The 144,179-nt window shown below is 43.9% G+C and overlaps 1 protein-coding gene across 4 annotated transcripts; it reads left to right on the forward strand.

Annotated features, from left to right (window-relative positions):
- Positions 1-27,152: 27,152 nt before the first annotated feature.
- On the forward strand, positions 27,153-110,771 carry PRKCQ (protein kinase C theta). 4 transcript variants are annotated; one of them, XM_067535030.1, is made up of 18 exons: positions 27,153-27,254; positions 51,360-51,485; positions 60,192-60,391; positions 62,352-62,412; positions 65,585-65,747; positions 66,757-66,788; positions 66,884-66,969; positions 69,124-69,253; positions 69,786-69,895; positions 70,362-70,485; positions 75,510-75,670; positions 80,569-80,742; positions 91,545-91,636; positions 94,447-94,509; positions 100,969-101,107; positions 106,388-106,576; positions 106,729-106,857; positions 108,323-110,771. In XM_067535030.1, the coding sequence occupies exons 2-18, from the start codon at positions 51,368-51,370 to the stop codon at positions 108,476-108,478; spliced, it is 2,127 nt and encodes a 708-aa protein (XP_067391131.1). In that variant the 5' UTR covers positions 27,153-27,254; positions 51,360-51,367; the 3' UTR covers positions 108,479-110,771. The 4 variants fall into 4 exon arrangements, with proteins under 4 accessions (XP_067391131.1, XP_067391130.1, XP_067391132.1 ...); XM_067535029.1 differs by lacking the exon at positions 27,153-27,254 and adding an exon at positions 47,225-47,378; XM_067535031.1 differs by lacking the exons at positions 27,153-27,254; positions 51,360-51,485 and adding an exon at positions 57,540-57,656.
- The last annotated feature ends 33,408 nt before the right edge of the window (positions 110,772-144,179 follow it).

A 144,179-nucleotide genomic window follows, 5' to 3' on the forward strand; every position in this document is an offset into this window, starting at 1 on the left:
TTTCTGCTAAAGGCAATTCAGAACAAACCATGGGAAAGTTGACGTTTCACTAGTTAAGTTTTAGGACTAACTATTTCAGCGAAGCAGAAACTAGTTTATACATATCCATTCAATCACGCTTTTAAGAATAGGCCCAGATTCTGATTAGCCAGAGCACACAACAGGATGTTCAGTCATTATTAAGCCAATGAGAATATCGTTTTTCCAATAATACTGCAGAGAGAGAATAGTCATCACTCCATTATACCGATGCCTCATCACCAGTGAAATGAAGGGAAAACAGTCACTGGTACTGACGGGCCTCACAAGATAAATTTCTCCCTCTGCTATAACTATCTGGGTTTGTCCTTTATGATTTATCCCCCTACCAGGCTTGGCGTTGTCATTCACATTTCTTACTCCCATTGACTTCGGTGACATGTTGAAATGGCTTCAATGGGCGCTTTGACTGAGGATTTTAGCTTTGGGTGGCTTCACCGGCAAAGAAAGCACAATAGTTCCCAACCCCAAGGATGTTAGTAAATGGAAGCTGCCTCCATTTACAGTCACTGACCGTCCTCCCATGCCAGTCGTCATCCAGTTGACTCACAATCTCTCTTTTCCTTCCTTTCCTTATGGCCACCTCTAGTTGGCTGCTGCTAAAATAAAAACCATGGTGAATAATGACTCCCTCGTAAATCCATGTACCATAATAATGGCAATTGACTTGAACAACCCGTTTCAAAAGCTATTGTGTCGAGCTCAGAGCAAGACTAATTGGCATGCAAGAGCCTTTTATAACCTTGTTCTCCGTGCACTATCATCAATTATCTCCTAATTAAACAACAAGGCTTCTGCAAACGGCCTCAGCCGGACATCATTACTAAGCATTTTGCCATCATTTACTGGATTAATGTCACTAATTAAACAACCTGAAGCCTGGAGTCAAAACCGTCACACGGCAGTTGAACGGAAGTATACGAATCTATAAACTGTTTTAAGTCAGAGCCTGTTCATCCTTTATTGACACAAAGGATTACTCAATCAGTCAATATCTTTCTTTTATTTTGTCCATCATGGAGTGGAAGGGGAGTACAGTGGATGGATGACTAATTGTTATTGGAAATGCAGTGCTTTTCCCAGTATGTAAGACAGCTTGTATACCCGAAACACGGGGGTGTGTGGGGGGGAGGGCGATGACTTTCTGCTGTGATTTGCAACAAGGCCTGGACACTGGCATGGATCAAAGAACCAGAATTAAATACTTGAATCAGCTCTTAAGCATTCAGCATCATCTGCATAACAACTAGGATATCTACACTGCGACCAATGCCTATCACGCTGACCGATGCGATCTCGTTGTTCATCTGTACTCCCTCTTTTGTCTGTACCCATCCATTGTCTCTTGTCTTATGCTTAGACTGTAAGCCCTGTAGGGCATGGGGGAGTCTTTTTGTTCTGTGTTTGTACACATCTAGCAGAATAGAGCTCTGTCATCTACAAGGGCTCCTAGGAGCTAGAGTAATATTAATAACAACACACTGTGGATCAGGGCACAGCATAACCGTACAATCACAGGGCTCCATCCCACTTATGGTGAAACCCGTGGTTTCCCGTTAACTCCAGTAGAAAAAGGTTTGGACTCTGGTTCATTCGTGTCAATAGTTAAGCCTGATACTTAACGTGCCTGTGATGTATTTCCATTAACAGAGTTCTAATTTAGTAAGGTTTTTCCTTTCGACTAAACGGGCAATGCCACAATAAATGTATTTCTATGAAACTTGTGAGTTCAGTTACTCCAGGAGCTAGTCTCAAAGGTCATTAATCAGCTGCGGAGACCCAGCTTTGGTTTTTCCAGGATCAGGCTTTAAGTCCTGCAGGATTGTGAGAAGAGAGCTCGTGATCCCTGGTTCAATGGGGCATGAGGACAAAGATTTGGAGGATAAATACCTACTTATATGCAGCCAAGCCCCGTAGCCTCCCGTACGGTGTCCTACATAGTCCTGGCAGGATTTGCTTTAAATAAGTGGTCATGGGTCATTTTCACTTGACACACAGACTTTGATGGAAAAAATATCCAGCAAGAGCAGTCAGCCAGTGCAGTCTCCCCTGCACTGGCCCCCTGGCCACCACTGTCATGGCCCTGCTCACTCACTCATTGGTCATGAGGCCGTCCCAGAGCAAGAGCTGTTCAGCATCCAGGTGCCCTCCTCCACATCCAGGGACTCATCCTCCTCCTTGTAGTCCTGGCCGAGGTTCTCTGTTCTTGCTCGCTAGGACCACAGCCTTCCCTGCCCGTTGATCCTGCAGAGATCCGGTGTCACTACGTGATTCTTGGCTGACCCCCTCCCCTTTATTTCCTGAAACTGTGAACATTTATATAGATAAAACAAAACGAAAACCTAATTTCACACAACCGTGAACATTAAAACATTAAAACAAACAGGGGGAAAAAAAAAACCCTGGAAAAATAACCCTGGAAAATAAAACTTGAATTTAACCGTCAAACTAACAAACAAAATACAAATCAAATTCTGCCGAGCCTGGTCAGACACCTTGTATCTATTGCTGTGGAAAGAGCTACCGGACAATCAGCAACAACCTGGGATTCTAACCTGGATGGCTCTTGAAGAAACAGTTTGCCCATAGATGGATGTCTGTGTTTCCACTGTACTTTTTAAATGGCATCGAGAATTATTACAAATCTTGCGGGACTCAGAAACAGAGGTGCTTTAAGTATTAATTTGCACCAGGCCGAACAAGAATCCTTCTGGCTAGTCGCAAGCACTAAAACTTCCCCAACACACCATTGCCTAATTTTAGCTCATTAACTGGAAGCTGATATCCAAGCCTGACGCTTACTGCAGTTTACTCATATTACAAGCAACAGGTGTCCAGGAATCCCTGCTGAACTTCTCCCTGTATACAGAGCAGAGCAGCAATCAGAGCATGCAGACAATGAACACCCAAACTCTGAAACACCCAGGGCTGCATCTGCCACTAGCCAGGAGCCCCCAGATCCCCCCAAATCCTCATATCATCCAGCATAATTTTCTTGATCAAAATGAAATGCCCAAACTGTCAGCAACTGAATGATTTATTAAAGACACATGGGGCAAACTCTATCCAAGTCACATGATTTACGGCTCAGGCTCATCTCTATCGGTTAGACTGTGGCACTCAGTCATAAGCCCTGAGTAGGGGATGATGTGGAGTAATGTACCCCAGGAGATACAATGGGGCAGATTGAGCCTGCCTGAAGCACAATCTCCTCCAGCTCTGGGGAGGTGCACGTTTTGTCCCAGCCTTTAGGCTGCCATAGAACAGTCCCCACCCCACAGGCTCTGACTCCGCCTCCTCCTCACCCCCTTTACACTCTCCTGCCCCCCATCCTGCAGAGACTGCTGCTGTGAACAGCACCTCTGCAAGCCATGAAGGTCATTTCTGGCATGCCCCACCACTTCCCCAGGACAGCCCCACGCCGAGGCTGCTCGCCATGTGGATTTTGCTGCATGAGAAGGAACTCTGCTGTGGGAGCGGCCATGAGCACGGCTGGATCGTCCCATGTGCAGGCTGCCCTGAAGGGGAGAGAACATCCTCACCTCTAATAACATCCCCTTTATTTCACCCACTGGCGGTTAATGCTTTACAGCCAATGACTAGGGGCCCGAGCAAGACCTTCGCAACACAATGTGCCTCATTCCCATTCATAAAGCCAGATAGGGTCAAGAATCATGAGGCATGTGAAAGACAAAGGGAGGTACCCTCAGGGAATCCTATACATTTATATTTCACTAAAATCCAGTGGGTTTTCTGCTGCGGTTGGCTATACAGTCATATTCCACATGCAAGTTGCAGTGGTGCTGGCATGCACTGCATCCTGCTTGCTCTTGGGTGTCCATACTGTGCATTTAGGTATAGTTTTGTAATCTGGGGATTATAAAACAGCACACAGCCCCAAAAAAAGCCAGATTATATAATAGGAGGCCATTATTCAGATCCAAATCTGGGTGAGCCTCAAATTAGTGTTTGGGGTTGAGTTTTCAGGCAGAAACAGGGCTAAAGTTTGGGGGTCGGATTGGAAGGTCTCAAAATCTTGCGAGTTTTTCTTGTGTTAGAAAAAAATGACCTTCGGGGGGGCCTCAGGCCCCAAACGACATAATTAGCTAACCTGAGAAATGAGGACCTGATATAAACTACAGCTGGACAAGGGTTGGAATACCAAATATGAACTCCCATGAACTTCTAGGGAGAAAAGGTTGGGTTTGAATCCCTGGATCACAGTCCACCCATATGGTTTTAGCCCCATGCCATGGATTACTCCCTTGCCATGGAATTCACCATAAATTCCACTCCCTGCTGCAAAACTGTGCTCCAGAATCCATGTTTTCCAAGGCCTGGTTTACACCTGAAATATAGGTCAACCTAGCTACATTGCTCAAGGCTGTGAAAAATTGAACACCCTGTGCAATGGAGGTAGGTTGACCTAACCTCACACTGTAAACACAGGTAGGTTGACTTAGCTGCTGCCTCTCGGAATAGTGGATTTACTACAGTGACGGAAAAACCCCTTCTGTTGCTGTAGTGTCTATTCTACAGCCCTGTGACTGCAGCATTGTAGCTGTCAAGGTTGTAGTGTAGACATACCCTTAGAATCTTCTTAGGGATAGGACACTGGGCTGGGAGTCAGGAGACCGGGGTTCTGTTCTTGGCTCACTTGAACCCTGTTTCCCCTCTTGGACTTTGTCTGTCTTGCCTAGTTTGACTGGAAGCTCTTCAGGGCTGGGATTGTCTCACTATGCGTTTGTACAGCACCTAGCACAATAGAGTCCCAGCACCTAATGGGGCATCTAAGCACTATTCTAAGACTAATCACAACTTGTAAGGCAAATCAGAGTAGCTCCATTGATGCCAATGTAGCTAAGTTGATCTACACCAGCTGAAGATCTATCCCATAAGGTACATCTACACAGCAGAAAAAAAACCCATCAGTGAGTCTCAAACTCCAGGTCAATTGACTTGGGCTCAAGATTCAGGGCTAAAAATATCAGTCAACGTTTGAGTTTGGGCTGGAGCTGGGGCTGTGAAGCCCAGAGAGGAGGGAGTGTCTTGTCTAAACAGCTATGTTTAGCCCCGCAGTGCAAATCCCTTTGACCAAGGCTCTGAGAGTCACTTCTGCAGGTCTTGTTTTTGCTGTGTAGACGTAACGTTATCAGACTCATTCACATGCGCAAAAACTGTTTCAGGATTTATAAAGAGCTGTAAGACAGGTCATATTTCTGAAATTCTATCCATGCTGTCTAATCATTACCAATATAAAGGGCAATGATTAAAATGCACAATTTATAGTCATTTGCATATGCAAAAATTATGTTGTTATGTTGTCTCTTGGTATTCAAAAACTACGCAGGGAAAATAGCTGACCTATTAACTGTCCATCATCAGTCTTCATATTAGATGGCTTAATAATGCAAAACTAAATGAATTTTCATTTGCAAATGAAATAACTTTCATTTCTGTATTTACCTTCGGTACTTTGAACTGCTCATTTAGTAGCGTTTTAATGGGAATATTCATTTAGTGTAAAATTAAGTAATGAAGGATTCAAACTGAAACCAATGTGATCATGCAAATTAACTCAGCGGCTTCATGGTCTTTTACAACTTCTTGCTCATGGAATTCTTATGGAAAGTTGACTGTTGCATGGTTGCAATTGAACGGGTTGGATATATGCTCTCTAATTATTCCACCCTGTTCTACTGAAGTGCTTATCCCGGGCCCATCTTTGTGGTATCTGACCACCTTGCAATAGTGACTTCAGGTATGTGACAGCCATCTGTCATGTGTCACATGAATTAAAATAATCCGTACTCCACCACAATTGGCAGCCTTTTATTAATTATTATCATCATAGTGCCTAAGTGCGGACCAAGATCAGGGCCCCATGAGCAGGGCACTATACAAACACAGAGTAAGAGACAGCCTCAGCCCCAGAGAGTTTATATTCTCAATAGACAAGACAGACAAAGGGTGGGCGAAAGATATATTACACAAATGCACCGTGAATAAACTCTTGTCAGCAGGCTCAGCAGAGAAGTCAAGGAATGAAGAGCTATAGCGACCAAGTTCCCTTCACAACCTGAAGGTGATCCCTCAAAGTCAGGGTTGCAGCATATTGACTGAGCATCATGCGGGAAGCCTGAATCTCCATCAATATTTTTTTGAAAACAACACAATATTCCAGGTATATTTTGCCCTGAGTGGTATAAAGAGACTGTCACCTCCGTAGCTTAAAGGCAGTAGCAAAGTCATAAACCTCTGTGTGGATCCAATCACTAGGAAGGGACAGAGAACCATGTAGACAAGCATGGGTTACAAAAAAGAAACCTCATCAGCATTAAAAATCCTACTAAGTTCTTGGCCTTAATGATTTCCAGTGGCAATGAGTTCCACAGACTAATTGTGGGTCCATAAGAAACTTAGATTAAACCTCACACGATGCCTTTACACGTAGAGCAAAGCCAAAACTGCAGTGGCCTTTCTTTACAATCATTGCACACTTCTAATGCGTGCATGCAACATCGCCTCGAGGTCTGTTTCAGCACTACTGAGTCACAGGTCTCTTCCTCCCATTGTGTGTAGTTTTCATGTTCACTTCCCTTTAAATGCGTACACTTGCGTTTTTCCAAGGCACACCTCATTTTCTTATTTTCTGCCCATCTTCTGGGTTGTCCCTTTGTGCTATTTCTCCGTTTCACTGGTATTGGCAAATCTTACTGAGTCAGGGCTAGGTTGTGACTCAGACTATGCATCCATGCAATGAAGCAAGAAAGAGTAAGAACTTACTTTTCACCCCTACATAGGCTTTGAGTTCAGGTATGAAAGGGTAAGTGTGGCCACTCACCCTCTCTTTCCCCTACCCTAATCATGCCACTAGTATTAAATGGTGTGTCCCTATTATTTTCCCCAAATGTCCTTATTTCTGGCTTATAGATATTGTCTGGTATGAGAAATCATGGAGGTAGATATTTAAATGAATGTCTTTGCCTTTCAAAATGTAATTCACTTTTCACCATTTAAGCTGTTTGCTGACAGTTTGCTTTCCCCCCCTTCTTGGGCAGTGAAAATACACTCATCACTTTAACTTCTGTGTCTAGTCGATTTCTAGTCAATATCACAGTGACAGGGAGCTCGGAGGGTCATGATGTCTAGTGGTTAGAGAGCCCAACTCCTGGGCCCCTTGCTTGTCAGTCATGGTGGCAGAGGTACCTGTTCCTTAAACTGGGGATCTTCAAAGTTTTCCACCCACATCTGAGTCTAGGCCCTGAAGGGCATGTGGTTGTGAGAGCTAGGCACTCCCTCTATACCAGGTACCAGCCCAGGGCCCTGTGGGAAACGACACCAGCAGGGTCCTCCTTGCAGTGAGCCTAAATTGCTTCCTTGGCCTACTTCCTACCGATAGATCCTGGACATTGAACAAAAAATCACGTAAACGTTTCTATTGCTCTTAGATTTTTTAAAAGCTGAAGTCAATGAAATTCTGCTGATTTACACCAGCGGGGGATTGATTTTACAACACTTACATTTTGAGTCTGAATTGAACTGACAGTTATTCTTTAAAATAAAATGCTACTTGCTCTTCAGACCAATATAAGGAGATCATCCCCAAGGGGAAGGGTTACAATGTAGTTATAATTATTCTCATAGCGCAAAGCACCAGCAAGTCACATTACAATGCACAGGACACAAAACTCCTGGCATTCATTGGTCAGCAATCTTCCTTCACGTTCCACAGGCTTTACCCAGCCTTCAGGCCTGCGCCATGCTGCATCCCATCCAGTCAGCCACATTGTCAGACCACACTTGCTGTGGGTGCTCCCTGCTCCGGGCACCTGGCGTCTGGTACCAATCCCTGCAAAATTTGCTTCAGCAATCTTCCTCCGCTCATCCGGCCCATATGTCCTGTAAACCCAAGTTTCCTGCAGCTGATCGTGGTGGTGATATCAGGTACCACTCAGGTCATGCTATAAATTCAAGTGGTGACCGCTTCGTTAGTCATGTGTAAGGTATAGTTAATAACCCGTAGCATTCCAGTTCAAAGGTGGAGATCCTCTTAATGTCGTATTTCCTCAACGTCCACGTCTCACATGCATATAGCAAGAGGCTGAAGACAAGAGATTGCAGCAATTTCATTTAACACTTCATAGTAATACCTCCAAATGTGGCTGAGCGTTGATAAGGCATCAGTCGTAAATCCAATTCCAGACCTCTCAGGGCTGTTATGGTCAGGATGGGACTGGGGACGAGCTCCCAGCTCCTATAAAATGGCCACCAAAACCAAGCGCCTCTGACAGCCATGCTCCCCTTCCCCTGCCTTTATGCAGCAGGGGTATTTCTACCAAAAGTGGGGTTGTGAAAGGCAAGCGTCAAATAGAGCAATGTAGTGGGACTGTGATCCCATGGGTCCTACAAGCCCCGGTGCTTTGTTGCGGGTGGGATTGGGTGGGCAAAAAAAAAAAAAACCGACTGCGGTAACTGGCGGAAAAAAGCTAAATCTCTCGTCAGGTTGTCATAAATCGAATTTCAGCGATGTCAAGCAAGCCTTTCGCTTTAAAAAAGAAAGTTTTAATACTTAAATTTACACAAAGGGCAGAAAGAAATTTGATGTCTAATATAATAGGAGTTAAAGTATTTTTCCATGGTTAAAGCAAGATTTGCTTTATTCTTTTAGTGGCAAAAATTCTGTCTAAATTCCATTTATATCTATAATATATCAACCGACCTATTTTCTGTTTTTGTTTTAGTAGCATGGGGGAATCTGTCTCTCTTGCGGGATCTAAGACTTTTGTGGATGGGAGTGGGATAAAAATGCAAGAAACAATGCGGAAGCGAGTGGGAGTGGGCATTGCGGGGCAGGACAGGCAAGGGATTAAAAAAACATAGTCCCACGCAGGGGTCTAGTGTCTGGCGTCTTGAAAAGACACCAGACTGCCCAGGGCAGGCGGGGCCCATCAGCGTTGGCAGGCAGCCACCTTGGAAAAGGAAAACTCCAAAAGCAAAACAGTTGGTGCCATGCCCGTGGAGGCAGATAATCATTTTTGGATGACATCAGCAGTGAGAGGAGATGGATGCTGCCAGCATTTTTGTCCATAATCACTCACAGTGGCATACCATATAGTATTATTTATTAACTCTTATGATTCTTTAACAGTTATATAGCAGTCGCACCCTGACGCCAGCCTGGCTGGAGCCCCATTGTCATGCATGCTGCGTAAACATATAGAAAATGACAGCCACGGCCCCAAAGAGTGTCTGATCTATAGCATCAAGAATGGGGGGGAGGGACAGTTATATAAGGATATTTCAGAATCAGCTAGTCCTCTTCTTCAATAATAAGTGGATTGACATCACCAAAAATCAGCACACTGTACGTTGTACGAGCTGCCAATTGCAGTGTGGAGCTGCTTCCCTGTCACTACACACGCAGTGGCCTAAGGAATAACAGAGAACGAGAATTTCTGAAGTGACGTTTCTGAACATATGCACTGCGTTTTAAGGAAAATACACACTGAATATCACCCATGCCCCTCAAGTTCCCATGGCTGTCGCATAGAACCCGGCATTCCCTTCTTGGCTATGGGCAGTGACCTTTTGAAGTCGCTATTGGCACTCCTGGCTTCCTGTGTTATTTTAGCTACACTCACTCTGAGACTTCCTGGGACCGTCAGACTTCTCATTCAGATCATTTTGCCGTTGAGAAGGGGCGCCCCGGGTTCTCTCTTCTCCTGGAAAGGGACTGTGACTAATGCTACAGTGCGTGGAAGACTGTTCAACAATTATAAAGGGAAAACGGTCCGCGTATATGCTTTGTGCACGGACTAATGGAGAGTCTGGTCTCAGTTTTAATTTTGGAAACAGGCTTACTGTTACCATGTCTTGATGGCCTAGAAGAAAAAGAATCAATCCTGCAAAATCTTATTGAAAGATGAAACACAAGGTCTTGTCATTACCTAAGCCTTCAAAAGAGTGTTTAAGTAGGAGTAAAATGGTGAGTTCACTTCTGCACGGGGATCTATTACAATGTATTTATTTATTTATTTTCAGAGTGTGGTCAGGCTTTTCCTTGTATACCATAGAGAAACGCCCAGTTTGAATCAGACAGCAGGGAACTGATTCCAGTTTTGTCCTAGGAGGCAATACCGAACAGGCTTCAAACAATCTGGATCTTTACAAGAATCGACTGAACCGGAGGGTAGAAACGATGTGTCTATTTCTCCTACTGTTTAACACCATCTGGGAAGCAGAATGCTCAAACTACAAACACCAGAGTCAAGAGATCATCAGCCTTGATTTCAGTGACCTTGTTTTAATATTTAGCGAGCACTCAGGCGTCAGCGTGGGTGGGGTGAAGGCACAGCGGGTAAGGGTCCATACTGTGCAGAAGCCACTTTTACACTCTCCCAATCCTTAAATCCTCTGTATTTAAATTATGGCACTCTCCCCAATCTGTCCTATGGACCGCAGCACGGCCAAGAATCTCTGCAGGCAGTAGCCTTACCTCCAGCAGGCCATTCCCACCCTTACCCCACACATCGGCTCTTTGGAGGGTGTGTTCAGAAGGCAGCCTGTGGTTGTCCTCCCCAATTCCTTATCCCCAGCTGAATCTAGATCCCCTTTACACAGCTCCTGCTCAGTGTAAAGGGCCCAGAGTAGGGGTAAAATTCTCACCCAGTATTGTTATTAACCTTACAAGCATTCAGCTCAGACTGAGTCTGCTCAGCCTTCTGGAAACATTTAGGTCACACTAAACAATCACTGAGTCTTACCAGTATAGTTTCTGCCACAATGCCATCATATCATCTCATTAACTTATTCACTCCCTTCCTAGTAACTAGGACAGCAATTTTCACAAGTGGTTTCTGATTTTGTGTGTCAAAATGTTGACCTTGAGACTTATCCTCATACCATGGATATGAGAAAAGACACAACTGGAGAGTCATCATCTTGAGACTCTTGTGGTTGTTGTGGAAAGGACGTGACATCTGTTCTCTTTATCAAGGGTTGACATGTTTCCATTGGCTAGAAATGATGATAAATACATAGAGAAATGCACTTTGCACAAACAACGACAGAGCATCCAAAAACTCCTGTGACCGTCCACCCTATCCTCCAAAAGAAATGAAGCCAGCAAGCATGTCCATTGCCACCACATAAACCAAGATGGCTAGGACTGAAACAGCAACACCCAGGGACTCGGTTATTTTACAGTGGGCGGCCGTGCATTGTAATTCAACAACAAAGCTGAGATGACAAAGTCTGTGAACTCTGGAATGTGGTATCTGCCACAGCACTCATGGTTACCCGATTTTACTCTGGAGATCTCATGACAATTTTCATCTGGAAACAGAATACCCCCTACTGCTACCCCGAGTTCTCTTAAAACAAGCTGCCAGTGGACGGGAAATTTTCAGGAGGCATTGAAAGGATCTAGGCCACCAATAGACCTTCACAGTCTATCATCATCCCAGGCTCATCCATGCTTACGGAGATGTTACAGTGTTAATGCCAAAAGCTAAAAATATAAGAAGAGAAATTTTACTAAGTATTTACCACTGTCCTGTTGGCCCAGATGGGCTGAGCTGTGCTTCTGCTGCAAGTCCAGCTTGGGGATGGGTCAATACCACCTGGCTCTAGTGCCTAAACCCATAGCTCACTTTTCTGAGAGGCGGGAGATTCCCGTTCAAATCCTTTCTCCTCCTCTGGCAGAGAAGGGAAAAATGAACCTGGGTCTCCTGCATGCCAGCTGAGGGCTCTAACCCCTGGGATAACAGAGATAAGATGGACACCACGGCCACCTCCAGCTGGATTTTGAAGTGGGACCCACTCCAGCAAGCATGCTCAGGGGCCGCCAACTGGATTGGGCCCCGCATGTGAGTTAGGTGGCCAAACGCCTGTCTTCCCCAGCATCACTCTGGGCCAGAAGATGGTGATAGGCATCCAGACACCCAAAGGGAAGCAGCAGTGCACACGCTCAGAGCCTGACACGTAGGCATCTAGAAAGCTGACACCCTAAAAACTTCGGCACTGAGTGAGTTTAGATGCCTCCTGGGCTTGGCAGCAGTTTTGTGGATCTCAGAGGAGTTTCTACACTGAAAAACCAACCCTGAGGCAGGGAATCTCAGAGCCCGGGTCACCTGACTTGGGTTCGTGGGGGCTCATGCTATGGGGCTAAAAATAGTAGTGTAGATGTTCCCACCCAGGCTGGAGCCCAGGCTCTGAGATCCGCCCCCCCCCCTCGCTGGGTGTCAGAGCCCGAGATGGAACAGCCACCCTGCTATTTTTATCACCACAGAGCAAGGCCGGCAAGCCGAAGTCACTTGACCGGGGTTCTGCGACTCGCTGCCACAGGGGTTTATCTGCAGCGTCGATGTGCCCTTAGATGTCCACGTCTGGGATTGAGGAGCCTAAAGTACCTTTGTGGATCTGGATGTCTGGGTCTCAGTTCCCCAGTGGGGAGAACAGCACTGTGCCAGCGCACAGGGGTGCTGTGAGGTTTTGTTACTGAGTGTGGTGTGCTCTGCTGCTGTACTAATGGCCTTTGTGAGAGAGGCTGACTCAGTTCTAGGTCAACAGAGAGTGAGGGTGTAACAAAGTGCTGGGAATCAGCAACTGAACCAGCTCTCTGGTCACCAATTGAGTCCCTGGGAGGGACTGAGGAAGAAGAAGAGTCCCTAAGGACCCAATCAGGTTGGGGCTGGCTAGCTAATGAGCTAATTGGCCCATTCGCAGGGGGACTGGAGAAAAGAACACAGGAAGGAGGTGCAAAAGGATGAAGCGGAAGAGAGAGATAGTTAGTTGGTAGGGTCTGACTTTCTGGGAAGAGCCCTTTTCTTCCCCCACCTTTGGAGAAGGAGTAGTAAAACTGGAGGACGTTGTAAAAGCTGGGGCTGCACTATTATAGAGAAGGTGGGGGAGTGAAGCACCGTAAATAAACTGCACCCTGGTAGCTACACAAGAGAAGGTCTCTGCATGGTGTGTGTGAAGCAAAGAGGACAGGAGCAGTGGGTGCCCTGTCACAGGGGGGCTGGACTCTAGTCTCACACCAGTGTAAATCAGGAGTAGCTGTTCTGCTGCTTCAGGCTAGCCATGGGATTGGGAGTCAAGAGACAGAGTCTGCGTGGGACCTTAGAAAAATCATTGTGCCTCTCTTCCTCTCTCACCCTTTGTCTGTCTGGTCCAGTGAGACTCCAAACTCATTGGGACAGGGACCATCTCTTGCCATGGGTACATACAGCACCTTGCACAATGGGGACCCTCAGCACTGCCGTAATACAAGTAACAAAGCCATGTGAGTTACTTTGGTGTAAAACCAACATGAGGTTGGAACCCAGCCCTTGAACGTCTTCCACTGAGTGATGGCCAGTGCAGTGAGTCTATGATCAATGCCCAGATTCCAGGAGACAGCTGTCCTCTGTCCGTAACACAAAGCCACCATCACATTTGGCCCTAATCAGCGTCTTTATTGGCAGGCTCAGTAAGCAGGCCAAAGGTGGTTGGGCCAGAAAGGATAAGTTAGTCTCTCACACCTAGAGGCAGTCCCTTCAGGAGGAGCCTCTCAACTCTTCTTTAGCACATGAGACATCATTTGTTTGAGACAGAAATTTGCCTTCTCCCTGGTGTTATCTTACTGCTTTTTCCTGTCAGTTGTTTTACATCAGAAATATTAAATCTTATATATGAGGCTATAGGAAGTGCAAATGTAACGCAACACTTCTGGAGAGGGTGCTGGGAGCAGGGATTGAACCCAGAAGGAATCTGAGATCTCTGAATCAAAAGCCATGAGTTTCTTCTTCTGCCTGAGCTAAAAGACTCATGTAAGCCAGCCACTAGAGAGGGACAGAGAGCTACACTGTATATGCCTGAGTTGCACACTCCCCTTGCACCGGAAGGTCATCCCAAGCTTCCGAGTTCCCCTGCAGCTCAAATCCTGGTACAGGCCACCACTTGTAACCTGTAACCCACCACTCGTAGGTGGGCTGTCAGCAGTGGGGCTCAAACCCAGACCTTCTGAATCTCCAATCTATGAACCTTTACCCACTCAGCTAAAAAGCTAGTGCTGTTAGCTCAACTGCAGTAGCCAACTCAAAAACCTCTATGCAGGTCCAGTCACTAGGCGGGGACAGAGAACCATGTTAGACGAGCAAAAAATATTATAATATTATAATACAATAAATAACATTATAATAAATAATAATATATTATTTACAAAAAAGAAACCTCATCAACATTAAAAATCCTACTACGTTCTTGGCCTTAATGATTTCCAGTGGCAATGAGTTCCACAGACTCATTGTGTGGTCCATAAGAAACTTAGACTAAACCTCATTGAATTGGGTAGGTGTAAGATATGGTCATAACACATGTTAAACAAAAGACCCCAACATTATTTCAAAAGTCACCCTCTATTGTTTTTTGTTGCATACTTCACTTGGGGTATACATCACATATAGTATTTAAAAGGGGCTAAGGCACATTACCAGAGTAGCATAAGTATACTGCTTTATGTATCACCAATAGACCTCACTCTCCAGGATCTTCCACCAGCACCACATTCATTTTCTTATCATTTTAAAAAATATATTAAAAACACACCTACCCAGTTAGGTCAGGCATGGTCCAAATTTCTCATTTACTTATTTAAATGGATCAAGTGTTTTAAGCACAATTGGCCTGTGGAACTCATTGCCACAACACACCACTTAGGCCAAGAGCTTAGCAGGATTTAGAAATGGTACTGGACACTTATAATGAAAATGATTTGTGCTCTCTGGGGGCAGGGACCATTGTTTTTTGTTTTGTGTTGGTACAGCACCTCGCACAATGGGCTACTGGTCCCAGACTGGGGCTCTTAGCTCCTAATGTAATTAATAACAATAATAGCCATAGCTATACTGATAGAATTTCTTTTTAAAGTTTGGAAGGGATATAAATTCACAGGCTTCAGGGTATAATCCAACCTGTAACTCATGGAAGCTAGAAAGGAACTTTCCCTGTGGGCTGGTTATTCCATAATTGGCCACCATGGGGTTTTTCCCAATTTACTTGTAGCAGACTATGGTATGAGCTAGTATTGCATCTCCGATGTTCATATTATAAGAAAAGCAATAGCATTGAAAAGTACCCACAGTAATGATTCGTATTCCTTTTTATGGCAAGTGCGCTGGCTAATTACTGCTTAAATCCAACTAACTTAAAGCAGAAAGGGAGAGCATTTTTTAACCTTCTTCCATGGCATACACTGGATTTGGGTTTCCTAGCCTTATATCCCCGTAAGACTAATAAATAGCTGTAAATAACCAGTCATTAAAAGAAAAAAATAACACTGACAAATATTTTGAGGTGAAATATTCCAAAGAGGCCCTTTGCCTAGGTAAAAATGCTTGATCAGTTGCGTTTTTTACTAAAAAATGTGGGTGGTTTTCAAATACAGGAAAGAAAACACAACGGCTTGTGGTGATATTTTCCACCAGAAAGATGCAGCTTTAAGGGCTTTTGGTTTCCAAATGCCTACACCCACTTCAAAGGGGCCTCGTGTGCTGTAAAAGGTAATGCCCAATTAGTTCTGCGCATAGAACGCAGTGAGAATAATAAGACACACCAGTTACATGTGTTGCAATGGAAGCTCTGCGTCAGCCTGGTGATTACACTGGCAGCTGCCAACAAAGCTTCAACATCAGGCAGCCAAATGTGATCCGGGTCTTGTGGGAAACAGCGCAAGCTGCATTTCTCCTCTGCCTCCGATTCACAGACCAGGGGTCCTCTCCTTCTGTGACACCCACCCGCTTGATCATGACCAGGGATCTCTAGCGCTAAAGACAGGCGCTCCGACAGATTGAGCTGGAGAACTACACTGTGAGGCTGACAGCAATAACAGCCTTCCAGCCTCAGTGGGTAGGGCACAGAGAGGGACCAACAACACACACTGAGGAGTGAATTAGATTTGCGTATTGAAATCTCCCATTGAGTTTTGCCCTGATATAAAATGTAGCTTCAGGCCTCAACAACTCTGCTGCCATCCCTCATCTCTACCACAGCACCTGCTGGTTTAAGGTCGATTTAGGGTCTTTCCTTTCAGCTAAATAGAAGGCTCCATAATCCGTTTCATTTCCAGATCAGGGACGATAGGCAGATTTAGAAGGTTAAACCCGTTGCCTTGTTCTATGCTGGGCTCCAGGACAGATCAATGACAGTGCGGGTGCTATTGAAAAAAATAATAAAATGCTGATAACAATAACAACAGCTCATTAGGCCTCAAACTCTTCAGGGCAGGGACTGTGTTGTGTAAAAAACCAGGCACATGTCCAGTGCTATATAAAACTCACGATTCAGTTTTCTGGAGCTCTCCTTTGGTTTTGGATGTCAAGAAAATCTTTATGTCCTGATTCCTTATGATACTAAATGCAAATATAACATCACCCTGATGATGGCCGAGAAGGGTGGGTATGTAACTTAGTAGAATGAGCGCAGCTAAAATGTAAGATTGTCTGCCTCGTGAAATGCCTTTTGCTTTCCCTGAACTGATCTTTGTTCCAGTAACGAGCCAATGTATTGTACTGGGTTGAAACCAGTCTAGTGTATGTCAGTTGAGGAGTGCAGCTTGAAGGCCGTATATTTACTCCCCTGACTTCCACAAGCCAAACAGTCTGTTCTTTTCCTTGAGATCCCTCTTGTGCTTGCAGGGATGATATTTTAGGAAACCTCAGTTAGGGCAGTACAATAGCGACTTGCTTTTTTCCAGCAGTGTTCAAACAACCATCCCAGAGTGCTTTAAAATTGGCACTAAAGCCGCTGACGGATTCGCTTTGAAAAGGCGGAAGAGCAGATTGCCCCTCCTAAGGCCCGATTTGGGAGATCTAACAGACGAAGTGCTCCTGACTTCAAATGGCAATGATTCTCCCCAGCAAACGTGCAAAATCCACAAAGGGATTTAGGCCTTGCAACACCTCACCCTTAGACACCCTGGCGCTAGGGCAATCCTCAGACCCAAGCTAGGTGCTCAGGCTCCCTGTGCATCAGGAGAGAAAGATCCCCAAGGAAGCATAGGCGGCGAGTTATATGGGCCCGTGGTGCCCGTGCTCCACCAAGATTGAGGATGGTGGGCCCGGCTCCACCAATATTTCTGTGGTGCTGGGGGGCCGGCTGTGGAGGTGCAGAGCGCAGCAGCCCCCAGCACCCAGGGCGGCCCGGCCGTTCTGCCTCCCTCCCGCCCCCCTGACACACAAAGCGACTGGCCAGGAGCCGCTCTGGTGCCGGCCCAAGCCCCAAGCTGCATGGCAGCGGCGGTTTCCCCCCCTCCCAGCCCCGCCCCTTCCCCTGCCCCTCTCCGACGTAACATGGGCCCAGCACCCTGGCCAGGGCACCACCAAAAATGATATGACCCCGGTACCCGTGTAAGGAAGGTGTTTTCAGAAGCCAGGAAACTGAGTGAAGACTTGCCTAAGCTACCCAGGAGTGAAATGCAGAGAAAAGGGGCAGGGCCTTAACCCCACCCCTCAAAGATATTTAGGCACCCAACTCCTATTCATCTGGGGCTCCAAGCATCTGATGGATGAGCCAGAGGGGTGCACAGCCCTTTGTTTGGGATTATCAGCTGTGAACCCTCTCGGGGAGTTAGGCACCTAAACCACGTCAACCACCCCGGCAGCCTGTGCCCTAGGAGCTGAAACCCAAACCTTTCTCACAAATAAACAAACCAAAAAAACCCAGAAAGCCAAAGAGAAAGCTTACAAATCAGTCAAAAAGGTTCTTTTTCACTGACATTATCCTGATCCCCCTCCACTTAGCAGCTCCAGGTGTTCCAGGCACTGAATCCTGCTCTCTGCCACCGAATTCTGATTTACGGCTCCGACAGAAGGCTCATTAGTTTCACGCTTGTCTCTTGAGGCAGCCATTTCTCAGAATTACTCTCTGAGCGGGCGGAGTAGGTCACTGGGAGTAGTGTTCTTAGCATCCTGCGCAGCTTCCTCAAAGCTCTCCAGGGTCCTGTGGAGTCTCTTCCATAACTGTTGAGCTTGAATTACCAGCTGATCCTTCTCGTTGGCTCTTAAATCCATTAGCTCCCTACAACATGCCTTGTCTTTTTTAATTTTTGTTAATATCCAAAAAGCAATTTAGGCATCAAGAAAAGTCTCCCAGTCCGGATCCCACCTTCCCACCATCACTCAGTGATTCTTGTGCAAACTGGGCACAATGTGACTACACATCTATCCTGCGTCCTTTCTTCTCTCGTCTTCCCCCGAGAGGGAGGGCCATGTGCAATGGAGTGTCTTGTTTTGGTGGGGTGTTGTTTTTGATTTGTTTTGTTTACGTTTTACTAAATATACCTGTGGCTCTGTCTTTATATTGGAGAAGACAAGGTCAAAGAAAAGTGCCTGGGGCTTGGAATGGAAAGGGACGAGATTTGTGATAGCCCTGGGGGAGCTCCTTACATGGGCTCAGACCAGCCTCGGAGAAGCTTCTGTCTCCCACACACGCGAGCTTTACTCTTATTGTCGAGAGTTCCATGGTGCCGGAGGAGCAGAGCTGTCGGCCATGGTCTTCATCCCAAAGCATTAGATGGGCTTTTAGATCTCCTGAGCCCATATCATGGAGTGCTTTGAAGAAAAAAGGACTGAGAGACCTTGAACCTGACTTGAAATTCTATGGGAAGGCAGCGTAGGGGACGGAGGACAGGTTTGATTCATTCTCAGTAGCCTGTGTTGCTGAGGAGATGTGCTACCATGTTGTGTACTAGCTGGAGTTTCCTAAGCACTGAAGGCCCTCATGTTAAGGCATATTGTGGTGCTGTCGTTAGCCAAGAGGTGAGGAAGGCATGAATAATTGAGGACAGATCTTCGTTCACCAGGAGGGGACAGAATCTCCTAGCCAGCCAGAGATGATAGAAAGCATCACTCATGACCATTGCAATGTGAAGGTTCAGCATCAGAAAAGGATCCAAGAGTATTTCTAGGCTACAAACTGAATTGACCAATTGTGGATGTGACCCTTCCACCAAGGGAGACTGCACCATGGCTGCCAAATCCTCAAAACGCTTCCCTCTGCCCACCAGCATCACCTCGGCTTTGCTCAGGCTCAGCTTCAACCCGCTGTTCTTCATCCAAGCACTGGTGGGAGCGATGAGGTCATAGATGGTGAAGTATAGGCAGAACAGTGTGTCAGCTGCATATTGCTGATGCCAGAGTCCATGTCATCTGACCAGTTCACCGCGTGGTTGCATAAAGATGTTAAAAAGTACTGGAGAGGGAATAGATCTTTGCGGAACTCTGCAGGTGAAGAGTCTAGTGGTGGGGGTACGGTTTCCCATCACTGCTCAGGGAATGCATCCCTCCAGGAAGGACTCAAACTATTTTAGTGCTTTTCCCTGGACCCCAACATCTCTCTCATGCAAGACAACAGAATCTCATGGTCAACCATGTTGAATACTGCAAAGGTCCAGGAGGATGAGGATGGACGTCTGTCCTCTATTCATTGACAGGAGGAAACCATCTGTCAGCGCCATTAAACGGTTTCAGTTCCATGTCCTGGCCTGAATCCAGATTATATTAGGTCTGGCACATTAGCTTCATTTGACCTTTTGCCAGCTTCTCTATGAGCTTGCTCAGGAATGGAGGTTTGACACCGGGCAGTATTTGGCCAGGACTGAAATATCCAAGGTAGGTTTCTTCAGAGTTGGTCAGATTATTGCATGTTGAAGGAGGAAGGGAAAATTCCTTCCCTGAAAGAGCTATTGACTGTTTCAGCTCAGGAGTGGCACCAGTTGTTCATGACTCTCACACGCCAGGAAGGGTGTGGGTCAGAGTCACAAGCCTGGTGTCAGGACTCCTTTAGGGTGTCCAGAACTTCTTGAGGAGTGAATGTCCTGAGAGAATGCAGGTAGGCTGTTGGTTGATGGGTGAAGGCAGAGCAGATCCGTGCTGTTCGATAGGCTTCCCAAATGTGTGCGGTCTTTTCAGCGAAGTGGGATGCTAGCTCTTTAAAGAGCTTGGGGCTCGGCTCTGAATCAGATCATAGGCATTCTGCATTTACGAAGCGGTTTATCACCCTGCAGAGCTCCAATATGCACAATTTTTTATTGAAGTTATTAGGGTTCTTATGGTGACTGGCGGGATTTCACAATTCTTCATCAGAACTTTTATTAATACACTGCAAAGCCTCTGTCTCTAATAGTGCCTGCTGGGTTAGGGACAGATTCTGCCACCCTTGTGTTGAACGGTACTCTTTCCACAAGCTGACCCACTGAAATCAACAGGGCCATCTGCAGAGTAAGGTGCTATACACTGGGAGTAAGAGTGCCAAAATGTGGCTCTTAAAGACCTAGTCTATACTTAAAAACTAGATTGGCCTAGCTACATTGCTCAGGGCTCTGAAACATTTCGTGTCCTGAGCATCGTAGTTAGGTTGACCTAACCGCAGATGCAGCCAGAAGAATTCTGCTGTCAACCTAGCTAACTCCTCTTGGAGAGGTGGATTAACTACATTGATGGGAAAACCCCTTCCGTCGACGCAGGAAGCATCCACACTACAGTGCTGCAGCTGTGCCACTGTAGCGGCTGTGATGTAGATATGGCCTGAGTGACGATTTCAGACCAGATCATCAGCTAATGTAAAGGGATGCAACTCCATTGACTTCATATGTAAGGCAGCATGGTACAGTGGCGAGGGCACTGGCGTGCAACTCAGGAGACCTCTAATCTGTTCTTGGCTGTGCCAGCGACTTTGGTCAGGCATTTCCCTTCCCCCTCCGTCGGTCTCATCTATTTAGACTGTAAATACTGCGGGGCAAGGATTGTCTCTTCCAATGGGCGTGTCTGCATTTGAGCTAGAGGTGTAATTTCCAGGTTGGGCAGACATACCCGTGCTAGCTCTGATTAAACTAGTGCCCGAAAAGCAGAAGTGTAGCCGAGGTAGCAGGAGTAGCAGAGGGGGCTAGCGCCTGAGTATGTGCCTAGGGTGTTTCAGAAGGGATTGTACTGGGGCAGCTAGCCCCTCCCACCACTCCCGTTACCATGGCTACACTTCTATTTTTTTTTAGCATACTAGTTCAATCACTAGCACAGGTATGTCACTTCGAGCTGGAAATTATACCTCCCGCTCCAGTGTAGACCTTCTCTGTGGGTACATCCAGTGTCTGGCACAATGGGGCCCTGATCTCCAGTGGGGCTTCTAAAAAGTACCATGATACAAATAATAATAACAAATGAATCTGACCCATTGTATGTAGTGACGTATTCACCAGGAGAGATTATGGTGATTTGGTGGCTGAGGGCAATGGCTTCAGTGGATGCACATTTCATTCAGTGGATGCACATTTCAAATGGCCGGCTATGGCACTTGTGGGTTGGATCCGATATCAACAGGGCTCCATCTGAAAATGACAGACAGCGTCCTTCTGAGCACCAGGTAGTTCAAAAGTGTAGATACAGTGCTTGTCATGAGGACAAAATCTACACCTGAAGAGCACACACAGGTCTTCTTGATTATCATTTCCTTGCAAACGTTTTCTTTTTTTTGGCCAGCGTTTAAAGAATATTAATGGTCACAAAATGTTTGTACATATGTAGATCTATAGATCTATATACAATGTCCAGTCTGGGAGACAATGTGGTCTAATGGATTAAGTATTGGGCTGAGGAATTCTCTGGTTCCGATCTTTGCTGTGTACTGACTCACATATCCTCTCTCCAAGCCTTAGTTTCCCACATGGGGCTAACAGCACCACATCGCAGGGGAGATGTGTTTATTGACTAACGTTTCTGCAATTTTGAAATATAAAGTGCTAGATAAGAGCTAAGTGTTATTGTACAAGAGAAGACAAAATCCCAGTGATCTGGGCAATGGCAGGGGATGCTGCTTCCCCCAATCCCTCTGCAAATACTCCCAGGACATCAGGCTCTACACTTTGGAAAGGGCATCTGGGATCAGGAAGGATTTTCACTCCCTGCAGGGATATTCTGAGTGTTTACTTGGAGTCCCTCCCGTACAATTTGAAACACCTCTAAGGAGGATGGGAAGGTGTCCCAGGGGTAGCACCTCTGGGTAAACACTATGCAGGACCTGTACTGCCAGGAAATTGAAGCCCCAGGTGCATGCAGAGAACTGGGCTCTAGATCCTCTGAGGTCGATAGGTTTCGGGGCCAATGCCCCTTTCTGGTTTTGAGGTGGGCCCCTCTCCCTATCCCCTGAAGAGATACTGTGGTACGTTGCAGCCCCATATGTAAGGCCCTAAATTTGGGGGTTTCAGGGAGAGAGGGAGGAATCTAGAGGCCAGGTCTGGAGGGTGGCAATGGGGTTAAATGTCATTACAGAGGATGTTGTCATATCGTACGATAACAATCTTTCCATTCCACAAATATCTCAGGAGGATACAGAAGCTAATAGAGTTAGACATTTTTTAAAGCAGCAGGTCTAGATATCTTAAGGACATAATATAAGGATAGCCATACCGGGTCAGACTAATAGTCCATCTGCCCCAATATGCTGTCTTACAACAATGGACGGTGCCAGACGTTTCAGAAGGAATGAAAAGAAAGGGTAATTATCAAGTGATCCTTCTCCTGTTGTCCAGTCCCAGCTTTAGGCAGTCAGAGATTTAAGGACACACAGAGAATGGGGTTGCCTCCCTGACCATCTTGGCTAATAGCCATTGATGGACCTATCCTTTTTTATCCCAGTTATACTTTTGGTCTTCTCAACATCCCTTGGCAATGAGTTCCACAGATTGTGTGAAGAAGTAGTTCCTTTTGTTTATTTTAAACCTGCTGCCTATTAATTTCATTGGCTGACCCCTGGTTCCTGTTATGTATAGTAGTAAATAACACTTCTCTATTCACTTTCCCCACACCACTCATGATTTTATAGACCTCTATCATATACCCCCTTAGTCATCTCTTTTCAAAGCAGAACAGTCCTCATCTGTTTAAACTGTTCTCAAATGGAAGCAGTTCCATAAACCTAATTATTTTTGTTGCCCTTCTCTGTGCCTTTTCCGGTTCTAATATATCTTTTTTGAGATGGCGCAACAAGAACTGCATGCAGTATTCAAGTTGTGGGCATGCCATGGATTTATATGGTGACATTATGATATTTACTGTCTTATCATCTATTCCTAATGGTTCCTCCTGTGGCTGTTAGCTTTTTTTGAATGCCACTGCGCATTGAGCAGATCATTTCAGAAAACTATCCTCAATGACTCCAAAATCTCTTTCTTGAGTGGTAACAGCTAATTTAGACCCCATCATTTTATACGTATAGCTGGGATTATGTTTTCCAATGTGCATTGCTTTGCATTTATCTGGATTGAATTTCATGACTGTTGCCCAGTCATCCAGTTTTGTGAGGTCCCTTTGTAACTCTTTGACTTAACTATCTTGAGTAATTTTCTATCATCTGCAATTTTTTACCACCTCACCATTTGCCCCCTTTTACTTGATAATTTATAAGTACATTGAACAGCACTGGTCCCATTTCAAAACTTAAGGAGACCCTGCTATTTACCTCTCTCCATTGTGAAAAATGATCATTTTATTCCTACCCTTTCTTTCCTCTCTTTTAACCAGTTACTGATCCATAAGAGGACTTTCCCTCTTATCCCACAACTGCTTACTTTGCTTAAGAACCATTGGTGAGGGACCTTGTCAAAGACTTTCTGAAAGTCCAAGTACACTAGATCAACTGGATTACCCTTGTCCTCATGGTTGGTGACATCCTCAAAAAATTCTAATAGATTGGTGAGGCATGATTTCCCTTTACAAAAACCGTGTTGACTCTTCCCCAACATATTGTGTTCACCTGTGTGTTTGATAATTCTATTCCTTATTATAGTTTCAACCAATTTGCCTGGTACTGAAGTTAGGCTTACTGTCCTGTAATTGCCAGGATCGCCTCTGGAGCCTTTTTAAAAATAGTCACTACATTATCTATCCTCCCGTCATCTGGTACAGAGGGTGATTTAACTGTTACATACCACAGTTAATAGTACTGCAATTTCATATCGGAGTTTCTTCAGAACTCATGGGAGAATACCATCTTGTCCTGATGACTTATTACTGTTTAATTTGTCAGTTTGTTAAAAACTTCTTTTATTGACACTTCAATTTGGGACAATTCCTCAGATCTGTCACCTAAAAAGAACGGCTCCGATATGGGAATCTCCCTTCCATCTTCTTCAATGAAGACAGATGCAAAGAATTCAATTAGCTTCTCCGCAAAGACCTTGCCTTCCTTGAATGTTTCTTTAGCACCCCAATCCTCCAGTGGCCACACTGATTGTTTGAGAAGCTTTTTCTTGCTACTGATGTATTTAAAAATAATTTGCTGTGAGTTTTTGTGTCTTTTGATAGTTGCTCTTCAAATTCTTTTTTGGCCTGCCTAATTACACTTTAACACTTGACTTGCCAGAGTTTATGCTCCCTTTTATTTTCCTAAATAGAATTTGACTTCCAATTTTTAAAGGATGCCTTTTTCATTTTTTACTCTGTTGTTTAGCCACAGTGGCATTTTTTCTGTCCTCTTCCTATTTTGGAGAATGCTACCAGGAAGGTCCTGGACTTTAATCTCTTACCTAACAGCCTAAATTTGGCCTCCAGGACCTCTCTCCTATCTTTCCCTGTGTCACTGGTACCTACACAAACCATGACCACCAGTTCCTCCCCAGCACTGCACATAGGTCTATCTATAGATCTCAAGATATTGCCTGTCAGGCAATTCACCATGCAGTTCTCCTGGTCATCACAAACCCAACTATGTATATTTCTAATAATCAAATTCCCCATTATTATTACCTGTCTCTTCTTAACATCAGAGGTCCCCTCCCCCAGAGGAGTATCCTCAGTGTGAGAGGATACCATGGTATTATCTGGAAGGAAATCGTTTCCCTCCACTCCAGCTTGATATTCTCCTTCCCCGAGACATTCACCCTCCTCAACAGCAGAAAGGCTGTCAGACTAGGGGTAGGACCAGTCTCATTTGTGTGCCTCTCTGTTTCCCTTAGCTCCTCCAGTTCAACCACTCTGGTCTCAAGAGCCTGTACTCAGTCTCTGAGGGCCATGAGTTGCTTGCACCAAATGCACACATACATCACCTGCCCACAACGTAGATAATCATACATGCTGCATTCAGTGCAATAAACTGGGTAGACCCCACTCTGATGCTGGACTTCTGCCTGCATTATTTTCATTCTTCCTGGGGAGGGGGTGTTTGTTTGTTTGTTCTTTGTTTTGTTATGGTAATTTGTTTTTGCGGGAATTGTTATTGGCCTACATTTAGAGAATGTTAGGTGTACCTGGTCTCACACTCCATCTATCAACTCCCTCAGAACACTCCTCTGTTTGCTGTTCCTATTCACTAGCTCCTCCTATCTTGCACCAAAGAGTTTTAAAAGAGTTGGCTGAGAAGCTTAATGGACCATTAATGCATGTTTTCAATAAGTCTTGGAACACCAGGAAAGTTCCAGAAGATGGGAAGAAAGCTAATATTGTGCCAATATTTTTAAAAGGGTAAACAGGATGACCTGGGTAATTATAGGCCTGTGAGTCTGACATCGATGATAGGCAAGACAATGGAACTTGATGATAAGAGACTTGATGAATAAAGAATTACAGGAAGGTAATATAATTAATGCCAATCAACATAGATTTATGAAAAATAGATCTTGTCAAACTAATATGATAGTTTGATAAGTTTATAAATTTGGTTGATAAAGAAATAGTGTTGATGTAATAGACTTTTGTAAGGCATTTGACTTGGTACTGCATGACATTTTGAGGAAAAAACAAGAAAGATATAAAATTAACATGGCACACATTAAATGGATTAACAGTGGGATAACTGATTGGCCTCAAACTGTAATTGTAAACAGAGAATCATCATCAAATGACTGTGCTTCCAGTGGGACCCTTCAGGGATTGATTCTTGGCCCTGTGTTATTTAATATTTTTATTAATGACCTGGAAGGAAACATAAAATCATCACTGATAAAGTTTGCAGATGACACAAAAATTGGGGGCGTGATAATTAATGAGGAGGACTGCTCACTGATATAGAGTGATCTGGATCACTTGATAAACTGAGTGCAAGCAAACAACATACATTTCCATACAGCTGACTGTAAATGTATGCGTCTAGGCACAGAGAAAAAAGATCATACTTCCAAGACAGGGGACTTTATCCTGGGAAGCAGTGACTCTGAAAAAAGATTTGGGGGTCCTGGTGGATAATCAGCTGAACGTGAGTTTCCAAGTACAGTGCTGTGGCCAAAAGGGCTAATGTAATTGGATGCATAAATGGGAATCTCAAATTGGAGTAGAGAGGTTATTTTACAAGTGTATTTGGCACTGGTATTGGTGCGACTGCTGCTGGAATACTGGATGCAGTGCTGATGTCCCCAATTCAAGGATGAGGTTGATAAATTGGAGAGGATTCAGAGAAGAGTCATGAGAATGATTATAGGATTCTGAAACATGCCTTATAGTGATAGACACAAGAAATTGGATCTATTTAGCTTAACGGAGAGATGGTTAAGGGGTGACTTGATCACAGTCTATAAATATCTGCATGTGGAACAAATATTTAATAATTGGGTCTTCATTCTCACAGGGAAAGGGAGAATGTGCTCCAGTGGCTGGAAGTTGAAGCTAGACAAATTCACACGGGAATTGAAGCCTACATTTTAAAGAGTGCAGGTAATTAATCACTGAACAATTTACCAAGGGCCCGGCTGGAGTCTCTCCATCACTGATCATTTTTAAATCAAGATGGGCTGTTTTTCTAAAAGATCTGCTGTAGGAATTCCTCTGGGGAAGTTGTCTGGCGGGTGCTCTACAGGAGATCACACCAGAGGGTCCCTCTTTCTAGCCGTGGGATCTGTGGATCTAGATCGTCCCACACTTAGAGCTGGATGCTGCCAAGCGCAGGAGACCTACAGGGGGAGGAGTGGGGACTCTGTGCCCGGGCTGGGAGGTTACTTGAGCCTCCGGAGGGGGTCGGGGATTTCTTGCCAAGGGGGAGGAGCAGGGGTCGAGGCGGGGAGAGGTGAGGGGAGCCCCAGGGTGGAAGCCAGCCAGCCCGGCTGAGCTCCCCACTCACTTCCCCTCTGCAGCGGAGGCGGTGAGTGGATGCAGCAGCCGCTCGGAGCTGGGGCGCGGAGCGGAGCTGGGACCGGGCAGCTGCTGGGATCGCTGAGCCGGGCGGCCGGCGCGGCTACCGGCGGCCGAGAGCAGGTAGGGGGGGCGGCGCGCTGCGGGGCGGGGGGCTCCCGGGCTCAGCTCGGGTCCGGAGGAGAGCGGAGCGGAGCAAGTTGCGCACAGGGGCTGGAGCTGAGCGGGGACGCTGGCGGCTGCGTGTGTGTGTGTGTGTGATTGTGAGTTACACACGGGTGGGTGGGTGATTGCGAGAGAGACACACGGGGTGTGTAATTGTGAGTTACAAACGTGAGTGTGTATCATTGTGAAGAGATACACATAGGGTGTGTGTGTGTAAGAGAGAGAGATACACACAGGTGTGCGTGTAATTGTGAGTTATACACGGGACGTGTGTAATGGTGAGAGTTACACACCGGGAAGTGTGTTGTAAGAGACATCCACACAGGGCTGTAACCGTGAGATACACAGGGGGAGGGGGGCGCAAGAGAGAAACACACACGGGGTGTGTGTGTGTGTAAGGGTGAGAGACACACACGGACAAAGTGAGAAAGTTTGTGTAGGTGAGACTGAATGTAATTGTGTGAGAGGTGGGGGGAGTCTCAGTGTGTTATTGTGAAAGAGGCATATAGAGGTGTGGGAAAAAGAGAGCGTGTGTGTCATAGTGAAAGATGGCTGAAGATGTAAGTATGTGAATGCACGGGGAGAGTGCAAGCGTATGACAGAGAGACGCGGATGTGTAACAGTGCGAGCAAGTGTGAGTATTCTACAAGCAATGTTCTGTTGCAAGGAGAGTGTGTCGGAGAACACGTTTGTGCCCGAGGGAGCATATATGTGTTCGTGCAACACATGAGAACGGGCATCCATGTGAAGGGTGATGGTGTACGTACGTGACGGGACGTGTTAGTATGTGCAAATGTGTGGGTATGTGTATAAGTGCCAGGGTGCATATATGTGGGAAAGTGTGTGTGTCAGAGAGAGAGAGAGAGTGTGTCTGTGCCTGTAAAATGTGCATGAGAAAAGGAAGTCTGAGGTTCCAAGAAATGTAATTCTGAAGTTCCAGGAAATTTTTGTGTTTGAATGAGCAGGAACTGAAAGAAAGAAAGTTTTGTGAATGTCTGGGTATTTCTGTTGTCAATTTATTAAACCTGGGTGACATTAAACACACTGTTTCTACCTTAATTACTCTCTCATTTTGTTCTTATTTTTAAGCATCCTCCTCATGCTGAAAACTAGTCTTTTTTAAGAGTTTAAATTAGTTTCAGGTCCTATATCTGAGGCTCCCCACAAGTTTCTGTGGTTTCACAATCATATTTTCCTGTCTTTAAAAATTGTTTTTCTCTCTCCTGTTGCTGTATGCAATACATAGAATAGGGGGAACTGACTGACTGTGCACAGGGAACAAAGAAAATGGCTATAAACAGAGTGCTATGAAATGTCCAAAGTAAACAAACTGGAAAAAATAGAGAAAACACTTTCCCCCTTCTAACTTCTTTCATATATAGTCATTTGAGTAGTCTCTTTGTGACAATGGCAGGCAACAGATTTTCAGCAGAAGTGAGGTTTTGAAGTTGATGGTGTATCTCTTTAACTCTGTAAACCATTTTGGCTCTACAAAATAATATTGTGATATATTTGAAAGTATATTTGAAAGGCCCAGAGAAACTAACCAACTCCCACCTGCATGCGTAGTGTAGTGAGCTGCATTTTCTTTCTCAGGAGGGGATTTGAAAGATCACCCTCTGTCCACTCAATCCTGAGACCTTGGTTATATTGTAACCTTGACATGTTGAATGCTAATGAAATACAGTTAGACTCCTGGGCATAGTCAGGTCCTTTTTGTCATTGCTTTTGATTGGGGTATAAAATACGGCCAACTTTTCAAGGCTACTTTTCTTCATTATCCAACTTTGCAGGGAGAGAGTTACATTCTTTTTCCGTCAGTTGAAATGCTCATTGCAGTGAAAATAACTTGACCAGCTGACAGTCACTCAAATGAGTCATGCTAATAAAAGATTATTTGGTAAGTTTACTGGGGCAGGAAGAGATAAAGTTTCATTGAACTGCTATTTTTATAGAAGAAATAGAGATGTTTGTAGTTCAGGGGGATTGTAGTTTAACTTTCATATTGTTGAATTGCCAAACTTGGGTTTCTGTATTAGTTTAATCACATTCCTTATTTCAGAAAAATCCTCTAAGTCTCCACCAAGACAATGGTGTGTTTTCTGCACATTCCCTTCAGCGGTGGAATGTGGCCTAAGATACCAATCAAGCGATGAACAAAAATCGATTGCTCATTGGAGCTCACCATCTAATCCAATAAATGTGGAGCAGACTAGTAGTCATTACATATGGTGGCACTTTGAATGGTCTCTTAAAACAGAAAGAATGCCCCAATAATTTCTTTTATGGGGTTAACTCTATTTCCCACCCTCAAGTGTACTTCCTCTCAAAAAAAGTCACCCATTCCCAAAGTTTTTATGTTCCACACAAATATTTAAAGCAGAAATAAAGAACCAGGAAACTGTAGTTATGAAAAAAGTCATTAACACTAAAGAGGGAATTTCACAATATTTTCACTTCCTACCATGATACATGTTTAGTTTTCCTCATTTGGGTCTTTGTCACATATTACATCCTACATTTGGACCTTGGCAGGTTGAGATGTTTTCCACATTTCCCATTGTGACGAAAGTAGGTTTTAATGTTTGATGAGTACTTTTTAATTTCTTCTCTTGTTGGTTGGATTTTGATCATAAAAAGCTATATTGCTGGCAGAGCGTTATATGATGTTGTATTAACCATCCTCCATCATTTTATTAGATTTTTGTTGTAGTTGTTTTGGCACTGGCTTTTTGTGTTAATTTTAATGGATTTAAGTTTGTATCAGTGTAAAAGCTCTGCTCCAGATTCTGCTGCTGTTAAGTTTCTACAAACCTGTCAAAGCAAGAATTTGTGAAGGGGGACTGTATTTCTTTGTGTGGGCTTTGGAGATTGATTTTGAAAATATAAAATAAAAAGAAATAAACACATTTGTATGAACATCTAAAAACTACACGTGTGAATGTACTGCCTAGTACTAAGACCTGGATCCTGCAATCATAGAGGAGTAACTTTCTGCCTGTCATTAGTACCATTGAACATGAGAGACTTCTCATATGCCTTACAGTTCCTCATGTGCGTAAATGTTTGCAGGATTGGGTCCTTGGTTCAAATCAGGAAGTGGCCTGAGCTAAGCAGAAATCATGCCAGTGTGTTTTAATTCTAGTGGATTGTTCTCCAGGATGTTCTCACATCCCAACTAGAATGTCTGACTTCTGGTCACAGGGCTTTTTGGAAAGAAAACACTAGCAAAATAACTGCAGGTTCTTATTAGTAGCAGATTTCAAGTCTTTATCAATATTATTGTCAGTTTAGGTTAACTGTTGTAATTTGCCTGTCCTACTGGAGATTTTTAATCGACACAGGCCATGTTGCACCCAGCAGCAGAGAAAAAGTTTATTAATTTTCTGGGTACATTTGGAATAAGACCAGGTTGCTCTTGAAATGACACACAGCTGTCCTACCAGTGGATAACCGCTCCCATTTTTGTGTTGTCAGATAGTAGAGCTATTGTTTTCAAACAGCTGGTTAGTACAGGATTGTGGTGTCATATATATTAAAATACTGTCATGCATTGTGGCCTGTATCCTGCTGTTTGCTCATCAGAGCACATGTGGCCTGAAAGGCTTCATACAGGAAGTGTTAAGGGTATGGAGAACCTGTGCAGGGATGAATGGAATACCTCTGTATGCCATGAAGCTGCCACTTTTCTCCACGGTACTTATTCATTGTGGTCCAGTGGGTAACGCGCTGGACAAGAACTCAGGAGATCTACCTTCTAGTTCCAACTACACTACTAACATGCTGGATTACCTTAGACAAATGGCTTCTGTTCTCAGTATCCTTGTCTGTAAATTGAAATTACTGATACCTTCATTGTAAAGTGCTTTGAGTCTACATCTGGAAAGAGCTAGGTAGTATTTTTATTATTTTCAGGAAGGGCGATTTTCAAGTCACATTGCAACTCCTTTTTAACCGTACAGGTGTTCAAATAAATGGATGCATGAATTTTTATTTTACTTTATTTTGCAACGGGGAAAGTGTATTTTTTCCCCACTCTCCTTATAATTGCAAACAACTTACCCCCTTTATCTTCAAGCATTAAAAACAAAGCTAACACTGGAGAGAGCCCAGGCATGGAAAATTTCGGCCCAAAACAATGAAAGTTTCCAAAACTTAAGAGCAAATGATGAGGGGATAAGAGTGGAAATCATTATGAATCCTTAATCATTGCAATCTGCTGCAGGGCCCCCACATAGGGGTGGGGGGGGAAGGGTACACTTTACCAGGGCCCAGAGGCCCTGTGGGGGGTCCAGCCTAGGCTGCAACCCCATTACCATGAGGAAAAAATTGAGGCTAAATTGTAGATCATGCCTGAGAATATGTATAGAAACTTATTTCCCTGTATCTATATATCTATTGTCCAGATCTTGTGAGATTTGCTGAAGCCAATCAGAAACAGAGTTAGCGCAGTCTCAAGAAACATTCTGAACAGCGAGTTGCTGGGCGTGCTGGTCCAGCCTAGGTCCTTCTCTAGAATAGAGCGTGCGTGCTTGTGCTGTTAAACTAGGATTTGTAGTCTGAGACTGAGACAGAGAGATTTGTGCTCCTCTCTGTGACATGGTCTAACATATCAAGATCAAGAACTACGAGTCCCAGAGTTCCTTGTGCATAAGCAGGAGGGAGGGACAACTGGTGGGAGGGGCAAAGCAAAGCACCATAAGACAGTGGGAGCCAGTGCTGCTGCTTCTTCTGGTAGGATTTGTAGGCCCAAAATATATGTGAGTAAGTGTCTAATTCACTGACAGTGACACACACACCCCATACTGCCATGTCTGGCGGTGGCTATAAATACAAACCAGGCAGCCAGAAACGTAAGGAGGTAAAAGAAAGGGGACTAAAAGAAGCTAAAGGACACCAATCTATCCTCCAGTTTTTCAAATCAGACAAGGCCTTTCTGCAGTCAGGCAACATACTAACTAGGGAAGCAGATGAACAAAATCAAGATGAAAATGATTTCAATATAGAGGCTGTGTCTGTGGCACTGGCAATTGATGACAAAGAAAAGTTCCCAGAACGTGCATCATGTGACTCCAATCTAATGCTTGAAGATAGTCAGGTAGTATCACCACTAGCAGCACCACATGCAGAAGGTTTACCAGAATCAGGAGGGAGTAGTGCTGCACTGTCTGATTCTTGTCTTTTCAAAGATCCAGGCTTGTGAACTGAAAATATACCAGATTCTATCCATCAAAAAATTGTTCTGTCTGGTGTCCTGACTTTTGAAGCTTGCAAAGTTAATGCCAAAAGATGTTGATGGGCATAATTTTCCTGAATTTCTTCTCAAATGTAAGACTTCCAACAAGAGAGAAAAGATACCAAGAGACTGGCTTCTTTGGAGTGCTACCAACCAAGCACTCTACTGTTTTCCATGTTGTCTGTTTCCTGAAGGGAGGTTTAAACAACGCAGTATGCTGGCAAAAAATGATGGGTATTCACCAATTGTAAAAAAATGGCATAAACTATATACTAAACTTCCTGAACATGAAAAGAGCATAGAACATAAAACTTGCTACTGCCAGTGGAAGCAATTACAGTAGACACTGTCAGGTGGACATGGAGTGGACAGTGAGATTCAAAAACAAATATTAACAGAAGCTACAAGATGGAAAGAAATATTAGAAAGATTGTTGGATGTTACCTTATTTCTTGCGTCACGAGGTTTAGCATTCCAAGGAGATAATAATCTGATAGGTGACCCACACAATGGTAATTTTCTTGGAACTCTTGAGATGATAGCTTTGGGAAGCTAATTAATGATTTTGCAATAAAAAAGGCCAGTAAAATAAAGCTTTAAAGTTAATTGGCCTAATTATAAAATGTTTGCAGTCACATTGGTCCATTAGAATAAAAAAATTAAGACATTGACAGGATAGAATACCTTTATAGTGACCAAAAAGTTACAAAATAGTCAGCAAACTTGTAGGACTCTCAGGCTGGGTGTTACGTTAAACAAAAATAGCAAAAGGCGGGGGGGCATTTTTCAGAAATGTAGAATATATAACTAATTTCAGAATTCAAACTTTTTTCATGGCTCGTGAGGTTGTATGCATGGGACGAGGGATTGTGGTATGTGTGTGGGAGGGGGCCCGTGTTACAAGTTTGTACTGGGCCCAAAAAAATTATGGTGGAGCCCTGGTCTGCTGATCCCTCTAGAGTTAGCACATAGGCTGAGAATTCAGGACTAATAAGGGACCTTTACCCCACTCAAGCAGTAGTAAAGGGAGGAAGAAGGAGCCTTAACGTTTCTACCTCTTTAAAGCACCTTAAGACTGCCAAAGCAGGGAGGAAGGGTGATTTAGTGGATAGCACATTGGCCCTAGGATGAGGATCATTGGATGCAATTTCCCCCTCAGCTACAGACTTCCCGTGTGGTCTTAAACAAGTCATTTAGTTATCCTCTATCTGTAAAAAGGGGATGGTATTTCCTTAGCTGACAAAAACTATCAGTGTTTGTAAGGTACTTGGATACTATGATGAGTGAAGGAATGCTTTCTGGTTTAAAACAGCCTTAGGAAATCTGAAAATTCAGCCCATCCCTTTTACGAAGGAGTCTCGGTGGGACTGGTAAGGAACTTAAAGTTAAGTGTGGGTGTTAAGTGTTTTGCTGTATCAGGGCCAGAATGATCCTTGCATGATTGAGCCCTTACGTCAGGAGAGCTGGAGAGCAAAGGAGAAAAGAGACACTTAATGAAGAAACTAGTTTGTATAACTGTTAACACAATTGTCTGTTGCTAGGTCACATCCCTAGTATTGTTTAAGACCCTGCTTGTAAAAGACCAACATCAGGATAGTTTTATTCTAAAATGAACAATGATAAAATGTGTCCGCTTTCTAATGATTAATGAAAAATACATCAATTTACCAGTAACTTAGTGGTCCTTAATGTTCATTCCACCCGAATGATGATAAGAACAACCCTTCCTCATTAACCCGTTGTAAACTTCAGAGACTGTGACAATGACATGAACTATTAATTATTATTATTCCAGGAGCACCTATGTGCCCCAATCAGGATTAGAGGAAAATCCGGTGTTGTACAACTATACAATATATAACTCTACAATATATACAAGCTATACAATTGTTGTACTGACCCAAAAAGCTTAAATGTAAAGCGGTGCAAGGTGGCTCAGAGGGATGAAAAACGTAACAGGGAGGGAGTAAGGGAAAAGAAGAAGGAAGCGGGTGACAGCAGCAGGAACGCAAGGCTGCATATATGTTTAGCTGAGATCCGGACCCTGCAACTCCTTGTGCCTGGGCAGGCTGCAACTCCGCATGGGCATAACTGTCTGCTCTCATGCAAGATGATGTTCTTTGTTTTTAATAAGATGAGTGGATAAGAGACACTAAATAACAGAGCGAGGTGGAAAGTGGGCTTTTCTGCATGGAAAATGTTGACTTTTTGGCAAAAAAATCAAAACCTGAAATATTTTGGCCAAACCCTGAAGTATTGTGATTCTGAAGTGTTGCCTCAGTGCCTCACGGGAGTAGTAGTTGAGTGTCTCATGCTCCATTCTCATCCATAAGACAGGCTCCCTATCCATAAGACAGGCTCCAGGGGAGACGGTTGCATCATGGAAGTCCCAGGCTGTCATGCATCATGGGAGATGTAATCCAGTTGGGGAGCCCAGCCCAAAAAGAAAAATGGGGAAATGAAGAAACCGAACTACAACTCCCATGCGGCACCATGACAGGATATCTTGAAATATTTTGATTTCCGGGCATTTGTCTTTTCAATGAAAAATCTAAATTTTCCACAGAAGAAAGGTACTTTTCTGGAAGAAAATGTGTAGCGTGTGGTCTCAAGAAGGGATTTAAAGGACAGGGTAATGGCCATGGCAAGGTGTTCCAGGCATATGGGACAGCATTGGAGAAGTTATGAGAATGCTTATGGGAGAAACGAAAGAAGCTGCCACCCCCAGGTCATTACAATGATGGTGGGTGGCAGTACAAAACCATGACAGAGAACACACATGAGAGAAAGGAGAGGAACTGTTGTGATGCTCCCCCAGGATTCCCAGGGTTTTGAGGTATCTCACCACCCGCTGTCCTTAGCATAAAGAGGTCTTGTCTGCGCCTACTGTGGATCCACTCTCTGAAACCAACAGCCTCTGGCAGCACAAGCACGGCCTTCACGGCCTCCGCAGGCCTCGCTGTCTCTGGGAAGGTAGTAAGAGGCACACACTAGCCCCCAAGTCCTCAAAGCGCTGCCTGCAGCATTCAGCCCCCTTTCCACTGAATACTCGCAGAATTACCAGGCCCGCTGTTCCTAAAGGAACTGTATACACTAGCTGGTAAGATTCAACTCAGGGCCAGCACTTGCTTAACACCACAGCACTAAGATACATTTATAGTGAAAACAATAATAAGTTTATTATCAGAGAACAGAGATTCAAGTGAAAGTGAATAAAAATATTAGAAACAAATGGTTATGTATAAAACAAAATCATAATACGCTTTATAGAGACTGCACTTAACTAAAAGGTTAACTTTCTGTCTAAAGAAGTATATCTCATCCAAAGTTCTCTTCAGCGTGTTTAACCAAGCCTGATTGAGACCACTTTTTCATGAAGTAAAACTGCTGTCTTTTTAGTCCACCAGTGAAGGGTGCCCACGTGTCTTCTCTGCCCTCCCCCCCCCCCAAATATAGTCAAGCAAACCTGTGATGTACACCTCCAGATGGGGTTCCCTCCCCACTGCTGTTTGACTCTTCCTGCGTTAGATTTTTTCCACATTCTTTTTTTTGCATTCAGTTCACACTGGTGATGGGAAACCCACTGTGAACGAGACAATACTCAATTCACATGTAAACAGGTAGGTAGAGCTATATCTCTTGTCTGACAGGAAACCTGTGTGTTACCTTTGCTGGTGACCAGTACTTTGAGACAGAGATTAAAACATATTTTCAGTGTATATAAATCTGTATATCTGTACGTACATTTCACAGTCATATTGATGACCGATGTGACATTGGCTTTTATTTGAGACTTCGCATGATGTTCTTTGGTACATATCAGACCCAAGAGATCCTTTGCACTCCCTTACCAGTTGGCATTAAGAAATGCTTGGGTCACAGCTGGTCACAATGCAGTGAGATTAGAGACTGGATAAGTATATTGTCAGTGGGTACTACTGTACTGGGAACCATCTAAGTACCTGCATAGATGGTCTACCTTCCTTGCGCTGAAAAGTAAAACACCACTCAGAACCTAGATATTCCATTCCAGAGTAAAAAAACAATGAGGTGTAGTGGAAAGTGCTTTTTCAGGCCATGAAATTCAGTTCTTTCCATGTTTGTGCTATAGCACCATGCACTTTCTGTAAAAAAAAATAAATAAACCAAGTCCAGTCGGCATAAGTGTCTCAGCCAGTAAGTTCAAGACCTATGTGTCATTTGATTATTTTGATAATTTCTTCATCACTGTCAGCAAGCACATTAGCTCAGAGCACGTATGTAATGTTGTGCTTCTCCACCATGGCAAGCCAGGGCAGTTTAATGTGTGCGTATACAAATCGCAGAATTGGTGATACCTGATAAGTAGACCTGGGTTTTTTAAGGGTTAGGTAATAAAGTATTCTGATGATTGATGGGGAAATATAAACCAGCTAAGAAACTTACCCAAAGGTTAGGCCAGATCTTAAGACTCTTCCTCAGATTTTACTCAATATTTACTCACCCCTTATTCCAGCAAACTTCCAGTGGTTTCCTTCCTGAATAATGACCACAGGATTTAGCCCCCTATTAATTATAGCCATCTATCACTAGATATATGTGCAGCACTTTCTAAAGTCCATGGGCCAAATCATGGTCCCACGGAAGTCTCCCAGATTCTATGCTCAGATGCTACAGAGATGAGCACAGTATAAGAACCTATGTAGAACAGAATAGAAGGTTAAAACTCCCACTGATTCAATAGGACCAGGCTCTGGCTCATTGGGAACTGCACATGTGGGTGGGTTTACTCAGGCAAAGCTTGCACTGTCATCAGTGATAGTTGTGCATGTAGATTTAAGGCCTCGTGGGCCTGATAGTGTTCTCCGAATGTCTCATTGGCTTGGGTGGAGTCGTTCCTCTTTTACACAGACGTTAAAAAGACCACAGTCAAGCCCAGTACACAGCATGATTTTTGTCCTAGTCCAAATTTAGGGTCAAATTCTGCTGTCGTAATCACGCATGCAGCTACCATCAACCTCAGCAGCAGTTGTGTGTCCACAGCTGAGAAGCCAAATTTGACCCTTAGACTGGATTCTAAATAGCCTGCCCAGCAAGATGTTTTAATTTTTAACCTATTCAAAATATACAGGGTATCAGGCCAATAACACTCACAGTTTCCCTGGTGTAAATCTATAGTAACTCCATTGAAATCAATGGGCTGGCTCTGCATTTATACAGCTGGGACTGAACTCAGAAGCTGGCCTCTCTCTTTAAAGAGAGCCATGTGATTATGTGAACCAACGAATAACAATCAAGAGTGAAATCTGAGCTGGTTAAAGTCAATGGCAAAATTCCTATTGACTTCAGGGGGGCCAGGATTTCACTCCAAGATTTTAAGATACAGATTCTGTGTGTTTGGGGTTGTTTGTTTTTTAACATGTTGCATGATGTTGCTTTGGATCTTCCATGCACGGTGTAAATCAGAGGTGAATCAGGCCTTTTACACTGGTGTAAATCAGGAATACCTCTGTTGAAGGCAATGGTGGGGGAGAATCAGGGCCAGTCAGAGGAGAGTCAGGCACAATATTTTTAATGCAAAAAGAACAGATTGAGGCTTATGCAGATTTGTACTGGTGTGTGAATGGAATTTAGGCAAGGTGATACCCTAGCTGCCTGTCAAAATCAGATAAAGGCCCAATGCACTGATATGGGAGACACCATGATTTTCCCAGAAGGGTTAAAAACATAGTCAGAGCTGGAATTTAGCCAGGCCTAGGTTTTCTCTTTCTTCCCCTTCTGCCCTAACGCAGCAATGAGCACTATTTCTATTTAGATCTATAACATCAGTAAACTAGCGAACATCCACCTTCCAGCTTCCTTTTTCAGCCACTTCCGCCCACCCACCTCCCTCGTTTTTTCCCCTGTATTTAAAAATAGATAAAGGAGAAAGAAAAAAAAAAAAAGTGCTTGCCACAGGAGTGAAAACTGTAGCAATTAGTAATGACACCACCTAAGCCAATACGCTTAGAATTGTCAAAGTCAGAGGTGAAAAAGACTTGTTCGGTTTTTCACCCCATCCTCCCACCTAAGCAGAATTGTTCCCTACAATTTATTTTCTAATATATTGTCCCATCTGGATTTAAATGCGTTAGTGCCTCCATCATTCTAATAGATGTGAGTGTCAGGAAATTCATTCTTGGACTCAGCCTAAATTTTCTTTTTCCCAGTTATAACCTCCCATATAGTTCTTATCTTGCCTTGGTGTTCATGAATCTGATCCAAAACCCTCTGAAATAAACAGGCGCCTTTCCACTGCCTTCAGTGGGTTTTGGATCAGCTCGTTCGCTTCTACAAATTTGTAGACGGTTATCATGCCCTCATCTTATTCACCACCTTGGCAAGTTAATTCATTTAGGCCCCGATGCAGAAAAGCACTCAAGCATGTGTTTAAGTTATCCCCACTAAGCAAAGCCCTGAAGCGCATCCTTAATCCTATTGAAATCACTGGAGCTCTATCTGGGTGCATTGCAAGATCTGGCCCTACAGCTGTATGTTTGCCATGACTTTTATCTCAAAATGATGATTTTAGGAGGATTTTTTCATAACGATATATGACCTCTGTAATCTACAGAGCCAAACTCTTCTGGGATTTTTTACATGTTTGGCTCAATATATTCTGCTCACAATAATGAGGCGTCATTGCTTCACTATAAACGTGTAACTGGTATATTTTTTTTTGCCATGACCAACAACCAACCTTAAAGCCCATGCAAAGTATAGAGCCAGAAGAGGAGGCAATGCAACTCTGAAGCTAGTCACGCCTTCTGGATTGCACGAGTGCACCGTGATCACCTGTGCAATTACCATCAGAGGTTCTAGTGAAACACCCATGCTATTTGGACAATTCATTGTACTGTAAGAATGGGGTGGTTCATGAAGTGTGCTTGTGCTGCTCAGGTGAAATTCACCCCCTGGTGAATCCTGAAGATCCTGAGCAAGGCCCTTCATGCCACAAAAGTCGTGAGATCTTCTGTATAGGGGTGGGTGGATGTGCCCTACATAGGCCAAAATAGAGGGGAGTATAGGAGGAAGGCCAGAAGAGAAGCCACTGCACATGTTAAGGCATAGATCCGGTGTCTCCAAGGGACATAGAAGGGCAGCAGTGGATGCTGGAGTCCATGGACTGAAATAACAGTGCAGTGACCTCCATGCGAGTTAACTGTAGCTCGTAGCTGCTCAATCTTTGCTTAGTTCTTCACACAAGAGAAAATTCACCTGCTGAAAGCTCACACTTTTAGGAGGGAATGTGCCAACCTGCCTAATTCGCACCACCCTGGCCTGAATTAAATACCCTAGAATTTAATTTTACATTGGATCCTCTCATCCACTCTGTATCCCACCATACTTTGTGGAACTAAGCAGTTCAGGTCAGAGAGGTAAATAATGGTAGAAGGAGATAAACTTTCATAGGTATGGGTAAAGGAGAAGAGATATCTCTTCAGCTGAGATTTGAAATTAGCCGGAAAGCTGGCAAGCTACTGGGAGACTGTACAGAATGTCATGGCAGCGATGCAGCCAGGAAAATTTGTGGAGGTGATTTGGAGATATAGGAGGAGAGCTCAAAGTCAAGGCTATGGGCAATAGAGACCCAATGGGAGACCTTAGCTTAGGATGGAGATAACAGAAATGGACTTGTGTGAAAAAATGCTCCTTTTGCCCATGAGAAATGCATCTGCCTTTCAGATAATTAGCTGAAGATAGTAGAGATGAAACCACAAGGTACCTGGTTACAGTGAAAGCAGACAAGGATGAATTATTAAAGGTATCAAATTATAGTACAATTGAGTATCATCAATTCAAAAGTGTTCAGTAATACTGGACCAATTGCTCAGCTCATTCAAGGATGCCTGTACAGAGGATGCAGGTTTCCTGGAAGATCTGGGATGAGAGGACAGAGTGGAACACGACAATCCAGTCCCAGAGGATATTCTTGAGGTGCACCTGTGTTCTGCCAGTCTGCCTTCAATTTGACCAGCTAGTTGGCCAGCAACACCTTGAAGTGTCCACTTTGCAGGGGCATTACATACATTGGGACAAAACACTGTTTTTCAAAGAAATGACAGGGGCAGGCCCTGAAAACAGGAACATTCCCAGACTAAAACAGGACCTAAAATATGCTCCCGAATCCTAGTTTAGGCTCCTAAATAAGGATATTTTAGTCCTAAAATATGGATTTCAGCTACTCTGTGTGATAATCTTGGTCCCACTTTTCAGGAATACACGGTCACGCTAAGCATGTCCATGTCTAACTACTTTGGCTGATTTGCAAGGGAGATCAAGTAGTTAGAGGTTCATATTTCTGCCCAGAATGAAGTGTTGTTTCAGAACTGTGTGTGCAAAATGAAGGACGTTTTAAACACCAAGCCCATCTTATTTTTTCCCCTCTTGCATCTTTTGACTGAGAGTGAAAAAAAATACAGAAGCCGATGTGGGCAGGAAGTGCTATGAAATTGATGCCACTCTGACTTAAGGTGGTTAGATATTGGTTCAGGCACAACTCCAGCTGTGTAATTTTTTTTAAAAGTAAACAGAGCAGGAAGTCTGTTAACCAATACCAAAACCATGTAGAAATACAGGAACCACCAGGCTCATGAACAAGACAGCAAAGGAGTGAAAGGTACTATAGTTGTATCTCAGTGTAAGATATTTCCCTCATCACTATATGGAATACACTTTCTATGTAAAAAGCTTTCCGTGTACCTTATGAAAAGAAACACTCTTGGGTCAAATTTCGTTAGAAGAAAACTAAGACCATGAGAAATATTTCCATGAAATAAAACAAAAAGAATCCAGTGGAAATAGTTGTTTTTAAACAACTAAACAAATGTTGCAGCACTGGGCTAATCCAGGAAGTGAAATTAACTAGAAACAAAAGCAAAACTGACAAGTCAATTTTAATTATGCACAGCTGAAAAAAAGGCAAAAAACAAGCAAGCAGCAGAAACAGAGGAAAGTAAAGGTGGTGTTTATACATCTTTCTGTTTGAATAGATAAGGATGTATTTTTGTTTGTTTTTAGTGCATCAGAGGTAGGAGTGCATGGAAGGATGGAAAGAGAAACAGTTATACACTTGCTTAATAGACAGGGAATTCTGCAAGATTTTAATTGCTGAATATCTTTATCATTCCCCTATTGGCATTTCTGGTTCGCCTCTCTCTATCATCTGCAGAAGTAGCAGAGGATTTAAACCAGCCCATAAAAATTACTGGTCTCCAAAGATGGATTAACAGCTAGAGAAGTTCCCATTGCCTATTAGGGAACAAGGCAAATACCCAGCATCTGGAAAGATTCCCTTTTTGATGGAATAATCTGTATCTTGCTGGAAGTCCATCTCTTGCGGATGAAGAGTATTATGCCTTTCCTTAACATGTCGGTGTCCCTTTAAGGCTCCCAAACATGGTTAGACATGTTTCTAGATGTCCATTGTTCAACTCCTGAGATCCAGCTCTCCTTCACCTGTAGCGTGGACATGAGTGGGCTGAAGCTACAGGTCAGATCTTCAGCTGTAGTACAGCTGCTTTGTTACAGTAACATCACTGGACCTAATTTACACCAGCTGGGGATTTGGCCCAGTATAGGTACTGTGTCTTTTCTCCTCGCACAACAAATATAATATGAATGTAATATACTGGCAGTCACACTAGGTGATCTAATGTATCTTTCTGGCCTTTAACTCTATGACATCACATGAGCTCGGTGGTGTCCAAATAACCCTGTGTGCTAGCTTTATACAGCAAGCAAGGCTTACCTACGTTCACACACTACTTCTCTGACAGATATCTAGACATAGAACGTCACTAGATGCTCCATAGACTATTCAAAGGGAAATTACCCAACTCCTGTATTCTGCAATAGGCTGCTCTGTACCGTCTTTGCCACATGGCAGAAACATTAGGTGCAGTTTCTGGCTCTCAACTGTATGCAAAGCAGGGGGGTGTTTGCCTGCTGTTGGGTTAGGAATCCCCTAAGTTTGGAAATCAAATTTGATTGTAAACTTCTTGGAGGTCTGCACTGTGTAGAGTTTCATTCTGTAACATTTCCATCCGTGACAGCTGACTCCTCTCCACTCCCTTTCACTCCATCTCCACCCCCTGTAAGCCATGCGCTGCCAATTCTATGGCTGGCTGTGGAGAAAAGGGAAATTAAATAGCTATTCCAATTCCCTTCCCATCCCTCCTCCGACTGCCCACAGCAGTCTGAAAAAGGGAATGTCAAACCCAAAATGCTTTCAAATTTCCGCTTTTTAAAAATATTGTCTTTAACTCTTTTGCGACACCAGTCATGGTATACACCCAAACTGAAAATGACATGAGGGAATTATTTACATATGTCTGCCAATAATTCTTAACACGTTCTGTACTGAATTTCAGGACAGAGAGAGAGAGAAAATTTGGCCTAGATCCTGCAAGGGCTTATGCATGTGTTCATCTTTATTCATTGGAAGTAATCCTGTTGAATTCAGTTTGGGAGTCCAGATGTCATGGGACTGCTCACGGTGTATAAAGCTATGCATGTGTGCAAGTGTCTGCAAGATCGGGGCCTGTACTTTCAGCTGGGAAGCATCTCTCTTTGGGGGCTACATTTGCATCTACAATTCGGCTCCAGGCACCGATCAAAATACCAGTTCCTCTCTCTGTTTGTGGGCACAGATCAGAAACCTAAAGGCACAAATACTCCCATTTGTGGCCACCACTAATTTTGCAGCTATAGTTTTGCCAGCAAAAGGGAGATAATTTCTGCCATAATAATATGACTGGAAAGATATCCCATTCTCTCTGTAAGGTGTGAGTTTAGCTCCTGAAAAAAAAGAGCTGCTTCTCAGATATTTAAATTCTCCCCTCGGTTAGACCTTGACTCAGCAAAACACTTCAGCACATGCTTAAGCCCCATTGAAGTCAACCATGCTAAGCATGTGGTTACATGCTTTGCTGAATATGGACCTTAGTTTGTACGTTCCACTCTGTTCAGGTTCATTTGCTTCAGACCATTAAGTGTATTGCTTCCTAAGATAGTTGTCCTAAGATAGTCCAAGAAAGTTGTCCCTCCTGTCTTCCCCTGTGTGAGGACTGTACTGAGGCAGAGGTAGGAGATAGGTGCCCACGCACCTACCTTGAGCGGCAGTGCATATGCTCAGAGACAGAAGCTTAGTCACTAAGGCAACTGTTACAGCAAAAATGTAGGTGCCGAGTGAGTTTAGGCACCCCCAGAGCTAGGTGGCAACCGAGCGGGGTTTTGTGGATCACATTGCTGCCTAAACCTGAGGCTTAGATGCCCAAGTCCCTTTGTGGATCTGGCCCTTAGTTTCTCTGTGCTTCAATCCCCTTCTGTAAAATGGGGATAATAACACTGCCCTAGTTCACCGGGGTGCAGGGAGGATAAATGTGTTAAAGACTGTGAGGTGCTCAGATAGTATGTTGGTTGGAGCCAGAGAAGCATCTTAGAGACACAGTGTTTACGAGGAGACCTGAGTTGAATTCCCACATCCACCACAGACTTCCTGTGTAATGTCGGGGAAGTCACTGAATTTCTCTGTGCTTAGTCCCCATCTGTGAAATGGAGACTATAGGGCTTCCCGCCTCTGTCTTCCTTGTTTGTTCAGCGTGTAAGCTCTTCAGGGGTGGGGATTGCATCTTAATATCGTGACTGATGCCATTAGGGGCACCTGCCATCTACCATCACTACTGCTGTCCTGCTCCAGGCCACAAATCTGCCAGAGGTCCATTCCCATCCGGCTTCAAGTTTTCTGAGTAGTTAATAAAGAAGTGTTTTTATGTAGGCATTTAGCTACAGAAAATAGGAGGATGTTAGAAGTTGGATATGGAAAAAAGGATTAGATCATCCAGCCCTCCCCTGTGCCAGGACTGGGTATGGTACTATATGCCCTCTGCTTTCATCAAGTAATCAGATGCCTGCTCTCCCAGATGCTCCTACAGGAACTTCACATATTTCTATAAGACTTACTGGGGAGAAAGAGTGAGCCTCTAGTTTTTGTTCCTTGTAAAGAAATGGAATTGAAGGTTAGTGCAGACAACACAAAAGACTTATGCAGATCCCCAGTGAAACCTCCACCAGATACAATCTATTTCCTTCAGCTTCAATGGGCCCACACGGCCATGAGAAATATCCTCTCTCATTTGCTGATGACTGTGTGATTGCCCTGACATTTCAATTTCTTAAACCTCTGGGTGACAGATTGGCTTATATGAAGTTCCCTTATCCCCAGTCCAGAGCTCCAGTCCTTTATAACTAATAAATTGTAACCCCCTTCATCAGATGAAAGCTTATGCCGGCAGAAATTTGTTAGTCTTTAAAGTGCTACAGGACTCTCGCTGATTTTCTATAGAATATAGTGACATGATGTTGAGGTTAGTTACTGCACAGACAACCAGGGCTACAACAAATGCAGTTTCCCATTGGAACAGAGGGTTTCTGACTCTCCAGTGGAATGCAGACATCATTCCAAGCTCTGATGGCGTATCAGGGGTGGGCCCTAACCCTGGTGGTGATTTCAGATTTTATCATTCTTCGAAATTGATTTTTTTTAAAACATTGACCTTTGCTTTCAACATGATGGGCCATGTTCATTGATAAAGTCACTGCATCACTTTAGTGGAATTACGTTAGTGATGAATTTAGCCCAATATTTTTAATCTAAGTGAAGTTTTTCTAAATACTTGAGAACATGATTTAGTTACATTTGGGGTATTTCTGTGTCAAGAAGCTATAGAACAGTATTTAGATTGCCTTGATGATTTTCATGGTCAAGGATTCCCAAAGTGCTGAATTATACTTTTTAGTTGTTCAGTGACTGTATTCCAGTGCTGCTCAGCACGTGGTCAATGGACCACTAATGGTGATCACAGCCCTCCCTGATGGTCCACAGAGTGGATTGTTTTGAGAACCAAGTAGTTGTGAAGTAGGGTGTTGGAACGTGTGTCCATTAAGGGATCTTTCTCTTGCCTGGTGATCAGCAGAATGGAAAAATTGGAAAACTGCTGGTATAAACAAATGCAAAGTGGAAATGAACTCCTACTGTGTTGTTTATACATCAGACTCATCTCCTCTTTCCAAGTGGGCAGGGTCAAACTCTAAGGAGATGGGTTTCTACTTACTTCATATTTGAATAGGCATGAGCAGAAGATTGCAGATGTTTTGAGTGCCAGCCCCAGGCTGTCTTGAGGCTCCTGTTAGCTTGCTTTCATGCACAAGCATTCATATTTAAATCTTGCTGCCAGAATTCCCTGGGTTAGCTTTTTCCCCTCTCAGTTTTGCTAGGCCTCTTATTTCAGGAATGTAGGAAATGTCTGAATAGTTGAAGACAAAGAAAGAAGAACAATGTATTTGTTTCTTGTGGTAAGACTACAATCTATTTAGATTGGTTTCTCTGCCAATCAAGGCTAAGTCACTCCTCTTCCTGATAGCCCATCTTCTTTAATATCATGGCTCTCTTTCCTAATAAGTAACTCTGGAGGTGTTTGTTACTCACCGGGATCTTGGTGCCGCTCCATATCTGTTCCCATCCTGTTTGTTGCCATGCAAACCTATCCAAGCCTGAGCTGATAATGGGGATGGCTTCACCAGCTTCCCTCAATGACCTGTCTTTCTAATGCTGAAGTATCCTCAACCCGCGGAAGCTAACTCCAGAGATTTATCACTTAAGCCCTGAGGAGAGATGAATGATGCTAATTCCCTGTATCCTGCGGTACAGAAGCTAAATGATGATATTTCAAATACTCCAGCCTGTGATTTACCCTCCCCAGCAATTCCTGTGGAATCTACAAATCACAGATGCTTCAGAAAATACTTTCTCCCACTTGAGTGCAACATCACACTCTGAGATTTTTTAGAGAAGCACGTGGATAGTCTTTTGAAGAGACTCTAGAAGCTTTAATATTTTCCCCTAGCACAGTCTGGTCATCATCTGTGCACTGTCTGGGGTCTGATGAGAGGCTCATGGAGCTTTCTTTCTTCTAGACATAAAGCCCCTCTCAAGATATCCAAAAGCTTTCCACTTTATTAGACATAGTGTGTAAGTGCCTGCATGATTCCTCATATTGTTCAATCTCAGGGCTCAAGTCTCAGCCAGATCAGCTACACAAGTTGTAGATCACAGGGTACACTAGCTATATGTGAGAGCAGAATTATTATGATAATGCCAAGCTGGTAGATCGTCTCAATGTTCGTGACACATGTTTGGGAAATCCTTTGACAAACCTTTAAGATCTAGTAGAGAATAAACATGCCCCGCTGTCTGTGCAAGAGAAGAGCAGACGTCCCACTCTTCAAAGGTGCTGAGCTCTGAGTCTTCAGAACCTTTGAAAAATCAGATCAGAAGTGCTTGCCCCAAATCTTGTTTCAATCCCAATCCTAATTTTAGATGTTTGTCTTCATTTTCCAAACCAGGAAGAAGAGGGTCTTACTGTACGTAGAAGGCAAGAGGATCTGTCAGAAGCTAGGGTTGTGGGGCACAGTCATGCATTCCCAGAGAATCCTTCCGACTATTACAGTCACCCAATACTTCTGCACAGCGTGGGGGGATGGAATCTCATCTCTCCAGACTGCCTGGTAAGACATTCTGGCAAGTGGCTGCGACCCAGTTTTGCCCCAACTTCCCACGTTACCCTATATCATTCAGTCTCCTTTCTCCCATCTCCTAAAACAGAGAGTCAGAGTTTTAAATGCAGCCCACCACACCAGCACTGACAGTGGTTCTTTCAGACGAGAGACAACAATGACATTGCTCCATGTTTTCCACAGATGCAGTGGAAAGGAAAACGCATCTAGTTAGAGACTGACCTTGTCTATCAGTAAAATTCCATTTACAGGTAAGAAAAATGTCTCTATTTACCCTCTCCCCCCTGTGGGTTCATAGGGGCACTGGATGGTCTCAGCTGTAAATTCTGGACTGTAGGATTTATTTCCACTCACAGTCCATGAAAGCCCAGGTTTGACCTTCAGAGCACAGTGGAAGGTGTGTCCTTTTAACCAGCCTGATGATTGATGCTGCAACCAAGCAGTTCAAAAGGCAGCAAGAGGTTACTGGCAGGGTTTGCCGTTTGTCGACAAGGTGTATGTGCTAATTCTATTTATTTTAGAGCTTTGTACTGCTGCCCGCCACCAGACTATCTGCATTTTCTATGCAAAATAGATTAGCAATACCAACGTCTCTAGTGAACCTTATATAGGCTCTGGCTCTTCGCTCATCATATAAAAAGCTCTGCTTGGAAAGGGTGTTTGTGTGTATAAGTGAGATGTGGTGGTTGTTATTGTGAACGTTGTTCTGGTTAGGGTGGAAAACCTTTATAACGTCGGAAGGTTTTTTAGTGTTTTCTTGAATTGGTCAGACCCTGAATTCAGCTAATCTCTTCTGAAAGTCCATTCCACAGACAGATACCCCTTGACTGTGAATGCTTTGCCTTCAGCTCTCACACACTTGGTTCTGGGCTTTGTGATCTTCATTGTACCAGAGAAGCACAATGATTTAGGCGGTTCAGAGACGGAAATGCACTCTCTTACGTTGTTGGGACCTGAGCCATTAACGGCTCTGATTACTAGAAGTAAGATCTTGAACTGGCAGCTGAAGTGGACTCAGAGACATTGGAGGTTCCCGACCAGAGTCTTGAGCTTTTAAACTTTGTACGGGACCTAGATATTACCATGATGGGCATCCAGTAATTAGTGGGATGAATCTCATGACTGGAATATTGCTATAGAGGCTATGTAGCTTGTTCAGGAAGGACAGGCATGGGAAAAGGGAGGTGGGGTTGTATTACACATCAAGAATGTATTCATTTGTTCTGCGGTCCAGAAGGAGGTGAAAGAGGCAGACCAGTGAAAGTCTCAGGGTGAATATAAAAAGGGGAAAAACAGGGGTGATGTGATGGTTGGATCTACTCCGGACCACCACTTCAGGAAGAGGAGGTGGATGAGGCTTTTCTAGAATAAACAACAGAAGCCATGGTAGTAATGAGGGATTTAACGTCGCAGGTATCTGTTGGAAAAGTCATACAGCAGAACACAAAATGTCCAGTAAGTTCTTGGGATGTATTGGGGACAACTTTTCATTTCAGAAAGGTGGAGGAAGTAACCTAGGGGGCAACCATTTTAGATTTGAGTCTGACTAACAAGGAGAAATTGGTTGGTAAATCTGAAGGTTGAAGGCACTTTGGGTGACAGTGATCATGAAATGATAGATTTCTAAGGAAAGGAAGGAGTGAGAGTAGCAGAAAAGGCCAATGAATTTCAGAAGAGCAGACTTTAACAAACTCAGAGAACCGGTAGACAAGGTCCCAGGGGGAGACAATTTAAGAGAAAACGTTGTTCAGGAGAGTTGTCAGTATTTCAAGGAGACAGTATTAAAGGTGCAAAAACCAATTATCCCAATGTGCAGGAAAGATAGGAAGAATAGTAAGAGGTCAATAAGGCTCCTTCAGAAGCTCTTTAATGACATGAAAATCAAACAGAAATCCTACAAAAAGTGAAAATATGAATGAATTGCTAAGGAGGAGTACAAAAGAATGACACAAGCATGTAGGGACAAAATCAAAAAGGTTCAGGCATGAAATGTGTTACACCCAGCAAGGGACATATAAGGCAATAAGAAAAGGTTATATAAATACATTAGAAGCAAGAGAAAGACAAAAAAAGTGTAGATCCTCTCCTTAGTGGGGAAGGAGAACTAATAACATATGACTTTAAGAAGGCTGTGGTTTTTAAAGCCTATTTTGCTTCAGTCTTCACTAAAAAGATTAATTGTGACCAGACACTTAACACAATCAATATTAACAACAAGGAGGGAATGCAAGCCGAAATAAGAAAAGAATAGGTAAAAGAATATTCAGATAAACTAGATGTGTAAAAAGTAGGTAGGGCCTGATGACATTTATCCTAGGGTACTTAAGGAACTATCTGAAGCAATCTCAGAACCGTTAATGATTACCTTTGATAACTCCTGAAGGACGGGTGAGGTCCCAGAGGACTGGAGAAAGGCAAACATAGTACCTATCTTAAAAAAGGAGAACAAAGAGGACATATTCCCACATGACATTCTCAGAAGCAAAGTAGGAAAATCTGGTCTCAATGAAATTACTGTAAGGTGGTCGCACAACTGTTGAAAGACCATATTCAAAGAATAGGTATCCATGGTCATTGCTGTCAAACCAAGAGAATGTTATCGAGTGGAATTCCACAGGGGTCTGTGTTGGGTTTGGTAATTTTTAACATTTTCATTAATTACTTGGATAACTGAATAGAGAGTGTGCTTATAAAATGTGTGGATGGCACCACGCTGGGAGGGATTGCTAGCACTTTGAAGGGCATGATTAGAATTCGAAAAGACCTTGACAAATTGGAGAATTGGTCTGAAATCAACAACACAGAATTCAGTAAAGACAAGTGCAAAGTACTACACTAAGGGAGGAAAATTCAAACGCACAGCTACAAAAGGGGAATAATTGGCTGGGCAGTAGTATTGCTGAAAAGGATCCAGGGGCTGTAGTGGATCACAAATTCAGTATGAGTCAACAGGATGATGCCGTTGCAGAAAAGGCTAATATCATTCTCAGATGTATTAACAGGAGTGTTAAATGTAAGACGTGGGAAGAAATTGTCCTTCTCTACTCAGCGCTCGTGAGGCCTCAACTGTAATAGTGTGTCCAGTTCTGGGCAGCACACGTTATGAAAGATGTGGACAAATTGGAGAGAATCCAGAGAAGAGCAACAAAAATTATAAAAGGTTTAGAAAACCAGAGCTCTAAGGAGAGGTTAAAAGAACTGTGCATGTTTAGTCTGTAGAAAAGAAGAGCAAGAGGGGGACTTGAGAACAGTCTTCAAATATGTTAAGGGCTGTTATAAAGAGGACGGTGACCAATTGTTCTCCATGTCCGCTGAAGTTAGTAATGGGCTTAATCTGCAGCAAGGGAGATTTAGGTTAGATATTAGGAAAATCTTTCTAGCTATGAGGATAATTAAGCACCGGAATAGGTTTCCAAGGCAGGTTGTGGAATCCCATCACTGGAGGAATTTTAAAAACAAGTTAGACAAACACCTGTCAGAAATGGTCTAGGTTTGCTTGGTCCTGCCTCAGTGCAGGGGACGGATCAGATGACCTCTCAAGGTTCCTTCCAGCCCTACCTTTCTAGAAATCTATAATTCTATAGATATAATTTCTATAAATCTATCATTCTCCTCCCTTGCCTTCCCAAAAGAGCTGGATCCAATGAACAGAATTTTCACTCAAAAGGTTTGCCAATAAATAAGGGTCCCAGTGATCTGGATGCCTGGCATTATTTCCACATTGTGTATAAATAGTGCTTACATTTTTCACGGTGTCATGTTTAACTTGCAGGCTTCCAACAGACTGGTATTCCCAGAATTCAGTGTTTTCCCCCAGCGTTCTATTTCATGAGATTATGACTGCACATAAACTACAGGAGAGGTTGTCCTGTGAATATGCCTTGGTCTCACTGTTCCTGTAGTTCCAGTGTCTGATTAGACTGATTATGTGTTGGCCGGTGCTGAGTCAGTGGTTACTCTGAAAGCAGCTCAGGGTATTTCCAGTGAATGCCTTATGACCGGTTAAGTCACACACTGAAATTAACAAATCAAGTTTCATTACGGGCATAACCTCCTGGCAGTCTTGTGATAGGACCAGCATCTTGCTAGGCAGAAGAGGAAAACATAGAGTCCCTGTTTGGATGGAAAACTAGCTGCTAGTTTCCCTCTCAGCTACCAGTGACAAGACACTAGTTAAAAGAAAGGGAATTTTTAGACTCTGCCAAATGTCATTTCTCTTTTCCTCAACACAGGACTTGTCATGTCGCCCTTTCTTCGGATTGGCTTATCAAACTATGACAGTGGCCCCTACCTGCCATCACAAGGGGAGGTGATTAATCCTTACTGTGCTGTGATGGTCAAAGAAGCAGAGGAATCAGGTGAGCCTATACATGCTAAGACATACGTGTTATGTGGCTGTTGCAGATGTGTGCCTTTCTGTATTGCTACTTGTGTGTAAAGCATGTGCTGAAATCCTTATAAGCGTTGGTAGCATCTTTTAATAACAAATTTTTAAAAAGATAGTATTCTATAGAATAATTCCTCCATGAGACACTGCTTTGCTGGGCTCACTGGGACCACCAAAACCATAGAGATTTAAAATGCAGCCTAGAAAAGCCCTCATCTTTAGTGTGGGCTAATGGGTGCTGACACTACAAATCCCAGCATGCATTGCTCCAGAATAAGCTGAGCCGAGCGACATTGTCTCATTTTATTCAAATTATGTGCAAATTGTCAGTAAGGCCCTCTGGTTGTCTCTGATATACACTGATATGACTGAAAACATTCATTCTATTTTTAGAGATACAGCTAGGCACAGCCATTTCTCTGTTTGAAGCATCCTGAGAAATCTCTCTCAAACAGGCAGAATCGTTCAAAACTGAATTAACATTTGAGCGTAACCACTGCCCTGTATAGGATGCATTTTTGAGGTGGTTTTACACTTAGGCATGAAGAGAAAACACTAGAGTAGCTTGTTTTCAAGCTCCAAATGTATTCATTGCTACGGTTTTGATACTGGAATGACTTATATAGGCCACAGAACTGAAAACATTTTCACACGTGTCTTTAAGCATGAGAACAGTCCCAATGAGAGTACTCACATTTGTAAAGTTATTCATGTCCGTAAGTATTTGCAGAATCAGGTCATAATTATGGCTGAATTGCTTGTATTTACTGTTGTGTTTGACCATTATTTATTTTAATCATTAGACCAATTACTGACCACTGTCTACCATGCAGACCAATATTGACTCATTGTTTCCTTGTACTCCCCCCTCTGCCTGTATCCATTTGATGTCTCTTGCCTTATACTTAGATTGCTACTTCTTTGGGGTACGGACCATCTTTTTTGTGTTGCATTTGTACAGCACCTAGCACAATTTGGGTCCTGATCCATGACACGGGCTTCAAGATGTTACAGTAATACAAATCATTAATAATAATTCAGATGACTGTCTTAGAAATCAACCTATCTGAGTAGTCTTTGTATATCCCAATCCCTGCAGAGTGTCACAACAGTTAGTAAAAGAAGATTTTTATACTTTTAAAACAATTAATTCAACAGTTGACTGTTTGTTTCTTTTAAGAAAATGTGGACTTTGTTTGTTTACATAATATTAAAATTGCCCCTTTCAAAATCTATTTTAAATGATTTTGGAAAATGGAGAGCTATCAATCAATTTAGGGGGAAAATACTGAATGCCACCAAATCCTTAGGATCTTGAAACTTACAGTATTGATTGAAAGCAATACTTTCAATTTCAGCTTTATTCATAGCCAGGGTGTCTGCTTTAGTGACTCCTTTAAAGGAGCCACTACTCCGGCTGGAGCCTCTGAGAATTCAGAAGGGAATAAAATAAGTTTGGGGAAACTTGGCTTATTTCATTAGAGAAGACTCTGAATGTAAGAAAAGTTACGTCCCTCATTTAACAGATTATTGTTCATTAAGTACCAACAATTTTCTCAGCTCTGTGCTGGACATAAATGACAGACTGTGACATAGGTACCACTTGGTGCCAACTGGCAGAGGGGGTGCACAGGGCTTTGCATGGAACCCCTGGGTCAGATATGTGCATAATTGTTCACCAAAGGGTGGCATGTGAAGTCTTGAGTAAGAGCCGGCACCCTTCTGGTCGTCATAATCATTGCAAAATGCATACACAGATAATACTGAAGAAGATATGGATCTATACTGAAAATTATGTTCTGAAGATCTGCGAGTTAAGGCAGGTCACCAGGGGATGACAAACCTTGGGCATGTTCCGGTCAGGCAGGCAGTAACAGACACCCATCTCTGGATCTGGCCATATGTGTGTTGTATGTCTTAAAATGGATGCTTATTTGCACACAAGCCAGACACCAGTGGAAAGATTGTGAAATCCACAAGGAAGAAAAATCTACAGGAAAAAAACAACAGCAGGGTGTATCCTGTTTCTGACTAAAGACAAAGGGCTGCTAGGGTATATTTAGGGATACAAGGAAGCACACATGGAGGAGACAAGCTGACAACATGTTTGTTATTTGAAAGTGGGGTCCAAGATTGCCTGGCTGACAAACGATGGCAGGACTTGGACATTGCTCTGCAAGGCATGAGTGTATCTTGTTAACTAAGTCTAGGTTCTAGAATGCAGGTTGTGATTTGACTTTTATGTAACCATTTGTTTCCAATACTGCTGTTACTTGAATCTCTGCGCTCTGGTAAATAAACTTACACTTAATTTCACTATAAACATATCTAAGTGCTGTGTATTAAACGGCGCAATGATCTGAATGTTCCTTTGGATGCAGCGGATCTGTGAGCACTGAGCGTGTCCAGTGGAACAGGGGCTGGGTACTGCAGGGGGGTGTTCAGAGAGCTCAAGGACTGGAGTGAACCCAGGGCCGTATTTATGACTCAGGCGACTGCCTGGGGTGCTGGGCTTGTGGGGCGATGGGCTTCGGGGTGCTGTTTTTGTTGTTAGCGGCAAAAGGGAAAATAGAATGTTTGAAGTAAAATGTTTCAGGTATCCCGTATGTGGATTCATTTTTCACTAACCTCCTAGAACATTCTGGACCTTTGTAGAATCTTGTAGAACCTTCCAGAATTATCTGAGAATGACATTTTCCTCAAACATCTAGACTGTGGCCAGCTAGGCCTTCATGGGTAGAGAAGGAGAAGTCAGTCAGTGAGATATAAGAACAAAGTGAAGTGAAATGAGAAATCCCAGCTGTGATATTATGAGCCTTGTTATATTGTGTAATTGTGAAAGGGTCCATGTGTTTTAAGACTTGAAGAGGGGCGGGGAGGTGCTGAAGATGCTCCTCACCTGGGACGCCATTTGGTCTGGCCCTGAGTGGGCCTTTCACTAACGGCCTAGAGGGGCATGTTTGTGTTGCCTGTGGCCAGTGCGGTTAGGGAGCTGACCCTGGCAGGCACAGACAAGACTTCCTCATGCTAAGAGCAGGTGGTAGCAGGTGCCTCACAGCCATGGGTAACCAGGGAAGTGCTACAGACACCCCGCCCAGAAGAGCTTGCAATCTAAAAATAGGCATAGATAAGGCAAAATGCACTGGGCAACATAATGGAAGGTGTTTATTTAATGGAGTTAGGCCCAGATCCCTAAAGGTATTTAGGCAACTAACTCCGACTGATTTCAATGGGAGTTAGGCTCTTAAATATCTTTGAGGAGCTGGGCTCCAATTCCCATTGCATTTCAGTGGGATTTGGGCATGTTACTCCCTTAGGCCCTTTTAAAAATGTCAATCTATATATTTCCTATACAACCTCTCTTCCAAAATTCTAGGGCATCTCCTATTTGACTAGTGCCTCTGAACCTTGCAGAAGATATGGGTCTTTAGGAGAGAAATGAAGAAGGAGAAGACAGTGGGGGTCTGGTGCCCTATGACCTAGCAGAATGGGAGAAGGAAATAAAGGGGCATCCAGGATAGATAGCATCACTGGCAGAGCAAAGGAGGCCAGAGAAGACATGATGAGACAAGATCAGAGATGTAGGCAGGAGTGAATTTGTGCAGGCCCTTCAAGCATGTACATGTTGGGATAGGAAACAAAAAAGATCCCTCTTTGAAAAGCCTGTCTCCTGGTTCTCAGCTGGAAATGCTTTTAAAAGAGGGACTAAAAAACTATAAAAAGGAGGAGCAAATGCCCCAAGACACCCTTGTCTCTCCCTGGCATCGCATCTAAGACAAAGGAAAACAGCCAGTGGACTTTGAGGAAGCAGTCCTGACCTGAACAGTTTGCTCAGGAAGACTGCTAGAAGCATGTGGTGAGAAACTTTGCTTGAATCTAATATGGTTTGTTAACTTAGGCATTAAAAAGTGTTTTATCTTTATTTTGCTTGTAGCCATTTCTCACTCTCATGCCTCATTACCTGTGCTTGCTTAAAATCTATCTCTTTGTAGTTAATAAACCTGTTTTAATGTTTTATCTAATCAAGTGTGTTTAAGTGTCTGGGTAACTCTATGGAAAGTAATAAGCTGTTGTGGTAAAGGAATATTGGATTTAATATATTTGGACTGTCCAGGAGAGGGCTGGGCAGTTCGAGACATACAGTTCTGGGAGAAAATCCGGGACTGGGTGTGTGTTGAGGTCACCCTGCAGTATAACTAAGGCTGGTGATGGCCAGGATATGTCTGCCAGGTTGCCATTACACAAACACATCTGGGAGTGACCCACATGCTGGTGGCTGTTTGTGAGCCATACAGATTGGAGGCTACAGCAGCAAGGCATTGCAAGGCACCCCATGTTATAGGGCAGGGGTGACCCAGCCCCCCACAGGTCTGAATTTCACCCCGGTATGTCACAGAGCATCATCCCAGATATGCATCTGTCTGATCCAAAGCCCATTAAAACTCCCATTGATTTTCATGGACTTTGGATCAGGTCCTCTGTGTTGGAGCCATTTGGTAGGAGATTCTGCTCAATACTTTGCAATGTGTGTGGGTGTCATCTTTCACTGCCATGTCTGTCAAAAGCTGATTTTTCTGCACTTCGTAATTTTAGGCAAGGCTTTGGGACTGTTTGCTTTAAACAAAGGAATCACGGTATTTAATCAAAGGTCATGCCTATGTGGCGATTCTTAAATATCAAAGTCAAGTGGTTGGAAGTGCTATTGCAGCTCTTTACAGAAGAGAAACCTTTTCAGCTATCCTAGGTGCCTTTGGTGTATAAAAAAATCTGCCCTTTAACACCTGCTCTGGACCGAATGGACCACCTGGATCCATGTCCTTTTAACACCTGTCTTGATGACATTTGCCTCATGAGAGATTCTGCACTGTGTTTGAACTCAGTATGCAGGCCTACTGATCAAGAGACACTGTCAGCCAAGGCGAAAGCTTTGCACTGCAGGAAAGACAGATGCTGTTTCATCTTCCAGGAGCATGGGGCTAAATTAATCCCTGATATAACTCTATTGACTTGAGTGAAGTTACATCAGAAAGAATTTTACCTTATGCATTGGCCAATTCATTTTCATCCCAGTGTTTGTTTATTTTAGCCATATATTTTCCAGGGCACTAAAAACTGCGATATTTATTTTACAAATGATGGTGTCTCTTGGATAAATTGATTTATCTATGTCTGGTGGCTACATAGCTGGTACAGTGAGGAAGTGATGGCTCTTCCTGTCAATATTTTTGTTCTCAGTGACATCTGGACATATGTTGCGCTCGGCTGCTTTTCTTTTTGTGCAACTTTTTATCAAAAGATATTGAATGCATATTTATGAGCTTTGTGCCTTAAAGCAAGCCTCTGCTGTTTGACTTACAGGACCATAGTCATCTCTCGTGAAACTTCATTGAAGCCAGTGGAATTATACCAGGGATGAATTAGGCCCACAGACAATTATCTAAGTATATTAATTGCAAAAAATCTACATACATGCAGTGTTCAAGTGCGAGTAAAATGTGAGCAACCACACACTTACTGAATATTTGAGGCTCATTATTAGTAGAGATAGGCCCAATCTAGATGCAAATTCCCTTGATCTTTGGGAAAGTCCACATAGAGAGCTGAACTTTGGGCTCAATGGTGCAACTTCTACTCATATTGGGAGACACTTATATAAGACATCCCAATTCAGTTGAGGAAATGCTGTGTTGTTAGTCTGGTGGTGCAGAGTCTTTTTGCAGAAGCTGTGGCATACAGCAAGAGCATTTGTTCTCTGCCTTTATTTCTCTAACAACTTGGTGCAAAATTTCTCCAGGGAACAACACATCATAGTTTGGGCTGAGATTTCAGAAAGCGGGGTTTGCCAACATGCCATTTGTGACCACCTCTGTTCAAGGACTAGTGTATCTAGTGTAAATAAGCCAGTGTGAGTAAAGGGTTCACAATCTGGTCCTTTACCATATAAAACTCTGATATATAGGGAGCTGGGACTGGATCCCTGATCCTTCCTTCAAGATTGTATATTTCTTTTCCCAGCCCTTGTCTCAGCTTCCTTATTGAAGGCAGGGGTGAGGGTCACTGCTGTGGTGCTATGCAAGCAGGACAGACCAAAGAACCTGAGGGGCAGCATCCTAGCAGAGGTCACATTGGGACGCAGCACCAGGTACAGAAAAAGACATCTCTACTCTGCCTTTTCCTCTAATGGTCCAGCTGCTGGAAGGGAAGGGAGGGTGTGGACTTCTAGGGGTGAGGGAGGGACTTTGCCATTACTTCTGGGTGGGGGAGGTGGAAAGGAGCAGTAAAGGCAGCTTTCTCTTGTCACTGGGTGAGCCAGACAGAGAATGGAGACAAAAACCTATCCATATACATGCCATTCTCTCTTCCCTCTCCTCTGATCCTTGCTCCTCCCTCCCAGCAGCAGCGGGTGGCAGACAGCTGGTTTTCCCCCAATCACCAATCAACAGTAAGTCTCTGTCTCTTTCCTTTGCCTCTACCAACTCTGGACCCTTAGAGAAAAAGCAGGCAGAAGAGACTTCTTTTATCTGGTATAATACAGCATAGGCTTCTTTAAAATGCTGCTTCTCCAAGGCCTGGTCTGAACACAGAACTTGCAGTGGTTTACCTTAAATCAGTTTGCAAACCGACTTAGTTAAATGAGTGCTAGTTTGTGTGAAGACTCACATAATTCAGTTTAAAAGTGGTTCACTTCAGATCAACCCATTTTTTAAAACTGCACTAAGAGAAATCAAAATGAACTACTCTTAAACCAAAAGAAGCGTGTCTAAACAGAAACTCATACCAATGTCACTAAACTGGTTTATCAAAATATCTTTAGCTGAACTAGTTCAAGTTTGTGTACATGCACACAAGTATTTAAAGATGATGGAGACGGAGGAAGATAATAATAGTAATAATAATAATTCATACCTAGCTCTTATATAGTGTTTTTCAACAGTAGATCTCAAACACTTTACAAAGGAGGTCAGTATCATTATCCCCATTTCACAGATGGGGAAACTGAGGCACAGAGAGCTGACGTGACTTACCCAAGATCACTCATTAGGCCTATGGTTAACCTGGGAACATAACCCAGTTCTCCTCAATCTTAGTCCAGTGCTGTAATTTCTATTACTCCTGTGGGACGTATAAAGAAGTCCTGAGAGTATTTTTATTAATATTTGTAAAGCATCTGAAGATTGTCTGAAGTAAGATGCTATAGAAATAGAATGTATTATTGTTGTTATGGTGGGAGTTACCAGATGGCACCATTATACATATCATGTGAGCAGTGGACTGTCTTTAAAGAAATGCTGTATTGTTAGTTTTGTGATGTAGCTTTTAACGGATGCTGTTGCAAGCAGCAAGAGAGTTTGTTCTCTGCCTTTATTTCTCCAACTCAAATCAATTCTTGGTGCAGAGTTGCTTCCTGGGAACCAGGCATTGCTTTTTGGGTGAAAATTTCAGAAAATGGGGTTTTCTTTGCATGCCGTTTGTGCCCACCTCTGTTCAAGGATTCGTGTATATAATGTAAAGAAGCTAGCTACATTAAGCATACAACCAGGCTCTGCGCCACTGATTTCTCCTTCAATGGGAAACCAATTGGAGAGTCCTGACATCTCCTAATGCTCAGCAGAGGGGCAATGTTATTATTATCCCACAGTGCACTTAAACATGCTCTATGGTTTAATTTCCATATTCCATTAAATTAACTTTTTATAAGTTGAAAAGTTAAGGTTGGTTATTTTTTAAACAGAGCTCACGTTGAGTAAAGAGTCCAAGTTCTGTACATGGTGTGTAAACTGACAGTATAATACTAAGAAAGATGGGTAAGGTTCTTTTCATTTGTATGGTTACAATGGGGGTAAAGAGATCATTTTTTCCTCATGATGACTTCTCCCAGCTGCTCCAGGTCCTTATGGGTTTGGGCACATGAACTGAAATCAGAGAGCCTCTCTCCTGCGTGCTCAAGTACCCTTCTCCTGGCACCATGGTGGAGGAAACTGTCTGATTCAAATGCAGAGAGGACGAAAGCCAGATGTGGGGGAAGGAATGGATTGGGACAAACAGTCTGGCGAGACTGGGGGGAATATGACTAGAATTGGCTGGACAGTCTTGTGGTAGACCTCAAAGATACCTCACATCCTATTAAGATGTGTCTCCTATGTCACATTATGCTGCTTTTCTTCAGTGTTTCTGGCTTGGGTGGAGTAGTTGTGAGGGAAAAGAGTCATTATTATCCCACAGAAGCCGCTTAGGTTCTCTAACTCTAGTCTCATTTCCTCCACAGAAATGATCCAGCCACCAGTTTGTGTGTTTGGGGTCAGACTGAATAGCTATGGAATTGCTTTACTTGTTTTGGTTTCCTTATGGAAGACAAAGAATTTTAGAGGCAGGACTGGTGGAAAAATAATCTTGACCTAGACAAAATTGAGGCCTAATTCATAACTGCTTTGCTTCTGTTTTACAGCAGCATAATTCTACTGATTTTTAATGCACCTGATTCTTATTTAGACTAAATCACTTCACAACAGTGTGGCAGAATAAAGGGGGCACCAATTACATTTACAAATATTTCCAAGGCCCCTTCTCACTGCCAGAGTGTTGCATAGTAGCCTTGACATAAATGAGAATCAGGCCCACTGTGTCCCATCCTCTCAGATGGACATCCCAATAAGTCTGAATATCTTTCTGTTAACAGAGAATGGCCAGGTGTACGTCCAAAAGAAGCCCACCATGTACCCACCTTGGAACAGCACCTTTGATGCCCATATCAACAAGGGGAGGGTCATGCACATTGTCGTGAAGGACAAAAGCGCAGAAATGGTTTCAGAAACCACCGTAGAACTCAACGTCCTGGCCGAGAGGTGCAAGAAAAGCAATGGGAAGACAGAAATATGGGTAAGTGCTTTGGGTTCTTATCCCCACTTACAGCTTGTTAGAGATCACTGTTGTGGAATAAAGGAAGGCACCGTGTGCTCACCAGATTACAGATGTAACTGATAGGACAAGAAAAATTGTCTCCAGTCCAAGGAGCAAAGCTTGAGTCATCTTGGGTATTACTTGATGGAAAGAATCCATGAACATCAAAAAGAGCAACATAATGCTTTTATATTAACTATCGCTACTCTATTAAAACGCATACCTTATATTAAAAAAGATTCTGGTTCAGATGAGTCATGCAGACATAATAGCTTTGCTTAGAGAATCTTTTGGGGGCAGACAGTAATGAGTGACTACATGTGAATTATTTTATGTGCCCTAGAGAAATGCTTTAAAATTTAATCTCTCTAATAGCTGTGGACCGATTCACCCCACATTACTTCAGGGTTATACCAATGTAACCCCATTAAAAATCAGGGGTGTAAATCTGAAAGCAAGCAATGATGAAACAAGCTTTAAGTATTAATGACACGTCATGATAATCCCAGCAGGCAGGTTGTAGGTAATACTTGTTTAGCCCATCGTATTTTTGTGATAGCCATGATCTTAATGGTGGCATGACATTTGGATAAATGTTAAGTTACTTGAACTTCAGGCAGTTTTTTCTGTCAGTTTTCAGGCTAAATTATAAGATTTAACCATAGGATAGAATTTTCAAAAGCACCTAACTCCTATTTTAAAAAGCAGAGTCCTGTAAGAGCCTACGGGTATCTCTACACAGAAAAGAAAACCTGCTGCTGGCCTGTGCTCAAATTGCGGGGCTGTTTCACTGCTGTGTAGACTACTGGGCTCTGGCTTGAGCCCAAACTCTGGGACCCTCCCACCATGCAGGGTCCTAGACATCTACACGCAATGAAACAGCCCCGGAGCCAGCCACGGTGTCTCATTGCTATGTAGACATCCCAAAGTCCCACTAGCTTTCTAGGGTCAGATTTACAAAGGGATTTAAGGGCCTAAAGATGCAGATAGGCACCCAGTGGAATTTGCAAAAGTGCCTAAGAAGTACAGCAGGGCAAAAATTTTCAGCCAAAAATTGCAGATGTGAGTCGACCGAAATGTTTCGTGAACTTGTGTTGAGTTCGCCAAATTGTTTTGTTTGAAAAAAATCTAAAAATTCAGAAAAACATCTAAACACTTTGTTTTGATTTTTCCTAAAATAAATATTTCAATTTTTCATTCAAAAAGACTTTTTTTGTTTCAAATTTTGTCTCAATTTTATTTTATTTTTTTAAGTACAACTCCTTCAAAACCAAAATGAAACGTTTCATGTTGGTCGAATAAAACTTTATTTATGAGGATTTTTTACTTTTTTGAATTGCCAGAAATTTTCATTTTGGGTCAACCTGAATCAATTGTTTTAAAACATTTTTTTTTGGTTCAGTCAGCAAACCAAAAATATCGACGGTTAGGCACCTAACTCCCATGGAAGACTATGGGAGTTAGTCACTTACGGCCAGTTTTGCAAAAGTGCTCTGCACTCTGCAGCTGCCACTGGGCATGATACGTTCTCTTGATGAAAGCTGCTGGATACGAAGCTCCTTTGGAAAATTTGAGCCTTATTTATTATTTTGTACATACTTATCTATGTTCTAGCATGCTGTTCCCAAGCCTCTGGTGAGAAACCGCATAATCTTATAACCATAACTGTCTGTCGTTCCTCCTACAGCACTCAACTACACTTTGTTCTCCAGTGTACTTTGTTCTCCAGTGGTTACCGTGTGTAATAATGAACAAACCAAAACCAAGCATTTATTGTCATTTATTGAACTCCACGTTGGAAATTATTTTTTGTCTTGCCAACTGATATTGTTGCTAGACTTTTCCTTTGAGTTCGCTCAAGCCTTCTGACGTGCTTGCCGTTGAGTAGTCTTGCTGTCTAACGTCTGCACTTTTGTTTCTTTCACCTTATCTCAACCAGCTAGAACTGAAACCTCAAGGGAGAATGCTAATGAATGCAAGATACTTCCTGGAAATGAGTGGCAAGTGACACTATTTATTGATTAATTGATTTAATTTCTGGTTATGTGGGGCAGACGAGTCATCTTCAGATAAACACCTAGCAGTTAAAATAATGCTCACTTCAGGATCGATGATTCACCTATAGACGTGTATGGAGATTACTGCAATGTGGCGCCACTATAAAAAGCAATTTATATAGCATTGGGGGGGGGTCCATGTTTGCTATCTCTCAATTATTTGCATTCAAATTTGCTAGCTTTACCAGTAAAAAAGTGGATTCTCTAATTGCCAGCCCTACGTATACATTCCTTTAAGCAGACTAGGGTAGAACCAGGGGAAAAAAGGACCTAATTCCAGATCCAGCTACCATCCAGGTCAGTGGAAAGACGCCCATTGATTTCAAAAGTTTGGATTGGCCCCATATAGAGCTCCTATCTGGAAAATGTATATATTAAGAATATGTTAGTTTGGAACAATCTCAACATAAAGCGATGGCGAGGTGCATTAATGTCCACGTAAAACACATTGTCACCTTGAGGACAAAACTCCCATTGACTTTGTGGGTAGAGGATGGAGGTCTAGATGGGGAGGTAGTAACCTGAACTTAGAAAGCTCTCTCAATAAAACACTGAAAATAATTCATGAGGAAGCATGTCCACATTGTTACTTTTCCTCATCAACTCCTTTAAAGGATAGTAAAGCTGCTGCTATCACACTGTATCAAGTCAGCATTGAAACAGAAGTCTTAACACACACGGAGGCTAACTTTTAGGGAAGTTAGTGGTATAGTGCATCTCACTATTGCACATAGCTATGTCAGAATTAATACTTCAGTGCAGGTTACTTCCCGTAGAATACTTAGGTGAATTGGTGTACAGTCCACTATGGAATCTAGACAGATTATATAATTTACAAGGGTTGGCCTTTGTTCCTCTGCAAAACTTGCAGAATCATGCTAACTGTGAATCTTTTCATGTCCACAGCATATAGTAAATCAATACTGGCATGGTAGAATGACAAGATATATGCAAAAATAATCTTCTGGCAAATTCTGTATAATTCCAACCACAGTTTTCAGGGCACAAATTCTATGTACATTGAAAATCTTACACCTATGCACAAGTTATTTCATGTCAAGAGTTTAAAGATCTATATTTTTTTAAATAGCTTCATGAATATTCACCAGGGCCCTGATCTAACTCCCATAGTTGGATGAAGCCCTAAATCTTAGCAGTATTGCAGATTATACTTTGAACTGCAGAGAAACTGCATCTGAAAGAGCAGCAGGTGGGTTTTTAAAAGCATGCCTTAAAATACTTCCTCTTGTTTATGCAACACCTTTCATCACTTAGTATTTTAACTCTTTGTTTCTCTTAAGATCTTGGTTTAAACTTTAGATCAAGGTACCATCAGTGAACAGCATCCCAAAGAGATATTAGTGACAGTGTTTTCTGGTCACATTCTCTCCTTTACATCTAATCCAGTGCCAGCACCTCTATACTGCACTGTAACCTAATACTGGGCCATTACTTCAGTTCTGAGGCACGTGTGCGCCTGACTGAACCACACAAACCACACAAACTGCTTCCTTTAAAACCTAAGGTTTCTGTGGAAATCTCCCACCCAAATACTAACCAGACCCTGCTTAGTTTGTAAAAGCCAACAAGAGGAGAAGACAAGACCTTGTCTGTATTAACACAAGCTGCTGCTGAGGACTGTAGAGATCAGAAAAAGTTCAATGTCTTTTTTTTTTTTTAAGGAATTATTTGCTGGAAACAATACATTAAATAATTCCTATGCTCTGCATATTATGAATTAGCATTAGCAACAATTCATTGGCTCCCATTGTCTTGTAATTCAACATCTTAAGCCAATTCCCGCCTTTGGAAACATGTATTTAGAAGCATGGGGCCATAGTTTTGTGTGATTTCCATGTAAAGTAGCTTGCCACAGAATTAAATAGCCTTTTTCCAATAATAAATAGCATCACACAAGATGCTACAATTTAAATGTAAACATATATGAAAAACAGACACACTGTATTTAAAATATGGGTAGAGATGGGAGGGAAGTGAGTTAGGAGGGCTCAGGGCATCGGCTTCAGAAACTAGAATTCTCAGCCTTCAGTCATCAGGTCAGTATTAGTTCAAGTCAGTAGAAACCAAACCTCGGGGGTCCCAGGTAAAATAAGTAAGTGGTCTCAGTCCATTTCCTAGTGGACAGATTCCACCAGCACAATTGACTTCAACTGTCAACAATACCTAGCAAGACTGAACATTGATTGCACAGACATGGAAACTTAACTGTTCTCTTGCTCCTTGATGTACTCTACCAGCTGTCCAGGTCAGGGCTGATTTACGCTGGTGATGCGACATAAGGGAAGCCTACACTGTCTCTGTAGCAAGCAGTTCGATCCCTTTTATCATCAGGGCTGGTCGGGAAAATTCCAGCACAATGGTATGTCATCCGAATTTGCCAGTTCATCAAAATCAAACATTTTTATAGAGGTGGTTTGATTTCACCAAAGTTCCAGTGGAACCTAGGCAGCATTTCCTGCCAGCTCACCCACCTGGCTTCTTGGCAGCCTGTCTGATGAGCTGCTGTGGACCTCAGGGCTTACAGGGTCCATGGCTCCCGGACGACCCACCAGCAGGCTGCCCCAGAGCTGGGGATCTTTTTCTTTTTCAATGAGAATTGGGTTTCATTCCCAACTGAAATGAAATATCAAAATCCGCCATGAAACGGAATGACGTTTTTCTGCCCAGCTCTGATTAGCATTGTGAATTTTACCAGCTGTCCCCCCTTCCCTCTCCGCATTTTCCTCTCCTAGGTCATGCTGAAAGGATCCCCTACCAGCAGTTTCGAAGAAGCAAATTGGTATTTAAACAGATCAGTTGCTTAATTGGAGGACTTTCCTTTTCTGCTTTCATGTGGTGGAATGAAAGCCTTAAATGGAACAGATAAGGTCACTCTGCCTGCTTCATTTCTAACCTGAGGATTCAGGTGTATTCTCCTATAAGTTTTATAGTAAATATATATGTTAGACTAGTTTGGTCTCACATAGTTGCTTCTATCAGCATAGTTACAGAAAGGAGGCTAAAGTTTAGGGCTGGGAGTCAGGACTGCATATACACAAACACAGACATGATAACTGAGTTTCAGAATTAAATCTTATGTCTCCTTTCTCCCCAGATGCTAAAGAGTTGATTGACTGTGAGACAGAGGGGTTTTTCTCCCTACATCAGCGCCGGGGAGCTATCAAGCAAGCCAAAATTCACAACGTCAAATGTCACGAGTTCACTGCTACCTTTTTCCCACAACCCACATTCTGCTCTGTCTGTCATGAGTTTGTCTGGTACGTACAATAATTCAGTGCTTCCCCCTCCATTCTAAAACTCATTGCATGTCCTATTAACTAGCGGCCCTTCCATAAGCACTCTGTTGCTACTAATGAATGAGAATTGGTGCAAATTAGGTTGCTTTCAAGTCTTCCTTGGAGGATCAGAGCACAGGCCCTTCTATTACACACTGTAGGATTCAACAGAGAGGTCTGCTGTAGTCACTAATCATCATCTCAGGAGGGCCTTTTCCTCCAAACATAAGCAAAGAAACATTATTGTAGCACTGAGTTTGCTCATCATTATAACCCTGAACCCTCACTCGCACACTTGATTCCAATGAGTCTTTTCAGTGAGGGTTTGCCGGAGCAGGGGCCCAATCTAGCTCCTCTATAAGTCAGCCAGGCACAAATCCTAAAAGGTATTTAGCCTCTCAACTTCTTTGAAATCAATGGGAGTTAGGTGCCGAAATACCTTTAAGGTCTGGGCCTGAGAATCTTTCTGTTGACTTTAATGGGAGTCTGATCGGATCCTTAGGACTGCAGACTGAGAAAAGTCCTCAGGATTTGGCCCATTGAAACGGTTTGAATGAATAAAGACTACTCGTGTCAGTAAGTGTCACGGTAGCAGGCCCTTTGTCTGCTTCACGTAAGCGTTACTGTTTCATTTCAGGGATATGACACACAGTGGTTGTGATTCTATTTGCGTGTGCACCAGTGTGAAAATTCACACCTATCTTTTCTTTTTTTCTTCAGTGACTAAATGCCCATATGTTTCTAAAAAAAACCAGTTTGCCGTTAACTGATGCAAAATTAACCGTTGTAAATTGCACACAAAAAATGCTGTGAGGGCCACAGGCTAACTAATAGCTGAACTGACTAAAGATACTTAGGTTAGAAAAGCTCTACAAGCACTAATAAAAATCAATGTTGTTTTATTCAATTTTCATTGCATGAATGCTGCTGACATTAGCTCTCTGGGTGCTCTCTGAAAATTCAAAATTAACCAGCTTTGTGTTTATTCCAGGGGTCTTAACAAACAAGGCTATCAGTGCAGGCGTAAGAAGCTTTATTTATATTACTATCATTATTTATTCAGTCGGTTTTTTAAACGGCATTTTTTTCCTAATACTGTGACTTATCTGTTCTTTCAGAATGCAATGCTGCCATCCATAAGAAGTGTATCGATAAAGTGATAGCTAAGTGTACAGGATCAGCCGTCAATAGCAGGGAAACAATGGTATGTGCTACATTTCAGCATAGGGATTTCATTCTGACTTTTCTCATGCTGGTGTGAATCAGGAGTAACTCCAGTGAAGTTACTGGTGTGGGGTGGGTGTAATGGATCAGAATTTGTGTCCTTTGCTTGCAGATTCCTAATCAGTCACTCAATATCTTATTTGTGATGCACACAAATTTAATAACTCAATTTGTAGTATTTAACTCCAGAGTGGATGTCTTCCTAGAAGAGATGCTAGATCTCAACTAGAAGTTCTGGGCACAATGGAGATATTATTGTGTGAGGTTCGTTGGCCTTTATAATGCAGGACATCAGACTCGCAGGCCTGGGTTTACTATGGCACCAGGCCCCCACACTCGGAAGGGGCCCATAACGACACAGCTTCAGCCCCAGCACCTTGGTGGTGGGTGTCTCCTCCAGGCCGGGCGGGAGGCAGGGCCAGGCTCAGCCTGACTGCTTCCAGCATAGACAGGGCCTTGGCCAGCCCTGTGGAGAGAGAGAGAGAGAAAGATCAGCCCCCTGGGATCCCCATACACAGTTTCCCGGGACCCCCCAGCTCGGCTCCCCCGGAATCCCCCTAGTCCAGCCACCCCGAGATCCACTGCCCCCAGCCTGGCTCTGTGGAGAGAGAGTCCACCCCCCTCACAGAGACCCACTCCCCCAGTCTGGCTCCCGCAAAACTGCCTCCTCACACACGGCTCCCTGGGACCACCCAGCCCGGCCCCCGCAAGCCTCCCCATCTCAGCTTAGCCCCATAGAGAGAGAGACAGAGACTGGCCCCCCTCGGTATACACCCCGCACACAGCTCCATGGGACTTTCCAGCCCAGTCCCATAGAGGCCCACCGCCGCCAGCCCCACACAAAAGTCCTCCCCTCAGTCCCCACTCCTATACAAACTCCCTCACGACCCCTCATGCCCCATTTCCCCCAGCTGGTCCCTCACCCATGGAGGCCCACAAATATGTTTGGCGCCAGGCCAACTAAAGGTTAATCTGACCCTGCTGACTCCATGATCATATTGGTCCCTTCTGACCTTAAAATCGATGACTTTACCATTTCAAGAGTGTATCTATTATCTAAACGTTGCAGACTGTTAATGGGAGATGTGCATTTTGACAAGTTCCCCTTTATTATATTTGTATCTTGCTTTTTCACATCATTGTCCCAGGTAACGTTCCCCATTTCCCTGTGCAGAAATAAAAGTAAGCTGCCAATTCCCCCTTACTATTAAGACTACATTTTTCTTAGTTAATTTCATCCCACAGCTCCTATTTATACCCACAATTCCCTATTCCCTAATCCAGTGGTTCTCAACCAGGGGTACGTGTATCCCTGGGGGTACGCAGAATTCTTCCTGGAGGTACATGAACTCATCTAGATCTTTGCCTAGTTTTACAACAGGCTACATGGAGAGCACTAGCGAAATCAGTACAAACAAAAATTTCATACTGACAAAGACTTGTTTATACTCTTCTATATATTATATCAGTGGCTTTTAAACTGTGGCGAGTTCATTTTAATGGAGTCACCAGAGCCAGTGTTAGACTCGCTGGGGCTCAAAGCAGAAAGCTGAAGTCTGCGCCCAACCAGATGAAGCCAAAGCCTGAGTTTTTAAAGGAGGTGAAACTTGGGGCACGCCGGACAAATCAGACTTCTGAAATGGGTACAGTGGTCTGGAAAGGTTGAGAACCACTGCCCTAATCAGTTCTGGTCCCTCCATGGCGTTTACACCCTTCAGACACTTTAGGTTGTTATTCTCAAAGCTTACTAATGGGTTTAGCCACATGATTTCCATTGACAAAGTTGGGAGCTTTATGACAAAATCCCTTAGTCGGCTTTGAAAATCTATAGACAATTTCCTGGTTTTGGTCAAACCCAATAACAAAGATGCAGCACTGGCATGGATGTCACTTTTTTTCCTACCCTGTTTTCTATGTACAATATCTTGCTTATTCCCAAGAGTTTTTTTGCCCAGTCCTAGGAAAAAACCTGCCAACTAATAATTAGGCTCTCAAAGACCACAGAGATGGGCAGCGGTATAATACCCTAAGATAGATAGAATAATATGGATGATGAGTAATATTTTTTTTAATTCAGCGCTGATGTGGAGTGGGCAGTATTTTCACTGCTGTTTTTTTTTTCTTTTTCCTGCAGTTCCACAAGGAGAGGTTTAAGATAGATATGCCTCACCGGTTTAAGGTCTACAACTACAAGAGCCCGACGTTCTGCGAGCACTGCGGCACGCTTCTTTGGGGCCTGGCGAGGCAAGGATTAAAGTGTGACGGTGAGTCCCGCAGCTCACTGATATTATCACTGCTCTGCACATGGTAGATGTGGTCTGTCTTTACAGGGCCGCTCTCCTGAGCAGCTGCAGTCTAAGGGCCAAATCCTGTTTATGATACTCATCCAAAGAGTCCCTTAGGAGTTGGGGGTGTGGGGACGTGCTGAGGGCAGAGCCCGACCGTCCCCTCCCTACAGCCGGACCATTTTGGGGGATGCACAAGTATGCATGATCCATGGGGTTGAAGAGTAGATCCACAGCTGCTCTAAAGGCTTGAAGAGGAAAATGGCCCCATGCATCTCCCCAGCTTGTGGCTTCTTCAGGTTGGGCCAGCACAGTGACTATGCACCATTTAAGACCAATAGCATTTAACTGGTGCCTAGGCCTTGAACTACATTGAGCTGCACAGGGGGTGAATTTCACCCTCAGCCTTTGGCTCAGGCCAATGGAAGTGCTCTGCCCCGTGTTGAGCAAATGCAGTTTATAATGCAAACCTCCCCGTGCTCTGATCACCTCACAAACGTCTTCCTTTCAGCATGTGGCATGAACGTCCATCACAGGTGCCAAACAAAAGTGGCAAACCTTTGTGGAGTTAACCAGAAACTAATGGCCGAAGCACTGGCAATGATAGAGAGCACCCAACAGGTACAACAACTCGTGTTCTGACACAGCGTGGTTTAGCGGACAGGGCACTGGTGTGGCATTCAAGACACCTGGGTGCTAGTCTACTGACCCGCTGTGTGAGCTGGGGCTAATCATTTCACCCTCTGTTTCCCCTACCACTCTGTCTTGTCTATGTAGATTGTAAACTCGTCAGGGCAGGGGCTATCTCTTGCAGTGTGCGTGTACAGTATCTGGCACAATGGGACCTAAATCTTGATTGGGGCCTCTAGGCATTCCTGTACATAACACCACATAGAATCAGGCTCTTCCACAATGTCTTGCTTTAAAGAAACAAAGACTCCCAATGCATTCCATCGATGACTTTAGTTAGTAGCAACCTCCTTCTTTTTCAGTAATTATACTTGTGGGGTTATGGCGGGTGTAATAAAATACCTGTGCTCATAGGCATTTTCAGCCAAAACATCGCTCCTTTTTGCTTGTGACCCAGGCTCGCTGTGTGCGTGACACCGAACAGATCTTCCGAGAAGGACCTGTTGAAATCGGCCTTCCGGTTCCTATGAAAGAAGTAACTCTGCTTCAGTCTGTGCCAGCACCTGCTACTGGGAAAAGAGGTAGCTCTCCAATTTTGCGTATGGATGGTGCCAGTTATTTAAACTGTTAGCTGGAGACAATGATCATAATTAACTTAGTCAATTCATAGTACAGGGGAATAGATGCTCTATCTGTTACTTATGCAAGCCATGCCCTCTCTGTGGGTTGCCCTGTATCTCCCTCTGGTGGTGGCTTACATCTTGCCCTGGCCAAGGAAGGACTTCCTAAGCCTCAGAGGTGATTCCATGTATGGGCCACCACCTGTAATGCTATGCCTCTGGATGGGTTGTTAACAACAGGGATCACACCTGTGAACTCCATATATGAGCCTCTATTACCTGAGCTGAAAGACCCAACTCTCTTAGCCAAGGTCTAGCCACCACCAGAGGAGGACAGAGAGCCACACCAAGTGGCTGTGGCTTACACTTACAAGATGTTCCTTCCAAGCCCTACATGATGTCATGATTCTGACATCATAACACAGATGTGATTTATGGCTTCCATCTAGTCAGCAACAATTCCAGTGGATGCTCCAAATAGTGTAGTTTTCACAAAATAACTCACTCAAGGTGATGGGTTCGTTAGTCAGTACAAAGCAACCGCTGTTGCTTCTGGAGTCACGCCTCTATCAAAACATACCCCTCTCATCCACACTCTGTCATATCTACCCCAAAACTATTCCCAGTCACGCCACCCAGTGCAGTGCAGTTCCCTTCTACCTCTCCATAGACAAGTGCCTCTAACCCATCCAATTCTGTCCTCCAGTGACATGAGCCACAAAGCACCACCCGCACAGCTGATAAAATCTTCTCCAAATCCTCCTCTAAGTCAGGTACCCCAACACATCACTTTCCCCACCCACAACCATATTCATCAGAACCTCAAGGAGAAACGTAGCCTGCTGTTTAATTTGTACTCGCTGGTCACCACTGAAAATCGTATCCTGATTTTATTATTTTCTCTGTGCTGCACTAATTATGCTGATCAGAGAAAGGTTAATCTCATGCAAGTGTTTATGTGTTGTGTTCATCTTACCTGTGCATACTGCCGTGCTGTTGGCAAGCTACACTCTGCTGGTGACATGTGGACTTATTCAAAGAATTGGCTTAATTAATTGTGTTTTCAAGGCTTGTTTCACTTTACTCTTTTCTCTCCTCTCTTGAATTTTATTTGTACATAGTTTTGTGAACATCCCCGCAAGTAATGACCATTGATGCTGTGAGCTTCTTTTGTTAATGTGGCCCACCTTGATAGGATGGCCAAATCACACATTTAATAAAATCTGCACTTGTACAAAAAATGACCATTTTGAAGGGAAATATTTCAAAGACACAAATGGTAATTAGGTGCTGTAGAGCTTGTCTACACAGGGACACTCAGGAAGATGACTCCAAATTAATTTTAAAGTGGTTAAACCACATTAAATGCTTGCATGGATGGTATTATTTAGAACTAAAATGGTCTTAATTTGGTTTGGCTTAATTCACTTCCAAAGTGCACTTCCAATTCACACCTTTAGTTAATTCGAATTAATTTTCCTGGATGTCCCCATGTAGACATGCCATCATTCCCATTGAGAATCAATGGAAAATCTCCACCTTATCCACCCAAGAGCTGACCTAAACACCAAAATGTGGGTTTAAATGGGATCTTTCATCTCCCTTTTTTTGGAAATTACCTCCCCCTGTGAACCACAATATTCCTTTCATTATTAGCAATGAAGATTTAAAATTCAAAAGAAGTCAGAATACGTTGACCCAGCTTCTTAGCTGGTGTAAATCACTGTAGCTCCATTGAAGTGAACGGAGTGACTCTGATTTACACCAGCTGAGAATCCAATAATAAAATGGTTGAGTTACCCAGTAGATTTAAGTACTGCAGCATATGCTATGTATAGCAAATTCAAGTATCATTGTTATTGGGTAATTGAAATCAGGGTGCATACATGCTAATTAGGAGTACTAATGTGCACCTGGATGTGAAAGAACTGCATGTGGAAATGACCAACAGGAAGCCATACAAGGAGGCTATCCTTGTCTTTCCTAGTGTGAAGCACCGTTCCATGACCACATGCTCTATGTCACCGTGGAGAAGGTTTAGGTGGGCAAGGCAGGGTACCAGAGGAGGGTAAGAGTGTGGGCTTGTGGATCTGGGCTAATGCTGGAGTGCAGTGACCTGGAAGGAGGATTCTGTTCCCCTCCCCAGTTGACCACTCTTGCACATCATTTGCTAGCCTTTGAGCTGGGAATTTGCCCAATGCGAATTCAGTGCATAAATCTCAATAACTTTCATTGCACATTGACCAGTTGGAAAATCCCACCTTTGAACCATAGTGCCTATTATTACCGTGGTGTCCAAGGGCTGTAACACAGCATATGAAATACAGCTCATGCAATGGGTAGCACAGAAACCACCGCTCCTGCAAGCTTTAAAATACATTTGTTAGAAGCAAAAGCAAAATGAAATCAAAGCTTAAATAAAGTCTTGGCGGGGCTCCCAGCTCGGATTCAAGTGGAACAATGAGAAGCCTTTCCTTTCCAACCTTGGCAGCCTGATTTTGGGTGTTTTAGTAATTTGAATGGGGTTATAGGCTCGCCAATTCATCTGATCGGACGATAATGAGGTTCTTGTCCCAGAATCAGGCTCCAGAAGAGTTTTATAGGGACCCCGGGGTGCACAACAGGAAGGTTCACAGTGATAGCCAAATCTGTCTAATTTTATAAGCTTTTATTAAGATAACGTAAAATGATAGACAAATGACTGATTAGAAGAAAATGAATAATCAAATGGATAATGGATAATACAGTCTTATTTTAGAGACTCGTGTGATATATATATATCTATGGTATGTTTTGGATTCATATACTCACACCCTTCCCTGATGACCTGGTTGAGAGAGATGTCTGGTTCCTCAACTCTTGGGTAGAGGGGTGGAGAGCTAGGCAGTGTTCGAGGGCTAAGAGCTATAAGGCTAAGACTAACACTACAAACAATACTATATGTATAAATGAAGAACAAAATCTTAACACTAACTAAAAGAAGCTTCAAGATGGAGTAGATGATGATTAACCCAAATTAACATGATTTGCCCCTTCTCATACCCAGAGCAATAGGGATCCGTCCTCCTTCTAAATCCAAATTTGGATTCTTCACCCCCAAATTATTAGTGTACACTTATTCTATAGGCTGGCAGGTTCATGTGTATTAAAGACATATCCACATCCTTTCCAGATGGTTCCAGACAGTTTGTTTATCTCACCTTTGTTATTTCTGGCCCTTTTGTGGGTTCTGTGGTGTATCTGTGAAGTTTACTCGGGGCATAACCTGTGACAGTCTCCTCCCCCCCCCCCTCCCCCCCGTTTTGATGCCTCCTGATTTATCTAGGGTAAGGGTTATAACTGTATATGTCTTATCCTTTAACAGTTAAAGTTTAACTCATCATTATTTACCTGGGCCAAAGCTCACAAACATATGTATGCTAACTGCTTTAGCTTTCATACAGGGTATGGCCTGTAAGGTACCCTGCATTACATCTATAATACTTTAATATGAATCTATGATTTTATTATAATAAGACAACAATACTTAAATCTATAAGGAAAGATATATATATATATGCAAGCAAGCAGGCTAGTCCTATAGACTACACCTTGCCATAATTATCCATACCCTTGTCACCTCAAGATCCCATTGCTCCTCATGAGGGCTACACATGATGACCACTCATGCAGAATACTGCAGCCCACTTATTAAAGCAGAGTTGCCCATCAGAAGCACATCATACCAATGCTCTGGAGTCTTTGTTATGATTACCACCTTGGTCAACACCAGAGGCCTCTCGCACCAGAAGCATGAATCTCTACATCTTGAGTAATAAGTGAAAGGAAGAGAGCAGTAATCAATTCTTCTCCATGTCTACTCAGAGTAGAACAAGAAGTAATTGGCTTAGTTTGCAGCAAGGGAAATTTAGGTTTGATATTAGGAAACACTTTCTAACTTTAAGGATAGTTAAGTGCTGGAATAAGTTACCAATGGAGGTTGTGGAATCCCCATCATGGCAGGTTTTTAAGAACGTGTAGGACAAATACCTATCAGGGATGGTCTAGGTATATTTGGTCCTGCCTCAGCGCACGGGGCTGGACTGGGTGACCTCTCAAGGTCCCTTCCAGCCTGACATTTCTGTGATTCTGTGACTTTAAAGTGCCAGATTTGCATCCTTTGTGAATTGGCCAAAGAGGAGGACGTCTAACATATCTTGACCAGTCGATTACATTTGCAGTGTCTTGCAGTAAGTTTCTAGGTGGAATTCCTAGTTTTGGTTTTATAAAGCTTTAAATAGTTTGGAACCTGGTTACCTATGGGACCATCTCTTCCCCGGTGGATATTTATTTTATCCATCAAGGTGGGATGAGCAATCCTTTATATTGTACTGTGTATTTGAGTTTATGGGATAGATTCAGTAAGGAATAGATTCCTATTCAGGTTTTTATAAATCTAAATAAATAGAATACCAAGAAAACTCTTGAAAGTTCTACTCCAGGAACTGACAGCAAAGGCAGCCAACCTGATCTAAACTGCTGGGATAGGAGCATGAAGTATAAACAGTGTCTCATCCGTTTCACACAGCAGCTTTGGCAATTGATTTGAAGAGGCCCAAGGGTAAAATGTCAAGGCACGGTGGGACAGCCAGCAAGAAGGATTGTCAAGTAAAAGCTGCACATAATCTAAGGTTTTGGGAGATGTTCTTCGTCTTTGAAAGCAATATTACAGTTAAAGGGTGTCATTTTCCTCTCATTTATATGCCTGTAAATTGGGAGTCATTCCACTGAAGTCAGTGGAGTTACAGCAGTGTAAAAACTGATATAAGTGGAAGGAGATTAAGATACAATGCCTGAAATTTTTAAATCCATCTAGTGAATGTGGACTCCTGATTTCCATTAATTTTAATCAGAACTGGGTGCCTTTGAAAAATGTAAAACTAGGATGGAGACTTTTTTTGTTTTGTTTTTCGGTGTTTATTTTAGTGCTTTGGTGTTCATTTCAGAGCCACAGGGAATCTCCTGGGAGACACCAGTGGAAGATGTGACAAGCCCAGAGTCTCTAATAGAATCAGAACCAGGGAAAGACGAGCAGCCCGACGAGCTGAAATTAACAATTGATGATTTTGTCTTACACAAAATGTTGGGAAAGGGAAGCTTTGGCAAGGTAAGTGAGAAGGGGTTCCCTGTGCTAAGCAAATCCATGCAGTGCACTGCTGGAGAATATAAACAGCTTTCCAATACCAAAGTGGATGTTGCATTGCCAGGATCAGAAGGCACGACTCTGTGTTTTCAAACCTCAGCAAAAACACTGACCTGAACTTGCTTAATAATAAACAAGATTTAATCATCGCCAAGGGTTACCAATTGTTGCATTTAATAGAAACCTAATTCTCCTAAGGCTCAGTTATGAACCCAGCTCCACCTCTGCACAGGAGAATAAATATGACACAAGATTCCTCTTACTCCCCTGCACCGGCTAACCACATCACCATAGCCTGTGCAGGGGGGAAAAGTAGCTGCCAGGCAACAACGTAAAAGAAGTAGTTAGAAGCAAAAAGGCGTCCTTTAAAAAGTAAAAGTTAAATCCTATTGAAGAAACTAGAAAGGAGCATAAACTCTGGCAAGTGAACTGGACAAATATAATTAGGAAGGCTAAAAAGGAATTTGAAGAACAGCTAGATGACGACTCAAAAAGTAAAGCAAAAATAATATTATGTACGTCAGAAGCAGGAAGCCTGCTAAACAATCAGTGGGGGCACTGGACGATCGAGATACTAGAGGAGCACTCAAAGAAGATAAGGCTATTGCGGAGAAACTAAATGAATTCTTTGCATTGCTCTGCATAGCTGCGGATGTGAGGGAGATTCCAAAACCGGAGCCATTCTTTAAAGGTGATAAATCTGAGGAACTGTCCCAAATTGAGGTGGCATTAATGGAGGTTTTGGAACAAACTGATTAATTAAACAATAATAAGTCACCAAGACCAGATGGTATTCCCCCAAGAGTTCTGAAGGAACTCAAATGTGAAACTGCAGAACTACTAATTGTGGTATGTAACATATCATTTAAATCAGCTTATATTCCAGGTGACTAGAGGATAACAAATGTGATGCCAATTTTCAAAAAAAAGCTCCAGAGGTGATCCTGGTAATTACAGGCTGGTAAGCTTAACTTCAGTAACAGGCAGATTGGTTGAAATTATAATAAAGAACAGAATTATCAGACACATAAACACACACAATTTGTTGTAGAAGAGTCAACATTGTTTTTGTAAGGGAAAATCATGCCACGCCAATTTACTAGAATTCTTTGAGGGGGTCAACAAGCATGTGGACAAGAGTGATCCAGTGGATATAGTGTACTTAGATTTTAAGAAAGCCTTTGGCAAGGTCCATTACCAAAGGCTCTTAAGCAAAGTAAGCTGCATTGGGATAAGAAGGAAGGTCCTCTCCTGGATCAGTAATTGGTTAAAAGATCGGAAACAAAGGGTAGGAATAAGTGGTCAGTCTTCAGAATGGAGAGAGGTAAATAGTGGTGTTCCTAGGGGTCTGTACTAGGACCAGTACTGTACAACATATTCATAAATTATCTAGAAAATGGGGTAAACAGTGAGTTGGCAAAATTTGCAGATGATAAAAAACTACTCAAGATAGTTAAGTCCAAAGCAGACTGCAAACAGTTGCAAAGGGATCTCACAGAACTGGGAGACTGGGCAACAATGGCAGATGAAATTCAATGTTGATAAATGCAAAGTAATACACATTGGAAAAAATAATCCCAGCTATACCTATAAAATGATGGGGTCTAAATTAGCTGTTACCATTCAAGAAAGAGACTTTGGAGTCATTGTGGATAGGTTTCTGAAAACATCCACTCAACGTGCAGCGACAGTCAAAAAAGCTAGCAGAATGTTAGGAATCATTAGGAAAGGGATAGATAATAAGACAGTAAATATCATATTGACTCTTTTTAAATCAATCGAATACCCACGTCTTGAATACTGCGTGCAGATCTGATGAACCCACTCAAAAAAGATATATCAGAATTGTAAAAGGTACAGAAAAGGGCATTAAAAATGACTAGGGGTATGGAAAAGCTTCCATATGGGGAAAGATTAATAAGACTGGGACTTTTCAGGTTGGAAAAGAGAAGACTAAGGGGGGATATGATAGAGGTCTACAAAATCATGACTGATGTGGAGAAAGTAAATAAGGAAGTGTTATTTACTGCTTCTCATAACACAAGAACTAGGAGTCACCAAATGAAATTAATAGGCAGCTGGTTTAAAACAAACAAAAGGAAGTATTTCTTCACACAGCACAGAGGCAACCTGAGGAACTCCTTGCCAGAGGATATTGTGAAGACCAAAACTATAAAAGTGTTAAAAAAGGAACTATATAAGTTCAAGCAGGTTAGATCCATCAATGGCTATTAGCTAGAACGGCAAGAATCGCTGTTTGCCAGAGGCTGGGAATGGCTGACAGGTTGGATCACTTGGTGCTTACCTGTTTTGTCCATTCCCTCTGAAGCATCTGTCATTGGAAACTGTCAGAAGACAGGATACTGGACTAGATGGACCATAGATCTGACCCAGTATGGCTGTTCTTATGTACTTCCCCTTTTACACAGGTGGGTGGGGAGCAGGTGGGCAGGAGAATGGACTGGGTGAAGTCGTGGTTCTGCTATCAGCCAGCACAGCTGAGTTAGCTCAGAGAAGGAAGTAAGCTGCACCAGAAAAAGAACTGCAGTAAATCACTTCCTCCTCCAGGGCAAAGAGGAAACAGGGACCAGATTGTGAACCCCTCTGTTCTTGGGCCATTGCAGCTATGCTCTGTCCCTTGCTCAGGCTGCATTCAACTATAGTCCATCCCTGAGAAGTCTGGGGCCAGATCTGAAGTCAGTGGCGCTCCACCCATGTAAACCAGTGACGGAATCTGTGCCTCAGATCTGAAACATGAATCTTCTACCTTCAGTGGATTCATTTGTCTCACTTTACATTGGGTGGCTAATCATTATTCATTCCTAGACACATCCTCTGTAATAATGGTCGCCAGGATGAACTCATCTGGTGTAAATGCAGCTTCGAGAGGCAATTCTGACGCCACTTTTCATTGCAATTGAGCAACTAATGAGGGGGCACTTATTAGATAGCGTTTTGCCCAAAGACATCAGAGATGGAAACTGCCTCTTGGTTTATGGCTCATTCTTATAGATTTTATGGACTGAAGCTGTGGCCACTTCTTATGTCATTAATGAACCATCTGATTTATTTTTTCCATTTTGCTTTCCGTAGTTGAACAAGCTTAGTACAGATGGGCCAAATCATGCCCTGCTACAGAAAATCTTGGGAGAGCAGAAAATATGAAAAGTTTCCTCTGCAAAAGCATTCCTCGCCACATTCTTCCATTGGTTGGGGTGGGGTTTGTCTCCCTTTGGAGAAGATGCTGCTGATCTCCAGAGATCTGTATGGATTTTGATGGTACAGGACCATCTGTGTAGAAGCCCATTGCCTCTCCATCGATCCTACTGTCTCCTACCCTTTCCTGCTTCTCAGGCAGTGCAGTTCCACTCTGGTTACTATCCCTTGAGCCCCTTGCTTAAAGAATATTCCATAGCATGGAGGGGCACTGTGAAAGAGTTATTACAGCTTCAGCATTAATGTTTCTGATTATTCCCCATATGACTTGGGAGAGGATGTACACGGCACACTGATAAGTTAAATGTACAAGAAAAAACCAAAAGAAGAAATAAACTTGCAAGGGGGTTGCAGATCCCCTGTGCTTTTCCATATCTATGGTTCAATAAACAGTATTGAGGGGGCCTCATTGATTATTCTGGGACATAAATCTAACTAAGAGGAAAGAGTGTTAATAGTAAGACCTAATTCTTATATAGTGCATTTTATCCATAGATCTCCAAGCACTTTATAAAGGATGTCAGTGTCCCCATGTTACATGTGGAGAAACTGAGGCATGGGAAAGGAAGTGACTTTCCTGAGGTCACCTGGAAAACTTATGACAGAGTCAGGAAGTGAGGCCAAGTCCTCTGAGTCACAGTAAAGTGCTCTGTCCACTAAGCCATATGGTTGTCTAGTAATTAGCTCTGGGCTTAGCAGTCAGTCTACTTCCAACACTGCTACTGGCTCATTCGGTGGCCTCATTCTGGCGAGTCATTTTGCCTCTGAGTGCCTCAATTTCCCCATCTGTAAAAGAGGGATAATAAAGCTTGCCTATTTCTCTGAGACTCAGTTCATTAGTATTTGTTAAGGCTTTGAGATACTCAGGCGAGAGATGCTGTAGAAGTGCAACTATCTATGCATACTGCATTCTAACGTTGCAATTAGAGCCAGATCCTTAGCTAGTGCAAATCAGTCAAGCTCCACTGACATCAGCTGTTTATACACCAGATTCTTATTTACACTAAGTAAGATACAAACCATATTTACTGTAGTTTAAAACAAATGTTATTGAGATGTTTCTATGCTGTTAGCCTTATCTTTTGTAAAAGCTCATTTGTACACGGATTTATACCAGCTGAGGATCTGGCCCCAAACATTCCAATTTTATATATTGCTGACAAAATAATACTCCACCATATGTCTTTTAAAGTAGTATAATGGTTAGCAGAGTTGGTCATAAAATGGAAATCATGTCTGAAAATGTGCATAAAACTGGTTTCTGTCATCAAAGTTTTCACATTTCAGAAGCGTTCCATCTACGAACATGGCCCCCATCACCATAGTAACTTAGCACCTCCCAGTCATTTATCCCCACAACACCCTATGAGGTAGGAAAGTGTTATCCCCATTTTGCAAATGAAAACTGGGGTAGAGTAGGTTGGGTGACTTTCCCAAAGCCACATAGGTTTGTGGCAGAGTGAGAACCTCAACTCAGGCTGGATGAGTCCAAGCCAAATGACATAACCACTAGATCATCCTTCCACACTATGTTGTCTGATCAACCCTGGTGTTGAGCCACTTATTCTCAACTCGCTTCTTTAAATAGTTCTGAACATGATTTGAGAGAATACATGTCTTATATGAGGTGGCCTTTCCCATTCTAGGTCTTCCTTGCCGAGTTAAAGAACACAGATCAATTTTTCGCTGTCAAGGCTCTGAAGAAGGATGTGGTTTTGATGGACGATGATGTGGAATGTACCATGGTGGAAAGGCGAGTCCTCTCCTTAGCTTGGGAACACCCGTTTCTAACCCATGTATATTGTACATTCCAAACCAAGGTAAATACATGCTTTCTGTTTACCCCTCTACCTGCTGAGGATATTCTGCTTTAATACTGTTACTGGGTTAAAGCCTGAGCCAATTTACTTTGAGGAAAGTTCTCTGAAGCAAAGTAGGGCTCAGCATGTGCCTCAGAAACTGCAACCCCATCCCTTGCTTTCGTCCAGCGAGTGCTGGGTGTAGGTGTGGGTAGGACATGTGGCCAGCTGATCCGTTCCAGGAAGCATGCCCGGGCTTTGGCCCCCTGTAGATTTATGCTTCTTCCTCCCCTGAAAGACTGGCAGTGCAGAAAAACTACTGTAGTGCACAGAGGTTTGCAGTATGTACTAAGAGTGAAATTCAGTCCCATGCAGACCAAGACATATCACTACTTAAGCCCTCAAAACAAGGCTTATGTGGACTTAAATAGTGCATAAGCCTCGTGCACCCTAATGTAAAAAGGATTATGGAGTAGCTTCCACTGTTTTTTTTCTGTGTCCATGACCAGCCTTTCGAGCATCATAACAGGCAAATAAAATAACCAGTTTGCTTCTTTCCCTCTATACAGTCAAGTTTTAAACTGGCATTAAGACAGATTTAACGGGGGATAAAACCTGGAATGACATCCCCATTACTGCTCTATTCACTCAGACAACTCGGGAAGATCTGGATTCATCTCAGGCAGTTTCTATGCTCATTCAATTACTATGATTTAGTGATGCTAGATGTTGCTTAGTACTAGGTTAACAACTGTTCAGCAAGAGAGAGCGGCCAGTGTCACAGAAAATAAATAGTACCTCTGCTGTATATACAGTTAGCTTTCCAAACAACACATGTTTAAGGACTGTGGATGAAATTTACTGTAGAAAAGTTTGTGAAATCTTGTGTCACTGGATCATGAAATTCTGAATCCTGGCATCTATTTGAATCCCTTCAGGACTATGAGTAGTGTGACAGGGCCAGACCTGATGGCTACAGGAGAGTAGTAGAGGGGATCTATATTAGCCCCAGAATTAACAAATCCCTGTTCCCTGGGTGATCCAGCTGGGGCTACTCCGGGGCAATTAGGCCAATTAGGCCAGCTGAGGCCAATCAAGGAGCTTGCCCCAGCAGTTAAAAGCCTCCCTGTCAGGCAGACGGGGGCAGCTGGAAGGGAGTTAGGAGAGGAAGCAGAGCGGAGGGGAGGAGAGCTGCTACAGGACTTGGAGCAATCACTGCCACATACTACAACCCCCAAGGTACCAGAGATAAGATGGGGTACCTGTCTGGCTACGGCCAGGGACCCAGAGCACAGGCCTGAGGGAGAACCCTTCCCCATGCAGTTCCAGGAAGCAGACTATGAGCAGTGGGGCCAAGGACAGGCGACCCAGGGAAGGGAGTAAGTCACGGACTGGGCAGTTTGAAGACTACTCCACACAGGGTCCCTGGGTCGGGGCCCAGGGCAGGGGGTGGGACCGGGCCCCCCCCTGCTCCCACCCAGGCACATCATAGTTGTAGCCGAAGAGGGCACAGTACCCACGAAAGGGCTGAACAAGTCGCCCTCGCCACAGTAGGTAAGATATCCATCCAACAAAGGGATACCTGTAACATAATGGAAAGAAATTATTTATAGTGTCAGCAGATGGTGAGGAAAAAATAAATGACCTGAAACGAAGGAAGGAAATCTGCGATTAGATAATAGGAAAAATATTCTTAACAATAATAACAACTGGGAAGTGGAATATACTCCCAGTGGCGGTGATTGTGGCACCATAACTGCAGATAGTCAATGGTAGGTTGGGTGAGACACCAGTGGGAATGATGTATAGGAAGAAAGACATTGCTGGAATAGAGAGTTGGTTCATCTAGTCCAAGATCCTGTCATCAACAATGGCCAACACCAGCTTCTTCAGAGGAAGTACAAGAAACGCTACAGAAGGCAGTTATGAAGTAATCTTCCTTCAAGACAAGCTTGTCCTAGGCTCCTAGAGTCAGAGGTTGGCATGTGCCCTGAAGCACAAGGTTCTGTATAGTGAATAGTCCTGAAAAATGCAAGGTCAGATGAGTGATCGTTTCTAGTCCCCCTCTCTACTGCATGGTGTTGTATTGCCCTCTTGACATACATTAAGCATCTTCTTTGGTCTTATCCAAGTCAACTTTTCAACATTATAAAGCAGTTTGGCCTCTTCATTTCACACTATAGCTTCATGCTGTAGGAGTTTAGCGCATGTCTTTCTAATCCAAATTGCCCATAGACTGGGATTGATTTCTGATTTATGTTTTTCTCCTCTGACCTTTCCAAGTCAAGCAGTGATCATTCAGCTGATGGAAGTCATTCTGAATGAGAGAGCTGTAACAAGCCACAGACATGCTTTCACCACTCGATGGAAGCAGGTTTTAATCATAATATCCGCAGAGTAAGCATTTCATAGCAGATGCACTGGGGTGTGGAAACCATGCCTAGGAGTTATTATTGGAATCTCTTTTTGAAGGCTTCACTGGACTGCCTTTTGATAAGTGGCTTCAAACAGAAAAGCATGCATCAGAAACCTTTCTGAAATATTGATTTGTTGTCAATGCAAAGTTTCTGAGGTCCTTTATGTACTGAATGCATCTACAAAGAAGAGTAGAAACAGGAACATAGGTCTCTCCATACTGAGCCAGAACAGTAGTCCATCCAGTCCAGTGTTCTTCATCAACATCAATATCAGCCACATGTCTTTAGAGGAATAAAATATCTCCCTAATGTACCTACCAGGACAGTATTATACATTACAGCTTCTGCCTGATCCCAGCCAGTGATGATCAATGTGTGCTCTGAAGCATGAGGACTGATAGTCCTTTGGCCTGAATTTCAAAGAGGCTGAGCTCTCACTGATTTTTGTGGAAGATGCAGTTGTTCAACACTCATAGAAATCAGGCCACTTGTCATTTTTAGCCTCCTTAGAATGAATGAAGAGGCACTTTTTTCAGATCTCTTTTTGATATTTCTTTTTCTTTTTTTGCCACAATGATCTTCAGCAGTGAGTTCAACAGGCTAATTATATGCTGTATTAAAAAACTTTTATTTTATATGGTTTAAAGGGACACTGTAAAAACTGTTCTGTAATTCCCATGCTACCAATCCTGAAATTATTTAATCTGATAAAATGTTAATCACTGAATTAACTCTTCGCCATTCATGCTGCTTATTTTTTGCATTTCAGTGATCTTGGACAATAAAAATAGACTCTCTATTTTTGAAAGTTAGTTTCATTTTTGTTATAGCTGGTTTCACTTCATACACCAGATTCTTCTTTACACTTGGGTCCCTCTAACCGTAACATAGAAACCATATTTATTGATGTTTAAAAACAAATGTTCTTGAAACGTTTGTATAGCCTTATCTTTTATAAAAATTCATTTGTACAAAACCTAAAGGCTGAGCCAGATTTGATGTGACATGTCATTTTAATATATGGGATGCTCACTTTAAGACTCCTGTGCAGTGATAGAGTGGTGTAAAGGGCTCTTCGGGTAAATGAGAGTCACACCCTGTATCTTTCATTTAAAAAAATAATTTTAGGAGTCAATTCTGTGGTGAGCTGAGAATTTTCAAGCAGTTTCAGTGGGTGTGGAGTGTACAGAGAATAGCAAACACTCAGTACCTTGCAGCATTAAGCCATTAATATGTACAAACACTCCCATAACCATCTTATCAACATATCAAAACTACCTCTTGATTAGAGCTGGTCAGATTTTTCTATCAAAATGACATGGATAAAGAATGTAGTTTCTGCAAAACTGAATTTTCCATGGGAACATTTCCATTTTGCTGATTTTTTTTTTTTTTATTTTCCATCCATCCAAATCAGAAAATTTCAGTTTGTCGAATATTTTGAGTCAGTTCAACATTAAACTTCTTTTTTCCTGTTATGCTGCGTTGCCTAATCGTTGTACTTTGAACCCCCATTCTCTGCTATGGACAATATGGACTCCCCTATGACCAAGCTGTGTGGTGCATCAAAAGAGACACAATGATTGCAGATGCATTATGGGAGATGTAGTTCAGCCAGGGACCCTGGCTCAAATGGAAGGTTCAGGCTCCCAATCTAAAACTCCCATGAGGCAATGTGGCACCATAAGGAAATGGAATTTAATTTTGAATTTATTCTAAACGAAACATTTTGGGTCAGTTCAACAAACCAAAATAAATAATTTCAATTTGGGCACACTGAAATATTTCATTGTTTTTTTCAATGTTGAAAAGAAATGCTTAGTCATTTCTGAATCAACATTTTTCAGAATACTTTGGTACATGAAAAATTTCAGTAATAACTTTTCATCCCGATTCAGGACAATAAATATTGAATTATCAGCATTTTCTTTGAGTTGGAAATTCCTGTTCTCACTCAGCCCTACTACTAGCAGTGGCTCGGTTTTCTGTGCTTGTCACTGTGCTATTATATCAGCATCATACAAATTTAGGCTGGGGCCATTCAAGTGACTAGCTTTCAAAGACATTGTAAAGCACAATAGTCCCCCACGTTCAAGTTCACAATAGATCATTGTAACACCAAAAATATAAAGTCTATATTGAAAAGACATTACTTAGATGGTATTAGTACATGATGGGGGCAAAGTTCTGCCTTCTGCACAGCAGGTAGGCGAGAAAAGCAGATGTCAGGGGTAATTAAAGTGACAGAGTAGAAAACTCTGCATAGCTCTATTAACTATCTATTGCCTAGCTCTACTGAAAATCAACTCCTTTTATACCAGCTAAAAATCTCATCTGTAGATTGGAATTTTTTAAGAGTTGGTCAAAAAAAATGTTTCCACTCTAGAAAATTTTGACTTTGTCAAAAATCTAAAACTATAATGTTTTTGGTCCAAAACTTTTCTGTTTTCAGCATTTGGCTGAAAACTAGACCATTTTCAGGTTTTCCAACCAACAAAAAATTTGACAATTTTTGAGCGAAAGGCCATTTTTGCTTAGTCGAAAACCCAATTTTTCATCCAAAAAGAATTTTTGAAAATTTTCATCGAGGCCTGAAACCAACAACAGGGGTATCTTGTCTCTTTTAAAAACCCCAGCCCTGAAACCAACAACTGACGCAGCTCTATCACCTTACAGGAAGGAGTAGGTTAACTAGTCCACCTAAGCAACACACAGAACCCTGTTTTGAAGTCTTAAATAAGACTTAAGTGGTGCAATAAACCTTTTGTTGACCTTTGTTAAGTTTCAGTATGCCAGGAAGCCTTTAGTATGTAGAAATATAGTAATCTACGCCTGCATCTTTGTATACCTTTCCAGATGTATTTACAGATTTAAATCAAGCAGATGGACTTGCAAAGCAGAGCATCCCGAATCAGGTTCTTTAACAGACAGTAAAAGATCCTGCAAGTGCGAGAATCAGAATAGAAATAGAAAGCCAATTATGTGATATTAGCACTGAATTGAATTGGCTGGCAGCTGTAGGCAATGCTGCCATCTCTAGAGAACAGGTCGATATTACACAGGGGAAAACATTCTTCAGCACTGAAGAACAAAATTAAATCCTCAGTCACTTTGTCTTTAGCAGCTAGGCTTTGATTGTCCCTAAAAGCTTCCAATGCAAATAGTATCTTCTACACTTCCTAAAACCACACATTGACAGAGGCAGGATCCTGCACAGGTCATTCATCACATAAGGAGACCCACTAAAGTCAGTGAGACTAAGGATGTGCAGGCTCAGACCCCAAGATCTTTTGTATCAGGCCTATACATACGGATATAGGTGGGCTTGGAGAGCCAGATCCTCCACTGGTGTAAATTCACCTAGTTGCATTGACATCAGTGGAGTGATGTTAATTTACATCAGCAGAGGATTTGGCCCTAGAATAGAATGCATTTGCTAGGATAACAATGGAAACAAACAGCAGGTCTATGGGATATGCAAACCTACCACATGAATGGATCAAATATTTGTAACCGTTAAAGCCATGGGAAGATATTTTTTCCTTTTCAGTAACTGGTCGGACATTGTATATTTATATGTTTGCAGTGCACTACTCCATGGAAAGTGCTCTGGAGTGATTCCAGCTGATCACAGGATTAGTTAGAACATACCTTCAAAAGATTAATTTAAATGCTGCCCTGTTTCATACTTGCTGTTTATAAAGGCTCCTTTATCACCACTGATAGGAACTATTCATTTTCACAGCAGTTGCATGAAAAGCAGGAGCATGTTGATTTAACTCCATGCACACCCTGAGAAGGTGGAGAATATGCCAAATGATACTATGCACTTTGGCAGAGTGTACATTCTGTTTCTCAAAGCCTGAAGGGTTTGAGCATGTAACTCAACTCCCACTGAAATCAGTCAAGCCCTTAGCAGCGTGTTCCACACCTCGGAAGGGTGACGTGATTTTAAGATTGTTTCCCATGGCATACTGCCTTATGTGTATTTGTCTTTTCAGTTACCAGTCCCTCAAGGTAGAGCATGTATTTAATTGTGTATTGTACAGCACCATGCAGCATGATTCTCTGTGCCATGTTAGTAACACATGGCACACTCAGTAGGCACCATTAAAAATGGGTGCTTACAGCACTGGGCTATTTATATCTACCCTGTACATAGAATGGGAAAGGCCATTGTAAGATTGACTCCAGCAGGAGGGGAATCCTAGAATCCTAGAATATTAGAGTTGGAAGGGATCTCAGGAGGTCATCTAGTCCAGCCCCCTGCTCAAAACAGGACCAACCTCAATTAAATCATCCCAGCCAGGGCTTTGTCAAGATGGGCCTTAAAAACCTCTAAGGATGGAGATTGCACCACCTCCCTAGGTAACCCATTCCAGTGCTTCACCACCCTCCTAGTGAATTTTTTTTCCCTACTACCCAACCTAGACCTCCCCCACTGCAACTCGAAGCCATTGACCCTTGTTCTATCATCTGCCGCCACTGAGAACAGCCTTGGAATGTCCAACTTTGAAAGTTACTCTCTGTATATAGCACTTTTCATGTCACAGGACACTCCAAACATTGGCCTATATGCCGACCCAAAATATGTACCCAAGAAAGGGAGGAAGAATCCCTCTTGCAATCCTATCCAGATCCAGGAACACAGGAGCCAGGAGAATTATTCATCAACTGACTCCCTCCCGGGAGCATGTCAACAAGGAGAGGAAGGAAACGGCTCCACTTCCCAATGCTGGCTGGCCAGAGAAGCTCAGCTGGCAGGGTTGGAGGAGCAATTTACTGCTGATAAAGGCCAGCAGAAAATCATTACCCCTCAGGACCAAGAAAGAACCAGGGGAGAAATTCTGACTCCCAGTGCTTCCTGGCACAGTGCAGTTTATGCACCACGCTTGTTTAGACTGTGCCTAACATCATAACAGGGTTCTAGCTCAGTAATTAACATTCCAGTTCTGCGTACGTAAAAGCTACAATCCCACTCGCCTCCTGAAAGATACTCAGCACCCTAAACTCTTGATGACCACAGTGGAAATTGATGTCACTGGCTGTCTATCAGAGCCTTGTAGAATCAGATGTTGAGGTCAAATGATTTTTCCAAGAGTCCGGAGGAAGTTTGTGTCAGAGCCAGGGTAAAAACCCAGCCTGGCATAATTCTCTGTGGTATTCTGACACCACTAGACCATGGCATCCACTCGGATTTGTACAGGCTCGAGTGATAGGATGATCTAGCTGAGGTTAGTCCTGCTTTGAGCAGGGGGTTGGACTAGATGACCTCCTGAGGTCCCTTCCAACTCTAATATTCTATGATAGGGCTGTCATCACTTCCCTTATCAACTGTTCTACAGATCAATAGCCCTCATGCTTAGGAAGTTCTCTCTGATAAGCAGCCTATATTTTCATGTGCTTGATCCCATCTTGTTGCTCATAGCTACATTCTCCTGGGCCATCCTAAACAATTCCTCTCCATGGGCCATGATATGCCATTGATTCTAAAGCAGTTACTTCTCAGAGAAAGCAATGGGGATCCTAGTCTGGGAATGGAGAGCTCAATATGATGCTATCTGTGATGTTTTGACTCTCCAAATTCAGTTGTCATATCCCTTCTTGGGGTTTGACAGACCTCCCTCTAGCAGAACTCCCATGAACTTCAGTAGGAATTTTGCCTGAGGAAGGACTGTGACATGTGGCTCCTTCTCTTTAGTGATTCAGTTCAGAAGTACAGTTCTCATGATGGTCTGACGATGCCTAAGGATCTTAGGTGGTGGTGGTTTGGTTAGTCCCGGTGAAGAGAGAATGCTATCAAAGGCCTCGACTCAGCAAAGCACTTCAGCCCCATGAACATGTTTAAAACAAAGCACATTTTTGAAAGTCTGAATAGGGGTGTGCTCATAATTGAGCATGTTTTTGATGCTGAGTCAAGGCCTATGCTCCCAACCCTTCAAACATTTATTCGTATGCTTACCTTTAAGCACCTGTGCAGTCCCATTGATTCTATCATGACTGTTCATGTGCCTGAAGTTAAGCATTGACATACATCTCTTTAGGATTGAGATTATAGGGCCCAGTGCTTCATCCATTCATATCAACAGCAAAAGTTTCACCAACTCCATAGGTGCAGGATCTGGCCCCACACTTGTAAAGATGACAGGTGTGGTTTCCAGCCAGATTTTCAGTTAAATAAGAGGACTGTAATTGAAAGGATCTGGCTATAGAAATTACACAAATTAGCACAGAACAGCTGTTATTTGAAAAGAATAAACACCTTTTTTTTCCTCACCAGCTCTTGGATTGCTGCCATAGTTGCATGTATTTGAGCGCCTGAATAAAAATCTCCATCCTTTAAAAAATATAAAAAACAAAACCCAAAGTAAAGGAGCATTTTCCCCAACAAAACTGTTATGGGCAATAACTGAGAGAGAGAAAATATTCCTAAACTCTAGTGGGGAGATGAACATATGAAAAGGAATTAAGTGATATTTCCACTGAGAGCAGAAGAGCCCTGTGTACTCTTTAGTTCATTCATGTAGATAGGTTCCTGTGGACATAGCAGCATTTTCTGATTGGAAAAAACATTCCTTTGGAATATTTCCTATCAATCTTGATAAAACTTTTGATGGAAACCAGGCGGATCTCCTGCCAGCTCATCTGCTTCCCCAGCCGCTCAGCATCTTGGCTGCTGGGGTGTTGCAGAACCAGGGCTCCCAGGTGGACTACTGGAGAGGTGGACTTGTTTTTTTTCCAAAAACCGTCCTCCCGCAGAAAATTTCACATAGCCAACTTTTCATTCTGATTTGAAACAATTTTTCTTTGGGAAGTGTGACAATTTTCTGTGGGAGGTAAATTCTGCTTCCCACACAGCTCTGGTCACATAGTTCTGTACACAGCTGAGCTTATCAAAAATTGAAGATTAAACCTAAACTCTTTGGGGGTTGTTTTTAAAAGCATCTATGGAACTTAGAAGCACAAACGCCACTGACTTTCAATAGGACCTGTGCTCCTATGTCACTTAGGTGCTTTTAAAACTCTCACCCTGGGGGGTTCACACATAGGCACCTGCCTAATTTTCAGAAGTTCTTAATACTCAATAGCTCCTAATCAAAAGGCTGCAGGGTTGGGCACAGGGCTAGGACACAGGGAACTTGTGTTCTAGTCTTGACCATGTCAGTGAGCTGGGTAAGTCAGTTTGCCTGTGTTTCCCCTCCTGCATTTGTTTCTAGGTGGAAAGTTCTTCCAGTCAGGAGTGTCTCTTACTCTGTGTTTGATCAGTGCCTAATACAGGACTCTGCTTTTAGGAGTCTGATTTTAGTTGGGACCCTGTTCTTAGGAGTCTAACTTTAGGGGTGCCTATTTTTGACTATCTTGCCCCTCCCAATAAATGTCAAACTCTCAATTTTATTAGCATGCCTTGAAGTGGTGGAGACATAACATTGTTTGAATTAAATATTGCATCAATTGCTGTTGTGGTAGACATGTCAGTCCTGCTCAGATATTTAATTTTTCAGGAGGCTCTAATGTAATTGCATTGTCAAAAGAGTGGTGGAAATGACTATATACAAAGAACTGAAATTGAAACGTTGGCGTCCAGTCCTGCTATTGATGCAGGCAGACCCTGGCACCCAGGCAGGCCCCATTTATAGAATAGGGCTCTGTACTAGCAAAAGGGTCTTTCTGTGTGGATCCAATTGCAGTATGAGGACACTTGTTTGTAGCTGATTTGGACGTAGGAATCGTGTCTTTCTCAAATTTCGGTGAAGTGTTCGCATATTTGGGGCGTTCTAAAATTATTATTATTAATGATAATGAATGTAAACCTTCACAATAATGGCTGAAGTATTTCCCCATCAATAGAACTATTCACTTGCTTAAAATGAAGCACATGCTTAAGTGCTTTGCTGTATCTGGGCCTGCGTGCTCAGCACCTTGCAGGACCAAGCCCTCTATTGGACTACTCCCATACATAAAGTTGCTCATATGGGCAAGTGTCTACAGGATTGGGCTCCATGGCAGGCAGACTGAGACTTGGGAGCCCTGGGTTCTATTCGAGCTGAATCATTCTTCTGGCTGGCCTTGGGCAAGTCATGTCAACACCCCTTGCCTCAATTTCCCCTTGGCTGAAAGGGGGATAATGATCCTGACCTCCTCTGTAATGCACTTTGAGATCTGCTGATGAAAAATGCTATGTGTGAGTTAGGAATTGTTTATTGTTAGGTTTTTGGACAGTAATTATACAGATCAGGGCAATGGGAGCTAAGTAGGGGCTCAAAGAACAAAGAGTGGAAATGAAATACCGGGAAATAAAAATCCAACTTTGTATTGTACCCTTCGTTCCTTCCTCTTTTTGTTCCCCTCCTTCTTCATGGTAGTTTTCCTTGCAGTACTTACGTCTACTCTTTTATCGTTTTCTAGGAAAACCTCTTTTTCGTAATGGAATATCTCAATGGAGGAGACCTAATGTTTCATATCCAAAGCTGTCACAAGTTTGACATCGCCAGAGCAACGTAAGATGCTTAAAATGCTTTCTACTTTAGAGCTCGCACACTTAGTGTTATGGGGGGAATGTGACCTAGTGGGACTCAGGAGACCTGGGTTTTATTTCTGGCTCTGCCAAAGGCCTTCCGTGTGACCTTGGGCAAGCCACTTCACCTCTCTGTGCCTCAGTTTCCTCATCTGTAAAATAGGGATAAATGATCCTGAGCCTACATCACTATATTAGGGCTTTATATTATTATCATCATCTGGCTTCAGCCACTGATTTCAGGCTGTGCCTCTGTTTCCCCTCCCACCCTTTGTCTGCCTTGTCTATGTAACTTGTAACCTCTTCAAGGCAGGGACTTTCTCTTACACTGTGTATGTACAGCACCTAGCACCATGGGGCCCCAACCGCAGTTGAGGTGCAACCATAACAATCGCACAAAGTGTACTTTCCATTTCAAGATCTTCCAGTGATGCCTAGCCTTTCATTCAGCTGATTTCTCCAGTCCAATCAGGCTGCCAAAGTAGGTACCTGGGCCTTTTTGTACGAAGCCTGAATCACTCAATAAAGGACTAAGATGGTAGGGTTACACTGATCCACATTGCCAGGTAATCTACAGAGAAGAAGACTATAAGGCAATAGAGTGCTTTTCACAACACAGGAGGGCCCTGATTCTGTCCCCTTGCTCTGTGTGCCTCCAGCCACAGGAGGGCACAGAACAGCCACGGGGGATTTCTCCAGAAAGAAGGGGTTCCCTTGGCTCTGTGCAGGTGGCATAAGCTACCACAAGCCACCTTCCTTCCCTGTCTCTGGCAAGGCATATGGTGGGGCAGGAGGAGAATTGGGGGAGGCCAGTGCCATTGGTGGAGCACTCTGGGCTGTGGAGCAGCCCATAGGTGGCTGCTGAAATTTAGAGCAGCCTCTGGGCTGCCCTAAGTTGCACTGGGAGCTGGCTAGCCCCAGTCAGAATGTTGAGAGTACAAAAGTGGGGTAAAGCTTCCCTCCCTTCTCCCAACCCCAGATTGTGCTCCCCCTTGCTTTTCAGATCTGGGCCCTGGTTCTGATCTCACTGCCACTGATGGAAATCAAGGGTGAAACCCCTGAAGATAGTGGAGTTACCGCAGTGTAAAACTGGAGTAAATGAGCGGCCAATCAGGCCCCTGATACTCAAGGCCAAATGTCTGGGGACATCATCTGGCCTTGTGTCCATGTGTGCAGCTGACACTGAGCCATGCTCCGCCCTGATGTCAATGAGTAAACTCCCACTGCAGGGGCAATATAACAGTCAGGATTCCCCAGTTTGACTCCTGGACAGCTGTGCAGGCCAGGGAAGACTCTCTCCAAACTCTTAGGATATGTCTACACTACAGTTGGAGGTGGGATTTCCAGCTCAGGTGGATATAGATGCACTAGCTTAAAAAAGCAGTGTCACCATGACCATGCAGGCAGCATCATAGGCTAACCTCCTGATTACATATCTTGGGTGGGACTTTCCCACCCCAACTGGTGCAGTTACATTGCTACTTTTAGGCTGTAGTTCCATCAAAGTTAGCATGTGTGTGTCTCCCTGTGCTGAGAATTACACCTCTAGCTGCAGCGTAGATGTACCCTTAGAAAGGAGTACAAAAGAATTGCATAGAGGAAGCCTTGGCCATTCTCAGAAGTTGAAGCTCTTTAGCTTTAGGATGGCTATGTAAGCAACATGCCCCTTTATGCAGAGATCCTGGAACTACCTACTTTGGACAAAAACAGTGTTTTATGAAAAGAAAAGGGAGTCTCTTGTTTTCATCCCCGAGCTGCAAAAAAGCAGGGTGGCGAGGTGAAATCGAACCTTAGAAAGGTAAATTTTATATAAAAAGTAAATACGCGGAGGGGGGATTAAAAATGTATTCAACCATGATGAAAACAGAGGAATTGAAAATATAAAAGTTTTTTCTTAATCCTTACGCCAACAAAAGATATTTTAAAAGTCAATATTGAAACACCTTAGAAATTCATTTCTGCTTAACAGAGCCTAATTTAAATAAAAATGTAATTTGTTGGGTTTTTTCTTTTAAATTGAATGTTAAGGACTGTGCCCCAAGGCAAGGACATTGAAAATCTGATGAGAGGATGCACTAGAATCCAGTGGAAATATGGTCCTAGAGTTACATTCACCTCTGGGTAGAGGGGTGCTATTCTGAGGGCTGACATGGAATTTAAGTGGTGCATGGGCCTTTCACTGGCTCAGTGTACTGATGTGAAGTTTCACCCTAATGTAGACGTGCTGCAAACAAGGGTCTAAAGAACCTTGATAAAAAGGACGCTACATAAAGATACACGGAGCCAGATCATCAGCTGGTGTAAATTGATGTGGCGTACAAAAGCAGTGGAGCCTAAGTGGTTTGGGAGCCTAAGTCCCATTTTCAAAAGTGACCGAGGCCCTGAGAGGCAGATTTTCAAAGGTGCACACTAGGCACCTAACGGGATTTTCAAAAGTGCTTACGCAGGTTAAGTGCCAACTTTCATTGATTTCAATGGCAGTTAGAACCAAACCTGCTTAGGCCCTTTTGAATATCCCACTTGGAACCTGTCGGCATCTTTAGATGTCTAAATAATCTGACCCGCAGACACCTAAGCCTCATTGAAAGTCAATGGCAGTTGGGCTCTTAAGTGCACAGATCATGTTTGAAAATGAGACTTGGGGTTCTAAAATCACTTAGCTGCTTTTTGAAGATACTATCTGTCTTTCACTTCAGTGGAGTGATGCCAATTTATATCAGCTATGGGTCTGGCCCCAAACGGAGCATTATCATTGGGAGACATCAGTTTTGATGCGTGTTCTTTATTTTTCAGGTTCTATGCTGCTGAAATCATTTGTGGTCTACAATTTCTTCATTCTAAGGGAATAATATACAGGTAGTTTTACACTTTGGTATCTAATACGCAGCACTGTTAGCCTTTTTATTCCACATACTGATTGTACCTGCTAGGTTGTACCTGGTTTTTCTTACTAATATTGAATTTACACACTGCTTCCTTTTTCATCACATTCACCTATTTTATTCTGGGAGAGAGAGTGTAGAAAAGAGTCAGTCTTACACACTCTTTTTAGGGTCCCATCCTATCCCATTGAAGTCAATGTCCATTGTGTATCCAAAGCCAGTTTGAGATGTTATTGACATTTACATAGTGCCTTACACAAAGATCCCAACGAGATGATTAGAAAACATGGACCTAGTCCCTCCAGTGCTTGTTCACTCAGAACTCCCACTGACTTCATCAGAAGTGTTGAGTATGCTAGGAATGCATGCAAAGAGTTTATATATGGAAGGATCACTTTGCACTGCCACTACAATGGAGCCAGTTCTGGACTGAAAGACAGCAGCTTATATTAGAAGAAAAAAAAACATTCCAGTACTAGAGAACAGTTCCAGTAGGAAATGCAAAGGATAAGCAAAATATTCTTACCCAATAGAAATTTATCAGGTCACCAATGTTAACAATGATCATAGCTGATGGGAAAATGGCAGGGGACTTTTAATAACCCAAAGTAGCTCAAAAGATGGCAACTTCACTAAAGCAAAGTTTCCTAACCCTATTGGTTCACCAGTGCCACACCTTTTAAATTAAGGGGTATTGTGTCCCGTTAATTTGCATCCATAACTCCCAGTATAGCTAAGTGGAATTACATACTTGCATCAAAAGAAAAAATACCATTTGGCTTTCTTTTTACTGTGTCAGTAGGGTTTTCACATCCTTCATGGATAATATGCACAGTGCAGGGTATATTGAAAAGTTTTTCAGAAGCATGCTACAATGCTCACTATGGACTGAGCTCAGTTTTCCTCAATATAGGGATGTGTTGGAGCTATCATATAATCCACTCCTGCCTCTGGGGAGCAAAATGGGAGTTACCCCTCCATTCTGAAAACTCATTCAGAAGAAATGAGGAAATGAATAGATCTGGTCAGAAATGTTTCCTCAAAATGCAAATTTTTAAAAAGTTTTCCCATCCTTTAGGCTGGTTGAGAGACCAGCAAAAACCAGACAGAAGATGTTCATGAGAAAAACATTTAAAATTTCTGCACAAAATTTACACTGAAAATTTGAAAGTCTTCAAACTTTCAATCAGCTCTTCATATAGGCCATTGACTTCTGGGGAAAGGGCTGTACAACTGTCATTAGCTAATGTAGAGATTTTGAAGCCCTATCATTTTTGTTGATGATGTTACATTTTCTGTACATTTCTGCCTCCACAATGGTAGTGACATTATAATCTTAGATGTCACTTGAAGAAGCACGACCAACAGTAAGTCAACAAGTAAAGAGCCCAGCCTGCCATGTCAAGGGTACTCATGATTAGGGTGACTGAGGACGTTTTGACAAAACTTTGTTTTTGTTGGAAAATGCAATTTGTCAAGACCAAAATGTTGACAAAACTTTTATCAGGAAAGTTCCTGAGATCTAGGATGAAATTGCTGGTCAAAATGAGAGAGAACCACCCCAAAATAGCCAGTAACCTGACTGAGATGTGGGAGACCAAGTTTGAAACTCCTTCTCTTCCTGGCAGGGACTAATGACTTGAACCTGGGTCTCTTACAACCCTAGGTGAGAGCCCTAATCACTTGGGTATTAGCTAATTGGGGTCAATTGAGATCTCTCTGTTTTGTTTTTTGTTTTGCTTTCACACACACAAAAAAAACCTGCTACAGCTCATGGTTTTGTTCCACACTGGAACCGCAAAATGGAATTCTTGTTTTCAGCAGTTCTACTTAGGAGATGTATAAGAATTTTGAGGGTGCAGTTGGGTGTTTTCTGAATTATTTTTCAAAAGTAGTTGAATTAATAAGTTATTTATTCATTTTTAATCTGAATTTATGGCATTTTTATTATGAATGTTTGGATCCCTCTTAATTTCCAAGATCTGACAAATTTGAGGAAATACTGGGATGGAAACGCCAAGAAGGACACAGAACTGGATTCACAATGGACAGTTTTGCAATAATGCACAAACTATGAGAGTAATTCTCAACTACACAAAGGCTACTTTACACTACTCTAGCAGTGTAAAAGGGCCTTAAAATGAATGTAAATGCAAATTTCACTTCTTTTAAGGCCACTTCACATTCTGAGAGCAGTGCAAAGTGCTGCAGGCCCAGCCTGTTTACTGACAGATTTAATGGGTCTGATTCTCATTTACACTAAGGTCACTTTACAGTGACTTTATATTTACACCCATTTTAAGGTCCCTTTACATAACTAGAGAAGCATAAAGTGACCTTCAGGTAAATGAGGATCAGACCCAACACAAGGGCTTCATTAATACAAATTAAGCTCTGCCAACAATCAGTAAATACTTGAGCTGGTTGGAAAATACATTTTCTGTCTCGTGAAAAATTTTGAGCTTTGGGGGGGTTAGGGGGAATTGTCCAAAACTGGGACAAAAAGCCAAACTTTTGACATTTTTCATTGTTTCATTTTGTTTCAATAAATTTGAAACATTTTGTTTTGTTTTTGACCATTTGCATTTATTCATTTTAACATAAAATAAAGACAAATGAAAAATGAAAAATCAAAACTTTTCATTCAGAAACTATCAAGAGGAGAGGTTTCAACTTTTTCTAAACGTTTTTCCCATTTTTTTCCTAAACAAAATTGAATCAAAATCAATACAATTTCACAAAAAAATCAGTTTTGTGTAAACAGTGTTTTCGGATGGAGAAGTGTTTCAATGAAATCTTCTTGCCCAGCTCTAGTGGATATCCAGGGCCTGATTCCCCGCTCTTTGCATCTTGTGTAATCAAATGAATGTAAAATCCTGATTTGTCTTCTCTTGGCACAGGTATAAATGACTAGATAAGGTATGGGGATAGGCTGCCACTTTTGTGCCTATATAACAATCACACTTCAGATAGGGATTACATTTAATTCCTAAATAAAAGGGCCCAGGAATGATGGGGAGTGAAAAGAGCTATTAAAATTAGCCTTGTGGCTCACATTCCCAATGAGACAACACCTGACATTCAGAGTAATGACTGCACGTATGTGAAGCCCTAGTTCTTTATAGGACAATTTACCTTCCAGTGTTATGCTAAAAATGAGTTGTTAAAGTATTGCCTTATAAAATGAGAAAGCAAGCAGTTCATGGAAAGCAAATTAGAAAATTCTCAAAAGCAACAATGTTCACTGAAACCGAAATCAGTTTACTTCAAGATTAGTCATGAAGTGTAAACATGATAACAGAAGTTAGAATTGAATGACTTGTTTATAAACAACTTACCCATTAAAATAAAAGCTTTGACTCACATAACTCTTCTTATTCATTATTAGTATTTGTGTGGGAGCAGTTTTTATAATTTCTATTGACCAATGACAGTGATTACTTCAATATGAGATCAATATTGCTAACATTAAGCTAAGAAGATGCTATCTGGCATCTGAATGCCTCTTAGAATCATAGAATCATAAAGTTGGAAGGGACCTCAGGAGGTCATCTAGTCCAACCCCCTGCTCAAAGCAGGACTAACCTCAGCTAAATAATCCCAGTGAGGGTTTTGTCAAGCCACAGCTTAAAAACCTCTAAAGATGGAGATTCCACCACCTCCCTAAGTAACCCATTCCAGTGCTTCACCACCCTCTTAGTGAAAAACTTTTTCCTAATGTCCAACCTAGACCTCCCCCACTGCAACTTGAGACCGTTGCTCCTTGTTCTGTCATCTGCCACCACTGAGAACAGCCTAGCCCCATCCTCCCTGGAACCCCCTTTCAGGTAGTTAAAGGCTGCTATCAAATCCCCCCTCATTCTTCTCTTTTGCAGACTAAACAAACCTAGTTCCTTCAGCCTCTCCTCATGAGTCTTGTGCTCCAGCTCCTTAATCATTTTTGTTGCCCTCCGCTGGACTCTCTCCAACTTGTCCACATCCTTTTTGTGCCTATATAATAGACTTTAAGGTCAGAAGGGACCATTATGATCATCTAGTCTGACCTCCTGCACAATGCAGGTCACAGAACCTCACCCATCCATCCACTCCTGCAAGAGACCCCTAATCTATGACTGAGTTACTGAAGTCCTCAAATCATGGTATAAAGACTTCAAGGTACAGAGAATCCATCAGCAAGTGACCCCGTGCCCCATGCTACAGAGGAAGGTGAAAAACCCCCAGAGCCTCTGCCAATCTGCCCTGGGGGGGAATTCCTTCACAGCCCCAAATATGGTGATCAGCTAAACCCTGAGCATGTGGGCAAGACTCACCAGCCAGACACCAGAAAAGAATTCTCTGTAGTAACTCAGAACACACCCCATCTAACATCAAAGGCATGGAGCTCCCTGTCTCCATGGATGGGATCCGGATCACACACTGCTGCTAGGGGGAAGGGGAGGGTCTGGCACGCCCTGTCTCCATGGACGGCGGGGGCACCCAGAGCTCCCAGCCACTGCTAGCGTAGGGGGGACCCAGATCTTCCAGCTGTCATGAGGTGTAATCTGCAGCTCCCTGCCTCCATGGGCAGCGGGGGGACCCGGAGCTCCCAGCTGCCATGGGGGCTCAGAGCTGTGGGGTCTCCCGCAGCAGCTGGGATGTCTGGGTCCCCCCGCCACAGCTAGGAACTGAATTTTTACCTGAATATCGGGAGAAATGGCATTCTGATCGTGGGACAATGGGTTAAATATCGCGACAGTCCCAACTTTATCGGGACGTCTGGTCACCCTAGATAAAGTGGTCTACATTTTCAAAAGCAACTCAGTGGTTTTGGTTGCCTTAATTTTTGCGATGGTCAATTTGAGACACATTATATGGGCCTGATTTTCAGAAGGTGCTGAGCACCCACCCTTTGGAAGTCAGGCTCCTTAGAAGGTGCCGCAGATGGGGCACCCAAAATCACAAGTCACTATTGCAGGCAGTGTTGCTGTAGCTGTGTTGGTGCCAGGATATTACAGACGAGGTGGGTGAGGGAATGTCTTTTATTGGACCAGTGTCTGTTGGTGAGAGAGAGAGACATGCTTTCCATACACAGAGCTCTTCTTCAGCTCTGGGAAAGGTACTCAGAGGGTCACAGCTAAATACAAGGTGGAGCAAAGATTGTTTAGCATAAGTAGTTAACACATATTTCAAGGTAAAGTGGCTTAGTCGCTTTCGAAAATGTAGCCCAGCTGGGCACTCGCATGTTTAAGGGCCTGTTTGAGCATGAGAGCGCAGATGAACGTGCTCTTCAGAAAACTGCAGTTGAAAATTGGCCCCTGTGACTTAATTGCTATTTTATCAGTAGTAACATGGAGTTTAGGTCATGGAGCTCTGGAGACTAACCCAGAAAAAGCCATCACTCCATTTCTCCTTTTAGGGGTACTTCCAGTGTGGGCTCCCCTTTGTTCTGTGTTGATGGGCGTGATTCATTGGCTTGCTTGCTTTTTATATCCCCCAGACACATTTTTCTCTCCCAGCTCCCTGATTCCCACAGCAGCCTTCAGAGGCTGAAGCCTCAGAGGAGAGTTTTGCAGTGACGTGTGAAGGACTCATGTAAATCCTTCAGCTTCAGATAGTGCAGCCCTGGAAGGGAAACGGTGATGGATGTTCTACTTATGTTCTGGGGTGCCCCCAGTCATTGCCAAGCCATCCCAACTGCTGTTGGGGTTTTTTTTGAGCACACTACATCAAAGCTAGCTCGGGTGTGTCTCCATGTGCTGCAGCACACATGCACCCCCCCAACTGCAGTGTAGACATATCTCTTGTGGCTAGCGCCAGAATTAAATTTTGCGGGCAGGGATTGTAGGGAAGTATGTTTGGGCCTTTGTCTCAATCTCCCTGAATTCCTAACATCCCCCATGCCCACAGGAGCAGAGCTGCTTGTACCACTGTTTAGCATGGGTGCTGCAGGGCTGTCAAATGAGAAAGAAGGTGCAAAAAACCTTCCCCTTCTTTTGCCTTGCCTTAGCAGCCAGGTAAAAACTACAGCCCCTGTGCTTTCCTGAGTGCAAGGTATGCATCTTGCTCACATCCCCTGGGGTTCGAAGCAGCCCAAAGGAGGCTGAGGGGGGGGCATGTTCTTCTTGGAGTTCCGCAGAAGGCAAGTACAGCTCCATGCTGCTCCCGTTAATCTTCACAACACCCTGCCAGGGCATGGTAGGTACAGGAATTATTAATAGCCCCGTGAGACAGGTGAGGAAATGGGAGCAGGCAGTGTTAACTTCCTGAGTTGGTCACAGATGTTGCTGGGATCAGGATGGAGACCTTGTCCCCCCCTGTTGTGTTCTCAAACCCCCAAACCTCACACTCTCCCGTTGCAAGAACATACATGCATACATTGTGTAATATCCCGTATGAGCTTATGCTGCTGGTTAACATTTCCAAAGGCGATGTTTACTTTGCTCTTCTTTTGCAGAGATCTGAAGCTGGATAACGTCCTGTTAGACAAAGACGGGCATATCAAAATCGCTGATTTTGGGATGTGTAAGGAGAACATGTTTGAAGATGCGAAGACAAGCACTTTCTGTGGAACCCCTGATTACATTGCTCCTGAGGTAGGCCTGCCCTGAACGTAGGTCAAAGCTGTTCCGAGTCCTACCTGCACAAGCCCACTGATGTCAATGAGCTTGCACGGTTGTTATTGAAAGCATAATTTAGCCCAGTAGTCGCATCATTTTCTTTGAGGAAACAGACAATGATTAATCACTCGTAGGGCTGGGTGAAAAGTATATAAAGCTCTTTGCAAATGGTTCCCCTAATTAGAAACTGGATTTCAGTTTGGCTTGTTGGTACCCTTTATTGCTGTCTGTGAAGGTTCATACGGATGAAATGTTGATCGGGCAAATCTTTGTGGAACGCAGACTTTGCATCACAGAGGGCTGAATCAAGGAATGAAATTTGATATGTGATTAAATGAAATTCATTTCAGGCAGAAGCAGCTTATTACGGTGAGTCATCCAATCAGGCGACAGAAATACCACGATTACGAGTTCACGAAACTCAGTAGAAAATCCCGAATAACTGATTGAATTCTCTCTTTAAGCGTGTGGTTACAGGCATTCCAAAATCGGGATGGACTAGCTGTCATGCTTCCTGAATCAGGGCCTTTGCTGACTAGTTGGTGTTGACATGACTAGCCCTAAATAAGACACAGTTCAAACATATGCGAATCACAGCTGTGTCTTCATATAAATATATAGGGAGTTTCACTTATATCAGGGTAAATCATTGAAGTCAGTGGGCCCTGTTCTCCCTTATATTACCATCAAGGGGGCAGAAATGGTCCCTGGGAAATACCCCAGTATAAGGAGTTACCTTGTGCTATGTATGACACATGACGTGGGCAGCAAGGGGCTATCAGGGGACTGGTCATTGTGCTTTGGCTGTTCTCAGTTGCCCTTGGGTCCCTAGAGGGGATTGTTGACAGCGGAACATTTATTTAGCCCTGAGGCTGCCCTAGTTTGTATCAGGCTGGGATAAAGGGACATGCAAAGGTGGCTTAAAGCCCCTCCATTCCTGCACTCCTCCTTGTCCTCTTCTCCTTCACCCGGTTGCATCAGCTGATGTGCTGTATACAGAGACCAGAATCTGCTCCTTGTGGCTGACTGGGGTAGCCTGGTTGTTGATCTGGTTGGGTGCAATTGAAAGCACACAGAGATCGTACTATGGAGAGACTTTGACTATTTAAGCAGCAAGCCAAATGTTTCGCAGGAAGGAAGAGAACCCAGGAGCCCTCAATCACCACGCCTGACATCACCCTGAAATCCATTTCTTTGCCTTTCAAGATCCCGTTCCCTGAGTTTAGTGTTTTCGTGATAGATATCGGTGCTTGCCAGGTGGCTTTTAAAGCCTTTGCTTCCCCCCACACTGTATTTCGTCCACCTTCTACCGCACTCTTGGGATCAGATTCTGATTCCCACTGTAGCAGTGTAATTTGGGAGCAGCTTTGTGGAAGTCATCGGCATGACACCGGCTTGACGCTGGCGGACGTGAGGTCACAGTCAAGTCCCCCGTGTCATTTATTCAGCATCAGCAGTCTTTTAAAGAAACCCTTTTTCCTATCCTAAAACAGAGCCGCAGTCTCCAAGAGATAATCTATTATCTGCGGTTTCACTTAATGCGAGCTGGGGAGTTTCATCTGGGCACCATTGTTTATTTTAGAATTTCACCAGTGCACAGAAAACCTTTTATCTACAAACTGAAAGAACTGTGAGAGTTTATTAATCATCTTTCAAGCCAAGCAGCACACTTTTGCCAGCATTTCAGCACAGCTGCCTATTCCAGTTAGTATTATTTGTGTTGCAGTTGTGCCTCGAGTCCCTATCTGAGACTGAGGCCACATTGTGCTACCTGCTGTACTTACAGAGTCCTAAGAAGCTTACAGGCTAAGTAGATAGAGCAGACTGAGGGTGGGAAAGGAAACAGAGACAGAGGTGAAGTGACTTGCCCGAGGTCATACAGCAGGTCAGGAGCAGAGCCAGGAATAGAACCCAGGTGTCCTGACTCTCACACGAGAGCCCTGTGCTCCAGCTCACACTGCCTCAGCCGTCAGCAGCTGTGTCTACACACCTAAGGATAGTTGTCTTCAGTGGTATGAACCATCTCCCCCAGTTAGCCATTTATAACTGCAGTAACCTAGCATACAGGGCCCAATTGTAACCAGCCCCTGTGCTGATGAGAGCAGGGGAAGAGCCGCAATGAACTTCCCCTCTGTTTCTTGAACCCCAGTGGGCAGTAGCCATCTGAAAACGGGTGGAAAAGGGAGGGGTGAGGGCTGGGCCATGGCTGGATGGGCCCCTAGAGGGAACCCACTGAAAGGTGATGTAGTTTTCTCAGAACCCCCAAGAATTCTGGCTGACTCTCCCAGAGTTCCTGGAGGGCAGCTCCAAGATGGTCAAGCTGTACATTGAATGTAGCCCACGCTATGTAGCTACAATTGTATTTAGGGGCCCAACTCAGAAATCTGACTCTGACAAAACTGCCATTGACATCTCACCCCTCTATACCACTTCTGGCATCTGAATTCTGTCATGTCGCCCCATCTCATTGGCCTCAACGGGAGATTTACCTTCATAAAGTCTACGAGATAGAGCCCGCACAATTCAAACAATGAATGCTGGCAAGCCCACACACGTGTCTTTGCCACCTGCCAGATGGTTCCCACTCAGGGGCATTCTGACTTGACCTGGCTCACTCACAACATCTGTGGTGCTGAGCTCAGGGTTATTCTGATTGCTCTGGCTTGTCTCAAGAAAAGGGTCATTTCTGGGCTCACGTACAATCACCCAGATTCTGGCAAGACAAGTTACTCCAGATGTAAAGGAGAGAAGAACTGGACCAATAACATCACAGTAGGTTTGCCAGGCCAATTGTAAACTCATTGCCTTCAATATGGCCATGTGATTTCCAGTAAAGTGAAGCTTAGATTATGCACTATTTATAGCTGAGTGAAATTCTCTCTGTTCTGTCCCATTCCTTTCGTGGATAACTAAGAGTGATTCCAGCACACCAGAGGCTAGCTTGTAAAAATTACAACTGGGGTCTATTGAGCACACAAGATTAGATCCCATGTAGCTCCTTACAACACACCTTACAAGACATCACATTCGACTATTATGTGATGATTTTTGCATCTCCTGCTGTGGAAGGTGAACCGTCTTTGAATAGGGAATTGGGAACCAAGAAGTTTCTGATTCATCACTGCAAACAAGCTATCAGAGGCATTGTCTTCTGTGAAGCAAGAATATATCCAATACAGCCATAAAAGAATGGATTGAAATGAAATGCCTTGTTCATTATGGAGCAGCTGACAGAGGCTTTATGCATAATGCATTCATGTGGGGCTGACGTATATATAGTGCAAGGATAGGCAACTTCTGGCAAGCTGCATGTTAACATAATTAGAAAAAGCACCGTCAGTGATAAAAGATAAAATAATAATCACAATAAACCTAACAAAACTCCATAAAAAAGACCGGATGATCGTGGACACTTGAGAACATTATTTTATTTTTAGACTTTATTCTGGCTGTTTTGATTTTGATTTCTCAAAACATCAGATGCTCTTGGACTATGTTGCAGACCAGAGGTTTAAACCTGTTCACCAAGTGAACCACATCCTAGCAGAGAGATCAGACTAGTTGCTCTGATCTATTCCACTACATTTGCATTGATATTTTCTAGAATGGGAGAATTCCCAGCTAGCATAGAATTGCTTCCTATTACTCCTTCCCTGCAGACCCTAATGCTGGGGATGCATCAGGATGGGCAAGAGGACTGGCAGGACACAAAGTAGTCCCCACGGAATATATAGTCCACATGGAATAACAAACTGGTGCATTTTAGAGCAGCCCCCAGACTGCTCTAAACTGCTCCAATGCCAGGGCAAAACTCAGGCTATTGGAGTAAAATAACAGGTTCCCTGATAGCTCTGTCCCCTGCCAACTACAGGTACACTTTGTTTCACCCACTATTAACTGGATGTAGCAGAGAAGTAAGGCCATAATCTATTGGTTACCTCTCTCCTGCAGCCAATGTGTGATTAGCAGACTGCCACCCCTCCCAATAAAGATCCTATTCACTACTGCACAACACCCCTGAGGGAATTACAGCAATTAAATCACATGCAGCTCCTTCCTTCTTAACTTCAGTTGCTTCTCCAGGCTTTTATTTATAAGGAAGAGCATGGATGCCTGTAGAAGAAACTAGTAACTAGGTGGGACTAACATCATATGACCTGCTTTCTGTAGATTACCAGCAAGTGATTCACAGACTGCAGTTTGAGGAACACTGGTATAGACTACTAATCAGGTCCAAATTCAATTCTTTAAAATGCAGCTTTGATGAGTTAAATAAGCCACACAATGCACTTTACAAACTGGGTTTTTCTTTAAATGATGGAACTGCCAAGCCTGAGTTGATTTTTCTTTTCCTGATGAATTTTGCAAAAGAATTTGGCTCTGATACTACTTCCCACATTGCAGTTTAATAGTTCAGCTCCGGGTTTATAAGCAGTAAACAGCAGGGGTTATAATGTAACTGTCGTACACTTTTAACTGCTTGCCGTGGGAATATTTTTCTGTAGTAAATTGCCCTAGTCATCTCTTGCTTCAGGAAAATGAGCTGCATAGTAAAATTATACTTTGTATTTAGATACAGCTTTTCATGCAGAGATTTTGAAGGTGGGTAAATATTGTTAGTATCCCTGTTTTTTTTATCTGAGGAAATTGAGGCACAGACAGATTAAGTGATTTGCCCAAGGTCACACAGTTGCTCATTGGCAAACCCAGATCTTCTGACCCACAGGCCGGTTTCCCATCCACTGGATGATCATGATGCCAGTTAGTTGCTTTCTCTAGTCCAAAGTTCCTTGGCCCAGATCCGCAGCTTGTGGAAGAGGGGATGGGGCAAAAGTGTCTTTATGTCACCTTTATGTCCCCGATTCCATTCGTGGCCACGGACCAGTTAAAGAGGCCTCAGGGAAACCCTAACTTATATCCAGCTGTGTATGGCCCAAAGGACGGTTAAGGAAGCCTGGAGTTGCTGTGATTTAGAACTTCCCTGATCACACACACCCCGCACAGCAACTGTGAGGAAGGGTGCTGTGGTGAGTCTACGCCGTCCAGAGGTTGCTGAGGGAAATCATCCAGTGACTGGTTAAAGCAGCATCATGCCGGTTTTGCTTTGCCTGAACAGCACAAAACACTGGTACAGGGGTCAGAGTCCGGCCACTAACTGGACACCATGTAGAGGATAGACTCTTAACATCGATGAGTGTCTATCCTATTAATTAGTGTCTGCCTTTCCCACTCCCTGCCAATCTCCCTCTGAAATAGATTTTGCTGGGACAGAAATACAACACTGCGGTTGACTGGTGGTCCTTTGGTGTCCTTCTGTATGAGATGCTGATTGGCCAATCTCCTTTCCATGGCCAAGATGAAGAGGAACTTTTCCAGTCCATCCGCATGGATAATCCGTTCTATCCTCGCTGGCTCAATAAGGATGCAAGAGACATCCTAGTAAAGGTAAGAAGGCACATGGCTGTCACTGTTACAGGTCATGTTTTCACCCAGTAAAAGAGTGACTGCGGGCGACACCTCCCCTGCATACGTGCGTGCTAGTGCAGGTAGTGTCACCCGCAGAACAGTAAAATTCTCTTCTCTCTGCTAACTTCCAGCTTTTTGTGAGAGAACCTGAAAGGAGGCTGGGCGCAAAGGGGAACATCCGCCAACATGCCTTTTTCCAAGAGATAAACTGGGAGGTTCTAGAAGAAAGGGCGATGGAGCCACCCTTTAAACCCAGAGTGGTAAGGACTAACCTTAGGTTCCTCATATCCAACGCTTTTCTTTCCGCATTCTTTTGTTCCTGAACTGCGCCGTCTCCCTACCAGCACTGAAGCAGGTACCCACAGCCAATCGGAGCAGCCTGCCTGGAAGGTACCAGTGGGATTCAGAGCAACGCTTTCAAATGCAGTTGCCTCTAGTCAGACACACTGGGCAAGATTTGCAAGCTCCAGGGTCTAATGCGAGGGACCTCAACCCACATTTACGCACTTAGGGCCTTGTTTTTAATTGTGCTGATTTCCCACCTGCAGCACCTGTGGACTTCATGTGGCGTTGCGGGAACTCTTCGCTTCTGCAAATCGGGTCCTTGTGCCTACACGTGGATTGACTTTGGACACTCAGGGTAGACAGTGCTGGCCTTTGGTTAAGTGCCTAAGGATGGATTGAAGTGCCTAACCTTAGACATCCAAAGGTGAAAATGCCAAACCCAATTTCTGGTGCCCCATGCAGTGCTTAATTGGTGCCAGGGGCTGCCAGGGCTGAGTCCCAGCACCTCTAGGTGTGGCAGTTCATAGCATTGGCACCTCTAGGCTTGCGGCATCAGTTATGAATGTAAAAAAATTGCTTGAGCCCCAGAACCTAATTCCTTGAGCCCCAGCACTTCTTTCATTACAAATTAAGCACTGGCCCCCTGGGGAGTCTACAGAATTAAGATACAAAACCAAACCAAACCATCAGCTTCTCTTTGAAATCTGGAGAACAATGATGTTGTCAATAATAACAATAGCATGTATATTGTATTTACAACACAGCATTTATGTAGGGCCTTTTACCTTCAAAGTACTTTCCAAATGCTAGTTAATTAGCCTGCACAGATTCACTTCACTGATACATAAGCATAATTATCCCTGTTTTACAGAAAGAGAAACCAATTCTCTGATATCCCTGCATGGTAGAATTCACTGGGGTCACCGATGCAGATGCTATATAATCTGTACGCCCATTTACTTAGATACCATGGTGATTGGTAGGTGATTGACATCAAGGTCCTGGATACTTTGATACCACACTGATACCAAGGTAACCAATACCAGGATGAAGGATACTTAGGCCTTGTCTACACTTAAAAATTAAATCGATCTAGCTTCATCACTCAGGGTTTTGAAAAGTTTTGCACCCTGAGCACCATAGTTAGCCCAACCTAAACACTGGTGTAGATGTGGCTAGATCAGTAGAAGGATTCCTCTGTTGAGCTAGCTACCGCCTCTTGGAGAAGTGGATTAACTACATCAACACAAAAACCCCTTCTATCGACGTAGGAAGTGTCTACACTATGGTGCTGTAGTGGCTATAGTATAGACATGCCCTTAGATATCAAAGTTATGGGTGCCTTAAATGTTAGATTAGATTAGATTAGATTAGATTAATGGTAAAAGCTATGAAATGAAACAATTGATTTTTTTTTTTCATTCTTCTTCCTTCTTGAAGAAATCCTCAAGTGACTGTAGCAACTTTGACAAGGAATTTCTGAATGAAAAACCTAGACTGTCATGCGCAGACCGAGTGCTGATTAACAGCATGGACCAGAATATGTTCAGCAACTTTTCATTTGTCAACCCTAAAATGGAGAGGATATTATCCTGAGATCTACCCTCCCCAGCACCTTCCTGACTAAAGGAATTCTGTGAATTGATTTGAATAACACTTCTATCAACTGAAAACGAAGAATGGTTCATTTTCATGAGAACCTGAACAGAAGCACTCACTAATCAAAATTTATACCATGTTTGTGGGTTTCAGCCTGGTTTTATCCTGTAACAGATGCAAAACATGCTTCATTAATGACCAATTCTCTTTCTGGTCTGTCTTGGTCTCGCTCTGTTTTCTGGATGCTTTTGAATTTGAAGGCAATAGAAATGAGTAGTGCAAAATCCTGTTCACCTTATTCATACACATAGCCAATGGGAATCCTCGTGTGAAGAAGGCCCTAGGTGTGTTGTTCAGATTTGCTACTTCAGTGTCCAATCCTGAAATTCTTATTCAGGCAAAAACTCCATTGAGTAAAGTGTTGTGTGTTCAAGATTTGGGACCTCCTAGAAGGCTTCCTTTCCAGCTAGGTCTCTTGCAATCCCCACCTGTACACTGCAAAACTGCATACACACATACATGCACTTTGCAAAGACCAGCACTGGCCTGCACACTTTAAAAACACCTTTATCCGTGCAAGTGTTAGAATTTGCTCACACAAGAAACCTGAAGACAGCTGGGTTTTGCAGGTGCAAATTCTGACACTTGCAGGCACATAAATGTTAGATTTGCTCAGGTGTGCATGCAGGTATTTACACGTGCACAGGAGGGGGACATGATTTTCAAGCCGCAGACTGAAAATCAAACCCTAGAATAGATCAATGCACTGAGGCTCCACTATGAGCTTTATTGATCACGTCTGCGTTGTATGGGTGTGTCTGTGCTTCAAGCTGGGGTGTGATTCCCAGCTTGAGGAGACATACCCAGGCTAGCCTGGACTGAGCGAGTGTGCTAACAGTAGGGTGTAGCTGTGACGGAGCAAGCAGCAGGAGGATCGAGCTGTCCCAAATACATGCCTTGCATCTCGGACAGGTGCATGCTCTGGGAGGCAACCCTGCCAGCCACTCGTGCAGTGCTACATCTACACTATTTTTAGCACGCTAGCATCATCAAAGCTAGTATGGGTCTGTCTCATGGAGCTGGGAACCCCACCCCCAGCTCCAAGCATAGACATTCCCTGTGCGTATTCACACATGACTCCCTAAATTCCTGTCCCAGCATCTCTCAGGTTCAGTGTGAAATCTGGGCTGGATTCTCTCTGGGGAAGTCTCTTCTTCTGAACACCGGCTCAGAAATATGGAGGGATTCTCCCCAGAAACATTATTTAGGGATTTCAAGATTGGACCTCCAGTCATTGCATTGTAGGTTTTTACTTGAAAGATAGTATTCAGTCCTTTCAAAGACTGGACAACTTTATACTGCTATAAATGATGATGCCACTGCTCTTTGGTATTCAGCTGAGACCTGAAACAAGGTACAAAACTGTACACAACACTCTAAAGACGAGACAATACATTGCACGATACGGCAGTTATTCCCTACCAACTGTTTATGACAAGTTGCTGACCCATTATATTCTGTTTCAGTGTTCGTAGAAATGTACGTGGTCAAAAACGTGTCTTACAGTAATGAGATTTTAGCGGAAAACCTTTGCAATAAATGTACGCTGTCTTCTGAGATTTGCAGAACCATCATCCTATTTATTCAGTTGCCATTCAAGAGATAGAAATGGAAAGATCTGATGCTTCTATTTTACTGCTTTTCACTGATAGTCTAATGGAAATATTTAGTCTGGTTATCTTGTCAAAGCAGAAAGAAAGAGCCAGATTCTGTGCTCTGTGGAGCTATGTTGATTTATACCAGCTGAGGATCTGGACGAATATTTAGAGATTTTCAAGGGCAATGTAATCTTAGTGACTCGTGACAATTAAAACTGTCTTAGGCTTCCTATCTGTACAACCACTTTTTGGATATCAATGTCAGCAACCATGGTCCTTGCTATGTGAGGAAAGAGGCACTCACAATACTAAGGGGATGGGCAGCAGAATGAAAATCTAAGACAGAAAAGAAAACCACCTTGCTATTAAAAAAAAAAATCCCAGTAATGTAAGTCTGATGCCTCTTGAGAAGTTGTTATTTGTGCTGTATGAAATGTAGGATAAATCTGTGCATATTATTTGCAGCTGGTCGTCATGTTTAATTAGAATCGTTAGCGTGCATTTTTAAAATGTCAGTGCTGTTTGTACAGTTTGATAAACTGTTGTGTGTGATCGGAAAATGTGTGTAAATGTGATTAAAGGGAAACAAAGAAAGGAGACACTCGGAAAAGCCATTAAAATTGTTGTGTGCACCCTGCTGTGTGTTCTTCTGGGGAATTTCAGCCAGGAAGTAACCAAGATCAGGAAGCGTTTGGATATTAAAAACTGTGCTGTGGAGTAAAGTCTGTTTCTGCACAGCTTAAAAACTAAATTTTACCCTTTAGGGATGTGAAGTATCAAACGGTTAACCGGCTAACCAGTAAGTATTGGTCTTACAATTTACAAATGGCATTAACCATTGAGCCCAGTGGTTCCCAACCTGTGGCCCGGGGGCCAAAAGTGGCCCATGGGGGCTTTCAAAGTGGTCCACGACTCCCCTTCTGCTGGCTGCAGAAGGGAGCCGCTGCTGAAGGACCCAGGCGGAGTGCGTTGCTGCGGGGCTACAATACCAGTGCAGGCTCCCTGCTGCAGCCAGGGGATGGGAGATCAGTGCTCGCCTCCCCTTGGCTGTAGCAGGGAGCATGGCAAAGCGCTCTGCCTGGGTCCATAGGTGCTGGGGTCCCTGCTGGAGCCAGAGGGGGGAGAGCACTGATCTCCCATCCCCCTGGCTGCGGAAGGGAGCCACTGCCTAGGGACCCAGGTGGAGCGCACGGGGCTACAGGACGCATGAGGTTTCCCTGCTGCAGCCAAGGGAATGGGAGATCAGTGAGGAGGCAGCCTCCTGGTGGAGACTGGTGGCCTTTCAGGGTTGTAAAAATGATAACTGTGGCCCTTGAGCCAAAAAGGTTGGGAACCACTGGTCTAACCGTTTGCTGCGTTGGGGGGGGCGGCTGTGCACTTGGGGGGTGAATGGGGACATGGTGTTGCAGGGGTGGACAATGGGGGGGCTGGGACACCTGCTCGTGTGGTGGGGGGACGGATGGGTTCGGGGTGGACAGGGCACGGAGGTGCCTTATTACCCCCTCCTGTGGGCTGGGAAGTGGCGGGCTCCGGGGGGCGGCAGCGCCCCGGCTCTGGAGGACCCACTCTGGGGCAATCAGAGGGGTCAGGGCCCCATGCAGTGGTGGGGCCGAGGAACGTTGAGCTGCCCCCATCCAGCTCCCGGGCACCCCCTGCAACCCGCACTAGGGATGTAAAATATCCTAGCGGTTAACTGTTTAAACTATATACATTTTAATCATCTAAACAGTTGTTTCGTTAAACGATATTTTACACCCCTGGCACCGTTCCGTCTGAGCACGCACCATGCACCTATCTCAATACTGGGATTGGCTTGTGCATTGCGGGGCCAGGTCGTCAGCAGGGGTATGTCCATTTTGCGCCGTTGAAGTCACCGGAGCTGTGCCAGTTTATACCAGCTGAGCATCAGACCCATAGCGTCTAAGAGAAATATTTGGCATGATAAGAAGGAAAAAGGGCTCAAAGAAAAGAGCCAAATTCTCCTCTTAGTGACAAGGGGTTTGCATCGGAATAACAGAGAGTCATAACATCCACCACAGTGTTCCAGATATGCCTAGTGGGGCCTAAAGTTAGGCACCCATGGTGTTATTTTAAGAAGCACTCAGCATTGGCTTAAACTTCGCTCCGATTGAAGTCAATAGTTAAACTCCCATGGTTGACTTCAGCAGGAACAGAGTTAAGCCAACGCTGCGTGCGTTTGAAAATCCCACACTTAACCCCTTAATGGGGCATGTAAAAGAGGGGGGCCTGATTCTCACTGGTGCTCAGCACCTGCTTCTTGCACTGAAGTCAGTGGGAGCTGTGAGCGCTCAGCACTGCTGACGAGAAGGAAACTTCCTGTTCGGTTCCTACATACGGAGTTAGGTGCCCAGTTTTAGGCATCCGACTTTGGAGGGGTTGGTCTATCTGTACATACACCTAGTGTGATGGATGGGCACATTTTAAAAAAGAGCTACTTAAATAAAAATGCAATCACTTCACTTCTTGCTTGTTGAATTCCAGCCATGCCTATTCCGTGTACAGTAATGTCACTAGGATCCCTGATCTCAGCATTAGCACCAACAGCGAACTCAGGGCTACACCAGAATAACAGCTGAACCGAGCAGTCTTTTGACTCAGGTACAACTTCGTGGTACTGTGGATTTGCATTGCAGACATGAGATTTCTCCCATTTCCCTTGCCTCCCCTTAAAGTGGACATATTGCCAAACAAACAAAAACATCACTGATTGCCTTTAAAAGCACATTAGATTGAAGTATCTGAGCTGGCCCCTTGTCTCCTGCTTTGATTTTCTTCTGAGTTTTGGCTCTGTGATTTCCTACTGTTACCTAATCCTGTCTGGTGTTCCACATTGAGGAACTGAGACAATTTGCATTATTAACATTGTGATCTGAATTAGAAATAAAACCAAAACCTTATTTAAAAACACCCCAACACTGTAGGAAACTTTGGATCTACACTTTGTGGTCAGCCCCTATCTCTAATTGGATGAACAAAACCTTTGAGATCCAAACACTCCCAGACTTTGAAGAAATTCCAGTCTGGATTTGAAAAGGCTGATTTGAATGGTATTGTTCCTGAAACTTCTGAACTGTTGCCTAAATGGTTCCCATTCTCCTTCTCCTTACCCACACAAACCATCCCTAAATAGCCATCCTGACTCACTGGTCTCTCTCACCAACAGAAGTTGGACCAATAAAAGATATTACCTCACCCACCTTGTGTCTCTAACATCCTGACTCACTAGACATTCAGACTCCATTTATAACACTATCTCTTGATAGGCCAAAGATGGTCCAGCTGAGAGCTGGAGGAAATACTGTGTTTCTTTTACTTTTGGTGCAGAAAGTCTGGTCAAACACAAACAATTACTACATGCAGAAGACGGACGGTCTAGTGGTTAGGACACTCATCTAGCATTTAAGAGAGCTGAATTCACGTCTCTGCTCCACCATGTGTTTCCTGTATGACCTTGGACAAATCACGTAGTTTCTGTAGTGTCTGAGCTTATAACCAAGAGTAGGGATGGGATAGACACCTGCTAAGGCCTAACCATCTTTTCCTTAATTTTTATGCACAATTGGACCAAATTTTTGTGCACTGAAGTCATACGTCCATGCCTTGCATGCCAAAATGGAATCGCTGAAGGAGATGGTCAAAACACAGCAAACATTTTTCACGAAAGAGAAAATGTCCAAAAATTGTTGTTGAAAATGTAAGAGTTGTGCACCAGCTCTGATTTCTGAACCACAAAGGGAGGCAAGACCCAGGGATTCTGCAAACCTGGTAGGTTGCATTTCAGTGACCTCCTCGAGAAGTCCACCAAGAAAATACAGGGTGTCAAAACATATGAGATGAAAGTAGGGTCCTCCAGGCCCTTTGGCCCAGTTCCTCAAAGGTATTTAGTTTCCTAACTTCCACTGAAGCTTTTGAGGCTTTTGTTACAGCGTTAGCCCACAGTAGACAATGATACTAATGCAATCGGGTCAGTGGTAAAGGGTGCCAGAGTCCAAAAAACGTATCTTTGCACTTGTCCTGAGAAATGAGCAAACTGCCAAAGAATTACCCCCATCCTGGGGCATGCACAGGAATTGAAATGTGACCCCCTTTTGGAGGGGCACTTTCTGTGTCCCTGCTGAGGCCCGGGGCCGGAAGAGCTGTCAGTTCCCACTGCAGCCCTAGGGCCTGAAGAATTTGGCCACCCTCTTTTCCCCCCACCATGGCCCCGGGGCCAGGAGGAGCTTGCTGTCCCCCTCTGCCGCAGCCCTGGGTCCGGGAGGAGTTCTGTGCCCCCAAAGATTATTGGGGGGGCCGTGCCCCTGTTTGCTCCGCTTGTGCACGTCTCTGCCCCCATCCTGTTGACTGATCTGGTGACTGCTCAGTGGCCGTTAATCTGAGGGAAAGACTCAACAAATCACCGAGCCTGGTTCTTCCTTCTCTCACACCAGTGTAACTGCCTTGATTCCATTGGAACTCCCCTGGCTTTGCATTGGCCTAGGTGAGATTAGAATCAAGCCTGCAGCAGATACCAGTTTTCTGATCGCTCAGCCAGTCCATCTCTGACGGTGCAACCCAGCCACCTAGCGGGGTGCACAAGGCCAGTGGGGGTTACTCCAGCTGTGACGCGGAAGGAATGCCCATGGAATGGTTTTGTTCCATTCCACACCTGGAGGATAGGCTCCCGAGAGAGATTCCAAAAGTCCAGCCCCGTTACTCAGGCTTTGGCATGAGCTGAGGTTTTTGTCTGTAATTAATGCAGGCTAAATTAAGTGTCTGTTCACAGTCGGGTCATCTTCCATACAAGGATAGAGGGTTCATGTGTCACCCGCATGCAAGTATAGCCAAAGGGAGCAGCCTGAGGAAGTGAGATAATTTTGGTTGCTGAATCACCCTCTGTAGTTCGGTGGCTGAGTAGCACAAACTGTTAACACCTCCATGGCCAGAACTGTTCCCAGACATGATCCCAGACAGCTAAGATGCAGAGCAGCGCAGGGGAGACACGTATGAATAACTGGCAGAACACACACACACCGTTTAACTTACTGCACATCGGGCTGCTGACTCAGACCACAAGAAGGGGGGGGGTCTGCTTCTCAGCCCCTGTGTCATCATTTTGAAAACAAAAAGACTGAAGCACTGGGGCCATGTATGTTGCGAGACTGTGAACGCTGCACATCTCGCCCGAGCGATGGTCTGAAATGCTGGTCTCTCCCTACCAGGAGGTGTCTGTGGTGTGCAGAGAGTGACGTGGGAAGCGGCACACGCTTTCCTGTGGTGAAATCTGCTGTGAGATAGGAGCCGACATGGGCTGTAAGTTAAGCGTCTGCGTGGAAGCTGACAAAAATTCAGCCTCTTGCTAAAGATTTCAACTAAAACTAGCGCCTCCAAAGCCATTTTCAAAATCTGCTTTGGAGAGGGGCCTGTTTTATTGTACATGGTTTCATACAGGGTTTACAAGGTCTTCATTAAGGGCTGCCTCCTGCCCTTGACCTCCAGGTGAAAGGAGTGGGGTGTGTATATCCACAACGATGGCCTCCCAGGCTTCAGGTGTAAATGTAAGCCATGTTTTTGCACTCACAGTTCAATTATGAGCTTAGTTAGAGAGGCAGGAAACCAGAGTTGCACCCATAATTGATTTGGTGCTCGGTTCTACTACCCTTACCCACGCTGAGTGGTGCCAAATGTGATTGTGACACCCTCTGTCTGAAAACAACACCCCAAAACCCCATACTCATCAATGTCATATAATTATATGTTCTGTACAAAGTATGCCTGGTGTGGCGTTATTTTAAAAGTCTTGATCTGCTAAATATTAAAATATCAGATTGTATAGCACATCTCAGTGTATGTGAAGTTATGCAACATTGTTGAACATGCTAATAGAACATGTTTCAAGGTGGTAAACTCCCACAAACAGGCTTTCAGACACAACAGAGTGTCCAGGCAGCGTTAATGACTGTCTCACACCCATTCAAGAATAGATTCCGCTGCCAGGAATTGTTTACAGTGCACCATTAAGGTGCATGTTCACAATGGGGGTTTGACTGACCAGTGAGGACCACCCCACAAGTCATGAGCCCCGATTGGTCTAGCAAGCTGGAACAGACTATAAAAGAGGGAGTGTGACAGCATCACTGGGCTTCTCTCTCTCCCTCTCCCCAACTCAACAGCTGAGGAACATCTGGAAGACAAAAGGGCTTTGAAGGGTGCGAGGGGAGTCCTAGGCAGGGGAGGATGCCCAGCCTGTGTTTAAGAAACTGCTTGTACCAGCTAACAAGGGTGAGACTTTGCTCATTCAAATATTGGCAGAGTGTAGAACTTAGGCGGCAATCTTATGTTTATTTCATTTGGTAACTACTTTTAATCTCTTTATATTTGCCACTTATAATCACTTAAAATCTATTTTCCTGTCGTTAATAAACGTCTTTAATGTTTTATCTCAACTTTTGTGGTCTTGAATTGGAGTGTCCTAGAAACCTTAGCTCAGTAACAAAAGCTGTTGCACATCTTCTTCACAAAGAGTGGGGAGTGAACTTATTAATATACTCTTGGGGCTAGACTCCTTTTGGTGCAGTTTTTACAAACTGTGGGGAGATAAATTGCAGTGGGGGAGGTTCTAGGTTGGATATTAAGGGGGAAAAATGAGGTTGGTGAAGCACTGGAATTACCTAGGGAGGTGGTGGAATCTCCATCCTTAAGGGTTTTTAAGGCCCAGTGTGACAAAGCCCTGGGTGGGATGATTTAGTTGGGATTGGTCCTGCTTTGAGCAGGGAGTTGGACTAAATGACCTTGTGAGGTCCCTTCTATCCCTAATCGTCTGAGTCTATGAACTGGCTGGTGCCTCTCTATTGTTGGTTCGTGAGTGGCTAGGCAAGGCATTCCTATAGCTAAATTGGGTGTGTCTCTGCCTGTCGATGGCTGTGTTAAGTGTAGCTTGCTAACAGCGACACAGCATGAGAGGCAACCCAGGGTAACGTTCATGCAATCCAGCTGGGTGTGGTGCTCTGCAATGCCGTCTAGCGAGATAACAGTGCCTGGAGGGACTTGCTACTTGTCCTTAGCAAGGTTGGACAGCCCAGGCTGGAGAGGGAAGAGGGCACGGCGCTCCCACAGTTTTCAGGTTGCACTTCGAGGGAACCCATCACAGTCACGCCCCCTACTCAGGTGGGTGTCACATGAGCAGCCCCGTTCTTGTCAATGGATCTATTCATGAGAGTACTTGCCCACCAATATGAGTAAAGGGAGGACGGAGGTTCACAACCGACCCCTATGTCAGTTGTCTTATTGAGTTAAGGTACCGCTCAGTGAGCGTAAGGGTGGTAGGCTCAGGACTAAAATCAATAGCAGGTGTATTAAAACCAAAGCATGAACGGCTCCTACACAGGTACTTTGGTGAGGGGGTGCTCTGCCTCCTTCCTAGCACACCCAGAATGGGCTAAATTAGTCTGTGATGTACATCATGTGGTACAGCTGGCCCATTGGTCCCAAACTATCATCCATTTCTGCTGGTGTTCTGTGGAGAACACGCTAGTCACATGGTGCTGGCTGAACCTCTTGGTTTCCAGCTCCTACATCACATCAAAAGACAGTCAGAAAGACATTAAATACTCCCCTAACTAATATTATTATTCCATGGAAGCAACTGGGGTAGTTGCCATCGGGATTTTACAAGATCACTGGTGCTGGTTGGAAAATGTATATTATAGTCTGCAAAATAAATAAGCATAGAGAATACCACCGTTCTAAGTTTTCCATGGCATTTTTCAGCAAAAAAAACCCCAAACAAACATAGAAAGCCCATTTGTTTGTTTGTTTGTAGCAACCAAAAGTCAACAAATATCTGAGTTTGGGTTTCTTTTGACAAAAACAGAAATTTTTGTGGACAAAAATTCATTCTGGCAAAAAGCCACTTTTCATTAAACTAAACGCGCTACATTGACTAGTGTCAACAATGGAGCCCAAAATTTGCTTCGCGCTGTGCCTGTGTATTGGCTTTTATAAAATCTCTCTCTTGTGCTCATTCTTCCTCTCCCTGCTCTTTCCTGCCGCTTGCGCTGACAGGCGATACACACAAAATGTCACTTTTCCGCTTTCCTGAGCCAGGCTCACTCAGCAGCATCAGCCCGTGGAGAGGCAGCCCCAGCGGTGGGGTTAGAACCTTTCTCCATATCATTTCTAATCCGAAAGAGACCTGCCACGCAGATGGGTTGGAGGCAGAGCTGCTGCAGGCTGTGTGACTTTCATAGCACCCTTAGGCGGGGATCAGGTCACTGATGACAAGCACTCAGGCCCAGCTGCGCAAAGGCAGGAGGTCACAAACTCATTTGAGCGGATCCCCCTTCTTTGTGTCTGTAGTCATTCACGCCCCCTCCCCCCACAAGTACATATCCCGCCACCCCGCTCTCAAGGCAGAGCAGCAGTCGCTGGCCGGGCGCCCAGCTCTGGAGGCCGCGCCGTGCCAGCAGCAGCGCAGCAGGAAGGGTGGAGATGTGATATTTGCCACTATCGCTTTTCGCAGCAGAGTTCGCGCCCCATTCATACCCTTAGCTCTGCGCTGCTCCTGCCACCCCAGGACCGACAGCCGGAGCCCCAGGTGAGGGTTAGCAGGGGCTGGGGGAAGGGGAACCCGAGCATGGGCTGCCTCCTGATGACGGAGCGGTGGGGGAGGAGAGCTGGAGCCCGGGTGGAGGGGCTGTGGCTGTCAGCCCCAGGGCAGCAGGGCCCCAGCTGTCTGCTTTATCCCCACCCCCCGGGTCGTGCACTGCCCTTCTGCAACAGCCCCAGCCACCGGGGGAGCTGACAGCCAGAGCTCTTCAAACAAACAGAAAAGAGCAGCACGCAGCTCGCACCTCCCTTGGCACATTCCCGTGCCCCCCTGCGGTGACCCGCCCCATAGCTGGAGAACGGCTGCTCAAAAATCTTTAGGCAACTAACTCAAATGAAATCAATGGGAATTATGCACCTGAATCCCTTGGAGACCTGGGCCTCAATTACTATGCGGATGGGGGGGTCAAATAAGCACAGGGATAGATAGGGAGAAAAGAGGCCTCAGCAGATACACACTACTGCCTCCCTCAAGGCATTTGGGCACCTATCTCCCGCCTAAGCCCCAGAGTGACTGGTGAACCAGGGGAAGACAGGTGGTACTCCCCCTACGTCACCCAGAGGGTCTGATCCAGTAAGTGTACTCAGAGGCCACCTACCAGATCGAGTCCCGCTCAAAATCTGGCCAGAGGAAGATAGTGAAACAGCTTCAACAGAAGAGACGGAGGGACCCCCACGGCTGAACAGCCCGTAGGCCAGTGATTCGAGCACACTCCTGAAAACCGGCAGACGCAGGTCCAAATCCTTTCTCCTCGCTCAGGCAGAAGGAGGAATCAAACCCCGCAGTCTCACCTTCCAGACCGCTCCAACCACTGGGGTAAAGACCTCCTGCAGCCATTTTGCAGGGCGTGAGGCAGGTGCCTAACTCATGTTCATGGAAACGCCTTAGGCACCTAAGACTGCAGGAGGGGTTCCTGTGCATGGGTCGCAGACAGAGATGGGCACATCTCTGCAGCCCAGACTTCAGCACCTATCTCTGAGAGAGGGGCATAGGACAAACCCCTCTTGTCGTCTTCTCCCCTTGGCTAGCTTCAGCGGCTCCCTTCCTAGTGTGTTGTTGCTCAGGCCTAATGGATCGCAGGGCTGTTCCAGTGATTTTCTGGGTGACCTAAAAATTAGGTATTGCAATGCTCAGTGTCACAGTGCATAAATCCCTTGGTGGATCTGGGCCACAGAAACTGCAGCCACTACCTGGCCCTCACCCTTCAGCTGGTTGCATGGGCAAGATGTAAATCCTGCTCTGAATCTGATATTCACAGAAAGGAGGCCAGGGGTCAGTCTGTGGCTATGCCAAAGTGCACACTGGTGTGAAATGGCTAGGTGGATACTCAGGCACTTATGTCCCAAGGTGATTAGGCACCTTAAAAATACCTGAGACAGAATCTGGGCAGAAATCTTCATGCTCGTTCCTTTAAATCACTTAAGGACTGTCCCTTTAAGGTATCAATGAGACTCTCTGCTTGCTCATTATGTGTGTCAGACAGGGACCCTGATCCTAGGCACCTGGAGAAAGTCCTGATTACTTTCCAGGGCCAAAGGCTGCTTGTAGGAAGCAGACTGAGCACTGGGATTGGTGGAGGTTGTGAGGGGCGGGGCCAGAGACCCTTTAAAGCTGGACATTTCCTCCTCACTCAAACTGATAGGGAAATTCAGGGAGGGGCTGTGTGGGGTGAAGCAATGCAATGCAGGAGGTTGCTGATTTTTCTTTCCTGGTTTTAGAGGGAAGTTATAACCTGTGTTGTGGCTCACTCTGGAAACAGCTACTGAGGGAGCTGTTTTTTTTATCACACAAATGTGGGGTTTGCATGATCAGAGAGCAGGGGTGTAAAATCACTGCAGGCAAATGGATGCTGGGAGTTCAATATCAGACATCTCTACTAGTTTATCTGTAGTGCTACCCAGGCAGGCAATAACACCAGTAGGGAGAAAAGACCAGGTCACCCAACCTAACCTTGCGGGTCTCCAGCACCATTCGCCTTCCCCCTGGATCTGCATCCACCCCACTGAAAGCAGCATGCCTCTGTCTAACTTAGGTGGCTGTAGAGTGTCTATTAGCTAATCTAGGCACTGATGATGGCAGCCCACTTTATGGGGAGGGGATCAAGCAATAAAAATGAGCCCACACCCAACTGAAGGAATTAGGATTATATCTTCAGGCAGGATGGAGAACTAACATTGCACTCAAATTAGAGCCCCTGATGGTACCTAGTGTAGGACAGAAAACCAGCTGTTTCATTCCCTCCTCTCCCACTCTGCCCCCCCCCTCCTCAAACAACTCCTTGGTTGGTCCTCACTGATTTTAAATCCTGAATGATGCTTAAATAGCCTGGATCAGGATATAGATCTGGATCTATAATGGATCTTTCTATGCATTAGTGAAGTACAGTTCGGATTGGGGGGTGGGCAAGTTAGAAATCTTCACCCAAGGAAACTTTCTCACTACAACGGGAAGGTACAGCTGACTTGGTCATGAAACTCCAGCTGGGTCAACTCACCCACACAGTCTCTCCCCACCTGCACTCTGAGCAGAACCCACCCTCCAGTCCCAGGCCTGAAAAGACAGGAGAGAATAAAGGTGAGAGGACTAAGGGGGGGAATAGAGGAGGAAACTGAATGGTGACTAGAGATCGGGCTGCTCGGAGGAAAGAAGGGAAAGGCTGATAGTAAAATATAGATGGGGATAGAGGCAAAATAAGAACACGGAGAGAAACTATAAATAGAAACTCACACTGTCGAGTGAGTCACGACTATGAGTGCCAGCCTCAGGCCAGAGGATTGTGTGGTCTATAATTAGATTTCACCAATCCAGTAACAAATGTGAACTCCTAAAGCACTATCACAGTCTTACCACTGAGTCCCAGACAGTCCCCTTGGGCTTCCCACCTGGGCAAGCTGGACTTAATGATTGCTGCTTGCGATACACCAAAGACCACAAAATTCAGGTTGCTTTCAGTCCCAAGAGACCAATGATTTACCTAGGTCAACTTGTATGTCAGAGCTCACACCAAAGACAATGCTTGTACCCAGTCCTACAGTAAAGTAACTAGGGATTTATTAACTAGGAAAAAGAAATGAGAGTTATTTACAGAAAGCAGGCAAGCACATGTACACAAATGAGTTACAATCCATGGTTACAGACTTGCAGCAATCCGTCAGCACTGCATGTCTTTTAGGGCTAAACCAGGTTGACCCTAGGCATCTTGGCTGCTGTTTCGTGGCTTCAGCCCTGTGAGAGTCCAAACGGCAAAAGAGATGAAAAATTTTCTTGAGAGAGATCTTTATTTCCTTCTTCCACTGGTGGGACAAGCCTTCTTGCACATAGCCTCTTCGTGGGTGTGAAGAGTCAGTTAGTGACGTCTTTGTACTGTGATGTCCCACCATGGCTCGTTTAATTTCCTTCTTGAGGAGTAGAAGCTAATCTCTCCAGACAGGTCCACGGATCCAGAGCAAATGGTTTTCCAGTCGTAGAGCAAACACTTAAATATTACCTTTATAGCATGTGATAAAGATATTATGTGAGATTAATTCAGGCAGCAATTTACGAGCATTTCATAAAGTCTAACCACTAAAGACACTGCCATAATTCAATACCCATCTCAACCAGTGACTAACACACAGGTGAAACAGACTGGTTCCCAGTAACAAATTTGTCAGTGCTCAGCTGAGGCCTAAAGCCTAGGCAAGAGCTGACACTGGTTTGCTGGCTTCATAGAACATTCATAAAGGGCACAGTGTATTAGGAAAGCGAGACGGAAGAAAAACTGCACCCTAGGACAGATGGCAAGAGAAAAGGAAAGAAAGGAAGAAGAAAGGGATGCATGGTGCTATGATTTTTATGCAACATATTCTTTATACAACGTTTTAAATCAATGATCTGATTGCCGTTTCTCGAAGTCACCAGCATCTTCAGAAAGGAAGGAGGGTCTGGTAGTTAAGGCACTGGCCTGGGGCACGCGACATGGGAGTTCAGTTCCTAGCTGTGCTGCAGAATCTCTGGGTGACCTTGGAAAAGCTATTTAACCTCTCTGGGCCTTGGTTTTCTCTCTTCCTTTCTCCGTCTTCATAGATCCTTAGATTCCAAGGTCAGAAGGGACCATTGTGATCATCTAGTCTCTCCTCCTGTATAACACAGGCCATAGAGCTTCCTCAAAAGAACTCCTAGCATGTATCTTCTAGGGAAAAATAAATCTAATAATGAAGAGGATAGAGGACAGGTCTCTTCATTATTTACCACACCCCCACTTTTTGTGTCATATGCAAATTTTAGCATTGAGGATTTTATGTTTTCTTCCAGATCATTAATAAAAATGTTAAGTAGCGTGGGGCCAAAAACTGATGCCTGTGGGACCCCGCTAGAAACACATCCATTTGATGATGATTTCCCCGTGCACAATTACATTTTGAGACCCATCAGTTAGCCAGCTTTTAATCCATGTAATGCGTGCAATGTTAATTTTATGTCTTTCTAGTATTTTTAATCAAATTGTCATGTGGTACTGTTAGACCTGAAGCAGTTTTCAGCCCAGCCGAAACCCACAGTAATTAACAGGCATGCATAACAGAACCCCAAGGACAATGGCTAGTGTAAATGCCTGATAACTCGAAGACCAGATGCCCACTTAGTGCTTCTGCCTTTCCATGAGAACAGCACATTCCTTACAACCCCCACCCCCTTGTGGTGTACCCTCTTATCTGTAAGGATTCCACCCATTTCCCCTTCCTCCCAAGCGTAGTCAGAGATCCTTTGACTAGACTGTCTCTGCACGTATGTTCTGTATCTGTCTTTATCACCCCTGTTCCTTCTGGGTGGAACAGGGTCTGTATTTGTAAGTAAATAGATAGAAGAAATGTGAATGGATTAGTTAAGTGATAAAAAACCGTATATAAGTGACCTTTGCAACACCATGAAGCTGAAGCTGATTTATCAGACTTCCCAGTATCGTGAATAAACCTCTCCAGTATTGTCTGTGCTGGCTGATTCTTGGAGAAAGAATCCTTCGTGCTTTACAGTACCGAGTCAAATGCCTGAGAGAAGTCTAAGTATATTACATCAATACTGTTATCTTTACCAACCAAATTGTAATGTCATCAAAAAATGACATGAAGTTAGTTTGACAGGATCTATTTTCCATATCCCCATGCTGATTGTCATTAACTATATTACCCGCCTTTAATTCTTCATTAATCGATCTTGTATCAGCCGCTCCATTATCTTGCCAGGGATTGATGTCAGACCAACAGGCCTATAATTACAGGTCACCCAGTTTTCCCTTTTTAAATATTGGCACACTTTAGCTTTCTTCTGATCTTATGGAACTTCCCTGGTGTTCCCAAACATTGAAAACCAACATGAAATGGTCCAGCGAGCGCCTCAGCCAGATCTTTTAAGACTCTTGGATGCAAATTATCTGGACCTGCTGATTTTAAAATGTCTAACTTTAGTAGCTGCTGCTTAACATTCTCTTGAGATCCACATAGATAAACATGATTTGTTGGCAAAGAGTCAACATGGTTTTTGAAAAGGGAAATCATGCCTCACCAGTTTACTAGAATTCTTTGAGGGTATCAACAAGCATATGGACAAGGGTAATCCAGTGGATTTAGTGTACTTAGATTTTCAAAAAAGCTTTGACAAGGTTCCTTATCAAAGACTCTTAAGCAAAGTAAGCTGTCATGGGATAAGAGGGAAGGGTCCTCTCATGGATCAGTAACTGGTTAAAAGATAGGAAACAAAGGGTAAGAATAAATGGTCAGTTTTCAGAATGGAGAGAGGTAAATAGTGGTGTTCCTAGGGGTCTGTACTGGGACCAGTACAGTACAATATATTCATAAATTATCTGGAAAATGGGGTAAACAGTGAGGTGGCAAAATTTGCGGATGATAAAAAACTACTCAAGATAGTTAAGTCCAAAGCAGACTGTGAAGAGTTGCAAAGAGATCCCTCAAAACTGGGAGACTGTGCAACAATGGCAGATGAAATTCATTGTTGATAAATGCAAAGTAATATAGTAACACTGGGAAAAATAATCCCAGCTATACCTATAAAATAATGGGGTCTAAATTAGCTGTTACCATTCAAGAAAGAGACCTTGGAGTCATTGTGGATAGTTCTCTGAAAACATGCAGCAGCAGTCAAAAAAGCTAACAGAATGTTAGGAATCATTAGGAAAGGGAGAGATAATAAGACAGTAAATATATTGACTCTTTATAAATCAATCGAATGCCCACGTCTTGAATACTGAGTGCAGATCTGGTCAACCCACCTCAAAAAAAGATATATCAGAATTGTAAAAGATACAGAAAAGGGCATTAAAAATTATTAGGGGTATGGAACGACTTCCATATGAGGAGAAATTAATAACACTGGAACTTTTCAGTTTGGAAAAGAGACAACTAAGGGGGGATATGATAGACGTCTATAAAATCATGGCTGGTGTGGAGAAAGTGAATAGGAAAGTGTTATTTACCCCTTCACATAACAGGAACCAGGGGTTACCAAATGAAATTAATAGGCATCAGGTTTAAAAGAAACAAAAGGAAATATTTCTTCACACAACCTACAGTCAACCTGTGGAACTCCTTGCCAGAGGATGCTGTGAAGGCCAAGATTATAACAGGGTTCAAAAAAGAACTAGATAAATTCATGAAGGATAGGTCCATCAATGGCTATTAGCCAGGATGGGCAGGGATGCAAAACCATGCTCTGAAGTGTCCCTAGATTCTGTTTGGCAGAAGCTGGGAATGGGCGACAAGGGACTGATCACTTGATGGTTACCTTTTCTGTTCACTCGCTCTGAAGCACCTGGCATTGGCCACCGTCAGAATACAGGATACTGAGCTCGATGGACCATTGGTCTGACCCAGTATGGTCATTCTTATGTTCTTATGAGATATTAGTGCAATGGAAAGAGTGTTATCATATGATATGACTACATCACTTGTTTTTTCCCAAATACGGAGCAGAAATACATGTTGAACACTTCTGCCTTTTTTGCATTATTATTGATAATTCTACCATTTCCACCTAGTAATACCATTTTAGGATTTCTTCTTTTCCTAACATACTTTAAAAACTCCTGCTTATTGTCCTCAACACTACGAGCCATAGCTTTTGCCTCGTGTTCCTTTGCTTCCCTTATCAATTTTCTATAGTTCCTACAGTTCCTGGCTTCTGATTTATATTCATTACTATCAATTTCCCCTTTCTTTCATTTGTTACGTAGCTTCCTTCATGACCTCTCTAAACCAGGTGAGTTTTTTTAACCAACCTGGCCGTCTTCCTCGATTGTGGCTTTGGGAGCATCTAGTAAATTGTTCTTAAACAGTTCCAAATTATCATTCACATATTTCGGAATAATTTCTTCCTCCCAGCTGATCTGCCTCATATCTGCTTTCCCTTTGTAAAATTGGCCCTCTGAAAGCACCAAGTATATATATCACTGGTCTGGACTTCATTCTGTTTGCACATTATAAATGTGATCAGGTTGCACTTCAGTTACCATTAATTTTTAGTTCTGTGATCAGTTCCTCTTTATTTGTCAAGACAAAGTCCAATACAGAATTTTCTTGTGTTGGATGTGACATTCTTTGTGTGTTCAGTTGGGAAGCATTTAGAGACGGGCTGTCTCTGTGTTTCCCTAGCACAACGGGGCCCTGAAAATGTTCCCAGCTTTGGAAGGGAAGGGTTGACATCACTTGTCTCAAGCCATGACCTGCTAAGAATGCTTTCAACAGCTTCATTTTCTCCCCGAAGTATGGACAGATATGCAATAAATGAATATGACAAGGGAAAGCTGATTAAAAGGGACCTGTGGTTGCAGTACTCTCCCAAATCAGCAGGTAAATTTTCCATCAATATCATCCACTGCTAACACACCAACTCCTTGAAAGTGAGGCAAACGCACAGTAGAGTGATGATGACTCATTTCCTGAGCAGCCCGAGAAACGAGAGCCCTCACATTTAGACTTGTTATCAATCACTTATTTAAAGGAAATCTAAAGCTGCAGTATCCATCTCTGCCCATGATGAATATAGTTTCAGTGACAGGCTGAACTGATTTACATGTCTGGGGCAGTCATTTCCAGAAGTATCGGGTTCTGGGTGTGGGATAGTTGCTGACCTCCTGGAAACCACATGACCTAAAACTTGGAAATCTCACTGTGTCTAGTCCCTATCGGCAAAAAATATTAAACCAGCGATGCCTCAGCAAGCTGTCTACACCTGTTCAACCTCGAGTTTAGCTGTGACACTCTGTATCTGCTTCCCAGACCTGAAGAAGAGCTCTGTGTAGCTCGAAAGCTGTCTCTGTCACTATCAGAAGTTGGTCCCGTGAAAGATATTACCTCACCCACCTTGTCTCTCTAAAACCCTGGGGCCAACATAGATACAGCAACACAACATAGAAGTTGTCTAGAGTCAGGCCCAGAGAAGCTTCCGGAATCCAGCTTCCAATCCTTCTAGCACATACTCAAAGGAGTTATAGAGACTCGGTTTAATTTCATTCCCGTCTCAGCTCACCCACCAGCCTCCCGTATTCCCATAACACTAACTAGAGCCGTCCAAAACTCTTCCTTCATGCTTCTCAGAGCTTCCTTCCTCTCAGACCATTGCCTTTGCTTTTGAACCTCACAGGGACACTGAGTTGCACTTTGAGTTTTGGGGTTTGAGGGAACAAAACAAATCAAAGCACGACTCCGTCTGAAATGTTTTCCACCCCATACGTGCATCAAACCTTGCCAAAGCTCACTCTGTGCAAACTCTTAAGTTATCCCAGGAACTTCAAAAGGTTTGCAAACTGTAGCGAATCTCTCAGGGCTTCCAAAGAACATTGTGTCATGTTGGAACATGAGCTTGAATAGTTGGAGTTAACCATCAGGACGTTAACACAACTTTGCCTCAGTGCAGGCAAGGTTAAGTCATGTTTTAGAGGGCTGGTTTTCAGACGGGCTGGGTGTGATGGGACACGGGGCTGTGGCTGGCCAGATGTTCAGAACAGCAACAGGAAGAGAATGCAGAAAATCCCCAGCAGTAGGGAAAGAAAGGAGCACAACTCCCAACCCCACCCCGCCCTGGCAGCATTTTACAGCTTTCCCTCTCCTCCCGTCCTTGACCGCTGGGAACTCCCTGTGCAGACTCCCTGCTGCTGCCCTGCGATAGACACTGGGCCAGCCACAGGCTCACATATTTTAAACTATCCAGAGACTGTGGGAACAGGAGGCTCCAGGCAGGGAGGAGGGAGGGCAGGCAAGGAGCCCCCTTCCACTCTGTGCCATGCTGCCATGGGCTCTTCTGGGGATAGAGCCATCCAGGTCCTGCCACTGCCCCAGGCGTGAGCTCCCCACTCCCCTCGGTGAGGCACTTTCTGCCCCTGGCAGGCGGGAGTTGGAGGGCCTCAGTAAGGTAATTCCCATGGAGAAGGGGGGTGCAGCAAAAAAAAGCTTGCGAACCTCTGTTTTAGAGGAAGGATGGTCTTGTGGATAAAGTTTTAGTTCATCTTTGGAGATCTGGGTTCAGTTCCTGGCTCTGCTACAACCCACTTTGCGTAACCTTGGGCAAGTCACTTACTCTGTGCCTCAGTTTCCCATCTCTAATATAGGGAAGCTCACCCATTCTCACTCCCCCCTTCTCCCGCCTGGTCCGTCTTGTCTATTTAGACTCTAAGCTGTTTGGGGCAGGGACTGTCCCTCACTGTGCGCCTGTGCACCTGGGCCACGATCTCCATTGGCGCCTCTAGGTATTACCATGAGACAAATAATAACAACATCCCAGTGTGTCAGCTGGTTGTGAGTGAACCCTCGCTCCTGCTTCTGTCATGGAATCACGGTGTGACCTTGGTCAAAGCACTTAACCTTTCGGTAGTAACAGCCCCGCTTTGGTACCTGGTACTATGAACAACAGTCAGTGAACCCCTGAGATGCTAGCAAACAGCCAGTTCACAGCCTATGCTGCATAGCCCAGAACCACAGCTGGGTGCAACCGGCTGTTATGAGCACACCCTATGGCTGTGTATCCGTAAATAGGTAATAGATGGTGCCCAAGGGTGTGCAGCAAAGTTCCTGGGTTTTATAGGATCAATAAACATGTGAAACCACAGTGGACCCAAGAGGCTGGTGTGTGCACAGCAGATCTAGTGAGTTCTGTGAGTGTCCAGTGACTGGAGCTGGGTGCAGAAGATGAATGCTTTCCCAGGGAGATCGGAGACCAGGGTGTACCTAGTGTTTCCTACAAAGCAAAAGGGGCTGGTGCAGTCTTGTCTGCCTGGCTAGCAAGCAGGGTGACGGAGAGCTGTCACTCAGTTTAACACCAACCAGTCTCTTTGGCTAAAAGAGAGGCGTAACAGGGATATCCATAGTTCTGGACACCCCCAGAGTGTACTGTTAAATCGACGTGAATCAGTCAATTGGCTGATAAAAATGTAATACTGCCGAGTCTATTCATAGCGTTATCTGCCAACCTCAGATGAAAAGTTTGATGGATCCAGCTAGGCAGAGGACTGTGACTCCCCAGTCCCATCAGTCCCTTCCCCACTGCCCTCCACTCTCCCTGCCCAGGCCAGGGGAAAGGTCCTGGACCAGGAAGTGGCCACTCTCTGTTGGGAAGCAGCTTCATAACCGGCCAGGAGCTGCAGGGAGGCTGGATGGAGGAAGATTCCCTAGGTACCGTGTGCAGAGCTGCGTGCGGAACAGGCTGGGGCTGCTGGATTTTACAGATGGGACCAGTTCTGCGTGGGACGTATGGAGGAGCAGAGACAGCCAGCCAGGGAGCCGGTGCAGAGGGGCCCCAATGACAGACACTAACTGAGCCCGGCTGGGAAACCCTCAATCGAAGAGTGACCGGGCTGGAGAGGGCACCCCAAGCACTAGCCCTGAAGAACTCTGACTCTTGATTGGACTCTCCCAGGACCCAAACATTTACTGCCATTGCTCACTTTCAACTGTAACTACTTAAGTCTCTGCACCTAGGGTATCTGCTGCCTTTCCCGCCCGCCCTAGTAAAATGCCCTTTCCCTGAGCCGTGTGTCTGCATGGTTACTGAGATCTACAAGGCCTCGCTGCTGGAGCACCTGCAGTTCTTGCCTCCAAGTCTTGGCACACCTGGCATGCTGCTGTCACCTTGGGGTTTGGTGTACTCCAGCACTGAGCCGCCGCACTATTTACAAAAGGCTGAGATAAGCTGCTTCGTGCAGGGGCTGTCTCTGTGTCCGTACAGCACCCAGCCCAACGGGGTCCTGATCCGGGTTGGGGATTCGCGGCGCTACCATAATACAAACCAACTGTGATAATTATTGCAGGTTTTTATTATGTTTATATACGTTTGCTTTGGCCTGTATTAGCTTCACATGTATGGGGCCAGATTCTCAGCCGGTGTAAGTGTATGCAGGTCCACTGACTTGAAGAGAGTAACGCCAATGTAAACCAGCGGAGGGCAGACCCACTGTTTTACTGCTTGACTGAACAGCAAACCTGTTACTTGGGTGGGAGGTTATATTTGATTTATGTTTTGATCTTTTATTTTAAAATAATGTAAACAGAAAATATTCTGACATCAGGGCAGGAATCTCAGTTTTCAGCTCTGTTATTTATTGTTGTTGTTAGCCTCATGGTAGCAAAGGAAATGATTTCTCAGGCAATTTCCATTTAATTTACACCACCTTTCTGTTGATAACATTATGTATAACCTTTTTCCTAATAGTTCCTTTTAAATGTGGGCTTTGATATTCCATTCGGCTTGCGGGGAAGCAAAATCATTTCTAGAAAGCCATTTTATCTCAGCTGTGCACTGCTCGGCAGGGTAATGTAATATCTCAGAGAATGTATTTATTTAAAATCACTGGTATTTTCTACAGAGTGAAATTCTTTGAGATGTAACATCTCATCTCCCCCCAAAATAATATCGTGGGGCGAAGGCAGTTGAGAAATAAGGACAAAGTAGTGACATTCATTCAAAAGGCGCAACAATCAACCCATCAGATCGAGTCACTTCCAGTCATACTAGGAGTAATGAAAAGAGTAAAAAATTGACAGAATGGAGAAAATGAAGCACGCCATTATCACCGGGATAATAAATCCCAGCCCGGTGGAGTTTCTGAGTTAGCAAGGTAGGAACTGACAGTCACTGGGAAATGACCTTTCTGAAAAGAAGATGTTTAAACTTAATAACGCATTTTAATTCTGTAGTAGCTCCCTGGCTCCAGGATTCAGACAGGGAGCTGCTGCTCTGTGCTTTATTTTCGTCACAGACAAAATGCTTCTATACACTTTCAGTCTTGAGTGACTTATTTCAGGCACACAAAACAAGAAAGAACAAATGTAAAATCTCCCCAAGAGATCACCCTGGACGGGAGGGTAACTGACGCTGCTTGGGCCAAGATCTGGGTTTGAACCCGCAGAGCTAAGAAAATGAACTGTTATCTGTTGAACTAAAGGCTTCACTGCTGTAGTGAGAAGCAATAACAGACTCAAACTGCCTACATGGACTAATGAAAAGGGGGAGACAAAGCCCTGCACTCTCCCAGTGTAGGTTACACAACTCGCGCAGTAGCAGCTGCCATCTTGAACTCGCTTTGCTCATCAGAGGACCCCGTCTTCAAAGGAGACAGGCAGGTGGAATCCTCGGAAACTTTACAGGGGCAGTGCACAGAAAAGAGATAGCTACATCCCACAGTCAAGGGGTGGCTGTGGTGATGGACCAGAGCCTATATAACTTCATGAGTCACAAAGGCCTAAGGGTACCATTGCGCTCTCCAAGCTCGTTAGGCAAAATTGCCCCGGGAGTAAGTCTTATTCATTAGACATTGCTAATCTAACCCACTGGAAGCGAAGTGTAACCCACGTGCCTAATAGGGAAATATCTCTTTAAGAGAGCTGTTGGGTAGGAATGAGTAGTGTCTGGATCATTGCTAGGCAAATTTAGCACTCCACATCCAGAAGTTTCTGGAATGTGGGTGTTGTAGTTTTGGCTATGCTCCGATAGGTTCCTTGGTGCTGGGACCCGACTCCATGAAGACAAGCAGTCAGGGCAGCTGTTTTGGAAAAGGCCATGGGCACTGAGTGGGCTGGGATAAACTGAGCCAGGAGCAGAGAGCAGGCTGTTTTCTCTAACTCTGAAGCATTTTGCAGCAGGTTAGTGATATCGTTACACCCTCCACCGGGGAAGCATGCTCAGCGTTAATGATAGAAAGGGGAAATTGGGAGGGAAAATTAATTTCTCTTATTTTAATTGTATATTTTGAACTTTGTTTCATTTTTAGCCAAACTCTTTCAATTTAAACTGTCTCAACTCATATGATTCACCAACTTTTCTTTCATTTAAATGTGGTAATAGGGAAAAAGTCATTTATATTTTGCTATTCTCAGTTCTTGTATTTTCTTGTAATGATTTTTTTAAATCGATATACTTAACTGAGTGCTTGGTTAATCAGTTAACTAACTGATTACTAACCTCTGGCTAACAGTGATTTCAGCAGAGGAAGAGGGAGAATCTGCCTAGATTCCAACTGAAGATTCCTGCAAGCAAGTGGAGGGAAGATGTTGCTTTTGACTCAGAAGCCTGTATAAATTTGGTGATCAAGGACTCTTTCTGAGACTCAGCCAAACTCAACCTAAGCTTTTGGGAACTCTAAGTTTCTTCTCACCGTGTTTCTGTGGGGACTGATCTGTTTAGATTTAATTTGTTTTTATTTATGTTTCTGTATAACTGCGAAGATAATGTCTGTGGACTATAAAATAGCCATGTTATGTTGTAAAAATTAAGTTGTTATTATTATTATTATTATTAATGTTTCATTATCATAAGATTTATAAAATTGGTACTTAATTAAGTTCACTCCTTTTGTTCTTTTCGGGACTTGAATATAGGGAAGTTGACTCTGTGGAACCCTGGCTGAAAATCCTTAGAGACTGAATTCTGGGGCTCCACCTGCTTTCCTGTGGGAGTTGGGGTTTTAGGCACTGCGAAAGGGCGATGAAGTGAACTCTACCCCACTCAAAGGTTACATAAGCCTTTAAAGCTAGACTGTGAGGCACGCTGTGCACCTACCCAGGTGCACAAAGGGGCATAAGACACCTTCCTCCCCCAATTCTACTCAGATTTGGGCCTGAGACATGCAAGGTAAGGAGATTTGCCAGCTCTCCAAGCAGGAGCTGGTGAGACTCCAATGAACCAGGCGGCCCAGCTGAACCATTGCAGAAGGCACAAGAAACACTTGATTCTGGCATGGACCCTCAACCAATTTCGACTCCTCGGAGTATCTTTTTGAGGTGCATTTCTTCCCCGGATCTGGCCCTGGGGCAGTGCAGCACCAAACACCGACCCACAAGCAGAGCTAGTGGCAAAGCTACAGCCACCTACCACTTACCGGCTTCAGAAGAAAGGATGCTGCACTCAAAGGACCTACTTCTCCTCTCTGATTAGTTTCTTACTGGTGTCACTCCGTTGGCTTCTGTGGAGGGACTCCTGCTTTATACCCGAATAACTGAAGGTAGAGTTGGACCCAAAGATTTTGCTCTTTCTTTGATGCGACTTAATTACGAGCCCCCCAATGGATGCCGTGCTTCTCCTTTCACTGAGGCAGCCAGCACAGAGGGTACGTCTACACTGCAATTAGACATCCACAGGCTGGCCTGTGCCAGCTGAGTCAGGCTCGGGCTGCCAGGCTGGTTAACTGCAGTTTGGACATCTGGGACCTTCCCGGCCTCGCAGGGTCCAAGATCCCAGGCTGCAGCCCATGCCTGGACATCTACACTGCAATGAAACAACCTCCCAGCCCTAGCCCGAGTCAGCTGGCGGGGGTAGACGTACCCAGAGTGACCCTGGCAATGCAGCGAGACAACGATGCAAATCAGTTCTCTGAACAGCTCGACTGTTTCGTTGCTGATGTTCTGCAAATGATACCGGGATGCTTGTAAGGGGGGAAAAGAAACCTCATCTGATGCCACTGAATCCACATGGCTTTGTTTAGATGCTCCCTTGCGCTTTAGCATATGGAGGACCATGTCGAATGTGCAGATGGCTGAAGCCTGCACCCAGCAGTACCTTGCAAATAGACATCCACACTTGGTTTTAATCAAATAAACACACCAAGCCACCTGAACGGGCTAATGTGGGCCTGAGAGGCCAATTAACATACCAGGCTGCATCCAGAGGGGGAGCCAGGGTTAATTAATCCTGGAGCCCAGCCAGCCAGGAGCAGGTGAGGTAGTAAAAGAGAGCAAGTTTGTAGCAGAAAGAGGCTGCAGGGAGAGACTCTGCAATCCCTGTCTGGGAATAGCAGCAAGGTAGGTCGGGTGGTGGTGGGGGAGTCAGCCCTGGGATCCCAGCCAGCCTAGGAGAAGCCTGGGAAGGAAAGCTGGGCTGCAGGGGAAGGGAATGCCCCTGGGCAGCAGGTATGAGAAGAGGGCAGGTCTGGGCAAGGGTTTTGGAAAAAGGAGTTAAGCCCTGAAAAAGCTTGGGAAGCTGGGCTATGGAAGGAGACCCAGACTCAAGGGGAAAGGAACAACAGAGAGGGGCTTGCATGACGGAGCTTGTATCCTGAGACTGCCCCGAAGGGAGAAGGCAGCTGGGGAGAAGGTGACTCCTAAAGCAGGCCTAGGAGAAGAGAGGCTCCAGAGAAGAAGTCCTGAGGGTCAGTGGTTCGGGAAGACCCAGGATTCCAGGGAGAAGGCCCTAGGAGGCAGCCCTCTGTGACAGAGTGAAGAGGAACTCTGCAGGTCCGGGAGTGGGGCAAAGAGTGTGCAGAGGATTGATTCTGGGGGGGATAGAAGAGGGGTTTATTTCCTTTGAGCTGGGACGTTTTCACTCTAGAAGTGGGTTGAATTTTAGATGACTTGGCCAGATGCTCAAGCCATGAAGTCCCGCTGAGAGGCAGACAGTCTCCTCAAAGCACTGGATCCGAGGACATTATGCCTGGAAACTAAGGGGGCACTCCAAGGGTGAGTGTGCCCCATCACAAATCTTACATGAAGGTGCTCTGATGCTACGGTGATGGGCAGCAGCATGAAACCCTGCGATCGTTAGTGAGTTAGTTGGTTAGTTAAAGGTTCTTCAGCCATATAAATAACAAGACATTGAATAACTAAGCATTAAAGATGGGGTGGAGGGTAAAGATAATCTAGGTATGGCCCAATACCCAAACAAATACTTTTCCTCGGTTTTTAATAAGGGTAATGAGGAGCTTAGGGGCAGTGGCAGGCTGGCTAGTGGGAACAAGGATATGGAAGTAGAAATTATCACATCTGAGGTGGAAGCCAAACTCATACTGTTTAGTGGGACCAAACTGGGGTCCCAGATAATCTCCCTCCAAGAACATTAAAGGAACTGGCAGACGAATTAGAAAGCCCGATAGCAAGGATCTTCTATGAATCTGTAAACTCAGGGGTCAGAGCCAATTACTGGAGAATTGCAAATATAGTGCCTATATTTAACAAAGGGAAAAAATGATCTGGGAACCTACAGGCCCATTAATTTGACTTCAATTATATGCAAGATCTTACAAAAAATTTGGAAAGAGACAGTAGTTATGAACCTAGAGGTAAATGGTAACTGGGATAAAATACAGCATGGTTTTACGGGAGTGGGTGGGTGAGGTTCTGTGACCTGCAACGTGCAGACAGACAGATTAGATGGATCATGATGGTCCCTTCTGGCCTTAAAGTCTATGAGTCTATGAGATAGATAAATAGACCTTAGCGAGTCCCTCGTGCTTCTCTCTTCCTTGGTAGATGAATAGAAACGGCTTGTTGTCCCAGACTGCCAGCAGTAAAGCAGTAAACCCTAGCACTGATCAGTTTTGTCCTCCTTAGCCTGCCAGGTGAGCTTGCAGCCAGGTACCACAGTTTATAGTTGTGTGGGCTACCAATTACCTTCTGGCCACATAGCGGGTGTGGACAGGAGGCAGCATCCCTGCTTGAAATACATCTATGAGAGCCACCATGTTGGTGAGAATGAGCGTAGCGATGATGGCTTTTAATGGTAAGGATTAGAGACGAGATGCATGCACGTGAGACAAGCCATAGCCAGCCCTTACTGACCCCCTTTGTTACAAGGCCTAGCAGAGAAGCCCAGGGACACTCTATAAGCCTTGATGGCGGACCAAGACTCTCGCTCACAACTGCTATGGGTATTGTTTTAAGTAAGCAATTATTAGCCAGATGCTGACCCCAGACAGGTTTGTCTCAAGGGGTGGCCCAGTGTGACTTCTGGGCCTCCATGTGGGAGATCTCAGTTTGAGTTCTGGTTCCAATGTCTTGCCCCCCACTCCGTAGCCGGCAGGGACTGATTAAAGAACCATCAACATGGCACTGGAGTAAGGCCCAGCCGACAACTTCATTGGCATAACTCTGGATTTATACTGCTGTCAATGAGACCAGAATCTCACCCGTCTTCATCTCCTCCATCCTCTGCTGTGATGCCCAGTAAAGACACAACAGTGGTTAGGCGGCACGTCTGCTGTGACCTCCGCTTTTCATGTTGATCAGTTTCATCTCATTGTTTTCCTGGTGTTCCCTTGCCTGTTTGCTGTATCCACTTTTTGTCTCCTGTCATATACTTAAGTTGTAAGCTCTTAAGGACAGGGATTGTCTTTTTGTTCTGTGTTTGTACAGCCCCTAGTGCAATGGGATCATGGTCTACGATTAGGGTCCCTAGGCACTACTTCAATACAAATAATAATATCAACAGAATCTGAGACTTTCACTGCAATTCCACAGAACAGCTGGCTGTCACAATACACTGCTTATATTTAAAGGAACCTAACTTAAACAGCCTTGATGGCTGCTGAGATTGATAAGGATGATTCTTCTAATTGTGGTGTATTGAAAACTGTGTTAAAATAGTAAGCGATCACTCTAAATTTTCAGAGTTTTTCCTGGTCCTGCTTGCAGGCTACAGGTTCTGTGGGGAAGCGTGCAATCTGGGTATAACAGCTGTCAGTCTGCAGTCAGCTTAGAGCAATGTTTCTCAATTATATTTCGCCGCGGCACCCTTGCGCAGCCATGCGATACCCTCCGCCGACAAGTCCAGGAAATCTTCCCCTTTTCGGCAGCGCGGTGTAGTCTGGTTTCGGCGGCGCGCTCTGCAGCTCCTGCCATCTTGCACCTCGTCACCTGATCGAGTCTCCATCTCCCTTCACACGTCAGCTGCAAACCTTTCATTTGGATGAGAGGTTTCAGCACAGGTTTATCTGTAGCTGTTCCAGACTGGTGATTCTATCAGCCCTTATGTCAGCAGTACCGTAATTAATAAAAGGCTGTTGAGTTTCTTTGCCTTTCCAAAAAGTCACAGATTTCTGACTGGATCATGGTTTGATTTGCTTCATTGGGTTTGGTAAGGATTTGTGCATGGAGTTTAAAATATTCTTTACTTTTAACAAGCTATTTATGTCCTTGCCAGCCTCAGCTGTTAATCAATACGATTCTCCCATCTGTTCTTAGATACTGAGGTCAACACATTTCTAATCTCCACTCTGAATGAAAGGAAAGAAAACATTTGGTCATGCAGCGAGAGATGGATCTGAACCAAGTCTGCACAGCCAAACATCTCCACACGTTGAGGAACATTGGATCCAAATCCCTGACCTTTGTAGGTTGTGGACATCTTTAGAAGGAGATCCTTGTGTAACTCAGTCATCAGTCTCCCGGGCTCAGATTAGTGTTATATTCATGGCATACAAACAGAGAAATTTTGCAAAATCATCAAATACTTTTTCTGGAAGGTTGCAACGTAACACTACTTTATTTCTTAGAATCCAGCACTCTAACACACAAGAACCTAAAACACAGAAAGAAAAATCAGTCTGCTCTGTAAAACAGACAGACAACTCCCCCACCTTGCTCTAAGCCAGTGTTTCTCCAAATTTTATGCTGAGCTACTTTAGCAGTAGTTCAATCAATAAAAATGAAAGTGGTGCATGTGTTGCAGATCCTTCCTATTCCGATCACAAGAGTCGGAAGTTGGTGCCGCCGAAATCAAGCGTTCACTTATTTTAGCTCGCTGCCGCTGGACACCCATTCAAGCGCGCCGCCAAGGTGTTGGCCATCAGGCATGCACTGGATTTGCAAGACGCATACCCCTGAAAACATACCTGTCCCTGAAAATACACACACACGCTCACCCTGAAATCTCTGGGGCTCTCAGACAAGGTGTTGCCTCCATAGGAATGTTTATTCTCATAACTATTCCTCTCTGCGCCGCCGAATATTCTGAATTGTTGACCTTCAATGTGTCCCCCGGTAATTGACTGAACATAATGATTCAATGTGTGCGGTATCAGCATTTCCCTGAAGGTTCCCCTAATTACAGGGTATCTAAGCCCCACTCTGCCTTTTGGCCTCATATGCTCATTTGCATCCCGTTCTTGTGTGTGGGTGCGCGCCACCGTGCAACTGCCTCCCTTGTATGCTCTCTGGCTTGGGTGTGGAACGGAGACATCATACTTTATTCCTAAAACTTTTGGGGCCCTTTTGAATACTGATATCAAAGGAACTGAGCCGTGGGTTGGCTGGAGACTGCTGCTTTCCATTGAAGTTTGTTACAAATTCCATATGCTTTGAAAAAAGTCTAGATTCTCAAGCATGCTGACTCATAGCCAGATTAACCCTCTGAGCACTGGCAATGGACCAAGATCTAGCCCTTCGCCTTCAAGCACATTTCCTCTCAGCTTTAACAGGAGCTGTAGTGCATGGATCTGAGACCATACATTGGCCCAGAGAATGCTTCGTATTGGCATAAAACAACAGGCTAGTGCTTGTAAACCCTCACGAGGGGTTAGCTGTTTACCTTAGAGAAGAGAAGAAAATGGGACAGGACAAAAATATATGAACAGTATAGAAAAAGTAAACAGGACACTGCTGTTCACCCACTCTCCTAAACCAAGAATAAAAGAACACTCCAGAAAATGGAAAGGCAGCAAAATTAAAACTGATGAACAGGAATACTTTTCAGCACAATCCACAATTAGACTGTGGAGCTCATTGCTACATGATATCACTGAGTTTAGTAGGGTTTGAGAAAGTGTTAAGTGAGAAGTTATTGGTGAGAAGCTTGGGGAGAGTGAAAGAAACTAGGTGCAGAGTGGTCTAGACAGAGATGGTGGTTTTGTGGGTAAGGCACTGAAGTGGGGCTTAGTAGATCTGGATTCAATATCCATCTCTGCTATAGACTTCCTGCGTGTCTTTAGACATGTCACTTAATCTCCCTGTGCCACAGCTTCCCATCTATAGACTAGGGATAACAACAGTTATCAAGGGTTGTGGTGGATTCTCTATCACTGGCAATTTTTAAATCAAGGTTGGGTGTTTTTCTAGAAGATCTGCTCTAGTTTAAATAGAAATTAAGTAGAAATTATTTGGGGGGAGTTCTATGGCTTGTGTTAGACAGAAGGTCAGACTAGATGATCACAGTGGTCTATACTGGCCTTGGAATCTATTAATCTAGTTCCCTACCTCAAGAGAAATGAAATGACTTGCCTAAGGCCACACAGGAAGTCAGTGGCAGAGCCAGGAATTCAACACAGATCTCTTTGCTTTCAGTTAGCACTAATGCTTATATACAGTAGAACCTCAGAGTTATGAAAACCTCGGGAATGGAGGTTGTTCGTAACTCTGCACAAAACATTATGGTTGTTCTTTCAAAAGCTTACAACTGAACATTGACTTAATACAGCTTCGAAACTTTACCATGCAGAAGAAAAATGTTGCTTTTAACCATCTTAATTTACATGAAACAAACACAGAAACAGGTTCCTTACCTTGTCAAATCTTTCTTTTTTAAACTTTCCCTTAATTTTTTGTTTCATAGTTTATGTTTAACACACTACTATGCTGTATTTGCTTTTTTTTTTTTTTCTTTTGGTCGCTGCTGCTGCCTGATTGGGTACTTTCATTTCCAAACAAGGTGTGTGGTTGAATGATCAGTTCGTAATGCTGGTGTTCATAACTCTGAGCTTCGACTGTACTTTAATGGGCCATGTTTTGGGATCCTCTTAGAATAGTCAATATTGGTTTTAGTCTGGATTTTAGTGCTCCAAATAATTTGGCAAAGGGTGGCATATAAATAAAACTACTGTTATTACTATGATCTATTAATGATAGAAATGAGTGTAAAGATTGCTCCTGTTAAAGAATGTTAAATATTTTGCTTAAACTAAATCCCACATGCCTTTCTAAACAAAGGCTATCAGAAAATATATATTCTCTGACGATTATCATAGTAAACGATATTTGAATTTTCAGCATTTTCTGCACCCTTTTCTATAATGGTTTGGGAGGGGCATATTAAATTGCACACTTTATCCACATGCTTCTTTTACATAAGAGTTGAATGATTGCAAATTATATCTGGTTGAAAGGAAACAGTATGTTCAATAGTGTTTAAAGATGTCACGCTCATTTTAGTGCTTTTGCTAACCAGTGAGTCAGCAGGAGAGAGACAATGTCGGTTCCAGCTATTAGGCAGTCATTTAAAAGAAAACAAAAACCCACTTGTAACCTCAGCAGATGCAATGAATTACCAGATTTGCAAAGGCTAAAATGTTTGCATAGAGTCAAGGGGGATTGTTATTGACATCAAGGTCACTCCAGTCAATGATTCATTTAAATGTATGTATTCAGTGTTTTTGTAATCTTATTAAATTGCGACGCCTGTAAACAAATAAACTCTAAACACACAAAGAAAATTAAATAATACCCAGACACATGTGCGGTGACAGAATGACAAAAGGAGAAGCACATCATTAGATGAATGGTTTATACAAAAATCTCCCTTAGCTTCCTTGCAAACTCTTCGCAACAGCTGTCCCTTTGTTATGCCCTGTTTGTAATTCACTTATTCTTGCCATATGATTGGTTTTCTGGGGGTATGTCTACACTGCAGCTTGTGTAGACGTTAATCTAGCTAGCTGAGATACCGGAGCAATGAAGCCACGGTAGCATTATTAATACATGGGGTTTGTGGGGTATTAATAATATGTACAGTCCATGCTGCAGCCTCACTGCTCCAGGACCTGACCTAGCTAGATTAAAACTAGCCTGGGTATGTCTTCTCAAACTGCAATCACAGTCCATGACTGCAATACAGACATACCCTAGAAAACATGCTGCTGTTTCTGCTCCCTCATTGGGTGATTCCCAAACGCCAACGTTTTCTGTATGGCATGTGAACACTTCCGGCACAAAGACTCATGCAGTTATAGATTTGCATGGGTATTTCCATGGGAACACAATTTTGAGTGAGTATTTGCAATCCTTTCTGCAGCTAAAAAGGGTCACTCGTGCTGCTGAACCTAATCCATGGCTGTTAGTTCAACAAAATTCCCGAATACTTTCTGGCAGTATTTGTCCAGGTCTGGTGGAAAACTGTGCAGGAAGAGTTAGCAAGTATTGACTATTTAGTAGCTTCTAAAGTATACAGAACAGTCTTCCCTTTAGCGAGTGAAATGTTAGTTTAAAACAAATGTGGCATTGACCTGAGTTTAAATTACCGGGGGAAAGTCACTAACTCAAACTCGTGAATGGTGCAAGCCTGTGAGAGGTTTTTGAGCACTTGTGCTCTGAGCATGGGTCGTCACATGTGCTCACTGCTGTCTAGCTCTGCTCCCTCTGATGTCAGTGGAAAGATTTGCATTGGCTTCAAGGAGGTCTGGATCAGGTGCTAATTCCAGTTTGACCATTAGTCTCCTTTTGGTTTGCCCGCCCTTTGGTGCGCCAGTCTGGTTTGTTACGACAAATGACGGTGGATTTAGGTTCCTTCATGTGTTTGAATTTTGAGGGTAACTCAGAGTAAGCCCAAGATTTATCAAGGACCTGATTCCAGTCGTCCCTGGATTAGCAATTCATGATGGGTTTCTGAGGGGGGGGGAAGCATAAGTCTCATGTACCCTAACGCTGCCCACTGAGGTATGCTCTGTAAACCCCTATGCGGCCCTTTTTCAGTGTGGCGCTTGCACCAACGGTTTCAAATGTAAAAAGAACACTGCAAATCCAGGTAGGGCTGCACGTTGGTCCAGTAAATATTAATCACCGTCGCTATTAATACCTTATGCATTTGTTTATAGCCCTAATTAAACCACTGGGTCACATCCTAGTCCCTTTGATGTGAATTGCAAAAATTTCCATAAACTTCAATGGGAACACATTTCAGGCCAGCTGTGCACAACTCATCCGTTTGGTTTCTCAGGGAGCTGTGAAATATCTTTCATGTGGGCTCTCGTTCCCCTGGGGTCTACAGCTTGCATGAACCCAAAAACTTAAAGCAAAGCTCATCTGACGATGCTGAGGTTTGCATGATTTCAGACGGAAGCCAAAACCTGGGCAAGTTCCCCCGGAGTAGACTCATGAACCTGGCCTTACAGGTAAGGTTTTGTAAAGCACTGCTTCTTGTTTGCACAGTGGACCGTTCCCTGTTCTCAGCACTAACCCACCACTCACGCACACGGACGTGATCTCAGCCATCATTGCTTTAGCCCAGACATGTTTCTTCTTTAAAAAGACCCAGTGGACCATAGCCAGAACCCAGTTCCAGCACATGTTTAGGGGAAGCCATCACTGAAAACCACTACCAGCAACAATACCGTTTCTTGGGCCTAGATCCCCAAAGGTATTTAGGCATCTAAGTCCCATTGGAACCTCCTTGAGAAGTGTCAATGGGAGTTAGGTGCCTAAATACATTTGCGGCTCTGGGTCCTAGGTAGACTGGGCAGCAATGACAGAATATTGCTAGCTTTCACCACCCACCAACTTGCTCTTCAAGATGGAGTTTGATACATTTATTAATAGGATTATACAACGAGGTTGCCTGAGATAGCAGGGGACTGAACTCAGAGATGACCCAGGAAGCTTCTTCCAGGACTATGTCCTATCTTCCTGTGTTCTCCCACCAACCCTTTGTGCTTTCTCCTCTGCCTGCCGTATGAGCGGGGAGAGCTTCCTGACAAAAACCACCTAACTACCACCTTGTTCACTGCCAGATCCCTCCTTAAAACTCTCCTGTTCTGGGATGCCTGCAAGACATAGCCAGCTATCCATGGCAAGACAGGTGGTGAGACATGATCATTGCTTGCTGTGCCAAGATAGGCTTCTTCTGCAATAGCCCCACTCCTTCAACTCTTCCGTGCCACAACCCTCTTTGTTTGGGCTGCCCACCTGTTGAGACAAGAACTGTCGTTTCACTGTCTGTACAGCGCCTAACACCTGGGCCGGGACTGGAGCCCTTGGACAACACAAATACTAATAGTGGTGTGGAATGAATGAGCAAGGTCAGCAGAGTTTTCCTACTGTCACAAGCAGCCTGGCTGGGGGACACCACAGAGTTCATTTGTCACCTTGTGCTGTGATATCTTTCATTTATCTTGCCACACCTCCGCGAGGAAGTGACTCACTCGGTTGCCTCTCAAGGAGGCTGCTTTCTGACACAGGAAAGGTTGTTTTTTTTTTTTTAATTTTAATTTATCTTGGTGATTTATTTTCCCTCTTCGTTGGTACAAACCCAGCGATGAAACCTCAACAATTCATTGCTTGAATCTCCTTCCGTTCATGCAGCCTACACCAGTCCTCCCTGGTGTATTGGGAAAAAGAGAACTCCTTGTGGCCCACAGACATGACTTAAGCCCAGCAATAGACATTCAGAGGCAGAGGATTAGCCATAAGAACTCAAGCCCCAGTTCAGAAAGGTACATGCCTAACTTTAGGCATATGAGTAAGCCCATTACTCTTAAAATTAGGCTCTTACTCACTGGCCTTGCTCAAACAGGACCCTAAGGGACTGATAAACAAATGTGTCCAGCACCCTGACAACTCTGCCAGATTTTGAGAAGAGTTTTGCACCCAGTAGTAACCCATGAGAACAAAAAGGTGAACACTTTTACAAATCGGGCCAATTAAAGAACCCAATCGCCACTTATTAGTAGATACGTTTGCCCTTTCCAAGCAGCACTAATGAGATACAAGAACAGAAAAAACTGTGAAACTCAGGGGTTTGGCTAGGCAAGGAGAGGATGTTGTTTCGATGCCATAGAAACCTACATGGCAACTGTTGCATGCTGAATTCTTTTGAAAAACGGGTCTGTAATAGACAAATATAAAATGGGGTGTGGCCCTAGGTAAAGCAAAGTATGAACAATCTTATTCATCAACATACACTTCTCCTTCTCTTTGCCAATCGCCTTACAACACATCACATTTCCCTCCCTCTTTGGAGTAAAGGACTGACCTGTTCCTGTGAATCATTCTTACTCTGCTCACAAACAGCACATTGTGAGCACTGGACATTCAAAACGTGAGCTCTCTTGATTGGATGCAGATATTATACGGGATGAAATAGCTCAAACTTGATGATCCGTCCGAACAGCTGTTTGACAAGGTTTTTGCAGGACGGCGAGGGTAAAGAATTGTTTTGTTGCTTTGATTGGCTGGCTGAGTTTATTTATTTGCATGTGATGCGTTAG

Source organism: Emydura macquarii, unplaced genomic scaffold (assembly GCF_026122565.2).
Source record: "Emydura macquarii macquarii isolate MOO-44397 ecotype Brisbane River unplaced genomic scaffold, CSIRO-AGI_Emac_v2 contig_3470, whole genome shotgun sequence".
Taxonomy (NCBI): Eukaryota; Metazoa; Chordata; order Testudines; family Chelidae; genus Emydura; species Emydura macquarii.

What these genes read in the sequence shown, in the direction of transcription:
- PRKCQ (XM_067535030.1), top strand. Translation starts at nt 51,368, where the DNA reads ATGTCGCCCTTTCTTCGGATTGGCTTATCAAACTATGACAGTGGCCCC. An exon ending in ATGGGAAGACAGAAATATGG is followed by an intron (nt 60,392 to 62,351) that starts GTAAGTGCTTTG and finishes TATCTCAACCAG; the next exon opens with CTAGAACTGAAACCTCAAGG. An exon ending in CTGATTACATTGCTCCTGAG is followed by an intron (nt 101,108 to 106,387) that starts GTAGGCCTGCCC and finishes CCTCTGAAATAG; the next exon opens with ATTTTGCTGGGACAGAAATA.